A 120,353-nucleotide genomic window follows, 5' to 3' on the forward strand; every position below is an offset into this window, starting at 1 on the left:
CTCACCTCCTCATCCTGAGATCGAATGCATGTGTGTTTGGGGTGGGGAGCGCTAGAATGCTCAGAGGCACCTGGTAAACCATAAGGTAGGAAGGTAATGACGGGAGGGGCAGAAGCATCATGCTTCTTTGGGGCATCCAGGGATGCCAGATTCCTATCATGCTTCCTACAAAACAACACATACAATGCAAACATCCCTCTAGTTTGCTGGCCAGGGGCTCCCTGTCCCACAGAGAAGGCAGGACCTGGGATGCAAAGAAACTAGGCTTGTGGCAGGAGTTGGCAAGAGGCATATGGTGGAGAACCACAGGAAGGCAAGTCAGAGCCAGAAGGAAGCCAAGCAGTCATTGACTTCCCTGTGTGTACCCTGCCAGGATCTGGGGACGCGCTCTCTTACTGAGGGCAGAAGTTGCCCTGGTGGTTGGGCTTGGGGAAGAGGGGGGACCCCGTGCGGGACTTCTTTATCTCTGCCCCAGTGAGCAGGGTCAAAGGCAGCCTCTTCCCCATCCTTCCCAGGGCAGAGCAAGAAGGATGGGAAAGTAGAATGTGGAGCGTCTTCTCCGGTTGGTGGAATCATCTTTGCCCCAGGTGAAACTCCTACAATAGGGGTTTTCTAGGATCGGCTTGTGATGTCACTGGGGAACACTAGTTGGTGTAGACGTGAGGGCCGCAGGAGAGAGCAGTGTTACATTCTGTGAGACGTTAACGGATAGTCCATGAAAACCAACCAAACAAAAACCTGTTGTCAAATATTTTGGGGAAGTGGGTTAAACAAAGTTCAGCAGACATTATCGCTGTGGTAATTCTGGAAGCCGTTACCATACTAATATGCACTGTGACTCTCTGAGAAAGGGACATAATGTGTTGTATCTTCTAAAACTGATTTGAACAGAGTCTTTTTGCATGTCCTATCTTGAGATTAACAGGACACAGAACACATTTTGTGTCCAATCCGTGAGTCGAAGGGCAGATGCCTGGATGTCTTTGGCTGTCCTCTTATTGGTCTTTCCCTGTGAGGTCCCCCTGCCCATTGTACCCTGATCCTTGACCTGCTTGGCTCCCCATCCCAGTCACTGTTTTGTGCTTCCCTCATCCCTCATTTCCCTCAGCCAGACAGATGTCCAGATCTCTGGTCCACAGCTTCAGATGTGAGAGGCCCTGGGGAAGGCCAAGGGGTAGGAACCCAGGCCAACAAGCACATGTTGGTGATGGCCATGGGAGAGAGGAGACCAATGGAGCCCAGGGCCCCAGGACTGGGCCATCCTGCTGTGGATCACACTGTGGAGTTTTGGTTGAATTTATTTTACAAGCAGCCATCATTCGTGGAGTGGGAGGAGAGGGGAGGGAAGACATGGGAAGAAAAGAGTGACAAGGGACATTTATAAGTGTGAGGCAAAGGCAGAGCCAGAGGGCTGGAAGGCCCTGCCCACTGACAGGCCCCCACCAGCTGACATGGCTCCCTCTGCCCTGAGCAGCAGTTCTCCATCCATGGAGGGTGGTGGGTTCCCAAAGTGGGTTCCCTCTGGCTCTACAAAATGGCTGCCCTCCAACCTGGGGCCCCCTGGCTGCTGACAGGAGATGAGGGTCACTGAGGGGAAGCCATAGGTCTCCAGCCCAGGGGGCCGCCCAGCCTCAGAAGCTTCCAGAATGAGATCCACATCAGAGAAGGCCACCAGGGCCTGGGTAGAATCGCAGGAGCTCTTCTCCAGCTCGCTGGCAGCAGCATAGGCCAGGGGACCTGGAGTCCCTGGGCAGGGCCAGAGGCGCCGCAGGTCATCCCGGAAGTGGGGGTTGAAGAGCAGGTAGAGCAGTGGGTTGAGGCAGGCAGGCAGGGGTAGTACCACCAGTAGGACAGACTTGACGGCCTCTGGGGTGACAGGGAAGAGCCCCAGCATGGAGGCGAAGCTGAGGAAGGCCACAGGGCAGTAGAGGAGCCCGTCGGCAAAGATGAGCCAGGCCACGTGCCGCACCATGGCGCAGTCCCACACGGCCTCGAAGCCGCCCCGTGGCAGGTGGCAGTAGAGTCTGATGTAGGCAGCGGCCACGGCCAGGAAGCACAAGGAGTTCATCATCACCAGGGCCACGGCAAAGCCCAGCGCGGCCGGCCGGCCCTCGGGCGCAGCGTAGGGCAGGCAGAGCGGGGACGCCCCGTACTCTCCCACCGAGGCGAGGGGCAGGGCCGCGGCTAGACCGGCCAGCAGCAGGCAGCCCAGGGCCCCCGCTCGGATGCTGCTCAGGGAGGGGGCCTTCCCGTAGGCCCGGACGCAGGAGACGGAGACGCTACACTGCACGGCGGCCAGGGTGAGCAGCAGCACGGAAGCCTCGGACCCCAGGACAGCCAGGAAGCCTGTGGCCTGGCAGCCCAGCCCCATCTCCCAGCGGGCTCCATACTGGGCGAACTGGCCAAAGGTCAGGGCGTCGACGGACGCTAGGAGGCCACAGGATATGCCAGTTAGGGCATTAGCACCCGCGATGGCACCGATGACGAACTTGACCGGAGGCAGGGGGCCAGGCCCGCCTGCGAAGACGCTCAGCAGCACCAGCCCGTTACAGAGCACGGAGAGCAGCACGATGGCCCACACAGCCAGCCGGATGCCCCAGCTCTCGAAGAGGTGCTCGCAGGGCTTGAAGGGGCCTGCGGGAGAGGGGATGAGACATTACCCCTGGGTTGGAGGCTGCTGGGCCTAGGTGCTGGGGGTGAGGCTGGGGAGGCTGACACAGCCTCTGTCCCCAACAACTCCCGGGCTGACAGGGGCTGACTTGGTCTCTGAGGACTGTCAGGAGGGGTGGGGGCTAGGGGGCAGTGGGGACATATACGCAGCTCTTCTTCCAAGGAGCTGCAAATGCAGGGAACACTCACCCAATACATGCAGAAATAGAAACACGTAATAAACAAATTTGTACACAAAGTACACAGCGCAAACCCAGGCACTGAGGAAACGTTCAGCAAAGCAGTCTTTCCAAAGCATTTTGGAGCAAGGAAGGGGTGAGACAGCATACAGGAGTGTGCCACAAAACGGGGGCATCTGAACTGGGATACGGCTGAGCTGGAGACACAGAGGTGTGGGGGGCTGCCCGGAGAGTGACCAGTCCGCATCCCAAGGCTCTGCTTCTCCCAGTCAGTGCCCAGGGATCCGATAAGGACCTCACCGTGGATGAGGTGTTGTACCTGGCTGGCTCTCCCTTGCTCTGTGGCGGGGAGAGAGACCACAGTCGGTACTCACAGAGTCGATCGGTATTCGGAAAGAAAAGCATAATAAGTAAATGAAAACACAGATGACTCTGGGTTTTTCCAACCTGGTTTTGCACAAATCGTTGTGATGGTGGTGTTTTCCGCCACTCCCCTCAGGTTCTGTCCTTAAATCACCCTGTAACTGTGGACATGGTATGTCTTCATTTCTTTTGGCTTCAGACTCCTCTTCTGCAATGTATTTCTAGTAGCTTGGGAATTTGAGAGGCTTTTGTGGGAACTATTTTTTAAACATATTTTTTTCCGACTACCATATAATAGATGGTCATTGAAGAAAGTTTGGAAAATAAAACATGGAAAAATTAAAACTGCTTATCATTCCACCTCTCCAAAAGAACTCATCGTTTTGGTATGTCTCCTCCCATTTTTTAAAAGATACATACAAACATATATGTTTTTAAACTAAATTGGGATTTTCCGCATATAGGCTTTAATTCCCTTTCTTAAGTTAAAATTTTATTATGCACACTTTTCTAAATCTTTATCTTCCTTCAAAACGTGTTTTCCGTGTCCGCGCAGTAAATACTTGCCCATATGGATGTACCATAATTTATCTGTACCATTTGTACGATCTATTTTTAAAGCAAGTTCAAGCTGGACTTTGCCTTTTGGAGCCTCCTCTTTTACCTCATCACTGCTGATTATTGGTTTTCAGAGGTGAAATTTCTGTGGCAGTGTGAAGCCTGTGGGTTTCCAAGTCAGGAAGAAAACACCACCTGTTTCCTCCAGACCGCGTTGGTGTTCTTGCTCTGGGCTGACACTAGAGGGCGTGCTGTAGCTACTGAGTGCTGCGAGCAGGTGCTGGCCGTCCTCGAGCACTGTTTTAGCTCAGAGAGAGCAAGAGAGGGAGCCAAGGGACACGAACCAAAGAGAGATATAAAAGGGGAAAATGGAGGGGAGAGGAAATAGAGAAGCACACTGTTCACTGCTTTCTGTTCTTTCCAACAGGTCCTGTCCTGGCTTAAGCAATGTGCTACTGCCTTCTGGGAGTGGCCTGCTAGGATTTTATACCCAGGGGAAGGGGCTTCTTCCCTCACTGCATCAAAGGGAAATAGAGTTCTCTTTCTTTTCAGCGAGATTCAGGTGAGACTCTATAGGACATTTCCTCAGCTGTAAGGGCTGGACAGTCCTATAAGGAGTTATCCAGGGGTACTGTGGAGTTTTTCCACGCTGGAGAGTTTTAAGAAAGAGAGCAGAGAGGGATGGAGAAGGCAAATTTTCGGAGGCCCATCTGGCTCTAGGATTCTGCGACTTTTAGACTGAGGGGGCGCTCAGAAGCAGTGCCACACACCACTCAGAACAATGGGGTCAAGACATTCTTCGCTGCTTCTCTCTTCAATGAGAGACACTTTCCCTCGGATGTTTAACTTCTGGTTGGCTGATCTTTGTTTTGACTTCCCTCTCCCCGCTGTTGCCCCTCCCCTACTGTTGTTCCAACCACCCGAGGGAAGAACTCCAGGTCCTTCCCCAAGAATCACCAGAAGAGGTTGTCTTCCCCTCAGAATGTTGGCTCTTAGGCAGAGAAGGCGCCTGAAGCATGGTTATAAACATGCCAGGCTGAATGGGCATCTCATCGAAATACCTGGGTACTCCTTCCCCAGTCCTGCCCCCAACCCCATACCAAGGCACCCGTCTCACCTGGAATGGGGCTGCACTGGACACTGGGGTGTGGCTTTGTGTCCTCCATCTCCAGCTGGAGCTCGTCCAGATCCAGGTCATCTGAGAGGTGAGACCAGAAGGTGGCTTGGGGGCCAGGTCTTGGTGACAATCAATTCCCATCTTTCTCCAAATGCCCACCTCTTTAAGCTGCCATCCCCAGCTCATTCTGCTCAGCACAGGTCATCCCAGCAGCCCTGCACATCTGTTCTACTCTTGGGTGAAAGGAGTCTGTTCTTATTATCCACATGTGGATTATTTGCATTGTCTGTTCCTCACGGCAAATTTTCATCTGAGACTTGCTTGTCTTGTCCTGTAACTGAGCATGTGCGTCCCCTCCAGGCAGCCTAGTTACTGTGTTAGGTTAGCACGTGTTAGAGTTACCGTGTTAGAGTTAGGGTGGAGGCTGCCTTAAAAATGGGAGCTGGTGGGGCGCCTGGGTGGCTCAGTGGGTTAAAGCCTCTGCCTTCGCCTCAGGTCATGATCTCAGGGTCCTGGGATCAAGTCCCGCATTGGGCTTTCTGCTCGGCAGGGAGCCTGCTTCCCTCTCTCTTTCTGCCTGACTCCCTGCCTACTTGTGATCTCTCTCTGTCAAATAAATAAATTTTTTAAAAAATGGGAGCTGGTAATCAAACAGTTCTCCACACTGGCCGGTCCCCCACTGTAATTCCCTGTCCAGGTGTGAACACCACGGGCAAGAAAGAAAATCTTTTTACTTTTTTTTTTTAATATATCTTTGGAGAAAGAGAGAGAGAGAAGACCCAAGTTCGGGGTTGAGGGGCAGAGGGCGAGGGAGAGACAGAGAGAATCTTTTTTTTTTTTTTAAGATTTTATTTATTTATTTGACAGAGCAGAAGTAGGCAGAACAGCAGACAGAAGAAGAGGGAGAAGCAGGCTCGCCGCTAAGCAGGGAGCCCCATGCAGGGCTCGATCCCAGGACCTTGAGATCATGACCTGAGCTGAAGGCAGAGGCTTAACCAACTGAGCCACCCAGGTGCCCTGAGAAAGAGAATCTTAAGCAGGATCCAAGCCCAGCGCAGAGCCCGAAGCAGGGCTTGATCCCATGACCCTGAGATCACTACCCAAGCCGAAATCAAGAGTCAGACACCCGGGTGCCCCAGGAAGGACATCTTCTGAAGACAGAGTAGTGAGCTGGGCTGTATTCAGAGGAGGTAAACCAGGCAGAGTGAACAAGTAGAAGCCACACACTTGAGAAATGGTCAAAGCCACTGGGAGATTAACTCAGGCAAGGCAAGACTAAGTGGGAAGACCATGGCTGTCCTCCAGGAGCTGAAGTCCCATCAGGCATAAAGGAACTGTGCTCCTACATGCTGTGTTGGTGCAGAGGGTAGAATCAGGAAGGGTCATAGAAGGAGGCGATTTAACAATTCAGATGGAGAAGTTCTCCTTCTCACTAATGCAAATAAGCTCCCACACTTAGAGCTGACAGAGAGGTGGGCCTGAGGTCCCGGGGGCTGCATGCCATGCCTGCCATCTGCTGGGCTTCGGGCAAGGGCAGAGCAGCTTGGGATGAGGAAGACACGGTCCTGGTCTCAGGGAGCTCATGGAGACAGAAGAGGACCAGGCACTCACGGCGGCGTGATCCGTGTCAACTAACAGATTCGTGTGCCAGCGAGGCTAAGAGTCTCTGAGCTCCTGTGCCAGCTCCACGCAGCGAGTTGTGGTCTTCACGGTCTCATTAACCTTTCCTGCAGCCGCACGAGGAGGGTGTCTTTTGACCTCATTTGACAGATGGGAACACTGAGGCTCATGGAAGCGAAGCCACTTGCCCCAGGTCTCCCAGTTGGTGCGCTGCAGGGCGGAAGTCTGACCCCGGTCTGTCTCACTATAGAGCCTACGTATTTAACTGTTATGCTTTCCTGATTTCGGGGGCAGCCTGGAAGGAATGCGGGGGTAGCTTTACAGATGCACGAGCTGGGCATCATTTGTCCCCAGGGGTGCTGGAGCAGAAGGTCCCAGATAAGAGAAAGGGCACTTCTACACTGGGTGAGAGGCAGGATTAGATCTTTACCCGTCCTTCCCATTCTAAGTCTAGACCCTGCAGTTCCTCAGCCTGAGAAAATAGGATTACAAAGATAAATCCATTGTTAAAAAAAATTGTTAAAAAAAAAAAAACCTCTGTAACTTGTTGGAATCAAGTAGGAGTTTTTTTTTCCTCTTAGTCGCTATGGCAAGGTTTCTTAAACCAGAGCCTATGAACTCCAGGGGTGTTAGGGATACCTTGGGAGTCCAGAAATTCTACAAGAATTTTGAAATGATCAGCTTAAACATCTTATCATTTATAAAGACAAAACGCTTGTTTGCAGCAATAATTCATCACCGAAAGACTATTTTTTAAGAATAAGACTTCAGTTTCTCTAGTGAGACTAGGCAAGGTGTCTGAGGCCCTGAGTGGTAGGAGAGCCCCGCTTCTCTTCTGAAGGATGCCTGTACAGCACCGGGCTTCAACGACAGCGCCCCGTGGGCTCGTCCTCCACCACATACTAACAAGGGATGATTCTGTGTCATGCTTGTCCCCATCTTTGACTCATGTGGTTTGTTTCCTTCCTCCCCACTTAAAGGGTAAACACCTTCAGTTGGACGTTTTCCCAGGAGGCAGGAAGGCTCTGCGGAGCTGCCCTTGGCCCAGACACCATCAGGGCGGGCAGGAGGCCGAGGTGTGCCCACAGAGTGCTGGCATTTCCTCTCCTCTCTACCTTTCATTCCCTGCCCACCCCGGCTCTCCAGAATGGAGCTCAGCAATTCTTTGAAATCAGAATGCATGAATGAAATGCGAGGGCTGAGGCCCGCGGACTCCCTCTGAGGCTGGGAAAGTCACAGCCAAGGTGTTAAGTAACCACTCTTCAAACGAGGAGGAAATCAAATCTGGCTGTAGCCGAAGCTCCTGGCTTTCTTCCTTAAGGCTTATTAGCTCCCACAGGAAGTGGGGGGCCCTGCCCCAGCTCCCGTTACCAGCGGCAGGCAGCCCACGATTCTGACGCCCTGTGGCTCTCCAAGACCTAAGCCTGGTGGAAAGTTTCACCTTGAGGAAGGAAAGTTTCCATTCCTCCTTCCAGGCCCCTGAGGGAGTGTACAGCAGACAGACATCCGGGAATGTCCCCTGGGGACAGCTGTCTGCCGGCTCAGAGCCAGCCTGGCCGCTGGGCTTTTCAAGGGGTCCTGACGCTCTCCCGGGGGAGGGGTCTGGGAGAGAGACCCCAGAGACCCCTTAACTGCTTGTGGAATACTGGCCTCCATAAGCTGTGTTCTGAACGACATAGCACGCCGTCCCTCCTCACACACACAGGGAGGCCCCCGCCCCCGTCCCCAGTAGTAAGAGTGGCAGGTAGTACCACGGGTCATGCTTTGCTCGCCATGGCCTGTGAGATATGTAGCATCGTTCTCACTGTACAGATCAAAAAACCCCAGAAAACAAGGCTCAGTAAGGTTGAAGAGCTTGTCCTGGGCAACAAAACTGGTCAACGATGTCACTGGGTTTAGAACCGCGGTCTGTCTACACCAGCATAAGATGCTTTTCTTACATGTTTTCGTTCTGACTTTTCTGTTTCGCTTCTCCGTGGACATACTGTGGAGAGGGGGTTAGAGACTGAAAACGAAATTCAAATATCAGGGGCTCTTCTTTGCTTCCTCCTGATTTTACCTGTGTTGTGTCACACGGGGTGACGGTGAGGGGGACAGAAGCCCTCCCCGCTGCCCTCTAAGACACCAGTTGGCAGACGGTCCCTCGGAGCCCCCTCAGCTGCCTACTTCCACCCCTCCTTCTTTTACAACTGTTCTAGAAAGAGACCCATGTGGCCCAAGACCCAACTCAGCAAGTTTCCTCTTGCAGCTAGTGGCCTCTGAGGGGCAGGAGGACTTGGAGAGTGATAATCCCCACGCTGTTCCACTTGGCTCTAGGACATATAGTGAGGGGACTTTTTTTTTTTTTTAACGGAGGTTTAATTTAATTGACTTAATTCAATCCTGTGTGGCTCAGGTTGATTTAGAAAGTGGGTGTCCTCTCTGAGAATGAAATCACAGGGCCCATGTAGCCAGGACGCAGCCAGGGAGAAGGAACGTGGAACCACGAGCGCAAGAAGCTTCTTAAGATGCAGCTCGGGAAGCACCTCGGGGACCAAGATGGCAAATATGGAAACATGACTTCTGCCCTTGTCATCGTCTTCTCCCCAAGCACCTTTGGGCTACGTTCTTAGAGAGACAAGGTACAAACAGAGTCACCCAGAGTCACTTCCCAGGTCACCCTTGGGGTTTGCTTCCGCAGCCCCGGCCAGACCCCTCTCAGGGTCCCCCGGGCCTCTCCTCCCTAACTTCTTCTCCACGGCCACCTGCCCGCCCTGCCCAGGAGCCCCATCACTCACAGTGGTTCTCGGCTTGTCCGGCAAGAAGGCCCGGGGGTCTCTTTGGAGCCTCCTCCTCCTCAAGGTGAAAGTCCTCAGCCTCCCACTGTCCAGAGGCCTTGAAGAAGCTGGCACAGACGCCATAGGCACAGCACTGGTAGGCATAGGGCACCTCCAGGATCCTGGGGGCCGAGGGGGCACAGGCGTAAAGTGAGCTGCCTGGGGAATGGTTAGGCGGCCCGCCCAGGGACCCAGCACTCAGCATCGGCTTTTCAACCCCAAAGCGCCCGATGACAGTGCAGGGGGCACCCTGGGCTTTCTTTGTATGGATCCTACAGCCTGGCCTCTGCCTCTGGAGGACTCTGAGCATCTGCCGATCTTGTCCTCACTCATCTTGAGACTGAGATGGGAAGATAAACTTTCTGCCCTTTATGGGGTCCCCTCAGTAGGTTCAGGGCTGGGACCAGCTCACCCACGATCACACAGCACTCCAGTGCTCTGCTAACCTCCCAGCCAGCGACTCTTTTTCTTAGATCTCAGGAGACAGGGATTCTCGTAGTGACTCGTGCTTCACCCTTGCCCTGGCCCCCAGCCCCACCCCCGGGCACAGCAGAGCTGAATCTGGTGCCCTCTGAGGGCAAGGGCTGATGCCCCCAGGCAGCTCGTTAGCTGGCAGTAGAGGCGGCCTGGGCCACACAGGCGGTGCTGCCGCTGCAGGCAGGAGGCCTGGATGTCATTAGCACCAGGGACCGGCCAGGCGGCTTGTTTTCCACTCCTCGGTGCCCTGGGCTCGGCCTCACCGCAGGGGGCCCAGATGCTGCTCAAGTGAGTTCAGGCAGTCTGCGTGCCCTGAAGGGGACAAGGAACAAGGAGGTCCGGGGGCCTGCACCTCATCTTCCTCCTGTCCTCACAGGAGGTCTCAGCAGCCCGGGGCTGCTGCTTGGGACAGAAAGAAATGCTGTGAATGAGATGAGGAAGGGGAGGCAGGAGCCCTTCCCACTGAGCAGTGACCAACCCCTATGCCTCCGGGCCATCAGGTTTTTCTCGAGGTGAAGCCCCATGGCTTTCCTCTCTCTGTCCCTCCTTGGCCTCCCCAGCTACTCCGGGGCAAAACTATCTGGGGGTGGGGGAAAGCCAGGCCCTCACCTCAGTTTCGGGAAACTGTCCTTGGAGAAGGCCTGGGAGAGAGCCAGGTTCCCTTTTAGCTTCAGATGCATCAGGCCCCCAAGTCCAGACAGGGGCAGTGTGGCCAGCTGGTTGTCCGTCAGGTCCCTAGGACAGTGCATGGTCAGGGTTATTGGCAGTCAGTGGGAATGCTGAGGGGGCAGGGCTGTGCTGAGGGTGTGACCGGGGTGCCTGGGATGGAAGCAAGAGGAGAGGAGCAGAGGACAGAAGATCAGCAAAGAGAGACAAAGGCCCGAAATGCTGGGGCAGGAGGATGGTCAAGGGCTGCTAGAGGCACCACCCCTAACTCATTCATTCATTCATTCACTCACTCATTCATTCATTCATTCATCAAATACTGGGGGCCAACTCTATACTAGGGATTGCTCTAAAGTAATGTCAAGCCATCCCGATTCATAGGTCACAGAGTTCCTTCACCACAGCTCCTATGCCCAGTTCCCAGTCCCATCCAAGGGTCCCTGTCCACCCCCCTAGGGCATCTGCCTATACTTGCCTGCCCCTATTCCCCCACTTTTCTGACGACATGAGAGGCCAGAGCGGGGATTGGACAGAGCTGGCCTCTGGCTACAAGCAGGGGTTTGGTCATCTGTTCTGTTTTGGGGGCTGGCTTTGTAGCCAGAGATGAGGACATGCACAGCCTTCTACTGGAGACACGTTACAGGGAACCAGCACTCCAAACCACACACCAGCACCACAGACTGTGCGTCGTGGAAACAGCCTGGACTGGAAGGTAGGAAACCTGGCACTGTCACCGACTCCCTGCATAACCAAGGGGAGTCACAAATTTGCCTGAGTTTCAATGTCCTCATCTTTCAAGGGGATAAAAATATCCACCCTACCTATCTGGCAGGAGCAGAGCAAACAGGAGAGGGAAGACCGAGGTGTGAGTTTTGCAAGGCTCCGGCCCAGAGCCTAGAGAGTGGCAGACAGGAGGGGCACTGTGAACCGCCTGGAAGGCTTGCATTCTGGCCTTGCTCTGAGCAGGCTTCTCCCCTGGGCCTGGAGGCCTCTCCTGCGAAGTAAGGGATTGGGCTAGATGATCTCTGAGGCCAGGACTGGAGCTAGCCCATGGAGTCTGGGTGTTAATCAGAAAAGGGTCCCATCAGGATGGACACATCTTTGGGATGTGCAAGCAGTCAGTCAGTTCCCTCTTGGGTGGAAGCCCTTGTGCAGTACACAACCTGCACCACAGTGTGTGGCAGTCCCACCAGAGGTCCCTTCCAGCTCTGACCTAGTGACCATGCAGCGAGCACTATACGCTCCCTGTTTGCAGCCTGTGTAATTTAGGGAACCTGTGAGCCTCTGCCTCCCTGCAGAATGGCAGCCCTCTAGTGTTACTGCTCATGTGGGGGACTGCTGAGCTGAGACCCTGGCTCCCACACCTGCTGCCACTGTCCCAGGTTGTGAAGGAGTTTTGGGCTCTAACCTCCTCTCTGTTGGCACATGTAGAGGCTGGGGGAGGGCCTGAGCCCAGGAGTGGGGGTGGGGGCACAGGGCACTGGAGCCACTAAGATGTTGCCAAACATTAGCAGATGAGGTTCCAGAGCTTGCGGGAGGCAGGCGCTCTGTTTATCAGGACCCACGGCCTGTCAAACAGACTGTCAGAATGACTGATTAGGCTGGGATGTGCAGTCAGACATTCGTGCATGTCCCCACTCTGGGGTGGGTACTCTCACCCCCACCCACCCCCACCCCCTGCCGGCCTAGGGTCCCCACTGGTCTCCATCCAGCGGGAGGAGGGTGCAGAACGCACTTACAGCTTGACTAGGGAGCGTAGGGTCACGAAGGCCTCAGGGTGGATGGACCGGATAGAGTTCCAGCTCAGGTCCCTGTGCGCAGAGAGGGGATTACAGGTGAGACCCGGGACAAGTGCACAGCTCGCTGTTCCCATCCTGATCTCTCCTTCTCACACTCCCCATCTGAGCTGCCCCCAGGTGAAGAACCCTCAGCCTTTCAGGGAAGGTACCTGCTGCCTGGCTTCCAGCCTGGCTGGGGCTGCAGAAAAGGGGATTCGGCAGATTGGCTTCAGAGTCTCATCAGCCCCTGGGCACCAGCAGGAGAAGCGGCTTCAGAAGCCATCTGGAAGGGGAGGCACCTCTCCTGTGTGTGTGTGTGTGTGTGCGCGCGTGTGCGTGTGTGTATGTGTGTGCGCGCGTGCACACGATGGGGGCAGGGATATAGAGCAGGGAAGATTTGTGCCTGCCACTGTCATGTACACTGTGGGTATGGAGTGTGCCTGAGAGAGGGGCACAGTGGGCCCCCATAGGGTCCAGCCTGGGACGCTGCAGGATACTCACAGGGCTCGCAGGGAGCTCAGCTGACTGAAGGTGTCTGCTCTGATCTCCCAGATGCGGTTGTGCTGGAGGCCTCTAGGGCAGCAAGAGAGACTGGATGAGCCAATAGGCTCAAACCCTGGCTCTGTTCCACGCCCCCCGCACACTATGAGGAAGAAAAGAGAGCCCCCCACTTCTCCTGGCATGGGAAGAAAGGGCCCGCGGAAGTCACCAGAATTAAAGGGAGCACAAGGGGATCCGGTTGCCTTGGGTAAGTGGGTCAGGAGACAAAGCCACAAAACCATCCCTGTGGCCCAGAAGGGAGTCAGTTTCCAGGGTTCCCACCGGGGCTGGCTCCCAGCCCAGCCAACCTCGCTCCTGCGTTCTCCAGACCTTAGTCCAGCAGCAGAGCACTTCCCCGCCCTTGGATGACCCAGTGACTGGCCCAAGCTGGGGGGCGGAGCTCAGTGGACTGCTTGTCTGAATGGGAGATGGAGCGTGTCCCTCTGTAATGCTGAAGACCCTCTTCCTTTGGCATCTAGACAAACAGGACAGACCCTCACACCCCTATCCTGCCTGGGCTCCAAAAGGCGTTGCCCTATCTAGGGTCAGGGGATAGACATGGAGGCTCAGGAGACGCACCAAGCTTGAAAAACATCCCCCCAAACAAAACAAAACAAAACAAAACAAAAAACAGAAGCTCAGTGAAAAGGGTTTAGAGCATTTTTTAGGTGATTTTTTTCCTTGTCAAATTTGAATCCTAGGTTTCTTCTCCTGTGTGAGTGTCCCACCTCCTAGTGCTGATGTGACCCTGGCCCTCCACTGGCCCTAATCACTACTGCCTTTCATTGTTGTGGCTGACCCCCAATGAGCCACCTTGAGACTGTCGAGGTGGGTCCATCGTCGGTGGTCCCTGGAGGCCTTGTCTAGGCCTCTGCGGAGCTCCCAGCCCTAACCCCTGGACTCAACCAGCTCAGAGAAGGGAGAAATGTCCGAGTGTGCTCCCTGCCCCCATCCCCTCAGATGTGTCCCGAGTCTGGCTTGCATGCCTTCGCCTCGCTCCTACGCCCCCAACTCACATTTCCTCTAGCTTCTGGCACCTGTGCAGGCTGGGCAGCTCCTCGATTTGATTATGAGACAATTCCCTGGGGGAAGAGAGAGAGAGAGAGAGAGAGAGAGAGACCAGGTGCGCGTGAGGCTGGGGGCCAGGAGAAGCGGCTCCGTCAGGATGTGCCTTCCCATCAAGCAGCCGAGGGCTGGGAGGACCCTGCAGGGATGTGGCTGTTGAGGGGCCTCCCAGCAAGGGGACTTCCCTTCCTCCTGCTGAGTCCCAAGGCCTAGGGAACCCTGGGAGGGTCCTGGGGGAAGGGAGACAGGAAGTGAGAGGGGCACAGGGATGAGAAAAGGAGGAGAAGGTGCAAGGGCTCTGCAGCAGCCAGCAGGGACCATATCAGGCCTTACTGGGTGAGCCAGTCACCGCCAGCCCAAGTAAACATCCCTGTAGTCCCCACGCACAGAGTCCCGGCGGGGGGTGGGGGGGGGTAGGCTGGGGCCTGTGGAGATCACCTGGCCCAACCCCTTCATTAACAGATGAGGACACGGAGGCACAGAGAAGGGTCAGAACCTGCCCAGGACACACTGTCAGTCAGTGGCAAGGCTGGGAAGCTGAGCCCACGTCTCCAGGCACCCAGGCTAGCACAGCTGCGGGCACAGTGTCTCCTGGGTCAGCCTCCCCAGCCCGAGCTGTGGGTCCATGTGGAGAAGCCTCACATTCCGAACGGATTCAGGAGGGAGAACAAAACTCCCCTTGACTTCATAGGCCACTTAAATGCCCCCATGCTTCCAGAAGACCTTAATGTTCTTACTAAATGAGCAATGCCACTGGCTGAGCAGCTTGTTGGTGCTAGCACTCTGTGCTGTGTGCGGACAGACATTTTTTCAACCCCCACACATTTATCCACATTTTGCTGATGAGGCATTGAAGCCCTGAGACGTCAGAGAGCGAGTCCAAATTCATACAGCTACTAAGTGGCAAAGCTGGGCCTCAAACCCTGGTCAGACTCCAAAGGCCATTGTCCCTGTGCCCTGAGCAAGAGAGGACAGCCCAGTCCCTCCCGAGCAGGTACTCAGCAGACTGTTCCATCCTCCAGCAAGAGAAGTAACCCAGTGGGACAGGAGCAGGAGGGGCCTCTGCCAGCCCATAGGAGCAAGGGCACAATGCCAAGACCGGGGAATACTTGTGAGCCACTCACAGCACTCGGAGCCTGGGCAGCTGTTGGCACATCCCCGGTGGGAGCAGCCGGATGCCTGCACGGGTCAGGGTCCTGCAGAGAGAGCAGAGACAGAGCTGGCACCAGGCCCTGCCATCCCTGGCTGCCGCCTCCAGCTCTGGGCCTGATGCTGACATGGCAGCACAGAGCTGACAAAAGAGAAGTGGCAGAAGGCACAGGGCAGGGGTGGGGCTACAGGGAGAGAAAGGAGCAAGTCTGGCATTTGAGCACAGAGCTCCCCTGGGACTGGAGGCGGGTGGGAGTGGGCAACAGAGAGAGACACAGCCCAGGGGCTCTCTGCTTGGCAGACAGTTCCTGCCTGTCCAGCCCACACCCCACCCACCCATCGGGTCCCCACCCATTGTCTCAGAGAGGTCTCCTGCAACACGGGGTATGTAGGACAGGAACTAGAATCTCGTCTGCCCTCCTTGGGGCGGGGGGGGCATAGCCATGGGCAGGGAGTAGATAGGAAAAATGAAACAAAACAACCCCAGTGGAGCCATGGGAACCTTGCACAGAGTCTGCTCCCTGTGCCCCGGGGAAGGGGGAAGGGATGGGAAAGAAGGGAAGGACCTGGGGCTGGGACAGAGAGGGCTGTGGGGGCAGTTTTGGCTAGGAACAGGGTGTCCCAAGAAATACCCAAGGCCAAGGTCATTCTTGGGGAACTATTACTTCCCTTGTGGAAAATTTTCCAGATGCCAGCAAATCTAGGGAAAGACAACAGAGGCACAGAGGAGAGAGAGTTCCCGTCTGGGCCATGCCATGAATGAGCTGTGTGATGGGGGGCAGGGCTGTTGGCTTCCTAACACTCTGGGTGTTTGCTTGATGTTCCATTCATCCTCTTAAATGTGTTGAGGTCCTATTGTGCTCTGGCAGCCCTCCCCCCTCTACAGGATATCATAATAGAACATATGAGAAGGTCCTTGTTGAAATCGTGATTCAGAAAGGCAAAGGAGATGTGTTTCCACAACCCCTCTTCCCTGTCACAGGTCTTCAGGATGCTCACAGTTTGGGGTTTGGAACTCTGAAGGCATGCCTGAAAAATCCAAGCATGGTTAGGAGAAAACCAGCCTCTTCACCCCAAACCATCTGCTACCCCGGCCTTGCCTACAGCAGTACCATATCAGGAGATGGCCATAGATCCCTGGGGCGGGGCCAGGTGACCTCTGGGCCAGGCTGCAGCCGGCCGCAGAAGCAGGCCAGATAAGGGTCAAGCAAAGGATCCTTCCAGCAGCCTTCCAGGGGACAGCTACTGGGGGTGAAGCAGGGGCATGGATGAGGTGGAGGGTGAGGGTCCCCACTCACAGGATCTCCAGGCTGGTGGTCCCTTTGAGATCTGGGAACTCCTGGATGTCCGTGGCACCATTCAGGGATCTGGAAGCAGACGCGACACACTCTGAAAGGTGGGGTCAGAGCATCTCGATATCTGGGCTCCCCACCATCACCGATCTCTCCTGGAGAGAAGCTACCTTTTGGGAAAATGTCATCCTTCCCCCAGCCTCAAAATACCCCAGCTAAAAACAAACAAACAAACAAACAAACAAAAAACCGAGCTACTCAGGGCCTGTCAGGGCGGAGCTTTGCTCATCAGGGTCCAAACCACCATTTCCTTAAGTTGGTCCAGCCCCCTAGAGCCCTGGCAGAGCCCCCAAACTGGCATCTGGGTCCCAGCATGCAAAACACAACAAATGCACAAACAAAAAAAAAATACAAGCAAGGGACATGGGAATGGACTCTGTCTAAAAGGGTCCAAGGTGGGTGCTTCTGAAAAAGTTCTTGGCTGCAGGGGTTTGCTTATTAGAGTCTGAGAAAGGGTCTCCCCTAAATTGCCATCCGCTAAAGCTTTGTCATCACTTCCCCATGGCTCTCTCCCAGGCAGCTTTAGACAGATGGCTTTTCCCCTCCCCGCCATCCCCTGCTGGTGAGGACAGGGCTGAGGACAGGGACCCAACAGAGCACAGCAAAAAAACGGGTCCTGCCGGACCACAAGGAGGCAGTGTAGGGTCCAGAAAGGAGCCTCTTGGAGCTGGAGCCCGGGGGGCCTAGCTCACGGCAGAGCAGAGCCCGGGAACCTCGAGATCCATCTACAAAATGTGCTAACACCACCTGCCTCATGTGGTTAGAGTGGCAGTGAAACGTGACAATGGACATGAAGGGGAAGGATGCACTTGAAAATGCTAGTTATGGGGCGCCTGGGTGGCTCAGTGGGTTAAGCCGCTGCCTTCGGCTCAGGTCATGATCCCAGGGTCCTCGGATTGAGCCCCGCATCGGGCTCTCTGCTCTGCAGGGAGCCTGCTTCCCTCTCTCTCTCTCTGCCTGCCTCTCTGCCTACTTGTGATCTCTTTCAGTCAAATAAATAAATAAAATCTTAACAAGAAAAAAAAAAAAGAAAATGCTAGTTATGCTCCTGGGATACCCTATGTCACGTGTTAGCCATGGAAGATTTTTGAAGAAGTGGGACTTGGGCTGGGAATGAAAAGAACGGGAGAAAGGAAACAAGGGAATGCCATCAGGCCCAAAGTAATAAAGGTGGTACGGCAAAGGGCCGAGGGGTCTATGCTCCAAGGTCACTGGAGAACCAGACCCTTATCCCAGTTGTTGGTTTCTGCAGCAAAGGTTTCTGGAACAGCTCCCTTGAGCAGGACCCTGAAGAGGCCAGATCAGACTCCTCTGCTCTGGAGGAGGGCCCTCTTTCACTCATCTGGGATCGGGGAAGAAGCCACAGGGAGCTGACTGGAGGCTGTTTAGAGCAGCCGGGTCCGGGAATAGTCCTGAGCCGAGCAGAGGCCACAGCGTCGGAGACCAGGCCTTGCAGTGTGGGCAGCGCCCTGCTGGTGCAACACCTGCAGAAGGGAGGCCGGAGGCGGCAGGAAGGAGGGAGGCCTGGGGGAGGTCCAACTTACAGTGTGTGCAGTTTAGGCAGGTACTGGAACGCTGACCTCCCCACAAACTGGATTGGGTTATCATAAAAGTGTCTGGAAGAAAAAGACCCAAACATCAGATTTAGTTACTTGGCCCTTTGAGCTGGGACCCAGGCCGATCTCTGCTTTGTCCAGGAAAGCAGACCAGGAAAGAGCACACCGGGGAAGGCCCCCCTTGCAGAGTCCTGCCTCCCCAGCCCCTGGCCCTTCTCCCAAAAAAGGCACAGCACCAAAAGACGGAGAAGTGAGGACTCACATTGTCTGCAGCAGAGGGTTCCCCATGAAGGCCTTTTCTGGGATGGCCTTGATGTTGTTGTTATGGAACCCCCTGGAAGACAACACCATGAGTCAGTAAGGACTTGGAGAGAGGTGTGGAGAGGGAGAAACAGAATTCCATGAAGTTTCCAGAAAGCTGACTAGAAAGGCCATAAGACCGAAGAGACGGCAGCCCGAGATTCCAGGTTCACCTCTTCCTGGGATGTGTCTGCTTCATTCCATCACACACCTGTCCTTTTCTCTGACACTTGGGAAAAGAGTGAAAAGTAGAGCCTTAGGGAGCAGGGGGGTGGGGGAGCAACTTGGGGGCAGGAGGCTGAGTTCAGACCCCAGGCATGCGTCCTCTCCTCAGTCCCGTGTGGCAGGAAACCCACAGGGTCCCCAAGAGGTAGCTGAGGGTGTGTGAGAAAAACAGAGCTTCTGGGGGGGTTGCAGGAATGAGAGATAACCCCCAAATGGAGGCTGGCTTGGTCTTCAGGCCTGGAGACGAAGAAATCTAGAAGGACAGTGGCTGCAGAATGGGGGAGAGGCAGCGGGTGTTGAGGGACTGGGTGGCCTTGTGAGGAGGTGAGAAGGGAGGGACCCTCTCCAGGACCCTCTCCAGGTCCCAATGTCCAGGGCTCTGGAAGCCAGGAATTATAAGTTTGGTTAGTTGGGGGGAACATTACAAGATAAAAGTTGGACTGAGAAACACGTGATCCAGGCTGAGCAGACCCCTCCCAGCTACCCTCCTTTTCACTGGAGATTTCCAGTGTCTCCTCATGCCTCCCTGCCTCCACTCCTCTCTCTCCTCCCTCCCCTCCCCTTATTATTTCCACTTTCATGCTCTCCCCACAAGTCCCCGCAGACACCCCCAGCCCGTGCGACCCACCTAGGCTACTCTCCCCACTCTCTCATTTCTTTGTTAACTCACTCGTTATACGTTCTTGGACTCCTCCTTTGTGCCTAATGCTGAGCTAAGCTCTAAGAGATTTAGAAGTTTAGAGGCCTTGTCCTCAAGCAGCCTTCTCTCAATAGAGAGAGTGATACAGAGACAGACAGACAGACAGGCAGACAGACACACACACGCACGCACACTCCTATACTCATTGGCGACTCATCAGTAGTGGAGGACTTCCAGTGGTTTCTCACCCCAACCCTTCCCCCCGAGGTGGTCCAGTTGCTCCTTCTTGGCTACATCTGGCATTTACACCTTCCAGCTTCACACGGGGTGTGAATGGTGGGTGGCATGGGGTTGGTCCTGAAGGTCTCAGGTGGTAGTTTGAGTAAAGAAATGAGGCTACTTAAAAGTGCGGGGCTCTGCTCAGAAATGTCAGGCTCGGGGCGCCTGGGTGGCTCAGTCGTTAAGCGTCTGCCTTCGGCTCAGGTCATGATACCAGGGTCCTGGGATTGAGCCCTACATAGGGCTCCCTGCTCAGCCGGAAGCCTGCTTCTCCCTCTCCCACTCCCCCTGCTTGTGTTCCCTCTCTGTGTCTTTCTCTGTCAAATAAATAAAATCTTAAGAAAGAAAAGAAATGTCAGGCTCCCTTAATCTGGTCCCACTTTACTAACAATAGATCTCCTACTTTTGCCAAGAGCCTCCCCCCAGTAAGGCTGGCCTCTCCTGCAGTCATCTCTCTGCCCATTCAACTTCCAATCTCCACCTACTCCATTCTTCTGTCTGAAATGCCTCCCCCCCTCCCCTGCCACGGCCACCTAAATCCCATCCATCCTGTGCGACTAATCTCAGATGTGTTCGTCCACAGTGTTCTTTCCACGTCACTCTGGATTCCCAGTCATTTTAGCTACTACTGTACCATTAGAGCTGGGATTACATACCCACCCGAAGCTACTCTGTCCTGCTCCCTGACAGACCTAAAGGATCCCTGGGGACAGCCCAGGACTGTCTGACTCCCGGATTGTGTTTAGCAGCGAGCACAGCGCTTGGCACAGTCGGTGCTAAAACCGAGTAGCAAGAAGTGGTGTCTGCGGGGAGCCACAGCGGCTTCTCATCTCCTCCCTGGAATCAGGTGCTGAGCAGCGACCCCGCTACCCAGCCCCCCGCTCCTCTCCTCATTCCAGGTGGGGGCAGCGCTGGGCCCAGCGACCAAGAGGTGTTGTGTGCCATGTGTCCCTCCGGGCTGCAAGAGTCCACAGCCATTTCTGCTGATGACACGCCACTCGGAAACGCTCCGAGCCAAACTAAGGAGGTCTGGTACTACTCAGACCCGCACCGGGGGCCGGGGAGGGCACGTGGCTCCAGTTCTCACAAGGACCACAGGATAGGAGGATGTGACAAGGCCCAGGGCCGGCGGGTTCAGCCCCTGCCCTTGGGAGAAGAGAGAAGAGGACACCCCCAGAAAGCAGCAGAAGAGCTTACAGTTCCTGCAGTCTGCCCAGCGTCCGGATGGCCACGGGGAACTCCTGCAGCTCATTATAGTTCAGGTCTCTGGAATGGAAAGCAGAGCCGTCATTAGACGGGTGGCTTAACAGGGCATGTCAGGGCCCCCGAGAAACACAAACTTGGCTCTGGGACTGGCCGGAGAGATGCGTTTTCCAATTTGTCAGATCCAGCTGTCAGTGCCTGGAAACACATTTTTGGAATGTTCGTATTCCATTCCTACTCCACAAAGCCTCAAGCTTGAAGGCTTCCTGGCAGCGGAATTTTCAGGAGACCCATGAGGGATATGGATACCTGGAATGGACTCCTTCAGGAACAGTCCCCACTGGCTGAGGAAAATACCTCAAGCCTCTGGAGACATCAGCGGCTGGGGAAGGGACAGAGAAGAGAATGAGGCCATCTTTACCACCTTGTCACCAACACTAGGGATTCCAGAAGGTTCCATCAGGTGATTACTTTGACTAGCTGTGGCCTCTGCCGTCTCTCAGAAAGACCAACGCTTCTTATCTTTGGGTGGTGGCAGGACAGTTAGCTTTTATTTTCTCTTAGCTTTTCTTCATTTCCTGATTTTTTTTTCTTTACAATGAACATGTGTCACACATACAATCAGCAAACGATGGAGGCAATGAAAGTAGTGGCAACTAGGGATGCCTGGGTGGCTCAGTTGGTGAAGCCTCTGACTTCAGCTCAGGTCATGATCTCAGGTCCTGGGATCGAGATCGGTGCCGGCAGCTTCTTGCTCAGCGGACAGTCTGCTCTTCCTTCTCCCTCTGCCCCTCCTCCTGCTCGTACTCTCTCTCTTCTCTCAAATAAATAAATAAAATCTTAAAAGAGAAAGCGGGAGCAACCCACGCTGGAAAGGAAGCAGGGAAACATGCATTCTAATACATGATTCGCTGGAGATTAAATGTGCATCATCTTTTAGACATAATTCAACAGTATCTTTCCAGATTAAAAGATTCGTACGTAGTCACCCCAAGTCCAGGAATTCATCCTACAGAAAAGTCTGCCCCTGGGTGTAAAGGTGTATGGTTAAGGACGCTCAGCACCGTGTTGTTCAGGCATCAGGGTTCAGACTGTTGGTCCACACGTGATCACAGGTTTGTTCCTTCTACCCTCTTAAGTGGTCTTCTGGGTTTGTGCCCTTATGGCAATGACAGGGTAATGGGAGAGAGGAGGAATGCATGAGACCAAGGGCCAAGTGGATTTTCATTAGAGAAGATTTGGAGCTGCCTGTGACAAAGGAGCTCCAAAGGCAGGGGGGACCCTGCCAAAAGCGAGGGATGCTTGCACTGTGGGGAAGACAGTGCAAGGTGACTGGGGAGTAGGAAGCAAGAGCTGCCGAAGACTTTCCGCGAGTTTCGCTCTACATTACGTGATGGGATTCTCTCCCCTACCCTTCCTACGACACAGACGCCAGAAGAGATCATCAATCTTCAAGATTTTTAAAAACTGTTTTAACTTTTTACTTTTTTTAAAGATTTTTAATTTTAAGTAGTCTCTATACACAACGTGGGGCTCGAACTCATAACCCTGAGATCAGGAATTGTATGCTCCACTGACTGAGCCAGCCAGATGTCCCTCAACCTTCAAGATTTCACTTTTTTTTTCATTAATATTTTTTTAACCTTCAATATTTTAAAGTTGACTTTTGTTTCCCTCAGTGGCCAGTGAGTTCGACCCATGTGGAAATGTGCCTGATTGTGCGAGGGTTGACTCGGCGTCTCCAGATTCCCGTGGCCGGAGTCTGTGGTACAGTCTCAGGTACAGTGTCCCTCTTGACCCCCCCCAGTACGACCCCAGCACAACTTCTCTCAGTCTTTTCAAGCCCTCCCTGCCCTGACCACGCTCATGAGAGGACTATCCGATGTCAGGGCAGGGGACCATGCCAGGGCCCTTTAATCACAGAGTGACTTGGCAGATTCTATGGGTAAATACTATGTTAACACAGAGATAATGACAGGTTCCCCTACATGACAGGGTCATTACACTTAATAGTCCACAGGTAGAGCCAGGAACACGGCCCAAGGGTCAGAAGAGCAGTGACAACCGTCTGGCAGCCAGTGAGCCGGGTAATTGCACCCCCTCACCTCCCTTACCCCCCCAAAACACACTAATTACCCGATTACACTCAGACTGCCATGGTGATCTTGGCTAATTACAGCATAAACCCTCCCACTTTGCTCTGCTCTGCCCCGTTCCTTTGTGAATCCTACACCTATCCCTCCAATGACTCAAAAATTGATCCGCTCAGAGGGGCTGTTTCTGGTCTTAGATTTTATAAAGGATTCACCCTCACATCTCGGGGTCTCCAAATCAAGCGTCCCCCTTTTAACTCCGCTCAGCCCTTTCAGGAATTCTCTACCGTAGCCCAGGGAGAGCTGAGTAAGTAACAGAAGAGCACTTTCTCTTGAAGCCTTCATATTGTGGGGTTATCATAAAATGCAAAGAATTGCCGCTGTCTGACCTCAGAGCTTTAGCTCGCCCTTCCATCTGCCTGCAACACTGTAGCGGTTTGCATGGCTTATGCCCCTGCTTCATTCAGGTCTCTGCCCAAAGAGTACCCCATGAGAGGACTCGTCTGACCGCTCTAACAGAGGATCACTTGTGTTCCCTTACCCTGTGTGGTAGACTAAAAGTGGTCACACGTCTTCTCCTTTTGCAATACATGTGCATGAGATCAGCAGACTGTATGCCTTAAACTTGCACAGTATGTCAATGACACCTCAATAAAGCTGGACAAGAAAACGTGGCCACAAGTCCTTTGTGACTTCTCCAATCAAGGAGTGGCCTCACCCTCCCCACTCCTGAGACGGGGCTGGCTTGTGACAGGCCCTGACAGTCTCATTCTACAGAATGAGGCAGAGAGGCCACGGTGTGAGCTGGTCCTAAGTCTCAAGAGGCCTCACAGCCTGCGCCGTCCTTTGAACGCTCCTGCCACCATGCAAGGAAGCCCAGGCTAGCCCCCCGTGGAGGAGCCATGTGGGGAGGACTGGCCAACAGCCAGCACCAAGGCTGCCCTCTCGGACTTGTGAATGAGGCTTCTTAGAGCCTTTAGCTGTCGTTGAACCTCTGGCCAACTGCGGTCTCATGAGTGAGCCCAGGGGAAGGTTCCAACGGCAAAGGTCCCAAATGTCCCAATCCACAGAGGTATGAGAATGGCCCTGATGTTTTGACCCGATCTGTTATGTAGCAGTAGAAAAGGAGAGATCCTGCTTTCCTTTTTCTCAGAGGACATACTGAGAGCTGACATATATATGTCTATTTTCTTCCCACCCGACTAGAAATGAAAGTTCCTTGAAAACGGAAACTCTGTTTCATCTTCTAAACACCAAAATATTGGCATAGAACAGTGGCTCAACAAATATTTGTTGAATGAATACATGAGACGGTCTAGATAAATTGATTGATGAAAAGCATTAATGGACTCTTAAAAATATCTAGAATATTTGGCAGAACATCCTTAAGACTTTGAGGCACTTAGAGAATCCTGAGGGGTCCTGTGAGGCTTGCGCAGGGCCCCAGAGCCCAGGGACAGGTCCCATGTGATTTTGCTATCACCAAGCCCTTCTACAGGTCACTGGACTCATGTCCAGGAAGCCAAACTGAGTAGTTCCAGTCTTCCTTGGCAGCTTCTGGACAGGAATTCTGCCAGGAATGGCCTACCAGACAGTGGGAAAAGACACAGAGTAAAAGACATGTGAACTAAATGGCCTTTTGTGTGTGTGGGGGGGGGGGTGAGAAATGTGGAGAATAAAAACTGTGCAAATATTAAAAGAAATACTGCAAACTACACACCAGGGGGTTGGCCTGAATGTTCCCGTTCGGACACCTACACACATTCAATGACCTGGGTAAGTAGCAAAGCCCTGCTACATTTGGGGCTTGGGTAGATGTGACTTTGGGTTCTGACTGTCCAGGAACACGTCTTTGTGACTCTCTCTGCCCTTGATGGATTCAATTCAGTGCAATGGATGTTTGTTGCCTGCTCAAAATATGCAGAGAATTCTGCTGGGGAAAGTGGAAGGTGGAGAGATGGGTGAGAAACAGCCCAGTCAGGACAAATGCACGAGACAATCAGATGAGTGGCCTTGGCACGACATGGCAGGTGCTGAACCTTCAGAGATCACACAGAGTTGGGAAGACCAGGAGGGCTTCGTGGAGACGTGGCATAACTCCAGGACTAACTGGAGTCCCCGCCTCCAAGTCATCCACAAGATAACCTTGGTTGAGCGCTGGTTATGTGCGGGCACTTAGTGCTGTGCCTGAATGATCTCATAACCCTCATGACAGCTTAAGAGGTAGATATGACTATCATACCCATTTTACAGTTGAGGAAAGTGAGACACAGAGATGTTAAATGTGTTGCCCAATCACACAGCTGTTAAACCGCTGTGCCAGAAACCACTATTTGTCCACCAAAATCCACTCTCTCCTTTCTCTACAGCCCCACAGCCCAAAACCATAGCCACCAGCCATGTGTAGCTGTTTCAATGTAAATTAATTACAAGTTAGTATGATTCAAAGTTCAGCTCTCAGTTTCACTAGGGATACTTCAAGTGCTCAAAATATCACGGGGCAAGTGGCTACCGTATTGGAAGCCCAGATTTAGAACATTTCCCTCATCACAGAAAGTTCTGTTGGACAGCGCCATCTTGGAGTAATGGCAGGAACAGCCAGGAATGGGACTAGAGTATTTTCCAGCCTTCCTCGTGGTAGGTGTGCTCTCCCATGGAAGGTGGGCGGAAGTGATCTGTCCCACATTTAGTGCAGGATTTTTACTTTTTAAAAATTTTTTTTAAATTTTATTTTACTCAAATTCAATGAATTAACATAGAGTGTATTATTAGTTTCAGAGGTAGAGTTCAGTGGTTGATCAGTCATGTACAACACCCGGTGCTCATTCGTCATGTGCCCTCCTTAATGCCCATCAACCAGTTACCCCAACCCCTGACTCCTAGTGCAGGATTTTTAAATAGCCAGGCTGTCTCCATGGTCTCTCTACCCTTCCACTAGCTAGATGCCAAACACAGTGAGGCTATGGGGATGGTGAGATCCTAAGAAGGCAGGTCCCTGATTTCTTAGTCACCACATGGAGGAGGGCCACTTGCCAAGAAGAAACACCCGCTTCAGACTGTTATATGATCCAGAAATAAACTTCTACTATGTTGGAGCCATCATACATGTTTTGGCCTATTTGCCACACAATTTAGCCTACCTTAACTAATTCAGTCAGCATCATAGCCGGGATTTGAACCCTGGCAGTGTGAGTCCAGAATCCACACTCTTAGCTGCTACACATCTGCCAAAAAGACCGTTTTAAAATGCCAGGCTGCCTGTGTCACTCTCCTGCTGCGAAATCTGAAAAGGCCTCCTCATTACTTACAGCACAAAGTTCAAGTTCCTCGGTGGGCTGTGATGCCACATGCAACCTTCAGCTCCATCTACCATCTTGGCCCCACGTGTCTTCCCAGCCTCGGGTGCTTCCTGGTGCCCCTCATATGCTCGAAGCCTGGGACACCCTCCCCCCCCCACTTAGCTGTCGAAATCCTAGCCCCCTTTGAAGTCAATACCCCTTCCTTTGCACATCCAAACCCATGCCTGCAGTCAGAATGAATCACTTACTCTCTTGGTGCTTTTTTGATGTTTTCTCCAGAAACATGCTTACCATTAGACTGGTAATAATGGTGGTGGCGGTAATAATGATGATAATAATGATAGTAATTACTATGGAACAGTCACGATTCTGGGTGATTTATATAAAGATATTAATTCATTTCTTTCCCGTGCCAACGCTTTGAGGTAGATACTACTACCATCTTCATTTTGCATGTGAGAAACTGAGGCACAGAGAGAGGGCATCTGGGCACAGGACGGAAGAGCCGGGACTGAAGCCCAGGCAGCTAGAGTCCAGCATGGGCTTATCTGCATACGTAGTGCCTTCCCCATGAGACAGGAAGCTTATTGCCATCAGGAAGCACGTGGGTTCCCTTTGGGTCTCCTGAAGCCCAGGCACAGGGCCATATATGTGAACAGTCATTGTCAAGGATGACCATATTGTCAAGGCCTGGAGATGGAGGCTGCTTTGGCCTTTGTGGCTGGCCGCATTTGGGTACTGTTTCAGCCCCTTGGGATTAGAAGCTATCATGCAGCCTCTTGGCAATAGCATCGCAGGAAGGACCTTTCCTGGCACAAGCTCATTTGGTCTGACTCCTGCATTGCAGGGCGGTGTAGGACGCCCTGAACTTCAGCTGGACAACTCATCCATGGCTTTATAGTCTTTTATCTTTAATAGTCCAGAATCAGCCAGAAGCCCAGGAAGAGTTCATCGTTCTGTATGCCGTTCCCAGGAGCTGGGAGCAGGCAGGGAAGGGCTGAGGTTAAAGAAAAACCATTCTCAGCTCCAGCCAGAATTCAGTCCAGAGGCTGCAGCTGTCCACGGCTAATAGCCCCCTTCATCTGCTCAGCCACTTCCAGGCAAACCTAATCAAAACTGATGGCAGTCCTACACTCTCCGTGAAAGTAGCTGAAGAGATGACCCAAGCCCCACGCTGTTCAAGGATCCACATCCCCAGTTTTCTCCTTTCCATCTGGCTGCGCAGAAATGGCCAACTCCTGAGCTCTCTGGGGAGCCTCACCATGGCCTTCGAGCAGAGATAGCAGGATTTAAGAGTCATTTCGTCTAGAGTCTTCCTTTTATTGATAAGGACATGGAGGCTCAGAGAGAGGAGGTAAATCACGGCAAATCCCATAGCCTGGATTTGAAGTTAGGCCTGTTGGCTCTTGGTTTAACATCTTTTCTATAGACCTCCCAGAGGTGCATCCCAGCTAGGCTCCAAGTAGCAGGGCTGAGAAAAAGATTTTCGGGAGAGTGGGAAGGAGGATAAATGGAGGGGGAGGACCAGGCTTCCTCCCAGGGGAAGAAACCCTGTGGCAGTCTCTTTGGGTGCCACTACGCATGCCAAAGCCAGTTGGTTACAAGGCTAGATGTCCATTTGTGTGTTTCCGGTCTTAGAGGAGAAAGAGCTTTGTCCTCTGTGTACCGACAGGATCACCTTGAAGCAGGCACTTAACTTTGGTCGGTCTGTTCCTCATCTATACATTAGGAATGCCCATTACATAAGGCTGCTCTGTTCACCAGGTCCAGAACCTGCACAAAGTAGTTATTCAGATAATTCCGATTCGTGACGCCTGGGTGGCTCGTCGGTTAAAGGTCGGCCTTCGGCTCAGGTCATGATCCCGGGGCCCTGGGATCAAGTCCCACTTTGGGCTCTCTGCTCAGCAGGGAGCCTGCTTCCCCCTCTGCCTGCCACTCCCCCTGCTTGTGCTCTCTCTCTCTGACAAAGAAAGAAAGAACAAAAAGAAAAGAAAAAACAAATAATGCCAATTCTTTCCCTCTCTTCCTTGTACTAGACACGAGACACCAGAACAGACGCTTCCATTCATCAGACACTGCAACAGCAGACACACAAGTTGGTCTCTCTACTCTTCACAACAATAAAGGAAGATTAATATAATTAATTGGTCTTCCGCTTACACTTTATTCTCAAGGCTAATATTTGTGTTTATTAAATCAGATCACAGATAAGGGCACATGGAGGAATGCAGGTGAGCCTAGCCTCCCCCGTGTGAAACACAAAACACAGACGTTCCTGATTGTAAACTCTGAGCCATTTTTATCTCCCAAAGGCCTGTAACAAAGGCAGGCAACAAATCCGTGGCTTAATTGCTCTTCCGGTCTTGCAGACTGAGCCTTTATCTCCATCTGACTCCGCATGCTTCGGGGCAGATGACCTGGCAAGCCAGGAACCAACAAAGACTTTATGACTAACAGCATTGTTTTACCTTCTAAACAACCTACATAAAAGGCCACCCATTAATAAATGCAGCAATTAGTAAAATTGTCCTCAGTTTCTATTGAGAGACACAGACACACCTTCCTCCTAACCTCCCTCCACCCACACTCACTTCCCTGCCAGAAAGAAAACTGAGAAAATACCTGAAGCCACAGCAGCCCCAGTTGGAATGAAAGTTGCCAGCCCCCGGACCCTGCCATCACTCGCTGCCGCACCTTCACGAAGCACCTGGGATCAGAGAAACCCAGTCCTGGAAGGGAGGCATGGAACAGTCCAATCTGCTCCCTCGAGGGACTCCTCTGTGAGATTCCAAATGGATGGGGGTCCGGTTTCTGCCTGGACCATGCAAATGGCAGGGCCCACTGTCCAGGCTGGGCGTCCAGGGCACCGCAGTGGGGCTGCTCTGAAGATTAAGGAACACTTCCTCACCCTGAGCTCGAGCACCCCCTTTCTTTCCTCCCTTAGCCCGTGTCCTGTCAGCTGGAAGACCATGCATAACCGTCTTCCAAAGACGATTACCATATTCCACCAAAGACTTCTCCCACATGTAAACAAGGCACGTGGATATTTCATATTCTCACCACTCTCCCCAGAAAAGCCCTAGCCACATGGAGGAATGGTACAACAGAACCGCATCCTCTAGATGTGGGCAGACCCTGGGGCAGCACGCCCCTCACCTGGAGGTCATAGGCCCATTAATGCAGGGGAGCTGATAGCTTTTTTTTTTTTTTAAGAGTTTATTTATTTATTTGACAGAGAGAGATCACAAGTAGGCAGAGAGGCAGGTGGGGAGGTAGGGAGCAGGCTCCCCACCGAGCAGAGAGCCCAATGTGGGACTCGATCCCAGGATCCTGGGATCGTGACCTGAGCTGAAGGCAGAGGCTTTAATCCACTGAGCCACCCAGGCGCCCCATGACCTGACAGCTTTGTGAGCGCCCTGGTCCAAGCAGGATGCAGCCTGAGGATTTGTGCTAGTGACTTTAGATCACTGGTCTTATGTCAGGGTCCTGGGCTTCAACCACAGGGCTTATGGGGAGTGAGGGGGGGACCTATCCCTAAGGCAAGGATAAGGGACCATCCCAGTGGGTTCAGCCCATGTTCGGGACTCTCTGGATTTGGGCTGGAGACTCACACCGCAGTAAGTATGGATGACCAGAGCTGGGCTGAACCCTACAGACTGGGGAATCCACTGCCCTCACAGCACAGGTGAAGAAACTGAAGCTCAGAGAGGAACAGGGACTTGCCAAGGGCCATAAACCCATTCATATATTCAACAAGTATTTACTGAGTACCTTACCCGTGTCAGGCACCATGTCAGGGGCTACAAAAACTCATGGAGTGGGTATCTGGGTGGCTCAGTCGGTTAAGGGTCTGCCTTCGGCTCAGGTCGTGATCCCAGGGTCCTGGGATCAAGCCCCACATTGGGCTCTCTACTTGGTGGGAAGCCTGCTTCTCCCTGTCCCTCTGCCTGCTGCTCCCCCTGCTGTGCTCTCTTTCTCTGTCAAACAAATAAATAAAATTAAAAAAAAAAAAAAAAAAACACTCATGGAGAGGAGGGAGACAGACAACCAACAAACAACCTAAATAGATAGATAGATAAAATTGGTATCAGATTGGTGAGCTCCATAGAGAAAATTAAGTAGGAAAAGGAGACGGAGAGTAATAGGAAATGTTGCAAAGTAGTGATCAAAGAGGACCTTGCTAAAGAGGTGACATGTGGGAAAAGACCTGAAAGATGTGGAGAACTGTAGGAAGAACATTCCAGACAAAGAAAGAATCAGTGCAAAGGTCCTGAGGCAGGAGCATGTCCATCTGATATATCCAAGGAAGCTACTGTGACTGGAGTAGATTGAGGAAGGAGTGAGACCAGAGAGGTAGCAGGGTGTCACATCACCTGAGACCTTGTGGAACCTGTAGGCTTTTGTCCAGAACTTTGTAGAACTTTGGCTTCTTTCCAGAGGATGATGGGGAGCCACTGGAGGGTTTTGAATAGGAGAGTAATATGATCTAATTTGTATTTTAAAAGAATCCTTCAGGCTGTTGTGTTGAAAAGAGATTGTAAGGATGAAGGCAGAGGGACCAGGTGAGAGAAGGGTGTTGGCTTGGGCTGGTACGGTAGCAGTCGAAGGGTGAGTAGTCAGATTCTGGGGAGCTAGGGAGATGAGGTCAGAATGCTGGCAACAGTACATGAGTAATAAGTTAAAAAGAAGTCAGGACTCCTGATCTAGAACCCTTAGTCTCTGTGATAGCAGGGGCCGCAATTTTCTTGTTCATAAGTGCTTCCCTAGTGCTCATGTGACCGCCTGGCACATACTATCAGCTCAATAAATGTTTATGGAATGAGAAAACCCAAAGAAACAGAAAAGAGAGTGGTAATTATTGTTTCTTTAAAAAAAGATTTATTTATTTATTTATTTATTTGAAAGAAAGAGAGCAGGGGGAAGGGCAGAGGGAGAGAATCCCAAGCAGATTCCCCACGAAGTTCTGAGCTCAACATGAGGCTCCATCTCACGACCTTGAGATCATGACCTGAGCCGAAATCAAAGGTCAGACGCTTAACTGACTGAGCCTCTCAGGTGCCCCTGGTAATTATTGATTCTTACCAGTTCCTCCTTCCCACAGATATTAAGGGCCAGCCCTGAACTTGTTTCCTCTCTATGGTGTCTACCAGAGAACCTGTTGCTAAGTGGTTCCAACATGGTGCCACCAGCGCCCCACTCCCCACCTGCCCCCTTAAACTCCTATTCCCCACCCCCCAACTGCAGACCAGCTGGACAGGGTGCCTGTGGGAGCAGCAGAAGTTGAGAGTAGAAGCTTTGGCCCCATTGCCAGTGACAAGAATGGTGACCTTGGTCACCCCAAGCACCAGGGTGATGGGCACAGGAACGCAGTACCAGGAAGAGCAATGATAACGTGTCACGGTTTGAGAACACGAGACAAACTCCCTGGGCAGCTTGATTTTCTGCCTCTGAGAAGTCACTAGTGCTTCTGCGGGGAAAGCCAGAAAAAAAGTTTTATATGGAACAATAAATTCCTCTATAAGCCACAAAACCCCACAAATTTGCAGCTAATAAACCCACAAATGTAAGATGATTAAGAACTGGCGAGGAAAGAGGTCCTTGGTTCTTACAGGGTTAGCCTGGAGAAGCATTGTGTGGTCTGATGGGTGAAGCTGCGCCAAGGACAGAAAAACTCAGGTTCAAGTCCCGGCTTTTAAAGAAATGTGTGAGTCAAACCCTCTCTGCCTCAGTTTCCTTACCTCTAACACAAAGGATGCATAATTCCTGCCTTGTTTTCCTCAACAAGCGGTTGCCGGGCAGGGTGGGTGTGGGTGTAAGGGAGCTCTGAGGGGCAACAGCCTTTACAAAACTATTTTTGATTCTCTTAACTGCAGGGAATTATCTGTGGGATAATCAGCACCGTCTTAAGATTAGAAAGAAAATTGACGAGATTCATCTGAACCTCTGCCCCACTCATGCTTTTGCCCAAGAGGGCCCGGCCTCAGAGGTAGCTGCCATGGACTGAACTTTAGTTCCCTCAAAACTATGTCCCAGTCCTAAGCCCTGGAACCTGTGACTATGACTTTATTGGGAAAAAGGGCCTTTGTCGATGTAATTAAGGATCTTCAAGTATGATCATTCTGGATGAACAGGATGGCCCAAAATCCAATGACAAGTGTCCTTATAAAAAGAAACAAGGAGAAGGCCATGTGAGGACAGAGGCAGAGTCTGGAGGGACGGAGGCGTCTGTAAGCCAAGGAATGCCAAGGGTCGCCAGCAGCCACCAAAAGTGAGAGCGAGGCCTGGAACAGATTCTGCCTCAAACTTCCACAAGGAACCAATCGTGCCAGCACCTGGATTTTGGACTTCTGGCCTCTTCCAGAACTGTGGGAGAATACATTTCTGGGTTTTGTTTTTAAGCCACAAAATTTGTGGTGATTTGTTACGGCAGACACAGGAAACTATATAGTAGCCGTGCCCTGACTCCTGGGAACTGCTATCCACCCTCTAGAGGGGATGAGTCACCCATGGACTGCTACGAAGGGACACCTCTGGGCAATACCCTCCCTGCCACCCTAAGACCCAAGGTCAAATGAAGGAGGAGGAGAAAGAGAGGGAGGGAGAAAGACAGGAAGGAAAGAAGGAAGGAAGAAAGGAAAGAAAGAAAAGTTATTTAATTAGTTAATTTGGGAGGTGGCACATTGCTGTCTCTCCAGCATTAAATGGGAGGACAAAAAAGAGAACACGAACATAAATGAAGCACGACAGCATTCCAGGCACTGTAAGTACTGCTTATGAATGGTAAAATATCATCCCCATTTTCTCTGATGGCAACTGAGTCTCCTGAGAGGTCAGGGGACTTGCACAGGTCACGTGCTGGTGGCATGTGGATCTCAAAGCAGGTGTTCTAACTCTAGTCCAGTCCTTGTTCCACTCTAGAATGTCCCTGAGCACTGGAAAAGCCTCCAGTGGAGACCTGTCTGGCTGTTCCGTCCAGGCCAAAGGCTGATCATCAGGCCCAGGACTGAGAGGTGGCTAGATCCTCTCAGGACCAAGTTAGAGCAAAATCTGTTGGTGGGGATGGTTTCAATGACATGGAGACAGAGGAACACTTTGCAGCCACAGCTGCTGCTGAAATAAAAATATTCTGTAGAAGCAGCTCAATGGGGCATCTGGCACCAGAGGAGGTTTACATGGAATGCACGATCTTATATTATATGGCAGAATTCTGTAAGTTCCTGCTTTGCTCTCCTCTCCTCCCAGATCCCAGCTGAATGCTGGTGCTGTTTTGTACAGGAGGTTTCTGTTCTTACTATGACCCCAAGTTCCCCTTCAAAGGCAGAAAGGTCTAGCCAGCACAGGAGCTCCAATAGGGTCTGATGTGTTCAATGAGGTTCCAACAGGGCCCAGATATCATTGCCCAGGAATAAGGGCAGAGAGGCGTGTTGTCCCCAGATCCATCCTAGGCCTTGCCCCTCTGAGTTCTACCTAAGACACAGACATCAGATTCCCAGATCTAGGGAGTGGGGGTGGGCCTGGGGGCTGTAATTGCATTTGCCGGGCTGTATGTATGTATGTATATATGTACGTATTTAGCACAGACTTTATTGGTAGGTGTGGCTGGGGATTCAAGGATCATGACGTGACAGCCCCTGACTAGCATCCTGTGGCCTCTGAGCATGGATCTCCAGGCAACTGACCTAAGGGCAAGAGGGCCTGGTTTCAAGTCCCTGGGATCTCCTGGGAGAACCTTCCCAGAACTGTTCCTGGTCATGCTTTCTCTTATTTCTCAGTCTGGGAAGTCCTGTAACTAATCTGACCTCACAGCAGCTAGGGTTATGTGGAGCAATGTATTAGGAGGTAAGAGGTTTGGATTCTAGTGGTTTACCATCACTTACAAACTACAGAAATCTGGGCAACTTGTCCCAAATCTCTGGATTTGGTCTGATCTGGAAAGTAGAGGAAAAAGGTATTTCAAGGGTTCAGGGCTGGCTCTTCTCTGATTCTGAAATTCCCAACAGGGGTGGGACATCCTCACTGTGGAAGCAGAAAGGAGCTGTGGGGGCAGGACAGAGTTCATCCTGTCTCCCACACGCTAGGATTTCTTGGCAAGGTCGGGAATGATGATGAAGGCATCAGGAAAAATGGGATCAAGGTCCCAGAGCTTCTCCCTGTGCAGTATGGCTTGTGCCTGGGGCCTGTGGAGTCCACCTGCTTTGCTCTGCTCACCCAGACACTGGGCCCTGCCCAAATCACTTGGATTAGCCTGGTTCTCTTGGAATAAACGAGAATACAGTGCCTGCTTATCTCACTCACTCCTCAGACTCGGAGGCAGCCCATTGTGCAGACAGGGGCATCGAGGCTCACAGAGGTGTGGCTTTTTGCCCTGGCTGACTCAGCTTGCAGAAGTGGAACCAGGGGTGGGACCCAGGTGGCCTGACCTCTAGAGCAGAGAGCATAGGCGAGACCGTGTTGCCGTGGGCATGTTTACACCAGGTATCTGTGTGCTGTGCGGGGGTGTGAGGTGGGAGGGCGCACTGTGCGGTGAAGAGCGTGGAGGGCCTGAGCCACACGGGCACGTGGTGGCGCGTGCACTGTACATGTGCATCACCCGCTGCGGGCGGTAGGGGATGGCTGTGGGACCACGCATGCGCCGGGCCCGGGCCCGTACCTGGTCCCTCCTCCCCAGGTGGAAGGACTGGGAGCGGCTCTCCCCCAAAGAAGCCTGCAGACAGAGCCAAACCACAGCTTCGGCTAGGGGGCGTTGATCTTCCCCTGCTGCGGAGATGAGAGAGGTCTAAGTGGCAGAGATGTATGGGGCCCGAGGGACAAATACCCTTCCAATGAAGACGCTCACATGAAAAGCTCCAAAGTAATAACCGAGGCTGCAAAGTGTGCCAATTATGCAACAATTAAAAGGTTTCACTATCTTTCTTTCTCCTTTTATTCTCCCGGCCACTCCTCCCCCTTTCCACATCTGGCTGCCCCTGCAGGCTCCCCCAGCAAATGCTGGGGGGGGGGGTGGATAGAGGATAAAGAACACACTTTTCCCCTTTTTAATTGGAGATCAAAAGTTGGAAGAGGAGCTTATCCCTCAAGGGCAGGGAGGGAAGCTGTGTTGTGGAGATTGAGGCCCTCAGAAGAGGGGGTGGGGATGAGAAAGGAGTGCAGGGCAGGTTCCTAACATGGATTCCCAGGCTCTGTACGGACTGTACACACATCAGCTCATTTAATCCACACATCAACCCATTAGATCAGGGTGATTAGCGGTATTACACTGCAGATTAGAAAACTAAGACTCATGAAGGCAAATGCCTCGACCAAGGTCCCACAGCTGGTAGAACTGGCTTGAGCCTCGGCTATCGGATGCTAAGGGCCACAGACTTTGCGATAAAGCGTTCTCCTGTCTCTTTGCCTTGCATTTTGCATCTGGGCAGTGGGCGCAGGCCCTGGGCTCTGTGTGACGGAGCCAAGCACTCTCATAGATGAAAGGTACAGTGGGCACTTAGCGGCAGGATTGCTCTGTAATTAAGCCAGCACCAGCTGAGCCAAATGCCCCGCGCAGCAATCCAGCGGCTAATTGAGAAAGAATTAGGCAGTGTGCCCCAAAAGTGAAGAAATAGCTGCTAGGTGGCTTTTTAGAGGTGCCAACCCACACCCAGTATGCGTACCCCCTCCCCACTGGATTTCCCGGCAGAACTCACAGCCCTCACACCCCAGGGCAGATAACACTGGGCTCCTTGCCACTCTGCTGATGCCCAGCAGCTCCAAATTCCGCCCCCCCCAACTCCCGTATCTCCTGAGGGAAGGCAGTGTCGGTGGCATGGGCCTTAAGAGGTCCCTGGCCACCCCTGACCCCAAACACCTAGCCATAGTAGACTTGCACAATTCACAGTCGACTCAGATGGCTGAGGGGTGCAGGGCACTAAGTTAGGAGCTTCCATGGGCATTTTCTCAGTACATCCCAGATCTGCTCTGTCCCGAACTGAGGGAGTAACTCTGGGGTGCCATGCCTCTTCCCTGGACCTCGGGTTGCTAGCGTGTTGGTGGAGCGGGCTACAGTGTCCGGCTTTCACTGGCCGGCTGTCTGTGGAGGCTAGAGAAGAGAACACAGAGCCCAAGTCACGCACAGTGGTGGGGAGAGGTTCCAACTTTCCTGACTCCAGGCTGGGGCACATCCCCCCAACCCCCACTCCGAGGCACTTGGTCAGCAGCAGAGTGAGGGCGCAGGGAAAGCCAGGCCCAGCTCTGCCATTTCTCCTGCTCCAGGCCAAGCCCAAGGGAACGACAGGGCTCCTGGGTCTCCCGCCCACCGGAAAGAGGAGCAGAGCATTGGTCTCAGCCTCCCTACTTCCTTCCCCTCCACAACCACAAATGCAGACAGCCCAGACCTCCTGGGCTAGACTTGCCAAATGGCTTTCCCCAAACCACTGCCTCCTTGGGTCACAGCTTGTCTCCCGGCATTTTCTCCTGGGGTGCTTTGGGTTCTTGAAAAATCCCTCACCTTGGGAGCTTGGGTGTGTGTCTGGGTGTTGGGCGGGGAGGGGGGAGGTGGAGGAGGGGAGGCAAAGGCACCGTGACCGTGATCATGCGCCTGACATGTGAGCCCTGCCCCAACCTTAATGGCTCACTCTCAGTGACCAGGGATGGGGGCGGAGGTGGGGGGGGGCTCCCTCTCTCCCTGGCGCTGGTGGCCTGCACCAGGTGGCTGTGGCAGCCAGCTGCCTTGTGGGAACTGCAGGACCTCAGCTGGCATGGCCAGCATACTTAGAGAGCCCAGCCAGTTGTCTGCTCAAATGGGGCCCACTCAGCCCACTCTGTGGGGGCTGGCGGGACTCCAGAGGAAATGATGGGAGGGTTTGGGTGCGTTCTGACCTTAACTGAATTCCAGGATGATGATGTGTGAATAATATGGCTTTTTGAGAGTCAACAACTTGGGTGCTTTTTATAGTCAGGCTGGACTGCTGAATGGGCCATCTCCCCATTAATCATTTGGCTAGTTAGATTGACTGGCCAACCATGCTGGCATGAGTCCATGGTATTACCCTCCCTTCCATCAGCAGCCACCCTGAAACACATGCCAAAACTGCCATCGAGTCCGCCCATCCCCATCCCCAAGCCTTATAGTCCCCAGCCTCAAGATCCTCGTTCTTCTGGCTTTCCTATCTGGAATGTTCATTATTTCGGTGGTCTCTGCTGGCAGAGATCCTAGATTCTCCCTCTCTGGGCCACCCTGAACTCCCAGAAGGCACATTCCACCCACCTGAAGGAGGGAAGAATGCATTCAGAGAGGCATCCTAGAGAGAACGCCAGGGAGGGCCACGTGGGTGAGCAGGCCTGGAGCCAGTGCCCAGCACCCCAGTCTCACTGGTTTCTCCCTCTGCCAGCCTCCCCCCCGCCTCCAGGCGTTCAGGCTCTCCTCACCAGGACAGGGCCCCACCACAACCCCAGAACTTACAGTGTCTCCAGATTGTGCAGCCCCTCGAAGCTGTGGGTCCCCAGATGCTGGATGCGGTTGTTATGAAGATGCCTGTGTGGGAAGGAAAGGCACGTCAGAACGGGTGCCCACAGCATCGGGCCCGGGGCGGGGGCAGAAAGCAGACGGTGGCTTCAGTCAGAAGGTGGAGGCAGAAGCATGAACACACTGACCCCAGTGGTCCAGCCCTTTGTCTCCAGGGACAAAACGATTAGCCAAGACTGACTTCTGAAGTTACAATCCCCAAGGCTGAATCAACCATGGGCTACATGGTTTTCACTTCCTACTGAAGGAAAACACAAGAGGAATGCCCAAGACCAAGGCTAAGGCAGGCTCCCACTAAGCTCTTGGAGAGAGTCCTGATGTCAGGGGGGCTCCATTCTGAGGCTTCTTCTATGGTCCTGCTCCCCAGGACCCAGCCTGCCTGACTCAGTGGCCAGACGCGCTTATGGGAGTCAACAGCAAACCGCGGTAGACAACATATAATTAAAGGCTAAGCTTTTTGTTATAGCTGGAGAGAGCTGTAGACAGGCTCAGAGATGGGAGACTGGTAAGACCAGAGGAGTTAGGGAAGGCTTTACAGAGGTGGTAATCCAGAGCAGAGCCTTGAAGGGTAGGTGATCCGGACAAACAGAGGGAAGGGCATTCCAGGCAGAGGTAACAGGGGGATAGAGGAGGGGAGGTGGGAATGAGCATGTGTGTCTGTGCTGGATGGTGAAGCACCTGGCCAGAGCGTATGTAGGTCGGGGAGAGGTAGGAGATCAGCCCGGAAGAAATTTCCAAAGTAAAGAGCTAACTGAAAACGAATGACAGAATGATCTTCTCCCAATTCCTAACGAAATAAGCAAAAATAGCAAAAACAAGACCCCTGACTCTAGACCCAATATTACAAGTAGCAGCAAAGCAAGGACAGAGACATAACCCAATGTAAACAAACTGCACAGACTGGTGACCGAGGTGAAACTCTGGAACTCCTAACTAGTCCTGCTTTCTCCAGGAACTGAGCTGGCAAAAAAAACAAAATCCTGAGAGTTACCCCTAAAACCCCAGATCTAAAGAGAAGCAGCTCTATGGAGAAGGTTTATCTCCCTTCCCCACGTCTGGCTTCCAGAGGAAACAGGTGACACTGGGAAGTAAAATAAAGGCTCCAAGCTACTCACTGACTCGAGGAAATGACTTGAAGCCCGAGGGAATTCTTGGGTGGAGGGAGTGAACTCACACATTTAACACACTCTGAACCTGCAGATACAGCAGAGCCCCGGCTGCCTGACAAAGGCTGGGCTCCCCCTCAGAGCACATTCCCCCTACCTTCACCCCGCCGCCCGGGCACAGAAAAGCAGATGGAATCTCATTTACCCCACAATACTAGCCCACAAACTACAGCTAGAAGGGGCTCCCCAGATGACACAGCTAGGACAAGGAGACAGTTTTCCATGCATAAGCTAGAACAAGGAGACAGCTTTCCATGCATAAGCCAGAATAAAGAAATCACATGGCAGTTATGGATGCACCAGGGAGACCGAGGATGGGGAGAAGAGTGGGTGCAAAGGCAGGTAAAGTTTCAAGCCAAGAAAAAAAAAATACAATGAATGGATGAGACACAGAAGGAAATTTACCACAATAGCCTCCTGCTACAAAACAAGCTCAAAAAACAGTATTTCCAAAATGAAGTTTTAAAAACGAAAGAGAAGGGGCCCTTGGATGGCTCAGTGGGTTAAAGCCTCTGCCTTCAGCTTAGGTCATGATCTCAGGGTTCTGGGATCGAGCTCTGCGTCGGGCTCTCTGCTTGGTGGGGAGCCTGCTTCCCCCCCCCCGCCCCGCCTGCCTCTCTGCCTACTTGTGATCTGTCAAATAAATAAATAAAATCTTAAAAAAAAAAAAGAAAGAGAAAATGACATCGTAGGCAACAAAAACACTGAGAACCGAAACTACACTATTAAAAACTTGAGCCAAGAAACAGGGTCAACGTTGCCTAAAATGAACTGGTGTCAGAGAAAAAGCTTGAGATAATCATGGTGAACGTGGCTGAATGAGACAAAAAGGTTAGAACAGAAGTGCATAGATGGAGAAGACATAAAGGTGATTCAATACACGGGTAGTTGACATGTCTGAGGGAGAGAACCGAAACACGAGACAGAAGATGTATTCAAACACAGAATATGGAAGAAAATTCTCTAGTGGAGAAAGCATAGAATCTGCAGCTCACAGACATACAATGTTCCAGAAAAATCAGATACAGAATATTTTACACCATGACATATTCTAGTTAAGCTAGTAAAGTTCAAGAATTAAGAAGCTTCTTCAGGCAGAAAAAGGAAATCTCTTACAAGGAGAGGAAATCACACAGGCCTCTAAGATGCTGTTCAAATACCAAGGTGACAGGAAGACCCCACCCAGCACACATGGATAGAAACAGGGGTCTTGAGAGTTGTGGGTCCTGTAGGTCTTCCCCATCCTTGTCCACCTCCCAGGTTCCACTGGGAGATAGGCCCCTGCCATAGGCAGCTTCGGATTTGACAGGGAAAACATAGCCTTCTGGGAATACACTCCCTCCCCTAACAAGGGCTTTTGATTTTCCTTAATGCCTGATGCTTGTATCCCGACTGTCACCAAACTTACCATTTCTTCCTGCGTCCTGTTGGACTCTCATTTACATTTTCCAGCCCCTTCCTCCTCCCCCAGCATCTCTGGTCTACACCATCTCAGCTTCCTAAATATCCAGCTCCAGGGTTCCAACTCCCTCTTCCAAACCACTCACTCAGCATGGGCATCCTGGGTGCCTCTAGCAGCCCAGCCTATGGGGGGGGGGGGGTGTTGGGGCTTCTAGTTCAGATGAAGAGATAAGATTTGCATGTTTGAAAAAAAAAAAAAAAAGATTTGCATGTTTGCAAGATTTGCACTTAACCCAGCCAGTTAAGTGCTGCTTGGGGGTCCCACCAACACCAGAGCAGTGGGCAAAGGAGGTCCACACGCTCACAGCAGTCTGATCAAAGTAGACTGGGTTTGGATTGCACAGAAGCCCCTTCTCATCCACCTCACTTGTCTGTTTACGCTGCCAGCCAGACTCCTACGCAGCAGTTGGGTTTAGTCAAACTTTCCTACTTCCTATAATCCTCAGTCTTCCTTATCTGCCTCCTGGGTCTTTTTATACCTCATCCCATAGTCCCTGGACAGCTTTCTCCGGACTTCTCTTCCCTCCCAGGTCCTGGTGAGTTGGAGGCAGGAGCAGAGGAGTCCTCTGCTCCAGGCAAAGGGACCTGTTCCCCTTGAGCTTTGCTCCGCCCTGGTAGATTTTCTTCCCTTGCCCCTCCTTTGCCCAGTGTGATCCCCCCGCCTCTCCCCACCGCCAGATACGCAGCATGCCAGCATTCCAATTTCCTGGTTCCCAACCAGACTTTGGAGTCATTCTTAATTCCCCTTCCTCCTGGTCTTTCATAGATCACATTTATCCTTCCTTTAAAACATCCTTCACAGTCATGTCTTCCATTCCTTCTCCCACCCCCTTATACCAGACCTCGGTTGATAGACGAGAGCCTTCTACCTGTCCCCTATTTCCACCCATCCTCCAAACTAGCCTTCCTGAAATATCCCCCTGCTCATCTTTACTCAAAAACCCTCAAGCTTCCCTTTCCCCCCGACCGACAAAAGCCAAAGTCCCTGCTCGGACTCTGAGTCCCCTTACCCACCTTCCCAGCCACATTCTGCAGGAGGATCCTCTGCTCACACCAGACTAGCCTATTCACTGCCACCAAACAGCCAGACTTCTAAGACACCGCTTGGAACACTGTTGGTCTTCACCTGTCTAGTTCTTCATCTTCCCAGGCCCAGGACCCACCCCCAACTTCCCCATGAAGACTTCCCCATCGGCCCAGGTTTCCTTCCAACACTGCACGGATCTGTATCTGTCACCAGCTATCTTGACATAAGGTACAGGACATCACCAGCCATCTTTTCCATTATTTAGTCCACTCTCTCAATTAGACTGCCAGCCCCTGGAGGGCAGCAGCTGTTCACATCCTTCTCAGACTCTATAGCATCCTACATACTCTATAGCACCCCACATATGGGTTCTGGAAACACCTGTTGCTCCTCATTTGTCTGGAACCCCTCATGTGGCCCTCATTTTCCCAGTCTTGTCTCTCATGACGATCTGATCCCATTCCCTCAGGGTGTCACTGGGCTGTCACCAAAATGAGAATCAGTCACCTTGCTCTGTTCACCCTCTATTAATACCCCCACTGACCCCCAGAAGCAGAGATGGAATGGCCATCCTGGTAGAAGGACATGATCCATAAGGATGCTCTTCTTGGTTTTCCAGCGTCCCAGGACAGAGGATTAGACAAACAAATTAGTGCCTGAGTGCTCAGCTTTTAGATGGACCTACACCTCATCTATGCTCGGGTTTGGAAAATCACACCAGATTTCCAAGAGCAGGGGAGGCAAGTTGCCGTTTAGCAGAGTCACTAACGCATGTGTTCCCGCAGCAATTAGCGTGTAACTCAAAGCAATTACACATGACCTCCAAGCCCTTAGTAATTACTCTGTGAACTTACCAATCACTCATAGCAATTAGCTGGGAGTTAATTTGCACTCCGAAGTTCCCACCGGGGAGGCAGAGGTAACCCCAGTCCCCAATTCCTGCCAGGGATACCATCTCCCAAGTAATTACCCTGACAGGGCTTTGCTGTCTAATTATGAGTGATGGCTTTTCTCTGCTTCTCTGAGTCTGGGAAACGAGATGAATTTATCCTATCCCTGTGCCAAAGCGTAAGACTGCAACACCCGATTGTTGAATGTGGTAGAAATCACTTAAGAGATTGTTGACTTATATTCTAATCAGCTTGGTATAGTTATCATACTTGCATAGCGAGAAACTAGTAGCTTAATCCCCGTTTTCTGATCATGGTGTTCTGGCTTCTCAAAGCACTTCTACAGCTCTACTGTCATTTGGCCTCATGAAAATCCCCATGGGGTCAACAGGGGATGATCATCCTCACTTTAAAAAGGAGAAACTGAGGCCAGAAGGTTCAGTACCACGCAGAGAAGAGCAGAGCTATCCAGACTTCCAACCCAGCTGTGGAGTAAACACGCAGCCCCAGCAGGACCCAGCTGGGAGTTGGGGGGTGGGGAGCGGGCAGGGCAGCACTCACAGCACCACAAGGCTGGTGAGGTTCTGGAAGGCGTAGTCAGGGATGTGGCTGATGCGGTTGAGGGCCAGGGTCATGGCCTGCAAGGCAGGGAGGTTGTTGAGGGCCCTGACAGGGATCTCGGTGAGCGCATTGTCGTCCAACCACAGGTGGCGGAGGGAAGACAGCCCCTCAAAGCTCCTTTCCGGGACCAGGGAGATGAGGTTGGCATCTAGGCGCCTGGTGGAAGAGAGGATGGATAAGGATCAATCCCGGGCAAGATGCAGACCACGGTCTGGGACTGACCTGAGCTGGGCCAGCCCGGACCCCTGCGGGGCCTTCGAGGTACCCTAGGACTACAGCTGTGACTTGGCTGCCACTTAGCCTATACCCCGCCTCTTTAAGTTCCCCTATTTCGCCTCTATTCCAACCCATAATTCTTGATCCTTTATGCCATATGTTCCTACTCAAGGCACCAGCTCCTCCTGTCAGATCCAATGTTGAACCCATAGCCCCTCTGTGGATAACCAGTATTTCCCTCACACCCCCAGACTTCTCACTCTATGCCATAGCTCCCCTCCTTTGGGTGAGACACTGTTCTTTCCAACCCTGTCCAGTTCAAGGCCATGTAGTAGGGATATTCCCACCATTTATAGAGGGAAATCTCCTCCTTCTGGACCTAGCCAAAGAGAAGGCTTCCTCGAAGATTCAACCCACTCCCTGTCTTCTGACCCCAGCTCCGCTTGCTCCTTGTCTCTTCAAGGACCCGGTAGTTTGATGAAGCTCCTGCCGAGGTCCTAGGGCTTCCTGCTCAATTGATTGTCCCTAATATGCTACAGTTGAAGTCCTTGCTAGGCTACTTTTCAGAACAGGAGAACAGATGGTGGTGATCCTGTCTGCGTGACAACCAGAGGTTCCCAGGTGACACGGGAACTTCTGATGCAAATTCTAGAAGACCTAGAAGTTCAGCCCAGCCAAAGAGGAGACTGCCCATGTCAGCTTTTGACGGCTGTATCCCAGCCATGATGTCCTTTACCAATACACTATTCTGCCTTCAGTGTGGGCTGAAATCGGGTCACTCTAGGTAGCTGGTCCCACAGGGACCAGACAATCTGGCCTGGGACTATGGACCCCCTCCTGAACTTGTCTATGTTGAGGGGAGGCTCTGCCCTGAGGTATGGCTCTCCCACATGTATATGGCACCTCAGTCATTGACATCCAGCCTTTGTCCACAAAGGCCTGAACCTGAAGAACAAGTGATGTGACTGGTGGTGTGGGGTGGGCAGAGGAAGGTCCTGCTGGGCTTCTATCTCTTCCCTGAGCAAATTCACCAGTGCCCTTCTTGCCTAACGTCTTAAGGGCCACTGGGAGACACTCCCTGGCTCACCACCAAGGGAAGAGAACAGGTCAATCCTGGGACCTTAGATGGGATAGTAAACGGACCTGGATTGTTCTCGAAAGCTGAGATTAGAAAGACCACCCACCCACATCAAACCTGGCAGGATGGGACCAAACACCCTTCAGTGAGTGCCCTCTACTGGCAAGGCCTATCACTCCAGATATGGTCCATCCATGGTGGTCACCATACTCTTGATGGTCTGACTGGCTGAAACTCTGTGAAAATCCAGACTCCCAAGCTCCTCCCCAGGAGAGTGTTGTTCAGAAGGTCCAGAGGGGGCCTGGGAATCTGTTTTTGTTTCTTGTTTTTGTTTCTTTTTAAGTAGGCTCCATGCTCTGCTTGGAGCCCAACATGGGGCTTGAACTCACGGCTCTGATATCAAGATCTGAGCCAAGATCAAGAGTCAGATGCTTCACCAACTGAGCCACCCAGGAGCCCCTGGGAATCTGTTTCTAAAGAACACCCTAGAAGTTTCTGTGCACAGACAGGTTTGGGAAATATTGGATACACATCAGCTATGAAGAGGACAATGTCCCTGCCCTTCCTGATGTAGCTTAAATCCAGTGGGCAAGCCAGACATACTCACAGGACAGCGAAGGCAGGGGAAGCACACCTGTGTGAGCATCTGGAAAGGCCTCCAGGAGAAAGTAATGCTTACATAGAGACCTGGTGGCTAAGGGGAATTGGTCAGTGGAGGAGGTGGGGAAAAGAATCCCGAGCAGAGGGTTGGCAAGTGGGAAGGTGAGGGTACAGCAAGGTACGGGGCTGAGAATGGTCAGGTAGGGCTGCAGCAGGAGGGAGGGGAAGCATGCGGGGAGAGTGTAAGGTGAGCTAGCCAGGCAGGTGGAGCCAGAGCTCGCAGGGTCTAGAAAGCAACGCTGTGCTAAAGGAAACAGAGAGCCACCGAAGGGTTTTAAGCAAAGGAAGAACCTAGCCAGACTTCTGTTTTGAAAAGATTCCTCTGCAGACCTTGTTGGTATAAGAGAAAGGCCAGACTGGAGGCAGGAAGATTAGCAAAGAGAGAGTTGCTTTACACAACCTCCTCCTCCAGAAAGGGACAGCCATGGTCCTAGAAGCTTGAGAAGTGAATCTGGCCACCCTGCTGTCCAGTCCCAAAAAGCATCTGCTCCTACGGGTAGTTCTTGTTGCTCCTGACCTGGGATAGTACCGGGCTGGCCAGGCAGGCTCCCTGGCACAATAAAATCACCCAGCAATGAGACTCTAAGTTTTCTTAGTGTCCCACAAAAATGCCACCGCCACTTCCTTCTGCTCAGTGAGGGCAGTGTCTTGGTGGCAAGGTGGAAGGTGAGGTATCATGAATGAAGGGTCCGAGGCAGGAGAATAGAGGACCGGTGTGGATGGGGAAAGTGGGCACAGATTTCAGACATCCTTAGGAAGTCAAATCGATAAGGCCTAACAACCCATTGAATGTAGGGGACGAGGATAGCTGGGGCCTGGCTCGTCAGACAGGCCTGGACCTCGGTTTCTGCAATTGCCTACCTAAAGGGGGGATTAACAGACTCAGGAGGCTGGAATCCCCAAGGTAGGGGGGTGCTCCCTTTCTCTCTAAAGCCTGGGGCTGGGAGCAACCCTACCGTGACAACCATGACACCAACAGCAGTCAATGCGTCCACATACCGAGCCCTTGTCATATGCCAGGTGCAGGGCCAGGGACAAGTGTGTGATCATGCAATGCCATGAGAAATCTCTGGTTAGCCCCATTATACAGAGAGATTAAGCCGCCCAAGGCCACTTAAGTAGTGACCCACAGAGCTGGGGCTCCAACCCAGGTTGTCTGGGGCCCAAATTCACGTGTCTTGCCACTGTGGGATGCTGGTACTGGGGGGAGAGGGGTGAGAACTTGCTGACCTATTTGACGGAGCCTGGGCAACAGGGCAGATGCCGTGACTGAGCCCCTGGTAGGCAGAAGCCCTGCACTGTGGACAGAGGGAAGGCGCTCTGGGGCAGACAGGAAGTGGCGCTGGGGCAGGGCAAGAAGGAAACGATCTTTTCCTCTGTGGCTGTGGGGGCATTTGGAAGCTGCCTCTCATGCACATGTGTATGTGTGAGCACACATATGACCCACGCATGCACACGTGCACACTTTCACATGTAACCTATGGCCCTGATTAGACCACTGCCTGCATTTTGTGCAACCCAGAGGCGGCAGGGCCTGAGAAAGGCCACTTTTCCCAGAGGCCTGGCCAAGCACAGCCCTGGCTCAGGATGACACTTTCCCAGGTGAGGGCTGGCCTGGACTAATGGCCTGGACTAATGGCCGGGCCCCTTTCTGCTCTGTTAGAGGGAATGCCTCTCCTGCGAGGCCTTGCAGATCTCCAGGAGCAGCGTGGTGGGGCATGCCTGGGGCTGTGGAAGGAAGGTGCCTACAGCAGGATTCCTGAGACCCAGGGACAGGGACATGCCAGAGGGGGAAACCAAGCAAGCTTGCAAATGAAGAAGATGGGATAAATGCATGGAGGAAATTAGTCAGGTCTGAATTTGTGTTTGGGGTGAGCAGAAGGTCCCAGGGTTTTACTCATGCCAGTCAGGCTTGGGCTGGGATGTGGACCCGGCAGAGGATTGCTGGGTTTAGCAAATAAAAATACATGTTGCCCATTAAAATTTGAATCTTGGATAAGTAGCAAATAATTGTCAGTATAAATATGTCCCACGTAATATTTGGGGTGACGCCCAGTTAAATTTGAATTTCAGATATACAAGGAACAACTTTTTAAACATAAGTAGGTCCCATGCAATATTCCTGTTTTATGTGGTGACTCTGTCCCCGGGGGCTCCTGTGAGCTTGGAGGATGTGTAGGCTTAGCCTCCAGAAAGATCTAGTCACAAAGGCCCTCTCTTCATATTTTCGGCTGGCTTCCTCAGCTCTGTAGTGTGACTACCTGGCCACCCCAGGGACTGTTTTGAGGTTAAATGCAAATAAGAGGCCCCAGCATTAGCTTCCCTTCTAACAAGAAGGCGGCCACGGGTGCCCTGGGGACCCAAGGGAGGAACTGGCCATCTGGCAATTATGGGTCCTCCTGGTAGGTTTGTCCGTGAAGACAAAACACCCCCTTCAAAGTGGGCTCCCAAGGGGGCCCAGAGAGGAGTGGGGAAGGCAACAGGGGAGGAAATGGAGCAGTACTTGCTTCTGTATTCCCCCTTCCCCTCTTGTGAGGCATCCCCTCCCTCCCTCAGGGACCTCTGGAACTTGGGGAGCCCTGAGAAGTCCCCTGTACTCTTTCTCCACCCCACCACAAGCAGGATCGGGTGCTCTCTGAAGAAGCTGCCTGACCCCCTTGAGTCAGGGTTCAAGCTGTCCTGGGGCCCCTCTGGGGCAGATGTCCCATGGGCTCCCATGTCATCTGGGAGGGGGGGCAAAGGAGCTTCCAAGCAGCCTGAATTCACCACTTGGGATGAATGGACCCATCCACAGGTGGGAGAATCAATCCAGGACTCTGGTTTGGCAGGAAGAAAAGAGCAATTATACCAATTAAGCCCTAGAATAAAATCAACAACCCCCAACAGCCCTTCTCTTTCTCCCTTGTGGGCCTGGGCTCCTTGAATGATTTCTGACTATAATTCTTACCTGCAGTAATAGGACAGATTAACAAGGACCTCACAGGCCAGTTTTGGCTTGCTTGGGCTCTGGGGAAACAGCTTAACCCCTAGAGGGCCAAAGTGCTCCTCATACTCCCCCAGCCCAGGGCTGAAGCTGAGGCGGGGAAGCGGGTGGGGAAAGTGTGAGTGATGGCTGGGGTGTCTTCCCTCCAAGTCCAAGTCCCATGGGAAAGGTGGTCTGAAAATCACCTGACCATAGGCCATTCCAGGGAGCTGGTGACATGAGAACCTGGTCCTACTGAATTAAAATGAGATCAAGACCTAACTGGGTGCAAGTAGCTATAGTAGTCAGGTTAGACAGCAAGAAGTTGTTCACTGACAATGACCTAGAAGAACAACAGTGTAAACTCAGAATCACATTATATCAGCTTGAAGGAGCCTAGCAGCCTCACTCATTTTATATAAGGAAACTGAAGCCCAGAGAGATAAAGAAAATGCCCAAAGGGAGTGGCATGGCTGGGACTCAAACTCAGGGCTCCTTTCCATTTCTTTCTAATGACTGGCTTCCCTAAAAGGACCGGATGACAGAAAGACATAGGGGCACCTGGGTGGCTCAGTGGGTTAAGCCTCTGCCTTCGGCTCAGGTCATGATCTCAGGGGCCTGGAATCGAGCCCCGCATCGGGCTCTCTGCTCAGCAGGGAGCCTGCTCCCCCCTGCCTGCCTCTCTGCCTACTTGTGATCTTTCTGTCAAATAAATAAACAAAATCTTTAAAGAAAAAAAAAAAAGAAAGACATACACTTCTCTGAGCTGTAGGAAACACATTTATATATGAAAACCAAAGTCCCTTACAGCCCACAGGGCATTCGCAGACCTAATGGGCCCTTTCTGGAATTTCCTTCTTTAATCCATCTTATTTCCTAACAGATCTTAGTCAAATATGAGACTAGAGGGACAGATTCAGGGCTCCTAGTGGACCACCAGCTGACCCACGGATGTCACCAGGTATTCATTTAAAAGGGATCATTCACATGAAGCTCTAAGCTAGGTACCTGCCACCTGGTACCTGCTCCCAGGACACATGGTGACTTTGAATCTAAAGGTCAACATGTCCCAGGGCAGGACCAGGAGGACAGCAGGGAGAAAGGGGGAGGGGGTGGTTTCTGTTTTATTGCACTCAGGTCAGGTGTGACTTGAGTCCTCTCTCCAGTTCTGAACCACATGATACGAGAAGACGTAGTGATTACAGGACAGGATACGTAGGAGTAGAGAGAGGCTGAAAACCAGGATCCATGAAGACAGATGGGCTTGAAGTAGGTTCCCAGGGCTGGGGATATCTGGGGAAGACTCTTGCTTTTCATCTATCTGGAGACAGAGGGTGTTTACAGGGCCCCTACCTGATGTGGCCCCCTTCCCAAGAAAGTGTCCCCAGCCAATCTTAGGCTCTAGAGTATCCCCTTCCCTTGTCAGCCCATCAGGTTTTTGCAGAGTGGGAAAGGAGGGCCAGTGTGCCATTTCCAATGCAGAAGTTCAGAGAGGGGGAGCCCCTGGCCACCTCTCGCCCCTGACCTGGTCACTGAGTTTGGTGGCCCTCCTCTGCTCCAGCTCCCACTACAACCTAGCTACCTCCTCTCCTTGAAGCTGCTCTCCGTTCCAGCCCTCCTAGGCAGGATGGGCTCTGTGAGTCGTAGAGCCTAACACAAAATAGAATGGGAAACCCCTATTCAAAAATGATGAATTTCAAGACAGCAAGAGCCAAGCACTAAACCTTTTGCGCGGAGGTCCTGAACAATGGCACAGGGCACAAGCCAGGGAAGCCAGTCCTGCTCCCGAGCTCAGAAATCCTCAAAAGCTGTGGGCCACACCTTCTGCTGTCAAATCCTAATTGTGAGTGTGAAGATAAGAAAGAGGCTGGGGAGGGGCGCCTGGGTGGCTCAGTGGATTAAGCTGCTGCCTTCGGCTCAGGTCATGATCTCAGGGTCTTGGGATCGAGCCCCGCATCGGGCTCTCTGCTCTGCGGAGAGCCTGCTTCCTCCTCTCTCTCTGCCTGCCTCTCTGCCTACTTGTGATCTCTCTCTCTGTCAAATAAATAAATAAAATCTTTAAAAAAAAAAAAAAGAGGCTGGGGGTGAGGTACCTTGAGGACGAGGACTGTGCATTTGGCACCCAGTTGTCAACGGGCTGGCTTTTCATTGGAAGCTCCCAGCCCCTTCCCCAGCATGTACAGGCACAGAGGTGACTTGCAGCAGGGCAAGGAGAAGGAAAAAGAGGAGAGGGACGGGGCGGGGGGCTCAGGCTGTGGTTGGGGTGGAGTACAGGCGGAGCGGAAGGGGGAGGATACTGAAAATGAAGAAAGAACAAAAAAGAGCCACTATGGAAATGGTTATTCTGTGGGGAAAATATTCCATGTGGGAACTGTTCATTGCCTGGAGGGACCAACAGCCCTGCCGGAAAGCCTGCCAGGGAAGGTGAGGGCTCCAGCAGGGAGCAGGCTGGCACCTGCAGAGCGGCAAGGAGGTACCCCCGGGCCTTCCACGGGCAGGAGGCCCCAGCCTCCCGCACCGGCAGCCGCTGCCAGTGCCAGCCGCCGGCCTCCACGGGGAGGGCCGTGGGGCTCTAACAGTGCGGTGGGGGCGGGGAGGGGGGGCTGCTCTCCTCTGTGTAGCACACCCTGGCCCTGCTTAGGGAGGGCTCATGCGTCTGGGGCCCAGTCAGATTCAACCAGCTCGGGCCCCACACTCAGGGGCCTTTACCTTTGCACAAGCTGACACCCTCCTGAGCTCCCTTTGTGGAGACCACAGCCTGATTCCTGTGAAGGCCCTTTGCAGTTTCCTGAGGATTCCAGAAAGTCTCCACTGCCCCCAAATATCTCCCCACTACCCATCAGGTTGCCCGAAATGCCCCCTCGTTACTTTAGCCTCAACTCAATCACCAAGTGTCATTCCTTTGGTCTAGAATTCAATCGGATTGGATTTAGTTCAATCAAAAAGGATTAAAAAATTCAATCCGGTGGATTGGATTAAATCCACTCAACATTCACTGAATACTTACTGCTAGGCCAGCATTGTGCTCAGTGCTGGGATTCAAACATGCCTAACACAGAGTCCCTCTTCAGAGAAGCTCTCAGACTATTTATTTAATAAGACAGGATAAAACCTTCAGCTAACATCTACTGGGAGCTAGCTGACTGCCAGGTGTGCTCAGTACTTCACGCACACTTAGATACCTCCACCCCAGTCCGATGGAGTAGGAGTCTTATTATCCCCATTTTACAGGTAGAAAAGGAAGAACACAGAGGCGAAGCCATTTGTTGGACCCCAATGTCTGTGGCTTTAAACTCACAATTATACATACTTCAGTCAAGTGAATGGAAAATATTCTGGAAGCTGGATCCCACTCTTTCCTCCTTGGGGAGTCCAGAAGACCTCACAGAGGAGGTGACATTTGAGCCGGCTCCCAAGGGGGGAGTGGGAGTTTTCTGAAGAGGCAGTATTAGAGAAAGAGACACAAGGCAAAAAAGAACATCACAAGAGAAACCACAGAGGCGGCGAGGCGGGGGTACCTCACCATCACTGAACATAGTCAGTGACGTCGAAGTAAGCGAGGAAGGTCCAGAGACCAGACAGTCAAAACTGGAAAGGGGCAGATGACAGTGGGTCCCAGGTTAAACTGGCATTTTCGGAAGATCACTGAGGCTCCTGTGTTGAGACTGGATTGGGAAGGGGTGGGTGAAGGCAGAGGGCAGGGCAAGAGTTGGGAGGCTGTCTAAGTACAGAAGTCAAAGATGTCTCCTTATGATAAAGGAAGGCTCTTGGAGGACAGGGCTCAGGAGAGCAGAAAGAGTACAGACAGGGCAAGTGTGAGACACCAAGGAAAAGCAAGCTTAGTTTTCCCAGGCTGTCAGACCAGGAACTCTGATGTACACGCTTCACACCCCTCAGCTGCGTAGAACAGATGACAGGTCCAGGGTCAAGTACATAATTCTACAAAATCTTGGCAATGGCAGTCATGTGCTGGGGGACCTTAGGCAGCCCCGCCACCCTGATCCCCTAGCTCACGGGGGCTATGGAAGGTGAGTGGCAGGAAAGTGCACACTTTGTCTCACCCAACACCCTTTACTCCTGTCCTAGGATGGTAAAGGGTCAGGGGAGGGAAAAAAAGAGAAGCTAGGCAACCTCTGACCCAAAGCTCTTCACCTTCACGAGGCCATCACTCAGTCCAGGTTTACTGATGAGGCTCCTCCTTAGCAAGACGTGAGCAGCAGCACTTGTCCTGAAAGGCCCTTTCTATTCTATGGAAGGAAATTTCCTAGCTAAGGAGAGCAGTCCAGTGGAGGCTCTGAGGGAGCTGACAGTTTGGGGCTGTAGCCAGGAAAGGTGTTGACAGTGTGTCTGCGCTAAAAGTAGCAACCAAGCCTTGAAGCCAAGCGATCGAACTCCAGACCAAGGTCTAGGACGTTCCCTTTACACATCTTCTCTGTGCAAGGCAGTGACGTATATGTAATCTGGGCAGCTAAGGTCTTCCCAGACCCGTGATTCCTTCAGGTCTCTGGTCTCTTCTAAGATAATATTGTTCAATAGGGCTTTCTGTGATGGGAGAAATGTTCAATATCCACAATGTCCAAAATGGCAGCCACTAGGCACTGAATACTCAAATGTAGCTGGTGCGGCTGAGGAACTGCATTTTTAAATTCATTTAACTTTCATCGACACACATGCTTTGTGGCTGCCATGCTGGACGACGTGGCTGTAAGGAATTAGTTAGGCTCCATGCAGGACACTAGGGAGACAGACATGGAATGAGATTTGGTTCCTGCCTGGAGGAGCTTACAGCCTAGCAATGAGGATGAATAAATAAAATACCAATTGTGATGCAGTGTGTGTGTGTGTGTGTGTGTGTGTGTGAGAGAGAGAGAGAGAGAGAGACGAAGAATGAGAGAGAGAGAGAGAATTCGTGTGGGGTGTGCACCAAGAGTTGGGGGAACAAGCAGAAGTGTGTGCCGAACAGTGTGAGTCACTCATCCAAGGAAGGGAAGGTAGGACAGCTTTCCCAGAAGAGGTACATTTTTGCTGGGCCTTGACGAGTTACTGAATTTTCACCAAGGGGACAAGGGGACAAGCATCTCCGGCAGAGAGGGGAGTGCGTGCCAAGGTGCTGACCCATGTACACGTGAACCAGCTACGTGTGCCAGGAGCTAGGGCTTGAGCAAGATGAGCAAGACGGGATAAGCAGTTGGCAAGAAAATGTGCTGGTCCTTGGGGGCTCTATGAAGCTGAACTGTAACTTGTAGGCATTGAGAAGGTGTAGGCATTTCTCAGCTGAGATTGAAAAACAAAACTCTGGTTGGGGAGGGAAGGATGGCAAAGGACTTGTGCCTCTGGGTGCACAGGGCTGTTGCCTTCCGACAGGTCTCTTTCCCTTCTCTGGGTTCAGTTTCTTCACCTGCAAAGGGAGGCTTAGCCTGGAGTATCTTTCTTGCTCTGTCCTTCCGGGTGTCTATACCTTCTTTGGAGAAATCTTCTGTGTTGTATCCCTGGATACCTGAGATAGGGGCTTACTGGGCAGGCCAACTTAGAAGCATTTAGTGTCGGGGCGCCTGGGTGGCTCAGTGGGTTAAGCCGCTGCCTTCGGCTCAGGTCATGATCTCAGGGTCCTGGGATCGAGTCCCGCATCGGGCTCTCTGCTCAGCGGCGAGCTTGCTTCCCTCTCTCTCTCTCTGCCTGCCTCTCTGTCTGCTTGTGATCTCTCTCTGTCAAATAAATAAATAAAATCTTTAAAAAAAAAAAGAAGCATTTAGTGTCATGCAGAAGCTTAGGGCAGCCAATCCCCACCCCCATGACCTACAAACATTTTAAGATGACTAAAATTTTACCTATTGGACAATACTCCTTTTTAGATGTGGAAGTTGTCAATTAATATAATTTTTTTTTAATCCAGCAAGTATTATTAGGTAGACTTTAAATGGAGAACAGCTTTTCTGAGAGAAACTTCTGGAAATGGGACACAGACTTGGAAAGCAAGGAGCTTTGGGCTAGAGAGACTTGGGAGGGATGATCAGTCTAGGTGGGAGGAAGGCTAGGGCCAACTTTGGACCTTTGAGCAAATTTACCAAGCTCCCACTTTGATCGCTTTTCTCTTCATTAGACTGGAAGACCCCTTGAGGGCATGGACTTAGTCTTCCCTTTCTCTGAAACTCGTCCACAGTGGGCATTCAGTCTGTGGGACTGTTTTTTGTTTGTTTGTTTTATGAAATCATGACTGTTTCCAGCACTGCTCAGGGAACTACCTGCTGAGAAGAGATGACCAGTCATAGAAATGAGAGCTGAAAGGGACCCCACTCAGCCAAGAGGAAAGGGGTGAGCATCCAAGTCAGAGAGTGAATAGACAGTAGAGCCAAAGAACGTTTTTGCCTTTGAGTCCAGGGTTTACTTCTCTCCTGCCCTGTTCACCTAGGGGGTGTTCATCAAGCTCTGCCCCCAGAGACAGTGCCATGGGGACAGTTTCCCAGAGATCCCAGAAGGATGGCTGCACCCCTCCCTATGTTGTTGGAGTAGGTCTTATGAAGAGCTTGGTCTCCAAGAGCCATTGCCAGCAGAGTCCAACATTTGGGTCCCATACTTTGGGTCCTAGCCCTGCCTCTACACAGCTAGAACCCATCACCAGGCCCTCACAGGGTGGGCACAAGTTCTGACAGTCCAGAAATGGAAACTCTTGGGAGCTGGAACCAGAACAGTCCAGGAGGGAAGGATGGACGGATCCCATGGTGACAGAGAGAATGGGAGCAAGAGAACCCTGTGTGAGCCACCAGAAGCTTAGAGAACTCAAGCTTCCCTGCAGGGGGCAGGGTGGGGGACGGAGCCTTCAGTTAATCTGTGTGTCCCTGCTCCTGGCTGAAGGGGGAAGGGCAGCTCCGAGCTGCAGCAAGGCTTTCCCTTCCTTCTCCCTACACAGGGGAAGGTCTGAGTTCGTTGTGGGAAAGTGATTTCATCAGTTCTGATTTATGCCACCTAATAAGATCCTTCCCCTCTCACTGTCAGGCTTGCAACAGATCAAAGGTGGGATATTAAAACGAAGGCAATTTCAACTGGTTCTCCAGGCTATGCTAATGCCCAAATCGCCTTTTCTCTCCATCTGTCAAGAGAACTGATGGACACGGAAGAACCCCAGGAGGCAGGGAAGGCGCTTCCTTTGTGTACATCAAAGGTTGATACCTGAGCATTCCTCCAAGTCATTCCTTGTGTTTTAATCAGCAGCAGTATATAGAAATAATTACCCACCCTTCCAGGATGGAGGCAGGGACAAGGCTCTGTGTATAGACTTTATGAGCTTCCCCTGAAGACACAGACCTAGCGATCTGGGCAGAAGGCCAGCTGTGTGGGTGATGATCCCGGAATCCTCCGGTGGGGACTAGAAAAAGCCATCTCATCCATCCCCCAGCCTCTAGCCATTGGATTCCAGACATCAGGCTGGCTTCTGGGGACCTTCCTGGGCTGTCTGGGATGTGTCTGAGAGCTGGGTCCTGCGGCTCCCTGGGGCCTGGATGCCTGCCCTTGGCAAAAGGCAGCTGTGGTTGGTGGAGGAAGAGGCAGATGGGGATTTTCCCAACTTGCCTCTCCAGAGAGGGGGCAGTGATGTCACAGGTTGAGGGAATATAAGCAACATGGCAGCACGTTAAAGATACTTCAAGGCCATCCCAGCTGACTCTGCAGCAAGCGGTACCATGGGAAACCAGGCCACGTATTAATACTTCTGCACGGACCATGGTAAGTGGAGGAGACGGAGGAAAGGAAAAAGTCTATATCAGATCTGGCCTCCTTAACACAGGGTTCCAGTCTTTCCCAGTCTGTTTTCTCCTTCCTTATTTCTAGGGGCTCCCAGTCTCCCTGTGGACCAGTATGAGAACTCGGGAGGTTACAGATGTGTGGTATCGGTCCTCTCCCTCCCAACCTCTCCACCTCCCATCAGTCTATCCATCCATCGACCTATCCATCCGTCCACCTATCCATCCACCCATCCATCTGTCCATCCATCTATCCATTTATTCACACAGACTAGAGAGCCCCTCCCCCTCCCCGACCATGTTGTGATCTTGTCTCTCTCTTAATCACAGTCATCCGTGGCTTCCAGTAAACTCCAAACCCTTAAGCTTGGGTTTCAAGATTCCTTTCCTGAAATAACTCTCTTGCTAGCTTCATTTCTCCGAAGGTCCCCCCATTTCCATTTCATCTGGGAAATATGCCTTTCTGCCTCCCTCCTTGTTTCAGAGTTCATGGTTTACTGACCTCTGTACCTTTGAAAGGTTGGTGCCACTGTTTGAAACATTTTCTCCCTCCTCTCTTCAAAGCTTAAAACTCCCCTCCTTCAGGAATGTCCTGACCGAACTCCTCACGGTGCTGGTCCTTCTAATACTCATCATCTCAGTCCTTCCTGATTGATCCGTAAGTACTCACTGTACCCCCAACTCCATACTAAAGTCACTGACAGAAGGAGACTAGCCATAATCCCTCTCCTCTGGCCTAGGTGGGAAATGAAAGAAACAAGTAAAACACACTCAAGTTGTTTTCAGTTCTAATGGAGGAAAACTCAGCCACCTTCTCACTAAAACACCCGTGAAGACACATAAAAAAGGATGAAAACTTAGACTTTGACCAAAAGCAACACTTAAGATCTGCTGCGTCTGCTAGCTAGGAGGTCCATGGAACCAAGTCCTCCTTCCCCGTCTATCTATTCCGAACCAGAATCCAGAAAACTGGACAGCCATGTTCCTATTCTGCACAAACGATGCTTGCCGAGGCTGCAAACATACTCTCCACCGCCACCACCATAACCCCTATTTCTGGATTTACCTAGAGATTCCAACTCCCCGAAAACAACATGGCAGGAAGGTGGAGAGAAGGATTAGAAGTGACACTTTCATCCTGGGAGGTGAGTGTCCTCAAAGCTGAGGACCATCCTGGGGCAAAGAGAGGGCAGCCTTAGCAGTCACACGTCTTGAGACAGAGCTCCATGGGAGCATCACTTATGGGGCTGCCTAGAACCACAGTGCCTGGGCCTATCTCTCGAATTTCTGAGTCCTTTTGTTCAGGGTGGGGCATAAATATAGTATCACTTAAAATTTCCTCCAGGGATTCTAATGTTCAGCCAGGGTAGCAAACCACTGGTGTAGGCTTTCCTAGAGGCCTTGGTGGAGCAGATCAGAGAACTCTTCCCTGGGTGAGGAGCAAGATCCCACTGCAGGACGCCCGAGCTGTACCCGATGAGCATTTGTGGAGATGCTGAAAACTGGCCTGGGAATTGTACACACCAACCTGCTTTCCATCTGTGTATCTGAGAAGTTGATTGAACTGGCACCAGGAGGCTAGAAAGCAAAACAGTGTAACTCACATGACCTCCCTAATGACGATTACTGCACCCAGATAAAACTTACTGTATTCAAAGATTAGGAGGAAAAAGCATAAACTCCAAGAGATATTTGTTAGCCCATGTTCACAGCATCATTCACAAGAGCCAAAAAGTGAAGCAATCCAAGCATCTATTGATGAATGAATGGATGAATAAATATGGTATATGTATATACACATACAATGAAATACCATTCAGCTGTAAAATGCAAGGAAATTCTGACCCACTCGACACCATAAATGAACATTGGAGACATTCTGCTAAGTAAAATAGAGCAGCCACACTTGCATGAGAGCTACCTAGAGCAATAAATTCAGAGACAGGAAGTAGAGTAGTGGTTGCCAGGGATTGGGGGGGCGGAGGAAACGTGGAGTTAGTGTTTAATGGGCACAGAGTTTCAGTTTTGCAAGATGAAAAGAGGTCTGTGGATGGATGCCGGTGATGTTTATACAGCCATATGAATGTACTTCATGCCACATCTATACACTTAAATACGATTAAGATGATAAATTTTGTATCATATGTATTTTGCCACATTCCTTTAAATACATTTTTCTCAAAAGATAAAGAAAAACTTTAAAACACTTTAAAAAAAATTCTGAAAAATAAAAAAGTGCTAATAGCATCTCAAAACCCAGAAAAAGATCAAATCTCTGAAAATAATTTACTAGCAGAATGAGAAAAGAAAAAGTAGAGGCTTTTTTGGCATCCTCAATAACGTACAAAAAATTATGACCTCTGCGAAATATGAGCAAAAATCCAAAGAAGAAAAAAAAAAAAGATGAGACAGAAGAACAACAGCATAAAATGGGAAAACATAAAGGTAAATCCGGAAGACAAGCTGAAATGCAAAGGCAGCTGGGTGGGATAGAAAAGAATGCTGCCAGGAACGTAAAGTTGAAAGAGTAAAATTCAGATTTGCATTGTAGGTAATAAAAATAGAATTGGCACCAAAGAAAACTAAATCAGCAACAGGGAGAATAAACATGAGACCCGACCTTTGAAGTCAGAGTAAAAGATGAAAGTTATGAAAATAAGGAGAGATAAATAGGAGAGAGAATTGAATTTGAGCTTAAGAACTGTATGTGTTCCCGAGGATTAAAGCCAGAGTGAATGGAGCAGAAGACAAGATAGCGCTACCTGAGGGGAAGAAACAAAATGAAATACTTTGAGGCTGAAAAAAAATACATTGTTAAAAAGTGTTTATCATGTTCCAGGTAAACTGAATGAGAAGAAATTCATGGCTAGTCACATTCTGGCAAAATATTTAATAGTAAAGAAGAAATTATCGAAGAATTTACTTCTCAAACACAGGTCTGGGACCAGACAATATATCAGTGAGTTCTTCCAAACTTGCAAGTAAAAAATAACTTTGATGCTTTATAAACAGTGGCAGGAATAAAAAAAAGTTGGAATTTACTCTTCAAACTTCGTTTAACCTAGTAGCAAAAGCTATCAATGAAAGCACAGAAAATAAGCTATAGATCATGCTCATTTATGAATATTTTATTAGGATATAAATACTCTAATATAACACCGGCAACAGAATAATACAATAAGAATAATTCTACCACCGACCACCATGAGGATAGGGTAATTCCAAGAATACTATAATAATTAAAATAATGAATTCTATTATAGTATAATGGGTTCATATATATAATCTCAATATATACTGAAAAGTCACTCCAAAACATCCCCAAATCCTAAATTTAAAGACTTAAAATATTGAAATAGAGGAATGCTTTCTCAAAATGATAAGTTCTACTTATGTTAAAAAATATCAAGCATCGGGGCGCCTGGGTGGCTCAGTGGGTTAAAGCCTCTGCCTTCGGCTCAGGTCATGGTCTCAGGGTCCTGGGATCGAGCCCTGCATCAGGCTCTCTGCTCACCAGGGAGCCTGCCTGCTTCCTCTCTCTCTGCCTGCCTCTCTGCCTACTTGTGCTCTCTGTCTGTCAAAAAAAAAAAAAAAAAAAAAAATCTTAAAAAAAAAATATCAAGCATCATAGTCTATGGGAAAATCTTAGAGATTTTCCTATTAAAATCCAGAACAAGGGGCACCTGGGTGGCTCAGTGGGTTAAGCCTCTGCCTTCAGCTCAGGTGATGATCTCAGGGTCCTGTGATAGAGTCCCACATGGGGCTCTTTGCTCAGCGGGGAGCCTGCTTCCCTCTTTCTCTCTCTGCCTGCCTCTCTGCCTACTTGTGCTCTCTCTCTCTCTCTGTCAAATAAATAAATAGAATCTTTTTAAAAAATCCAGAACAAGATAAATATGTTCATTGCCATGATTGTTAATAATCACAGTCATTCTTCTGAAAATTCTAATTAATTCATAAGGCAGAAAAGAGAAATAAAGTCTATCTATACTTATTATTTGTAAAGAGCATTAGATAGCTCCAAATCCAAGAGAACCAATGGTAAAACCCTTAAGATTAATGAATTCAATAAAGTGACCAGATACAAATGGATGGGTATTCTGCAATATTTTCCTGAATTCCAAAAACAAACAGGAGATAATGCTGAAAACATCTCCTTTACATTACTAATAACCTCTAAAACAAAGCTCATGAACACAAGCACCAGGGTGGTTCAGTCAATGAAACATCTGACTTCAGCTCAGATCATGATCTTGGGGTCCTGTGATCAAGACCTGCAATCGAGGCCCCCCCCCCCAACATCAGGCTCTCCACTCAGTGGAGAGTCTGTTTCTCCCTCTCCCTTTGACCCTCCCCCAACTTGTGTGCAAGCTCTCTAATAAATACATAAAATCTTTTTTTTTTTTAATCTCATGAACAAACAAAACACAATAAATATTGTGGAATAATTCTAGCAAGAAATACATAGGTCTTTAATGAAAAAAATTGCAAAATATTACTGAGATGTATAAAAGATGTTTTGAAATAAGAGAAATAAGTCCTGTATGAGAATAAATTTTATAAATATATAAACTGTCTACAATTCAACTTATAGATTTAATGTCTTTCCAACTAAGATCCCATTGGGATTTTTTTGGCAGGGGTTGGGGGTGCCTTCGCAAAATAAAACTGAAATTCATGTCATAAAATAAATAGATGAGAAATATATAACCAAAAAATAGACTAGAACTTCCCCTATCAAACATTAAAATATCTAATAACAAGCTGTTAGAACTAATTAGAACTAATAATGAGCATAGCAAGATTGCAGTTTATAAGATCAATATATGAAAATCCATTGTATTTCTACAAACTTACAATGAGCAATCAAAATATGAAATTAATAAAATTCCATTTATAATAGTATCAACAAGAATAAAATACTTAGGAATAAATCGAACAAAAAGTACCAGATCTATATTCTGAAAACTATAAAACATTGTTAAAAGAAATTAGAGAATATAAATAAATGGAAAAATATCTCATATTCATGGGTTGGAAGACTTCATATTGTTTAGATGGCATTACTCTGAAAATTAATCTATAGACCAATGTAATCCCTACTAAATGCACAATGTCTTTTTTTCTTTCTTTTTTTTTTTTTTTTTTTTTTTTTTTTCAGAAATTGCCAAGCTGAGGTGCACCTGGGTGGCTTAGTTGGTTAAATGGCTGATTCTTGATTTCAGCTTTGGTCATGATTTTGGGTTGTGAAATTGAGCCCCCATCAGGCTCTGTGCTGGGTGGAGGAGCCTGCTTGGGATTCTCTCTCTCCCTCTCCCCCTGCCTTTCTCCTCGCCCCACTCTCTAAAAAAAAAAAAGAAGAAGAAGAAAGAAAAGAAATTGATAATCTGATCTTAAAATTCATATGGAAATGCAAGGGAGCCAGAATATCCAAAGTGATCTCTAAAAAGAAGAACAAAATTGGAGAACTCACACTTCCCAATTTCAAAATTTACTACAAAGCTATAGTGATCAGGACTGTATAGTACTGGCATTACAACAGACATACAGATCAACTGAATAAAATTTAAAGTCCAAAAATAAATTCATGTTTTAATGGACAGTTGTTATCAACAAGGGTGCTAAGACAGTTCAACAGCAGAAAGAATAATCTTTTCAAAGAATAGTCTTTGGGTTGATGAAAATGTTGTGTTGGAACAACTGTCTTTCTACATGCAAAAAAATAAAGTTGGACCTCTACCTCACACCATATACACAAATTAACTCAAAACAGATCAAAGACCTAAAATTCTATAAAACTCTTAGAAGAAAACATACACATAAATCTTCCTGACTTTGGACTAGGCAATAGTCTCTTAAATATGACACCAAAAGAATAAGAAACAAGAAAAAAAAAAAAGACAACTTTGACTTCATCAAAATGAAAAGATTTTGTTCTTCAAAGGACACTATCAAGAGAATGAAGTGGGGTCTGGGTGGTTCAGTCAGACAGCATCCAACTCTTGATTTCAGCTCAGGTCATGATCTCATTGTGAGATGAGTTGTGAGATGGAGCCCCAAGTTGGGCTCCTCGCTCAGCAGGGAGTTTGCTTGAGATTTCCTCTCTCCCTCTTCCCCTCCCCCATCCTTGCATGCTCTCTCTCTAAAATAAATAAATAAAGTTTTTTTCAAAAAGAAAATGGAAAGACAAGCCACAGAACAGGGGAAAATATTTGCAAATTGTAGATATGATAAGGGACTTATATCTAGAATATATAAAGAACAGTTACAGCTCAACAATTAAAAAAAGGACAACACAACAAAAAATGGGCCCAGGATCTGAGTAGCCATTTCTCGAAATAAGATAAACAAATTATCAATAAGCACATGAAAAAATACCTAATCTCATTAGTCACTATGGAAATGTAAATCAAAACCACAAGGAAACACTGCCTCACTCATGAGGATGACCATAATAGAAAAGACAGTAACAAGTGTTGACAAGGATGTAGAGAAATCAGAATGCTCATACCATGCTGGGGGGAAGTAAGACGGTGTAGCCACTTCAGAAAATAGCTTGTCAGTTCTTTAAAAAGTTGTACGTAGAGTCACCATATAACCCAGCAATTGCACTCCTGAATACTCAAGATAACTGAAAACATATGTCTACACAATGTTTAGAGCTGCATTATTCACGATTACCAAGCCGTAACAGAAACAATCCAGTGTCCATCAGCTTGATGAATAGGTAAACAAAATGTGGTATATCCATACGATGGAATATTTTTCAGCCACAAAAAGACATGAAGTATTGATTACATGCCTGGATATAAGGATGGATGAGTCCTGGAAACATCATGAGAACTGAAAGAAGCCAGACCCAAAAAGCAACCTACTGTATGATTCCATTTATATGTGTCCAGAACAGACAAATCCAGAGAGATAGAAAGTGGATTAGCACTCATCAGGGGCTGGGGGGAGGGGAGATGGGGAAAAACTGCTAATGAGTCATGAAAATGCCTTGGAATTAGATCATGTGATAGAGGCGCAAGTTCGCCAATATGCCAAAACCCACCGAACTGTCCACTTCATAAGGGTGAATTTAATGCTACATGAACTATATTTCAATTTTTTTTCTCTAAAGAGTTTATTTATTTGACAGAGAGAGACACAGCGAGAGAGGGAACACAAGCAGGGGGAGTGGGAGAGGGAGACGCAGGCTTCCTGCTGAGCAGGGAGTCAGATGTGGGGCTCGATCCCAGGACCCTGGGATCGTGAGCTGAGCCACGATCTGAGCTGAGTCCCTAACGACTGAGCCACCCAGGCGCCCCATATCTCAATTTCAAAACTACTTAAACCTAAAATAATTACACTGGTGCTCTATTAGTACAATCTTGAAGAAAAAAACAACAGATCCTAAATAACTTGTAAAGATTTAATGTATCATAAAAGAAGCATGTCTGTTTATAAGAACATGTGTGTTCATAGAGAAGTACACAGAAATGTTAACAAGCATTGTGTCTGGGTGGTAGACTTGTGGGTGACTTTTATTTTCTTCTTTTTATTTTTTGTGTTTTCTAAATTTTCTACAATGAGTCAGAACCAAAATAAACATGTTTCTTTAAAAACAAAGTGCGTCAGTGTATAATTAAGTCCCAGGCTCTGGAGTGCTGAGATGAAGGAGGCCAGCAAGGGAGCTCTCCGTGGAGCCGGCTTGGGGAAGGGCTCCGGGGAAGGGAAGCTTCGAGAGCCAGCAATGGAAGGAGACATCGTATCACCTCTGTGCCCCACCCTTCCCTGGATCTTCTACCCAAGCCATCACCAGGCCCGGGCAAAGGAACCTCAAGGCTGTGCCCCCTCCTCTTGAGCCCAGGGTCCCTGCTATAGCCGAGGCCCTATCCTGCTGTGGCCTCATAACTGGCCTCACTGTCCCTGCTTCAGCGAGGTCCACTGTGCCCTCTCAAAGGCAAAGGTTTGTCTCCATGAAAAGCCTGCAGTGACCTACATTGCCTCTGAGACAGTCCCTGGCTGGTCGTTGAAATCTCCTGGTCTTCTCACAGGCAAGATGGGGTATGGTGTTGCCAGGTAGGGTGGCTAGGCCCATCCCAAGCAAAGCTGTGGTTCCCTGAATCCAGCATTACACTCCCCCACCCCACCCCCACTGGGGTTGCCTCAGATCTCCTGCCTCCACCTTGCTCAGGCCCCTCCCCTCCCAGCAAAAGCTGTCCTTTGACCTCCACCTGTTCCCCCTTTAGTCTCCCTTCAATACCCAACATAAGCGTGGTCTCTCACACGGGGTCTGCTGACCCTCCCAGCCACAGGGCGTCCCGCACACCAAGAGCCTCCCCTCTCATCTCAGAAGCTGGATTGTCAGGCTCCTGGGACTATCAGCACTGGGACTCTGGGTGACCTGATGGCCACAAATAGAGTCAGATGACGTGGGTTTTCTAAAGTCCTAAAAGCTTGGGGAAAGATGCTACAGCTCTGGGCTTATGTATTTAGAGGCCCTTTACGCCCAGCATTTCCTTCCTGCCCTTGCTCTAGGTTCCGTGCAGATTTGCACATCTGAGCTAACAGCACGGGGATGCCCCCCCCCCTCTGATGGGAGAGGGAGCCAAGGACTGTGTTCTTTGTGTGTTCAACCTCCCTGACAAGACTGACCCAAAAAGCTCTCGGTAGCTTCTCATTTTATGAAAGACCCCAGCTTAGCTGGACCACGTGGAGATGACCATGACCGCAGAGGATGAATCTGGGCTTGAAATTCCTGAGACTGGATATGGAAAACTTCAGGTGTCCACAGGAAATGGCAGATTACCCTGCAGATCAGAAAGCTGCCTGTGCATAAGGTAGCAGACGCCACCCCACCCCCCCCGCCCCCGCCATTCCTTTTACTGCCGGAAAACTCAGATAGACGTTCAGGGGCTGGAAGAGAGAAGGCATTTTGGCATCACTGCTGCCCTGCACTGCCATCGTTCTGCTGGACTTGTATTTAAGTTATCTAAGTATTCTGCCCTTCAGAGGTAAATACATAAAACCAAAAAAAGAAAAAATAAGAAACTAGGTTGTCAGACTTCTCACCTCTGCAGAGTAGTAGGAGTTGGATGTTAGATACAGATCTGAGATCTCAGCTCTGATGCTCGGTGCTGCGAAGTACTCGCCACAGCAGCCGACCCTGCAGGAGCCCAGCAGGTGTTAGCTGCCCCCTGCCCACTGCACTCTGGACGCTACAGCCGTAGCCTGTCACGTATGTTTGTGAATACACCCTCTACGCCCTGACTGTAAACTCACTGAGGAAGGTGCTCACCATGGATCCGCAGGATGAAAGGGATATGGAATGGGTGAGACTCACTCACTGGGGGGTGACTGACCCCCTAAAAGACCACTCCTGGGGGCAGGGGTTGGGGGAGAACCCATCCCTCTCAGGGTCATCTAATTTTGCGGCAGAGCCTGGCGGGGGGTGGAAGACCATAGTTCTAGCCCCTGGAGTCTGTCTTGCTCAGCTCCTCCCAGCCAGGGTTCTCTGAGCCGCCCAAATCATCCTCCTCAGGTCCCCTCACTAGTGCAAAATGGGAACACCGTGGGAGACAATTCTGGAGTTTAGCCTAATGATAGGACCACCATTTATTGTGCCCCTAGGATACCCCTAGTGTAGATTCTAAGCAGTATCTATATATCACCCCTTTCTCATTCCCACTTTACAGATCACAAAACCAAGGCTCAGAATAATTCGCCCACGATCCTTAACCTAGAAGATGGCAGAGCTGGCTTCCAAAGAACAGCGGCAGCTATTTCCAGAGAAAGACCCTCATATCACAAGCCACGCTTTGAGCCGAAAGGAGACAGATTCTCTGGGCCACCACACTCTAGAGCCCCAGACTGAGCCAAGACTTGAAGAATGCTAGACCTGTGCCAGGGTCTTCCCAGAATGGGTTTGTGAGGGTTTTGATTAAGGGGTCAGGTGAGAGAGCCCAGGTATGTGTCTGGCACAGCACCAGGCACTCAGCAAACACTCCCTAAGACTTAATTTCCTTCTGCCTTCTGACTTTCCAGACTCAGAGCAGCTTGCGCCCAGTGAGATTCAGGACACTTGTCAGGTCATACTCAGGAGATGAACCAAGAAGGGTGGCCACCTGCCCTGGGCTAAACATGGAGCCCTTACTCAGAACTTTTCAGACTTGCCAGAAGGTGACCACTGAGTATCCCAGCAATCCCCCACCCCTGCCCCAATTCTGAAACCAGATCTCTAGACAGTACCTAAAGAGTATTTATGTTTGTACCCACACCCTGTCCCTCTCCACTATTCTGAATTCTGATCAGCTCCTTCTCTAGGTCCTGCAAAGACAAGAGTTCTGCTTAAATCTTTCCTTCTCTCCTCTGGCTAGGGCCTCTCCTTCTACCCTCCTGGTTATGAAGACTGAGGGTCCCTGCTTCTGGGCTCAGAGTCAGATGGAATCAGTCTAGGAGGACTTCCTGGAGGAGATGAATGTTGCATTGATATAGGAAGTAGAGAGGGAAGGCTTGGCAGAAAGGAAGAGGAAAAGCACCCTAGGCAGAGAAAGAGCTTAAGCCAAAGCTTAGAAGTAGAAGAGGACAGGTTTGGGGAGCTAGAGGGAAGTGAGGGTCAGTGACTTTGCTGGAGTGTGTGGAAAGCAGGGACACCAACGTGAAAGCAGATAGAACTCAAATGAAGATTTGCCCCTAGCTAGTCTTTGGGGGGTCTGTGGGTGGTTTCCGATCAGAGGAGCAAGATTACTTGTGCCGTGCCATCTGATAACTTGGGGGCGCCTTAGGCCCCGCCCTCCACCACGCCCCCTCTGATCCATTCTGCCTTAACAACAGAACTAAGAACCCAGGGACTACTTAGTTCCTTCCAGCCTCCCCACTACCTCCCCTACCCCACACACCAGACTATGCTCTCCCATTCAGTCCCCTCTCCCTCTCCCCGCTCCCACCTCCTCTCCTCCAGGTGGGCCCCTCCCCTGCACTCCAGATGTTCCGAAGGGGTTTTTACTGTAAGACCCTTCAGGCCGCAGGTTAGCAGATGTGCAGCTGAAAGGCAGGTTAATGGGGGCCAAGGGAGCCCACAGGGGTTGAGGCGGGGGGCCGAGGCAGCTGCGTTGGCCCAGAAGGCCCGAAGGCTCCCTGAGGAGGCCTAGCAGCCTCATTCCTGCCAGCTGCAGCTGACAGAGCAGGAAGGAGAGGGGAATGGGTTGGGGGGCTGTCCCAGCTGGGGAGTAGAGCCTCCCTGCTCCCTGGCTGGGATGCATCTGGGGTTTCCTCTTTATCCCCACCCGCACCCCAAGCTGGAGCTCCAGAAATTATGAATGCCCCCCGCCCCCCCGCCTCAGGGTAGTCAGCCTGAGGCGGTGCTTCCCCAGCCCCTGCTGCTTTATTTCACGAAGAGCTCCGTGCCCCACTAGGGCTAAGCGCTGTCGGGACAGAGATCAACCCTAAGTAGCAGGTAGTTATAAATGATGTTATTCTTGGCTTTGGAAGGTGTGACATGGGTTTTAAAAAAATAAGTTTATTTCCCATTTCTGTTTTATTTAGGTTGATACACACAGTAATGCACAGCCCCTGGCTGCTCCACCTGATGGTGGCGGTGCCTACGGTCCCCCTCACACCTCCTCTCTGTGAACACACAGCTGGGAGACCCCCCAAGCACAGCCCAAGCCACAGCACTTGTCGGAGTCAGGCAGCAATCTGCGTTCCTCTCACTTTGAACCCCTAGGGTCACCTCCACACCCTCACTCCTTTCTTAGCTCTGTCTGCTATCCTACCTCCCCCAAAAGTGGCAGTGGAGGGCAGGAAGGGCCCTGGTCCCCTAGACTTCCTGCCTTGCTCAGAGCTGCTCCCATATTCTCGATATTCTTGGGAAGCACCCATGGGCAGGTGGGAGGCAGTGAGCCGTGGTAGAAAGTGGGGGCATCAGAATCAGACACCCCCGAGCTTCAATCCCAGCCCTCGGTCACAAAAACTGTGTTACTGAGCAAATTACTTCACCTCTCTGACCCTGTCTCCTCATTCATTCATTCGTGCACTCACGAGCAAAGACCTCTAGGTGCCTACTACACACCAGGCACTGTACTAGGTGCGGGCAACCCTGAATTTAAAAAAAAAGGATGCAGTCTCAGCGTCACAGAACTCAGAGTATAGAAGGAGACGTCGACAATGAAACAGGGTGGGAAGAGGATTGCATGCTGCTCTGTGAAAGCATCACAGGGGTATCTGGATGGATGGGGGAGCTCAGAAAAGGCCTCCCCCAGGAGGAGACATTTAAGCTAAGGCCTGTGGGTGAGGGGGACTTGGGTGGGCAAGCAGGAGAAGTAGGATCGAGTGTTTCAGGAACACGGGCTGCAGGTCCAGGAGAGCCCGAGCCGCACCTTCGGACGGCAGGAGGGTGAACTAGGGGGAGGAAGTCAGAAGCCAGGTGGCACTTTGTAGCTGAGCCAAGGGGTTTGGGCTTTGTCTTGGGGGCAATGGGGAGCCCCTGAAGAATATTAAGTCAGGGAGTGACATAATCAGATTTGTGTTTTAAGACCCACGTAACTGCAACGTGGGGGATAGATTAAGAAGACTTTGGAACGGAAGCAGGGGACCATTCGGAGGCTGCTGCAGCAAGCCAGGCAGCAAGCGGGCAGGTGATGGTGTGCAGGGGAGGAAAGGCAGGAGGGTTTATTCCCAAGCAGTCTGGACGTGCAGTCACTGGGACTTGACCGATGAGAGGTGGGAGTGGTGACAGAGTCAAGGAAGACTGCCAAGTCCCTGGATGAGGGACTGAAATGCACGGTGGTGCCATTTCTTCTTGGGACGGTGATGGGAGGACTGTCCACAGGAGGGAAGATGATGCACATCTGGGGAACTGTTCTGTTTGAGGTACTGTTGGCTCATCCACGTGGAGAGTCCAATGGGTAACTCATGTGCCAGTCTGGGCTGGCGAGGCCTTCCCAGGGCCATCAGTGTGGAGGGTAAGGGAGCCCACAGGCAGGTAAGAAACTGCCTAGGGACAAATTGAGGAGCACACAGAACAGAGTGACAAGGAAAGAGCCCCCACAAAATTCTGCCATTTATAGGGTGGGCAGGGGGAGAGGCACCTGTGAAGAAATTGAGGAGTGGCCAGAAGGGTAGGGGAGAAGCAAGAGACCGAGTTCTGTGCACACAAGCCATGGGAGGAGAGGACTTGGAAGACAGTGGCCCACGCTATTGGCACATACTGCTAGAAGATAAGGCCTAGAAAGAGCCTGTTGGGCTGAGTGAAGGTCCAGTGACCTTGGCAAGAACCATTTGATGGTCTGAGAGGCCCAGAGAAGCTGGACTGAAGGTGACAAAATGGCGGCAACTGGCGGGACTGAAAGGAGGGGAGAGGAGAGAGTGGCAACTGGAAGGGGCCTAGGCAGAGTCCTGGTGGTGCCGGCAGGCCAGCTGCTGACGGCACTGGTGTGATGGCTGGCACGTGGGAGATGCTCTGGGAAAGATTCCCTCTTTCCCTCCCCTCCATCTCCTGCCTTCTCTCCTTCTCTTTCCTGAGTCTTGTCCCATACTGTTGCCTTCGCGCTGAGGAGAGGCATGGGGCCAAGGTCACCTCTGCTGGATGGTCCTCTGTGGCCCCCAACCCCACAGACTGGCTATATTCCCCACTTCCAAGGTGATCAAGGCAGGGCATCCTGAAAAAGCCCCCAGAGAAGGAGGCCATTTCTTCCAGGAGACATGGGGAGAGGGGAATGAGCTGGGATGGCCAAGCTTGCCCTTTTTCCTCAGGGAAGAGATTGCTTTGCAGGAGACAGAAGTGACCTTCTCTCCAGGGCGTGCCACAACCCCTGGAAGCTCAACATCCTTTCAGGGGCCACCACCCCAGAGCAGCTCACCCCCACCAAGCCCTGTGGGCCTTTTCTGCTCCCTCCCTGGCACCCAGGCCCCTCCAAGGTTCCCAAGGTCCTCTTGGCCGGCTCACTGTCGGAGTTGTTTTATTTAAGGGTGACAGGGGAAGGAACTGGCTACCAACCCAAAAACAGGTGTTAGGGCTAGCAAGGGAAGAGAAGCCACCTTGGTGACAGAGTCCCCCAGGGGGGCGTATTCCAGAACAACCGCTCTTAGAGCCATCTGGTGGGAGAGGTCACAAAGGCTCATAAATAGATCGTCTCCTTTCAGAACCAAAAAGCATCTGCTGGCCTGACCTGGGCTCCAGCGAGCTGCAGCCCCCGCCACTAACTTGCTGGGTGACACGGGGAGAGACCCTTCCCCTCTCTGCTGCCTGGTCTCCTCACCTGTGGAAGAGGCACTTGGACTGAGTGACCCCCGCAGTGCCTTCCAGCTGGGTATTCTAAGGTCCTGTGGTCTGGGGTGGGCAGCCTCCACCCACGCAGCCTCTGCCGGTGGCCAGAGCAGGAGCCCGGCGCGTTCACAGCCTTTTCCGGTTGGTGTGTGGATTTCCACACTCCAGCAAGCGGCTGGCAGCCACTTTGGCTCCACAGGCTCATAAACGGGTGGAAAATTACTCATAGACTCTCGGAAAAGACCACACTTTCCCAGCCCCTGACAAGTCTTCTCTCACAGGGATGGTGGGTGGTGGCAGGCTCGGGAGCGGGGAGGGGGGTGTGCGGAGCGGGTGGCCTGGGGGCAGGGGTGCAGCCAGGGAAGGCTGGCTGCAGGCACACAGGCGCTCTCTCCACCTCTTCCTGGCTGCGATCTGAGCCTTCTCCTACCTCCTCTCTGGACTACTCTAAGGCTTCTGAGGCACAGAACTGACAAGATGTTGTGAGCTCCCAGAAAATGTCAAGAGTGGATCGGAGTGAGATGGGGTCACTTCCTGTTCCCCGGCCAGATGTGGGGAGTGTGATTCCAGGGGACTTTCAGAAGAAGTGCTCTAGGCTTTCCCATTCCCTATGGTTTTAAGCTGCTGGGAAGTTCTTCCCAGAGTCTAGCCATTATGCCTCCACCTCCATCCTCCAAGAGATCATCTGATACAGCTCATTGCCTCTAGGTGGGTCCACAACCAGACCAATCCAAACCTCGAATTTCCACCCTACAGGTGCAACTGATGATGCAAAAAAAAGGGTTTTAAGGCTTGAGGACTTTGCATAGAAAGTGCTTAGTGCCTGGGAGATGAGGGCAGGGGTGAACGGACGTGGATGGATGGGAATGATTGAAGCCCATCTTCATTGAGGTTGGGAGGGGGCGTGGTACCCCTGGAAGCTCCTGGACAAAAGAACAGTGATTCTCAAATTGTAACTGCACCCCAATAGCCTGGAAGGGAAGAGGGTGGGTCTTGTTAAAATGCAGATTTGGAATCCCCGGAGCTTGAGAGCGGGCACTGCTGACCCGCTCCCACTGCCCCGTGACACTAGGGCTGCTGGCCTGCGAGCCACGCCTGGAGGACTGAGGGTCAGAACACCGGCTCCTAAATCTGGCTCTGCCTCAGAGACCACCTGGCAGGGTTCTTCCTCACATCTGGGGTCCCGAGCCTCAGCCTTCAAGATTCCTAGTCAGGTGGTCTGAGAAATGGCCTGGGCATCCACACTTTGTAAGCTTCCCTAAGTGCCGTGAGGCAGACGACCACAGGGACCAGACCTAGGGGGTCCCTCCCAGCTATGGACCTCATCGGCATAGTCTACATGGTGGTTAAGGGCACGCAGGGGCTTGGAATTCAGATGAACCATTTTTATCAATTCTGCGATCAACTCCCCAAACCTTAATTTTCTCTTCTATGAAATGGAAATCATAGTACCTCCTACAGAGATTTTTGTCACAAGGAACTAAGGTGCTATTTGCGAAGCATCAGCCTAGGGTCGGTGCCATAGTGAGCATTCAGCAAACGTTAACCACTGGGATTCTTACCACACCCCGACTGGGCTTCACCTGGTTTTCAACATTTTGGTCAATCCCATTTTGCTCTTGTACACTAATTTTATATCATGTTCACCTGCACTGACTTTCCTCCCATAATGTATGGGAGGGGCGGAGTGAAGATGGGTGTCTGGGTGTGTGTGACACCCCCACATCAAACCACAAGCTGCTGAAAGACAGGCCCTTGTTTTATGACTCATCTCGGTAACTTTTCTGCCGGGCATTCCAGGCACTGTGCAGAGCTTGAACAAACAGGCCAATGGATTGAAGGAAGGATGGAAGGATGGATGGATGGACAGACACCACTGGCTGGATCTCCTCTTTCTGCCAGACATACCCAGAACCCAGGCCAGAGAGGGCCTGATGTCCGCTGCTCAGAGAGGGCATTGATATAGGGGGAAGGAAACTTGCCTCTGTCGGGGAGGGGAGGGGGTCACCCAGTTCTTGGTTCTACCAGGGGCCCACGTGCACCTACACCACATCTGAATCATCAGCTCCCACATCCCAATCTGGGGCGCTCCGGCCTCTCTCAGATCTCTCAGGCCTAAGCCTGGAAGAGCTCCAGGGAACTCAGGGGGCAGGAGGGTGTGGAGACCCACAAATCTGGACTGAGGTGTTCCTCATGGGGCTGAGACACCACGCTGCTCCTGGGTGGCCCTGCTTGGGCTGACTCTATCTCAGACCAGCATTTACAGCAGAAAAAACCTCCACAGGATCCCAGGGCCCAGCTCACCATGGACACTCTCCTAGAATCTCCAGGAGCCAAATTACCCACGTCCAGAGCTTCATCATATGCAGGGGGCTGCCCGCGTTCCCGCCCACCCACCCTCCCACCTCCGAGCAGCCTCTGCCCCAGACAAATGTAGTAATCAACTCCCGGAACCTTGGGGAGATCCAAATATGGTAGCATATAATCACGGAGCCCAAAATAGCTGTGACAGGGAGGCCATCTGCCACCTCGGGCGTCCCTGGGGACCCCTCAGCTGGGCCCCACAGCATGGCTGGGCCTCAGGGCCCTTTCTGGCAGGCAGGCAAGTTTGGGTGGCACTGACAAGAGCTTAGGAGAGGAGGGCAGGGGTGAATGGACATGGACGGCTGGGAATGCCAAGATTCCCTGGATCACCTGAAGGGCTCGGGGCACCCTGGGGGGGCTCCTCCATGGCAGAGTGGGCATCTTCAGGATGGGACGTGGATCAGAACTGCACGGCCCTCAGGGCCTTCTTCTCCCCTGGCCTGCCTGCCATGGGCCCTACTTTGCCAAGTGCCTACACAGTTGGGTCCTGGGCTACGGCCCTCTGTGAGCCTCCTGTTCTCATTCTAACGCGACCAACTCTCAGCTCTCCACCCCATGCACTCTCCTGGAGGCTGCAGGCTCACTCGCCCTTCTCCACTATCCACCTTACTCTTTGGGGCCTGTTGGAGAGGGGCTCCCTATAGATAAGACCCTAATAGATAATAGATATTGTCTATTATAGATAACAGACCCTTTTATAGATAATAGACCCTTATCCCTAATAGATAAGACAATGGCCCGCTTCCCAGAACCCATGGAGGAGACCTTATTTGGCACAAAGATCTTTGTGGATGGCATTTAGTCAAGGTTCTCGAGGTGAGATCATCTGGATTATCTGGGCTGGCCCTGTGACAGGAGACCACAGAGAGACGCAGAGAGAAGAGAAGGCCACATGAAGATGGAAGGCCGAGTTTGGATGGTGCGGCCACAGGGAACGCTGGCCACCAAGGGAAGCTGCAGGAGGCCCTGTCGACACCTTGATTTCCAACTTCTGGGCTCCAGAACTATGACAGAATGAATCGCTGTTGTTTTAAGCTGCCCAATGTGCTGTGGCAGCCCAACGAAACAAATAGATCTCTTTTCTCCCGGCCCGATTCTTCATCTTCAGCATGCATGGAATCCCCTGGAGGACTTCTTAAAGCACAGACTGCTGGTCTCTTTGGTCCACAGATTCTGATTCAGTAGGTCCAAGGAGGGGCCTGAGAATTTGCATTTCTGACAGATTTCCAGGTAATGCCAATGCACTGGCCCAGGGACCACATTTTGAGAACCACTATTCTGTAAGTCCTATTCATGACTGTCTTGGCCATTCTCCCCCAAAGGAACCTTCCTTGTCCCTTATCCAGCAATGTTCTCCTCCTGGCCACAGTGCTCAGGAGAGCTGAGAATTCCCTCCTTAGGGGAATTCCCCAATCTCATGCATCATTGGCTCTTTCTCTTGAAATCACCCAGGCCTTCCACTGGGGCTTCTCAAAGATTTGCTTCAGGGAGGCTGCAGGTGGTGAGGTAAGTCATGGTTGGGCTCTTCTGCCCTCACAAGAAGATCCTACTTAGTTCCCCTCCTGGCTCCATCTCTAACTCACTGGGGAATCTTGAGCAGAGGACCTCCCCTCTGTACCTTCCCTCTCAGGTGGGTCTATAAAATGGGCTATCAATGTTGGTGCAATTCCTTGCAAGGGTAAAATAGAAAAGCTGTTCCAAGGGTGCTTAGGTGGCTCAGTCGGTTAGGCATCCAACTCTTGATTGCAGCTCAGGTCATGATCTCATGGTCATGGGATCAAGCCCCTCACTGGGCTCCATGCTTAGCAGGGAATCTGCTTGAGATTTTCTCTTCTTCTGCCTCTGTCCCTCCCCATTGCTTGTGCTCTCTCTCTCTCTACAATAAATAAATAAATCTTAAAAAAGAAAAGCTGTTTCTCATGAAAAGTTTCTAGAAAGATCTTAATGCTCTTCACAAGTAGATGGTTATTAGGGACAACCAGCCTCAGGCCCTCTTTCTTTGGGGGTTATGATCAAAGCCAGTAGTCTTTAGGGATCAATGCTCATGCCACAGTGTCAGCAGCCCTAGCTCTCCAGGCAACCAATATACTTTCTCCTTGTTATAGACTGAAGTGTGATGGGTTTAGGACGTGAAGCCTTTGGAAGGGATTAGGATTAGGTGAGGTCCCAAGTGTGCAGTGGATGTGAATGGGATTAGTGCGCTTGTAAGAGTCAGGACAGAGCCTGCTTCCTATCTCTGCTCTTCCAGATAAGAGGGTGCAACCGGAAGCCAGCAGTCTGCCACTCAGGAAAGAACCCTCATCCTTCTACTCAACCGAGTTGGCCAGGGGATCTCAGACTTCCAGCCTCCAAAACTGTTAGAAAGAAATTTCTGCTGGTTATGCACCACACAGTCTATGGTGCTTGGTGAGAGCAGCCCAGACTGGCTCCATTCAAGCTTGGGACAGCCAGAGTAATGACAGAGACAGCCCAGTCCCGGCTCCTCCAGCATCCCCCAGCAGACTGCACCCCCCAAAGCCAGCCCTGGGAGCAGGTGCTCTGGAAAAGCCTTGGTCACCAGAGCCCCAGTGATGACCCAGTCCTCAGGGCTTGTCATCAGCTCACTTAGCAGCCTCAGAATGCCGAGGAGAGGCGCCCAGCACCACGGCTATAAGCATGGACTCTGGGCCAGGCTGCCCGAGTTTTGGACCACGGCCCTGCTATATACTCCCTGTAATAACTTCCATCAAGTCACATCCTGCCTGTGCCTCAGTGGTGTGCTCATCTGTAAAATGGGGGGATGAGACTACGAGTAGTAAGTGTCCCAGAGGAGAACTGCAAGGAGTAAGAGAGGTAAGAAGGACGAACCCCTCACACATGAAAAGGGCCATCTAAGGGCTGGTTATTATTGGTCTGGCAGTGGTCATCCATTCAGGGGTACAACTGTCCCTTGGAGGGTAGGTCAGATGTACAGGATGAGGGAGACCTGCTCAGAAGCCCCTTGCTTTCACTTTTTCTGATCCTCGTCCTCATGGAACTGGCCTCTGGCACTGGCCAGAATGGTTTTGCCATTTTCTCCTGGAAAAGTTTGAGTCTTTCCTCCTCATCTCCCCTCCCAGATTCCCAGGAGACTAAAATGGTTCAAGGAGGATGCTCTCTATTGCACAGAGACAGAAACTGAGACCCAGAGAGAGCAAACACACAGCAATCATAAGTAACTGAGAACAGGGCCAGTAACCCCATTAGGACATTCCTTGTATCTGGAGCATGACATCATTTCTCTTGGGACACCTTCTGCCAACCATCTCATCTGACCCTCCCACTTTAGAGATAGGGAAACTTGGGCTCAGAAAGGGAAGATTGCCCATGGCCTCACTGCTAGTCAGTGACAGAGCCAGGACTTAAATCCAGGTCTCTGGATCCTAAAGCATTTTGTCTTAAAAGAAGTGCTAAGAGATAGAGGCGTGGTACTTTGGGGGTACCTGGGTGACTCAGTCAGTTAAGCATCTGACTCTTGACTCTGACTCAGGTCATGATCTCAGGATGATGAGCTCAAGCCCCCAATGGGCTCCACATTGGCCATGGAGCCTGCTTAAGATTCTCTCTCCCATACTGTCTCTGCCCCTCCCCCTCTGCCCTCTCCCACTGTGTGTACACATATGCCCACATACTTTCTCTTTATCTCCAAAAGAAAAGAAAAAAAAAAAAGGCAAGAAAGAAAGAAAGAACATAGTATTTTGGAATTAGAGCTAAAATAGAAGGCCAGCTCAGTTACATCTTAGCTGTGGGATCTTGGTCAAGTTATTTAACTTCTCTGGCCTTTAGTTGCCCCTTCTATAAAATGGTCTTCTATCCTAAAATGGGATTTCAGGATTAAATGAGATATGAACGTGCTTAGCATTTTGAAGTATGGTAAGTGGGAGCCACTACTCCCTTCCCACATCACCCTGAGCCCAGTTGTCTTCCCATGCACACAGGTATTACCCCCCCCCCCCCACACACACACACCCATCCTGGACTCCTCTAACGCTTCCCCCTCAGCTGCAGGCAGCCAATGTGTTTTAGATTGGCGGGCTTGCGCTGAGAGAGTTGTGGTGGTTCTAACTTGGGTTTCAGTTTGGAGTCTGGCATCACTGTTGATTAATTTCCCCAGCTCGGCACAATGCTGGCCAGTTTCATGTGGCTATCCTTTGCAATTATGCATTTCTCCCCGCAGGGCGTCCAGGATTGGGCTGTTTTCCTGTTTTCTCCCCTTTATTCCTGCCACTGTGCTTTTCTGATTCTTCTCCAGGGACCAGCCAGCCTGCACTTCCCGGGCCCCGCCCCAGCCCCATCCTGAGGTCCTTCTGGGCTGTTTTTCTGCTTTTCCATGCACTCTCCCCCCTGGCCCTGCCTCACCCCCACCCAGTTTCTATTTTCCCCCAGCCTCCACTGGCTTCCCGTGGTTTCTCTTGGCCTTGGCTCAAGCCTGGTGTGACACAGCTGGCATTGCCATCCTCTCCCTCCCACATCCGTCGGGGAAGAAGCGAGTGTATCCAGGGAGAGGGTGCTGTGGAGCTGGGTGCTACCCACCCAGGTGCCAAGCCAAACAGCCTGTGTACCATGCCCAACTGGTCACTTAGGGCCCCATCCCCTAAACGTGACCCTACTCCTGACTAATCCAAACCCACTTTCTACTCCCTAGTGTCTGGTTCTAGCTGGTAGAGGTGAACCATAGGACTGAACTTCACTGAGGTTCCAAGAATGTCCACAAGAGTTTGTGAAGGGACCCTGACTTTTGGAGGCAAGGAACAGCCTTTCCCAGGGACTTGAGCCCCTGGGTGGGTCTGGCTTGCTCCGGGGAGATGGTACCACCCCCAGGAGAGACATGGGCAGAGATGCGTCTCCTATATACAGCCTCCCTGATCCATGGACTTCCTACAGAAAGGAGGAGATTTCTATCAGTTGGTATTTGTCTGGAAGGAGGAAGGGCCACCCAGTGATGGCCACCAAAAGTGACTGCCCTTGCAGCCACGATGGAAAGGGCACAGCAACAACACTGGGGTATAGCCCTGTCTTCCCCACTCACTAGCTCCAACCTTGGCATTGTCCCTGAACTTATCTGAGCCTCTATTTCCTTATCTGCCAACAGAGGAAGCAACTATGAAGGAGTTTTGGCAAGAATGAAGTCAGATCATGCACATTAAATATCTCTGGTAGCACTGGCACACAGAGGGGATCCCCAAATTGTCATTTGATCCCACCCTCTCCTTTCAGCCTAGCAACCTGGGCTGGTTTTATCGTCTCTATCTGAGATGGAGGAACCTGAGTTAGTAGAACAGAGCCTCATACAGAGGTCCCCAGCTGCCCAAAGCTCAGGATATAACACCTGCCAAACAGAAGATTCGAGTTGGGTTATGCACCCCCCCTCTTCTCCCCAGCACACACACACACACACAAGCACACACTGATGTCCTGCAGGTGGGGCGACCCCCTTTCCAGTTTGTCTAAGATGCTTGGTCACCCTATCTGCAGGTACCTCAAACTCAGTAGGTCTCCCTGTGCCCCTCCCAGAGCGCTCATCCCCTGCGGGTCACTACTCACATTCTTACTGTGCTCTCACCATGTGCCAGGCTCTCTGTGACCAGCCTGTCTGTCCGTCCACCCAGATGTGGAAGCCAGAGACATGCCCATCAACTTGACTCCTCCTCCCCTTCAACTCCCACCTCCAGTCCATACCACGGCTACTGGTAATAACTGTAGTAGTAGCAACAAAAGGTACTGTTTTTTCATGTATTTTAACTCATTTCATTTTATCCTATCGAGGTACATAGACACCACCTCCATTTTACCCCTAAACAAATGAAAGCTGAGAGGTTAACTAATCTGCTCAGGGTCCTACAGGTAGTAAGTGAAGGAGCCGACCCAGGACATCTATCCAGAGTCCTGACGACACAGCATCTTGATATTTTTATGCCTGCCTTTCTTTGGTTGCCATTAGGCTCCCTGGGTTCACCAGTCCCTTACTGGCTCCCCGCCTCCAGGCTGTCCTCCGTAACTACTGCCAAAGTAATCTTTCAGAGATGCAAACTCGATCAAATTCTCCTGAGGCTTATGAGTGTTCAAATTCGTAGCAAGGTCCACACCTACTCATTAGGCATTACCTCTTGCTAATTCCAGATCACTCTCCAGCACTGCCCTTCCCACCAGTCCCCCAACACACGCACCGTTCAGCTAAACTCACTTCCTTGTAAAGTCTTCAGAATTTACTGGGTTTCCTCATTTTTGTGCCTTTGCATGTGCTATTTCCTCTGCCTGGAATGTCCTTCCCTGCTTCTTCACCCAGCTGACACTTACTGATCCTTCAAGATGCAAGTCAGGTTTTTTCTCCCCAGCAAAGCCTCAAACATATGTGTAAAATGAATAGATCAATGACTAGTGAAGTGAATAATGTCATAATGGCGTCACCACACATCACAGCTGTGTGGAGTCTTCTTTCTCCAAATCCCTCTCCTGTTTACTATATATTTGGTCTTCCTGATAACCCTGTGAGATAGGCAGGGAAGATAACTATCCCCAACTTGAAGATGGAAAAACTGAGGCACAGAGAGGGTAAAGTGACACAGTAGCCAGGATCAGAGTCAGGACCTGCAGCCAAGTTTTCTGCTTCACAGGCCAGTGCTCTCCTCGCCGGACTGCAAAAGGCAAAACCTATTCGTCTGCCTTTAGACTATGGAAGTCGGGGGCCGGCCTCTGTGCCCTGCCCTGACCCACCCAGACAACAGGGAGTAATAGGGCTGCAGAGGGAAGCCAATTACCTAGGTCCCCCAGCCACAGGGGCTGCCCATCTCTCAAAAAGTGCAGAAGAAATGGCCTGAGAGCCCCAAAGCCTCATGCCTGGTCTGAAAGACAAGACCTTTGGAACCCCTAAACAGGCAAAAGATGTGATTTACAACTAAAACAAACAAAACTTAACCTTAAAATAAGTGTGAAGTCCAGCAAAATTCTATTTTTTCCCCTTATGAATACCTCTTTGATCCTTTGGATGAAATGTCAAATTCTGCACACACGCACCCCTCCATTTTTGGCAGCCCCTGCTTTGCTGGTGCCCTAAGCAAATGTTTAGTCTGTGCTCGGGGGTAGAGATCAAACACAGGATTTGCTGGCCTTTGCTCTTCTGATGTTGGCCTCTAGGGAAATGCTGGGTTGCCTGCCCCATTCAGTGGTGACCTGGATGGAGGGAGAAGAAGTGTCTGGGACCAGAGGCCCAGCACTTGTTGGGATGAAGGGTGAGCAGGTGAGAGAGTGCGTGGAGGCAGGGGCCGGCCAATCAGGCAGCTGGGGGCGCTGGGGTGCTGACACAGAAGGAGGAGGGTAGGAGATGACCAGGGCAGGGGTAGGAGAGGCAAGTCTGGACCATGGGTAGGTGTAGCACAGACAGCTGGCCAGGGCCGCCACGGCTGGACCCCTCTATTTATGGTGCAGTGGGGCCTGAATACAGGTTATAGGAAGGAAAGCCACCTTTCCACCTCCTTCATCCTTCCGCCTGAGGAGAATCAGGACAGTTTAGAATCAGACACATCTGACTGGGAAGAGACCACGGAAGAACCCACAGGCCGAGGATGCCAGAGGCTTTTGTCCTAACACAGTGTATGTTACCTGCGCCTTGGTCTCCCCCATGGTTAAATGTTATGGCCAGGCCTGTCTCTCAACTTTGATTTCTCCCAAAACATCTATTTACTCTCCCATCGGACGCAGATGTACTTGGAAATTCAGTAGGTTCAGTGGGCCTGTACAAGGCACCTGCGAGGACCCAGGCCCCGAGATGGGCTCTGCGTGAATAAAAAGAATAAAACGCAGCTCCTGGCCCAGAGGATCCCTGCTGGCCGGCTTACATCACTAGATCGCACCTGTCTCTGCTTCCTCCTTTGGACTCAGTCTTGCCTCCATGATGCCCCTACTGGGCGAGAGAGGAACTGCAGGGCTCCTGGACGAGATGGCTCTGTCCTGGGTGGCCAGTGAGTCCCTGAATGCTGTCCCACCCACCGGTAGAGGAGATGGGTGTCTGAGCCTGCCCCCCCACCACAAGCCCTGGGGGCTAGAGCAGGCTAGGTGGGGGAGATAGCTCCTTTGTGACACTTCTCTGGGGTGGCAGTCTCCAACCTCTGCCCCAGGCTCCATGGCAGAATGCCAGACACCCCAGGACCGCTGCCCCGGTGGCCTCACCTAGGGAGGTCCCATTCCCACAGTCCTCTGGTCGGGGCTTACGGCCTTCCTTCCCAAATACACACACAAGTGTACACATATACACACTGACAACAACAAAAACCCCCGAAAAAACCAAAGCCTGGAGCGGCATGCTGTCTGGAACACGGAGTGAGAAAGGGGGGCCCGCAGAAAGGAGGGGAAGCCGAGGCAGGGGGCCCAGGGCTGTGAGTCAGGCCCCAGGAAGCTGGCTCCCCAGCCCAGCCCTCCAGTGACTCACAGAGACTGCAGGCTCGGCAGCTCCCACAGCGCCTCTGCAGGGATTCCTCCCAGCTGGTTGTTCTGCAGCATCCTGTAAGGGGAGGGAAGGGCTTGGAGGACCCACACAGCGTGTGCAGCTGGGGGGTCCTCCCTTGACCCCCTGAGCCACACCAGACCCCTCCCTCTCGCCCCAGCTTCCGAGCCCCTGAGTCCCAGTCCAGTGCCCTGCCCTGTTAGGGGGGTTCAGAGGCTGCTGAGGAATTGAGAGCTGTGCGTGGGGCCAGAGCGGGGCTCACAAGGGCTTCTGGGATGAGGCAGGGCTGAAGAGGACCATGGAGAAGCAGAGGGGGAAACACGATGAGCTGGAAGTCAGAGCACTTGCAATTCTGTCACAGTTTGGTCAGGAAGGACGCGGAGAAATGCAGGTTTTTCTCCCCAGGCTTGTGTCCCTGTCTGTGCAACTGAAAGGCTGGAAGTGTCTTTGGTAAAGGGGAGGATGTGGATGAGGGCAAGACCACCCCCCTTGGGCAGGATCCCGGCAAATATGTTGTTGTGGCAGCCATGTCTAAAGAGACGACGTGAGGCACTCCAGATCAGCAGGCGAGCACTATTCCAAGGCCGCATCTCACGGTCCCGCGGAAGAAACATGCCAGTCAGCGGACCTGATCCACTCGGTGGCTGCTCTTCTGGAACCTGCCCGGCCACAGGACCCCAGCACCACCCCACAGATAGGAGTCCTGGAGCTCTTCTGGGCACCTTGGAGACGCGCAGGGCAGAGGGTCAGAGAGCACACAGAGGGGAGACATGGAGGCCTGGGCTGTCCCTCTGGGTGGCTCTGCTGGCGCCAGGCATCACAGCTGGCCTCAGCCATGTTTGAACAAGGTACTCCAAGGCACATAGACTCTAAGACGTAGGGCCCTGAGCAAGGGTTCCTGACCAAGTGAAGAAAGGATAGGAAAGCCGGCGGGTAGCACTACCATCCAAGCATTCTTTACAGGCCGCCTGGAGAGCTGGGCCCCAGCAATGGAGAGGAGGAAGGCACATGGGGTGTGGATGCTCTGGAGTCCAGAGAATAGCTAAGGAGTCAGGAAGGAAACTGCCCAGTGCCCCCCCCCCAGAGTGAGTGGGCCCTCCCCCAACCCAGCCTGCCTGCACGGCACCGCACCAGCGGCCCCCGGGCCACACACGGCCCCAGAGACGAGGGGTGCCATCAGGACAGGCCAGGTGCCTCAGGAACCAGGAGCGGAGGAGCACTCAGGAAGTCCTACTGTGTGCTGGGTACAGCATCCATCCTCTCCTTAAGGCAGCCTGTCAATCTTTCAGAGGGGCAAGCTCAGCAGAGATGGGCATCCCATTCGGGATCACGCAGGGAAGGCTGCCGTGCTTCGGGAAGAATAGCTCCTTTCCTGATCTTTAAGTTGAAAACAGTAGCAGCTGACACGCCTGGTCATAGAGCTTTACATGTATTAACTCAGACTTATCCCAGAGGGTTTGGTCCCAGAGTCCAAACACCTAACCATCAGATACCTGGCCTCCATCAGCATGGCAGGGGACAGTGGTACGATAATGCACCGAGTAGTTACCCACACCTCCTTTGCGACTGTCCTGGTCAGAGCCAACCCCGTTAGCTCTTCTAAAACCCCTTTATAGATAAATAAGAATCCCAAACAGGAACCAAACCACAGCACCACAAGAACAAAAGAACGTTGGCCTCACTGTGGGTCTGGAGACTGAGAGGAGCGCCTAATGCCGGCCAACTGAGGAAGGAGGAAGGGGGAAGGAGGGCCAGACGCTGAGGACTGCAGAGAACTGGGGCTTTGGGCTTGGGGTCCTCCTTGCCCCTGCCCCTGAGGCTGACTGAGCGCAGCATGAAGTGAAGGGTCAGGCTACAGGAAGAGGCAGTGCCCAGGGTCCCCTCCTGCTCATACTTTGTGCTCCTATGGGACCACACTCCCTGGGACCCTCCGAGCCAGGCTCCACGCAGCCCAGGATGGGGCTTTTCCAACTACAGTTTTGCTTCCAAGGTAGAAATTAGGGGCATGTGCGTGGCTCAGCTGGTTAGGAGTCTGACTCTTGATTTCAGCTCAGGTCGTGATCTCAGGGTTGTAAGATCGAATCCCGAGTTGGGCTCTGCACTGGGCTCCTTTTCTCTCTCCCTCTGCCACTCCCCACTTAAAATTAATTAATTAATTAAAAATCAACTTTTTTAAAAAGGTAGAATTTTAAACTGAGCCTCCCAGACTTCCTCAAAGTGTAGCAGTCACTAGGCAGGCTTTGAAGTCAGGCAGCCCTGGATCTGGCTCCTGAGCTCTGTCTCTGTCCAGCTGTGTGAGGGCTGCAAGCTCCTACTTAAACTCTGTGGGCCTCAGTTTCCTCATCTGTAAACTGGGGACGATGCACTGATTAAACAGCAGAGGAGGCACTCAGCACACCAGTGGGCATTACTATTCTGACGTAATTTTATCGCATGCTGGACCACTTGAGTACGTTACTCCCCCTCTCTGGGCCTCAATATTCTCATCTTTCAAAGGAAGAGGCTGCCAGATGACACAAAATCCCTCACTCAGTTACACCATTCAGGGACCCAAGACATTTCCTGCTTTCCGCCCTGCTTAGTACTTCTATCCTTCTAGACGCGTCAACCTCTTGCATCTCAAGAGTGGGAACTTCACTTGGGGCCCTCAGGGGGCTGCCTTGATTCTCGCCCACAGACCTCACAATGCTTGGAGCAAGGAGACAGAGAAATGATGGTTGGGCAAACAGGAAAGGCCACAGGCTGCTCAGGCCACCTCACAGGCCCCCCCACCCCTCCAGGGGCCCCTGAGGCTGCATCCAGTGACTGTGCAGGCAGAAGCCCACCTCCCCTGAGCATCGCAATGCATCTCTACCCCATCACCTGCTCAGATCCCCTTACTCTTTCCGCTGTCAAATCCCCGATCTAGAAAGATCTTTAAGGTCTCCGAATCGTACCACTCTCCCAACAAGGTGCTGCGGCACCTGTGCAGGGCACAAGCATCCTTCCAGTGCCAGGGAAGTCAGCGCCTCCCCAGAAAACTCATCCCATGCCAGGCAGTCCGGTCTGTTTGTCAAGAAAGGCCTTGCTTTCATGGAATCAAAACCCACTAATCTGAAGGACAGCATGGCGGTTGGCTTTGGGCCTGGCGCTGTCCCCCTCTTGCTGTTCCTGACCTCCTTTCCCAACCATCACTCCTTTACTGAAACACAATTGGGTCATCAAAGCTGGAAGTACCTTTAGAAGGGAAGAGCCCCTTTGTTTTCCAAATGAGGAAATGGGGGCTCAGGAAGGGGAAGTGACCTGTCCTCAATGACAAAGCAAACTAATGGCGGAATCAGGACTAAGACCCAATTCCCGTCTCCTAGGCCACTGCTTTGGTGACCACATTTCCCTGCTCCTCTCACTGGCCCTGGTTCTGCCTGGTGAGCCAGAGTCTGTCCAGTGCACTGGGTCTCAACCCCAGCTACACGTTAGAACCACCTGGGAAGATTTTTTTAAAAATCCCAGTGTGCAGGCCACATGACAGCCCAGTTAATCCCCAGGGCCAAATCCCTGGGCAGGGGATTTTAGGCAAACTCCCCAGGTACTCTAATGCGCAGCCCCTAAACTAGGGGAAGCCTCACTGCCTCACCCCTAGGCTAGGGGACGTCTCCCCTGGTTACCCATGAAGTTCCGCTGGGGAGTCTCTCTCTGTTTGGAGAGGCATTTGGGGGCAGGAACCATGAGCACTAATAGCTAGGAGGTTCCAGAGAGGCAATCAACCCGTGGCTGACAAAGGTCCTTCCTTTGGTTCTGTGGCAAGGCCTTGGGGGTCACTGGGGTGGGTGGGTTAGATGGAGCCTGGAGGCTGCCCACCCCCTCATCCACTGTGACCACAGAAATCCTCCCTCATCTGTTTAAGTTTTTGCAGTTAAAAATGTTGAAAATGTATTCCAATGTCCCCATTTTGGAGGTAAGAAAACAGAGGAAGGGGGCGCCTGGGTGGCTTAGTGGTTAAAGCCTCTGCCTTCGGCTCAGGTCATGATCTCAGGGTCCTGGGATCGAGCCCTGCATAGGGCTCTATGCTCAGCGGGGAGCCTGCTTCCCCCTCTCTCTGCCTGCCTCTCTGCCTACTTGTGATCTGTCTGTCAAATAAATAAATAAAATCTTTTTTAAAAAAAAAGAAAGAAAGAAAACGGAGGAAGTCTGAGTGTCCTCCTTGCTCTGGGATCTGCTGCACCTGAGACCCACTTCCTGACATCCAGTCATTTGACAGGACCAGGGCAGTAGGCTCCACCTCCTGGAGAAGAACAGCTCAGAGGATCTCCCTGGGCTCCTACAGCTTCTAGCACCCTTCTCCCAAGAGCCAGGCAGGAAGGCCCCACTCTAAAACAGTTCACAAGTCTCTCCTCCCTAGGTCAGTCCAATTCATTGCATCAACAGCAGTGGAAGCCCAACTCTGGGCCACACATGGCTGCTGTCCAGCCAGGGGGAGAGTAAACACAGTCCATGTCAGTTGAAGACTGTTCAGTCCAGTGTGAAGAGGGCAACACTAGAGGACAGCCCAGGGAGATTTCCTCAGGGATGGGGCCTGAGAGGGACTTACGCTGACCACCCCTTGGTGGCCTCAGGGCAGGGCTTCGGATGGGATCAGCCACAGCTCCCCATGCAGCCGGCTGCCCTTTGTGAGACTCAGGCTTCACCAAGGCAGCATGAGCTAGGAACCCCAAACCACAGTCTCCCAGAGATTTGGGGCTCAAACCAGGCATAGGTAGTCTGGGGGAAATCTCTTGCCCAGCCTCCTGGGGGCATGAACGGGAAGCAAGTCTTTGTCCCGTCAACCTCCATTTCCCAGATCTAGGTCTGGTGAGAAACAACTGAGGCCCATCAGGAGTCTTTCCAGATGAGCCAGACCCGCCTGACACAGGTAAGGTGGCGGCCTGGGCAGGAAAGGCACCAAGGCTCAAACCTCAAGCAACTGAGAAGAGGGGGGCTGCTGTGGGGAGGGAAGAGGTGGCTGGGGCACACACACTCTCTCTATCCCTCTCCCCTCTTTCCCTCCCTCTCTGACCTGCTCCCCACCCCACTCTCTCTCTCTCTGTGTCCCTCTGTCTGCCCCTTCTTCCTCCTCTGTGTGAGGCAGGAGCCATTTAGGGCAGGACAGCTCCCTCACAGGCCAGCTCCATGCCCTCAGGCTGTGGCTCAGGATGCAGGAGCTCCAGCCTCTGCTGTCCCCTCACCCTGACAGGGCACACACGGCAGGCGCCCTCCAAGCGCCAGGCTCTTTCCCACGCAGCAGCAGCCCCAAGAACTGTGCTTCCCTTAGGACAGTTCTGACGGGGGCAATGGGCAGGGACAGGGCAGTACACCCAGGGCCTCAACTTCCCGACTCTAGAGGACAAACATTCCCACCTACAGTCTGGAGAAAAGGCAGGAGACTGGAAATCCCCTGCAGGGCTGGCTCTCCCCACAGGAGCCTGGCCAGAGCCTGTGGGCTCCAAGACTTGGAAAAGCAGCAGAGGAAGGAGAGGATCCAAGAGTAACACCTCCAGGGCAGGCGTGGGGCAGGTGTGGGGCAGGCGTGGGGCAGGCATGGGGCAGGCGTGGGGCTGCCGTGGGAAGGACAGAGGGAGGGGTCTGCCACCGGCACTTAGAAGATCAGAGAGGGAATCCCCCCTTCTTTGTCCTTTGCTTCCGAGAGAAAAGAGGCAAAGTATCTTATAGGGACAGTCCTGCCTCCGAGAAAGGAAGATGCAGTTCATGTAAATCTCAGACCCTGAGAAGACAGGGGAGTAGCTAAAGGGACAGTATCCTCGTACAAAAAGAGGTTATTATGCTGATAGTGGGCTTTATGGCTCTGCTTTTGTTATTGTTGTTATTGTTGTTGTTGTTGTTGTTTTTGTAAGTCACCAAGGCTCTCTCATTTTATTCACTTTGAGAGAGACAGCAAAAGCACAGGCAGGAGGGGAGGGGCAGAGGAAGAGGGAGAGGCAGGTTCCCCACTAAGCAGGGAATCCAACCTGGGGCTCCATCCCAGGACCCTGGGATCATGACCTGAGCCGAAGGCAGGTGCTTCACCAATGGAGCCACCCAGGCATCCCTTACTGCTCTATTTTTCTTGCAGTTCTGAACACTGAGCACGGAAGGACAAGGCGGCAAGAGAACCCACATGAGACATCTGAAAGTCCTTCTTGCCCAGATGCAGGAGGAATCCTCTGCTTTGAAGCACTTGAGTTAGAGCCTAAGCTCCCAAGACCACCCAATTCATCTCTCAAGTAGAGAACTCTGCAGGCAAAGAACTGACACGAAGGCTCTGGGGGACCGGGTGGTCTCGGAGGATGGGGCAACGTGGAGGTCAATGGCAGAGTGGGGAGTGGGAGTCCAGCTGTCCTTGGGTCCACCCAGCTGCCTCTCCTAGCTGCCCAGGTCACAGAGCCAAGGGCGCCATTTGCAGAAAGGGGGCGGGAGGCTTGCGGTTTCTCGGAGGCTTTGATTTATTGCCTAATGCAGGCAAAGAAGAAAGAGGAGGCTCATCTCTAAGCCAGAGTCTTAGGAACGGGACAGGAGTCTCACATCTTCTGAAGGCCCAGCAAGCAGAGCCCGCACTCTAATCCCAGCTGCAGGCCTGAGCCTGCCACTGGGCACAGACACGCCACCGAGCAAGCTGCCTATGCTCTGCATCTGGCTCGGGATATGCCTCCCCACACCCCAGGGCAGCGATGTTGATGGGGATCAAGACAGACCAAGAGGAGAACCAGGAAGGAGGAGAAGTGAGAAGTGGGGCACGGAGGGGCAAAGGGAGGGAAAGCAAGGGCTGGGAGACAGAGAAGGGGAAGATGGGAGAGACCCGGAGACCAAGGCTAGAAAGAACCCACAGGACCTGCGGGCACTGCAGAAGGAAAGGGAAGGACAAGAGACTGGCGACAGCTGGGAGTCAGACTTGGAGGCAAAAGATCCAGAGAGAGGCAAAGGGCCAGAGGGGTTCTAAGACCAGGAACATAAAAAGGAAGAAAGTGCTTAGCCATGGACCATGGACTGCTGACCCCCTAAAAGCCTGAAGCTCATCGGCCAAGGGGCCAAGTCCATTGCTGGCCCATAAACAACTCTGAGCACATTCGAAAAAGATATTCCTGGGCACCTGGGTGGCTCAGTGATTTAAGCCTCTGCCTTCGGCTCAGGTCATGATCTCAGGGTCCTGGGATCGAGTCCCGCATCGGGCTCTCTGCTCGGCGGGGAGCCTGCTTCCTCCTCTCTCCCTCTCTGCCTGCCTCTCTGCCTACTTGTGGTCTCTGTCTGTCAAATAAATAAATAAAATCTTAAAAAAAAAAAAAAAAAAGATATTCCTTTCTAGGTGGCTAGAGACCCAAACCAGGCACAGGACTGGATTTCAGCCTCTCCGTACCCATTCAGCCAGATGTCCTTGAGCAGTAAACTACCTGCTCAATCATACAAAGAAGATCTGCAGGTCAAGTGAGGACTGAGGGAGCAGCAGAGCTGGGGAATGGCTCACCAGTTTAAGGAAGCTCCAAACACTCATTCTATTGCTCCAGGATTAGCTGTCAAGATCCCCATTTTCTTCTCAAGCCCGTCTCTGTGGTGCGGTGCCCTCCCCAGGAACCTCTCCTATCTACTTTCAGACCCCATGCATCCACTTCCCCCTACGGCCTTTTATCCTCACTCCTCATAAGAACATTAGGGAAGCCTCGGGGGAGACAGTCTTGGTTGGAACAAAGTGAGCCAAGGATGGGGATGGAAGGAGATGGTGCCTCAGTTTCCCCTTCTCTAAAATGGACCGTCAGTTCGGTAACAAGTGGGTAAGTTAGTGAACTAACACAAGGTCCTCTCCAATTCTCACTTTCCTTTTGCTTTAAAGGAAAGATAAAGGAAGCTGGATGATGAAGCCTGGAAACAGAGGGCAGCAAAATATTTACCGTGGGAATGGGGACTCAGGGCCGTAGGTTCAGGGACGAAGGTTGGGTCTCAGGAGGAAAAATGGCCAAGGAAATCCAATCTGGATTCCTCCTCTCCTGGCCCAAGAGGTCTCATGAAGGGAGAGCAAAGATCTGCCTCTCTGGTCATTATTCACATTATGAAAAAAAAAAAAAATACTTGACTTCCATGAAGGGTTGCGGTAACTATCAGCTGCAATGAAATGTTTACAAGTCAGAATGTCTGTTATAGAAAACGTGAAGACAAAGAAATGCAAATCATAATTAAAATGAAAAGCAAAGATGAGGGAATAAGCCAGCCAGTGACAAACCAAGACCTGGCTTACATATGCTTGACCTGCCCACAGTTCTCGGGGTTGCACCTCTGGGGAAAACAGGGAAGACTTATACTTACAGGATTTTCAGGCTGTAGAGGCCAGAGAATGCTTGTCCCGGGATGTGTGAGAGATGGTTCCCCGAGAGACGCCTGTGAACCAGGGAAAAGTGTCAGTGACGTCAGCAGGGAACCCAAATGGGAGGAGTGGGGGACCCCCCCCCCACTTAATCAGCATCTTGGGATTTGGGAGGGAGGATGGGGTGATAACCACCATTTACTGATATCGCCAATGTGTTCACGGCTTCATGCCCATTTCACTTAACTCGTGAAATAACCCTGTCAGATGCCTAGAATTCTCTCCAAATTTCAAAGGAGGAATCGGAGGCTCCGAGAGAAGGTTAAGTCACTTCCCCTACAGGTGACAGAGACAGTCAGTGGCCCGGCTCGGTGCTGTCAGCAAGACCGGATCCACTTCTAGGCTCTGACCCGCCCTGCAGCACCACATCCTCTCCCCGGCTAACCTGGATGACTCACGTGCTGCCCTCAGCTGCCGAGCTGCTCTGCATCCCGTCCCTGTGGGGGTGGGGGGGGAGCCTGGGTACACACAGGGTGGGACCATGTCTCCCCATGCCCTCAATTACACAGCTAACCCCCGCTAACCCCGCTAATCCGGGAGGGTTAGGAAATGGGCTTTTAGAATTAGTTCAACATCCGGGTCTAACGAAGCGTCTCCACGCTTGTCATGGGGTGATTGCCAGTTCTAAAGGGGAGCAAATGTGACAGAATATCCTTAATGCCCAAACCAGAATGAGTGGCGTCAAACGGTGGCTGATACAAAAGGCACTTGGGATCTCCCAAGTCCCCCACATTATGATGTCCTTCGGTTCCTACTGGGAGGCTCTGGGTGTACAGGCTGGGCTGACAGACCTCGGAAGCTGTTGTTCCTTCTTTCTCTTTCTCTCTCTTTTTAAGATTTTATGTATTTATTTGACAGAGAGAGACACAGTGAGAGAGGGAACACAAGCAGGGGGAGTGGGAGAGGGAGAAGCAGGCTTCCCGCTGAGCAGGGAGGCTGATGCTGGGCTCAAGCTCGGGACTCTGGGATCATAACCTGAGCCGAAGGCAGTCGCTTAACGCCTGAGCCACGAGGCGACCTAAGTTGTTTTCGTTTAAAAAAATCTATCTTTAGGGGTACCTGGGTGGCTCAGTGGGTTAAAGCCTCTGTCTTCCGCTCAGGTCATGATCCCAGGGTCCTGGGATGGAGCCCCGCATCGGGCTCTCTGCTCAGCAGGGAGCCTGCTTCCTCTCTCTCTCTCTCTCTCTCTCTGCCTGCCTCTCCGCCTACTTGAGATCTCTGCCTGTCAAATAAATAAATAAAATCTTTTTTTAAATCTATCTTTAATAAGAATCTTTACATGTGCCATGGAAAAATCCTTTAGAACCTTTAAAAAATCGGGGCCCAGCCCCTTCTCAGGGACGGAAGATGAAAGGTGAGCCTTCCATTCTCAGACTGCGCCGTGGGTGTCCTGTGCTCGCGTCTCAGCCTTCCCACCTGCTTCTACTCGCACCCACACTGTGGCACCTCCGCCTCAGAGGGCCCCTTGCTGCCTCCAATTCTGTCACTTCCTCTGAGCACTGGCTTAACACTCCTCCTCCAGGAAGGATTCCCCGTCCAGAGGCTAGAACTCCCCCACCCCCGCACCCTGACCACTTCCTAACAGATTCCCCTGCTCACCCGCTGGGGCACAGCACTAATGCCTCACCTAGAAGCTCCCTGAATTTCTATCTTGTTTTCCCCGCAGAGCACCCTGAGCTTGTCTTTCACACAGAGGGGGAGCTCAGTAACTACGGGGTCTAGAAAACCCAGCCATGGCCCTGGGGGTTGACCGAATCCTAACTCCAGCAGGGGCAGGCTGACCATATCTTGGAGGTGCACTGTCTAGGGTGGAGACGGGGGATCAGTTAGGGCAGCAGCAGGGCCAGGGGTGGGGTGGAATTGTGAATGTTCTCAGGGCCAGGAGCCCATGATTTGTGCAGTTTAAGCAAACCTTAGTAGAACCCTGAGTATCAATAGTGGTGCAAAACCAAGAAAAAGCAGGCTGGGGAGAAGGGTTGGAGGACAGAAACAGGGCTGGGACAAATGCAAGGATTGGGAGCAGAGTGACCTGGCTTCCCCAAGCAGACAGGCCAGGCACTCTAACCGAAGAGATCATTGATTCATGAGCACCCGTGGAGTCTGAGGCCAGCCCCAAGGACTGCAGAGGGAGAGCAATGGCCATTATGGGAAGGCACTGACCTGGGAGGACTTGGCGGAGGTAGTAGCGGGCCTGTGTGATAGAGGAATGCTTTGTGCCTGAGAGGTGGGCACTGGTTGGAGGGGAAGTCTCGGGCTCAAATGCGGGAGGGGAAACCAGGATATTGAACATGACTAGCCTCAGTGGGGCAAAGCTGACCAGGTAGGTTTAGGCCAGGCTGGGAGAGGCCTTAGGAGTGAATATTTGGGGGTGGGGGGTTGGCACCTGGGTGGCTCAGTTGCTAAGAATCTGCCTTTGGCTCGGGTCATGGTCCCAGGGTCCTGGGATCGAGCCCCCACACTGGGCTCCCTGCCCAGCACCTGCTTCTCCATCCCCCACCCCCCTGCTTGTGTTGCCTTTCTCACTCTGTCTCTCTCTGTCAAATAAATAAATAAAATATTAAAAAGAAAGAGAGAGAGAGAAGAAGAAGAAGCAGAAGCAGAAGAAGAAGTGGATCCTTTGGGCACTGGGGACCCAGAGAAGGTTCTTGAGCTGGGGAGATGCCCCCCGACAATGGCAGAGTATATTTGAGAGGAGGCTGGTACAGTGGGAATGGAGAACAAGGCGTGGAGGTAAGAGACACTGCAGAGAAAGAACCACCGGGACGGAGGCAGGTGGCTGGTAGCTGGACACAGGGATGGGAGCAGGTCAAAGATGACCCCCAGGAAGAGAAGCCACCATTGACAGAGAGAGGGGAAGCTGCAGGTAAGAGCTGGCCTCAGGGAGGACTAAGAGCCAGATTTCAGAGTCCTATACCACGTGGTCCCACACAGCACCTGGGATTCACAGCTGGCCCAGGTATCAGCTGAATACCCTACTAGCATGAACAGCTTCCCACTCCCTTCCCTTTGAGTTCCAGCCCTCCTCCTGGGGAGCCCTAGCTACTACAGCTAGCAGTGGTCCCTCAGCTTCGCCCCTGAATCCCATGAAGCATCTACTCACAGCTCCTCCAGGAAGCGCAGGTGGTGGAAGAGGCCAGGCTGCAGCTCCGTGAGGTTGTTCATGCTCAGGTCTCTGCATGGAGAGATAATGCAAAGGGAGCTGTGAGCCGCCCATTAGTCCCAACCCGTGCTGTCCAGGTCCAGACACCCACAGAGAGCTCCAGCCGTTCCCGCAGCACACCCAACACACATACACACCACGCCATCGAATTCCAAAGCCAGCCTGGCAGGAGCAGGTGCAGTCTCTAAGAGTGAGCACTGGGCTGGGAGTCAGGCCTTCCAGGTCCGTATGTGTGCATTCCCTCCATGGTTTCCGAATTTGCCCTCTGCCTTTCTCTTCCCTCAGCCAGACTCCCCCAAGAATGGCTGTGGTTGGGACTATGAAGGGGCTGATCTCCCTATAATGGGAGAAGCTAGAGAATCATCCGCAGAGTTTCAGAGCATGAGGGGAGGGGTCACTTAATACAAGTGATACCTCATGCATTCTTTTTACCAAAGGGGAATCTGAAGCCTAGAGATTACTGCCATTATGCTCTGTGGAGCCGGTTCGTGCATATCCATGCACTGGTGTGCCCATCCCCGCAATGGCCATGTGGGATCATCCTATTATTCAATCCCAAAACCAGCGGGATTTCGCTGCCCTCTGCATTCTCTGCCAGTCGCTTTCCTGTTGGCTTTCCTCCAGCATGTCCCCAAGGATGCCCAGTTTCTCCATGCACATACTGATTCCTCCAAGGACTCCTACTTTGGATCATTCCAACCTTCCCTTATCCCGTGAAAGACCCAGGGGGTGGTTTCAGGGTCACTGTCCTCTAAAGATACCTCGACACAAAAGAGCCACAATATTAACAGCTGACACTTACAAGGCCTACTGTGTCAGTCACTGGCTAATCTTTAACCAAATAATTCCACGTAATTCTCACAACACTCCCAAGGTAGATTCCTTTGTTCTCTCCATTTCACATTCAAGAAAACAACGAGGAAAAAACATTGGGCTTTGGAGTCAAAGGCCCTGAGGTCAACTCTGTCCTCTACTCACTTATCAGACCTTGGGCTCTTAACCACTGTGACCGTCAGTACCCTCATCCATAAAAATGGGATGAATAACACCAAACTCCTAAGGGCTTTATAAACGAGCCAGTGCTTACAGACTGCCTAACAAATAGTATACAGGTATTTGCTTTCTTCCTGCCACCTACCCCTCGGTGACCTGTGGGCAAGTGTCCTAGCCCAACAGGCCCGGGAGCTCAGTGGGCAGGAGTTGGGACTTTCCTTGCTTGGTCCCGTACTGTGCTAGCATTTCCTTCTCCGCTTGTGTCTGGGTGAGCAATGGCGTCTCAAGATTTCATGTGTGTGCGTCTCACACATTTGGGTTCCATCCTATTTCAAACTCTTAACAGCTGCTTTCTGCCTCTGCCAGCGCCCTCCCTGAGGGGCATAGAGGTGGGTCCAAACCAGACCACCAGATGGCTGGGTACCACCCCCAGGCCTGCCTGCAGCTTTCTCCCTTCCTTGGGAATGCACTTTTGCTGTCAAACCTAAGTGTCTCCCTTTTCCCCCAAGAAATGAGTGTGCTTTATGTGGACGCTCAGAAAGGCAGGCTAGAGATGGTGGGGAAATGTGTGCTTGGGAGCCCAGTTCCAATCTATAAAAAGACTGTTTAGTCTCAAATGTTTTATCTTTGATAAAGCTTAGACTCTGGACGCCATGTCCTCTAAAGAAGGAAGACATTCCGTTCAGAGAAGAGCCAAGGAACTGGCCTGCTGAACTCAGGGATGCTTCTTGTCCACAGCTCCCTCTCTGCTCCATGTGGGGACAGGAGGGCCATCCCTGGGCCTGTCCCATTCAGAAGAGGGCTAGGCAGAAGTTGGGGGGTGAGGGCGGCTGGTGTGCTGATGGCCATGGTTTAAGGAGCAGAACCAAGAGAGTTCGCTGATGGATTTTATGTCAGAGTTTGGTTCTCGGGACATATCTAGGCCCCACTAGCCTGGGCTTCCGGTGGAGAGGTGAAGACGCGGGGGCGGGCACAGAACCGTGGTAAGGGAAGGAATGTCAAGGCCCACAGAACCTGCCTCTGACTGGACTCCTCCCCTTTGAATCCTGGGCCTGGCTCATTCTCAGCAAGGCAGGGAGGCACAAGGTGCCCCAAAAACGATTACCTCTAAATATTTACTCTGTGCATTTCTGGACGTGTCTCCACAGGAACGGCAGCGGGAGTTCAAGGAGCACACCGGGCATGTGACTCAGACCTCATCACTCAGCTGTCCCTCCAGGGGCCGCACCTCAGAGGCTCTGATGTGGCTCCATGCCCCCACCCCACTCCCTCTGCGCCCCCCCCCCCCACTAGCGGCCTCATTGTTCTCCCCTGGGGAGGAGGGGGCCTGGACCCCCCCGGCCAGCCCCCACATCCTGCCCAAGACAACACACAGCCCAGCTGCAGGGCTCGGTAAGGAGGGGCACCGGAGGGTGGATTTCCAATGCTGGGGGTGGGGAGCCCCATTCAGTCCTGGCCCTCTCAAAAAAGGCGAGGGTAGGCTCCTGCCCAGAAAAGGGAGAGGAAGAGGAATGCGTAGAGCCGAGAGAGGGAGGTGCAGGGCAGGTTTCAGAGTTGAGATCCTCCAAGCTGATGCCACAGGCCCTGAGAACAGCGGAGGGCCCTGGCAAGAGGCACCAGGCCCTGCTTAGGGGCGAGGTGTGCCTGGGCAGTCTCCTGGTGGGGGGCGGGGGGGGAGCCACATGCAGGCACTCGGAACACGGGGATCATCCTGGGAAGTGGTGGTTCTGAGACAGTACTTCCCTTGGGCGGGGGTGGGGCGCGAGGTCAGTTGTCCTTGTGCAAGCCAGCAAGCACATTCAGATTCAGGCCATGCTTGGACCCAGGACAAAGAAGAGCACATCCAATCCTGGGGGGGGAGGGGAGGATGCTGGGGTTTGCTGGTGGTTGCATCTGCCTGGCTGTACGAACTTGTCAGTATCTACAAGGTGGGGGAGGCCTGTATTGGGGTATACAAGCTCATGGATGTGCCTGTCTTGTGGGGTGCTGGGCACGCATGTGCCATGTGTGAAGACATGTGCATGTCTAGAATGTGCACGCTGGACTAGCTCACTGTTAAAAGTCATAAACGTTCTCAGAGCATCACATGTTAAAAGATAGAAATTCTTTGGGAGAAGCAAACAGCCTCACCCAAGTCTCACTCCTGGGGCTGGAAACCTTTCCTGGCTGTGTGACCTCTGGCGAGCCGGGTTTCTTCTCTTGGCTTCAGGGCTCCTCCCCGGCCTATCTCCTGGCGCCAGGAAGGGGCACAGGTCCCTCAGTGACCCTGTCTGGGGTTCCAACTTGTGGCTGAATTAGACACACGATGCCTGAACTGAAACGCTCCGCTACGATTGCTCCGTGGCCACTGCGAATACACAGACACGCACGTATGCGTATTCACATGCACGCGCACGCAGGCACGCGCGCGCGCGCGCGCGCGGGGCGCCTGATCAACTTCCTGGGCATGAGAGCCGACCGGTGTAGTTACACACACACGCACACACACACACTCAGAAGGGACGGTGTACTTACGCACACACGCGCGCGCGTGCTCGCGCACACACACACACACACACACACACACACACACTCAGAAGGGCCCGGCTTCGTTCCATCTCAGCTGTTGTCAGTTTGAAATCCTTAACAAATTCTGAACAGGAGGCACCACATTTTCATGTTGCACTGAGTCCTGCAAATTGCTTCTCTCAGTCACACTGCGGGGGCACTGAGGGGATGGGTTGCAACCCCATTCTGAAGTTTTCTTGCAGGACTCAGAGGGGCTTTATGTTTTAGCTGGACACAACCATGGGTTGGGGGGGGCGGCGGGAAAGGGTCAGTGGGGCGAGGCTGGCAGGAGGGGAGGGAGGGGAGGAAGGCGAGTGAAGAGAGGGGCAGCCCTGGGCACAGGAAGTGGAAGTTTCTGGCTGCACATTAGGAAAATGTTCTCAGAGTTTTACCCCGTGAGGCAACCAGACCACCCAAGGAAGCTGGGTGAGGTAGTAGAGTCACCATGGAGATGAGGAACAGGGTTTGATAAGAAGGAAGATGCTGGGGAACTAAGGGGACAGACAGCAGCAAGACCCAAAACTGGAGAGGGGTGGGGCAATAGGGGACCCTACCCCCTGGCAATCTGGCTGATACCCTAGGGCGCTGGTGAAGTTGTTCTATTTCCATTTTTCCTTTGGGAGAAGAAAAAGGAAAGGCAAAGCCCCTACGCTCTGCTGGGACAGGCCTGGGAGGACTGTCCCCACCTGGCTGGAGAAGCAGTCCGGGAAACAGGGCCCCTTCGACACTGTCTCCACCTGGAGCTAAGATTGCCCATCTCTGCAGCCAGGTAAAGTGCAGTTAGAGTGAATAGGAGATAAGCCCCTGTCCCCAGGCATGACACCCCAAGGTCACCTCCTCCACGAGGCCCTGCCAAGCCCCAGGAGGCAGAGCTGGTGTGGTGTCCTCTGGGTACCTACAATATTCTGTACACGCTCCCTCAGCAATGATGGCCTAGCTCCTGCTATGTATCTAGTGCTGTACCCACCTTCATTATTACACCAGCACAAGGCTAATTAGCTGCATGACTCTGGTCATGCCACTTGACATAAGTCTCCATTTTCCCATCTGTAAAATAGGGATGATAATAACAGTACTTACCTCACACTAGTTGTAGCAATAATTATATGAGTTACTAAATGTAAAACAAACATAGTGCTTAATAAATCTTATTAATATTATGCTCTTCTAACTAAATTATAATGATTAGTATGCAATGACCCATATGACTATGAGTTCAAGGTGAGGACTTAATCTTAGACTTCGCTGTATCCTCCAGTCCTAGTGGGATACCTGGCAAATAGGGGTGTGCAATAGACATGCAAATGAATGTATTACTGGAGATCGATGATCCCGCCTTCCTTGGCTTCTCTTCCTGCGGCCGACAACCCTTGCTCCTAGGAAGTTCTTCTTGTTGTCTAATTTGAGTTTCTCCCAATGATGTGTTAAGGGCTTAACCTCTGTAAAGAACCTAGTCAGTGCTTAGTTCCAGTCTGGTGCACAACCCATGGGGCCTGTTGATAACAGTGTTCACTCATCTCTTCATCCAGCATCGTCTAGAGAAGGTGAAAGTGAGGTCATCCTCTGAAGGATCCCTTGAAGCACCTACCGTGAAGCTTCAGGTTTCTTTTCGGCCTTTTCCTCTGAGGACAACAGTCTCTGGTTAGGACCTAATGTGCTGCCACAACATCCCTTCCCCACAAGGGCCAGGCCAGGCCTGGCGCATTTCCTGCTATGATGGGAGACAGCTTGGGGGTTGACGGGGAACAGGATGAGCCAGGATAGAAATTGTCCAGTGAGGGGGATGGGGGAGTCCTTCCCACTGAAAAGGGCCAGTAGACAGCCTGGCTGCCCCAGGAGTCATCTGGCACTCAGGAAACACTTGCTGAATTCCTTGGTCAACAAGAGAGGCAGGTGACAGGGGAAAGGGGAAAGAATGTGGAATCTGGAATCAGGGAAGCTGGTTCAATGAGGCCAATACCAAGGTTCTCCCACCACCCACAGTCCCTACAGATCATTCTTTTCTGACTGGCTGCAGTGTGCCCAGCATAGGGCTAGGCATCCCAGAAGGGAGACAAAGGGAGACACAGGGAAGGGTCTGGGCCCTCCAAGAGTTTATAGTGTTGCTGGGGAAGGATTGTTTACTCACAGAGTAGCAACGAAAACCCACATATGTATTCTGCTTTGTGGTTTACAAGTGGCTCCTGCAACCACTATCCCAATTAAGTTCTGAGCTGTGTGTCTAGACTCAAGACTAAAACAGAGGCTCAGAAGGGGGAAAGGGTAAACCAGCATGGCTTCCTGGGACAGAAACGAGGGTGGGATGTTTATGAGACATGAGTAGCTTGCAGAACTGAGCTCGGAGTGGAAAGCACCCAGAGAACACCCCATGTTACGCAGTGGGGGAGGGGGTTCGTCGGCACAGTAGACGGGATTGGCCATTCACCGCAGGGCTGTTAGCAACCCTGAGCTCGCTCCTTGGTGCTGGTGGCATCTCCTCTTTGTTGTGACCATCCAAAACACCCCATGCATTTCCAAACACCCCCGAATGAAAGGTGCTTTCCTCTTCCTGCACTCAATCAGTTGACAAGCAAGGAAACAGATCCAAAGACAGACAAAGGGATCTAACGTCACATAGCAAGTTGATGGCAGTGAGAATGAGGTCTCCTAAACCCCAGGGCAATGCTCTTGCCACCCCACCACATTGATCTTGGGGTTTCTAAAGCAACTTCCCCTGCCCAGCTGATTCCCCTATAGGGGGCACAACCTTATCAGAGATGACGTGGTACCAGCTGTCTTCTCTAAGATTCTAAACACACTAGTTGACACAAAGTTCTCTTGGGTTTTTGCAATTTTCCCAGATTTCCAAACAAGGGAGAGTACTGCAATCAGGATACAAGGTATCTGTCTTCACAAGGCAGCGGGGACACATTCTCTTAGGCTTTGCACAGTCTTACGGGAGAACAATGCTGTAGTTTTCAATACAAGTACTGTTGCTTCATTGTTTTATGTCCCAGCTCCCCTGTTTGTAACAAGCACATTTTCCAGCCTGCCTGGAGGCACAGGAGGGTGTGGAATGGAGGGACGTAGCAGACAGCATGCAAGAAGCTGGAGGGGTGGCCGGGGTGGGCATGGCCCCCTAGACTTGGGGTTCATTTGTAAGAGGAAAGAAAATCCCCAGTGGTTGCTCCCCAAAACTGAGGCTTGCGCAAGGACGAGAACCAGGGAGAGCCAGGACACCCAGAGCATTCTCCGGTGATCCAATTCATGAAGGCAGGGCAGGGAGAGATAAGGGTGAGGGAAGACGACTTTCTTAGAAGTCAGGCGAGAGAAAAGTACACGGGGTTTTTTTAAGCCCTGGGTTAAAAGACCACAGAAGTCAGGGAAAGTCACTCCTGGGTATCATGATACTTCATCTGTGTGGCGTGGGTCTCAGGTTCTGATGGCAAAGAAAGAAGGCCAAGGAAGGAGGAGGCCCAGGAGAGGTCCCTCCCATTCAAAGATGCTAGGTCTGGGAGAACGTGTTTTGGGGCCATCAGAACCAACCTCAAACCAACTCTATGGCTCTGCCTTCTTCTTGTTGAACGAAAGAGGGGGAAATCTGACGGCAATAGCATGTCAAAAGTGTGGGTGCCTAAGCAGAGCAAAGAAGGGGACAGGCCCTGGGGATAGAGTTGGAGTTCTGGGCTGGGCTCTGACCCTCAGTTCTACAGGGGAATCCCTTTGTGAGGGAGTCAGGCTCATCCCAGGCTAAGGGACATCTCTGGCTCTGTGGGGCAAAGTGGCTAAGCTGGGGTAGCCCCCAGTGTCCCTGAATTCCTGTCAGAAGTGTTGCAACAGGTCAGGTGCAGTTGCTCCTTCCGCCCCAGGCAATTAGTCATGACCCTCAGAGAATTTGCACTGGACGGTCAAGAGTTGGGCCTGTGGGAGCTGACCCTCTGTCCATGCCCAGAGCCAGGCGAAGGCCCTCGTGAGCGAAGCATGGTCCAGGGATTGCATAATACGTGTATGCATGTGCTTCTCCCCCACGGCCAAGCCATGCCACCCGCAGGTGGAGAAGTTAAAAGGGACCCAGGCGTCCTAGGCCCAGGCAGGGTAGTCTGAGAACTGCCCGTGAATATGAAGGGACAGAGCCTCTGGAAGCTGGGGAGGACGGGCCCTGGACTCCCTTCTCTCCTCTCTTTCTCCTGAGAGGCAGCATAGACCTCCACGGTCCGGTGCAGTAGCCAACACCCATGTATGACTATTTTCAATTTAAGTTCACTAAAATGAAATCCAATTAAAAATTGAGTTCCTCAACTCCACTAGACACAGTTCAAGGATCAACAGCCGCACATGGCTAGTGGCTACCACAATGGACAGCGCAGATCTAGAGCACGTCCTTCATCACAGGGACGTTGGACAGCACCAGTAACAGCCTCTGGAGGTGAACCTGTGTTTGCTTCCCAGTTCTGCCACTTACTGGCTGTGTGATTTTAAGCAACTTACTTCACCTCTCTCTGTTTCAGTTTCCCCACTGGTAAAGTGCTCAGCCAGTACCTGGCACAAAGTAAATAAGCAACCAGTACGACCCACGAGCCCCTCTGCCTGCCTCTACCATTCACTGAGACCCAGCTCAAGTGCCTCCTCCTACAGGAAGCCTCCAGTCTTCATCCACACATTTATTTATCCAGCCATGTGTCATTCAACCAACATTTGCTGAGCACCCACTATACACCAGGCACTGGGCTTGCTAGGTGGTGAAGCTGCAAAGTCCAATAATGTATGATCCCTCCCCTCAAGGAACGCAGTCCAGTGGGGACATTGACAAGAGTGGACAATTACAAGCCTGAGTGACAAGTACTGGGACCGAGAGGCTTGAGTGTCACAGGGCCACTTCATCAAGCTCTGGTCTCCCCTGACCTGCCAGCATCTTTTCCAGTCCTCATTCCCACCTCTAACTCCACCTAGAAGGGCACCGTTTCTGTGCACGGAGGTGTATGGGTGTGAACTGTCTGCCTTCTCAGACTGGAAGCACCTCAGAGAGGGGACGATGCTGTCCCATTGGGAGAAACCTCCCCAAGGGGAAGAACTATGTGTCTCTCCTCAGACTGGGGAAATCCCTGAGGGGCTGGGTGGGGTGGGGAGCCGAGGGGGCACAGGTGGGAAGGACTAGGGCCGCGTGAGAGCTGCAGGTGTGGCCCACTTTGTGCACAGACCACAGCCCGGAGCCCTGTTTGTTTAGCTGAAGCTCCTGGTCCTGCTGCCTTTAGCCCTTATTTCACTGGATAAAGGGACAGGGTGTGTCTGAGTGCAAAACGGAAGAAACGCCCCTCTATTCAGAGTCACATACCTCCTACCCCCACATCCCAGATGGAAGGTTTCCTCTCACATCAGGATCCAGCAACTCCACTTATCTCCACGGACGAACACACGAAGGAGCCCTCGACTGCCACCTACTCCCACCCCAGCCAGAGGCAGCACACAGACCCCCCAGCCGAAAAGTTTTCAAACTAGGACCTGGTCCCAGCTTCGATCTGAATCCAGTGGGAAAGAGCAGAAGCTGGAAGTTCAGAGCATGTAATAAGAGCTTCTTTTGCCGAGGCAAACACTGCTTTACAAAGGCTTTACAGACCCATTTTACAGAGGAGACTCAGCAAAACCAAGGTCCCTCTGATGCCAAAGTCCCAAATCGTGTCCAATCCACCCCTCTGTCTCTCTAGTTCCCTTCCATTTGGACGTTTGTCACAGTTCATCGAGTTCTGGTGCATCCTTGGTCTCATTTAATTTGATCCTTTTATCAAGCCAGGGAGTGAAGCATTATTTATTCCCATTTTAAGTGAAGAAACGGAGGCTGGGAAATACCGAGCTACTTCACGTCTACTCACAGTTAATAAGCGGCAGAGGCAAAGCCCTGCCAGCTCTCTCTGTTGAACCCAGCTGCACACGGGAGCCTGGAGCGGGGAGCTGGAAGCCCGTGAGCAGGCAGCAGCTTGGCAGCTCGGTCCCTGCAGGCACCAGCGTTGTGCAGCTGGCCCTGGGGTTGAAGGGCCTGGAAGCCGGGGAGGCAGTCGGTCATTCACATATCCCGGAACAATGCAGGGGAATTAGGGCCTGCGGGGAGAGCCCCACCCATCTCATCATCATCAGGTTCTGAGTCCTGCTCTCAGCACCCCCCCAACCAGTGGAACTTTCCAGAACTCAGCTCCCCTCCTCCAAGCCCACCTGGGCAGGCTTGTCGGCCACTGGGAGGTCCTGTTACACCCATGTCGGCAGGCTGCTGAGGTCCCCAATGACTGGTGCCCCGGAGACTCCTGTCTTCTCCATGATGGATCTCTCCAGTCCTCCTGCTGGCTGGTGCCCCAATGACCTACCCTCTTCCCTAACTCCCTACCTATCGGGTTCATCAGATTCGTACAAAGACTAGATGCAAGATCCAGATCTAACATCCCTGCCCAGAAAGAAGCTCTTCCTGAGGTCTAGCCTCACTCCCTCATGCTGCAGTTGGGCTGTACAGAGTTCTGGGCCTTCTCTTAGGGTGTCGTAGCTGTGGGTTCGGGTGTCAGACTGCCCAGAGTTTGTATCTTGGCCCCACTACTTACCAGTTGTTTGACATTGGGCAAGTTACCTTTCCTCTTCGGCTTTAGTTTCTGCATCTCTAACAGGTTATGTAATGGTTCCTCTTACGGGAATTGTGAGGGTTACATGAGACAATTCTTGTGTGTCGGGGGTCGTGGCTGGGCCTCCCAAGTAGCATGAATGCCTGTTAACATCCCTCCCCTCCCCTGCATTCAACCCCTAGAGTCCCTCCTGGAGAAGCAGCACAGTAGGGTCACAACAGAAATAGGGTAAGGAGGCAGAGGGGAGGGGAAGAGAAGGGAGAGGAGGGCGTTCTGGGTGAGCCCTGCCCTTAGGAGACACCAGCTGCTACTTCTCTCTGCTGTTTCCAAGTGAGTGCCACCTGCCCCAGCCCTGATCTTCGCATCCTTTGATCTTCTGATCTCTGGCCAGGGTCCCCCAGCCAAGGCATTCCTGTCTCCCAGGCCTCCTCCAAGGAAGAGCAAAGGGCTGGGCTCCTGCCCCTTCTCCCAGGCTCCTCCCTCCTCCCTGTGGGATGTGTGTGTGCGCGCGTGTGTGTGTGTGTGTGTGTGTGTGTGTGTAACTAGGACTGCCAAAGAAGCCCTGGGACAAGGTATCAGTCATGTTCCCTCTGAGGTACTGCTGTCTGGGGGAGAGGGACATAGAGAAAGGTTGGTCACTGGACTGCCACTGGGCATGGTGGCCTGGGCTGGGCCAGGCAGAGGCACCTCCCGGAATGGTGCCTTCAGCCTCAGTTCCTTGTTCCGAGTGCCCTTGCATGCCGAGCCTCGCTGAGCACTGGAGGAAGCAAATGTGTGCCCATGTATACAGGCAGGGAGGGCCTGTCTGATACAGACCTGTATCCCTGGGGCAAATAATACATTATATGTTAATTAAAAAAAAGATAAGTCTACATCTTAATCTCTGGACATTGTGAATGGGACCATACTTAAGACAAGGGTCACTGTGTGTATAATTAAGAGAAGGATCTTGAAATGAGGAGAGCATCTTGGTTTATCTGAATGGGCCCCAAGTCCAATGACAAGTGCCCTTAATGAGACACACCCAGAGAAGAAGGTGATGTGGAGACACAGGCAGAGATTAGAGTGACGTGGCCACAAGTTAGAAGAGGTGTGTGGTGGATTCTTCCCTAGAGCCTCTGTATTGAGTGGAGCCCTGCCGCCATCTTGATTTTGGACTTCCGGCCTCCAGCACAATTCTCCAGAGAATCAATTCCTGTTGTTTTAAGTCACCCTGTTCATGCTACTTTGTAACAGGAGCCACTGGAAAGTATACAGTAAGTAGTCCGATGGGTCTCAGCATACTGAGGGTCCTTGAGGCCCTACAGCAGGCTTCCGCTGCCCCGGCCCTCTCCTTACCCTCTGCCACTGGCCCCCCACCTGAGATGGTCAGACCAAGCTGATGAGCCATCCCATATTCAGCTAGGAAACTCATTCTCCCCCTGGAGACTCCCCCCGGATCTATGACCCAGCACTTCCACTCCTGGATGTATAACCAACAGAAACACACCCAGACGCTCACCAAACGACCGTACAAAACTCCCCACGGTGGTACTACCCACAATGCCCCCAAACTGGGACGTGTCCAAGGCACGTCAGCAGTAGAATGGGTAGACTGTGCTGTGTTCTCCTGAAGTGAGTCTGCACGGCAATGAGCAAGAGTGAGCCATGCCTGCCAGTAAGGGCGTAGTATGGACGTATACTTCAACACAGCGAGGGAAAGAAGCCATACATAAAATAGCACCCCATTCATATAAGGTGTAAAACAAAGGCAAATGTACCTATGTTGTTAGAAATCATGAGAGTGGTTACCCTTGCGTGGGATGGGCAGGTGGGAGGTACTGCCTAGAAGAAGGCAGGGTGCATGGAGGATTTCTAGGAAGCTGCAGACATTCTGTTTCTTACTCTGGTGCTGATAATGTCAGTGTACACAGCTTGTAAAAATGTAGCTGGCGATAGGTAGTCTTTTCTGTGACATATATTATTCTCCAATAAAAAGTTAATTTTAAAAAAAGAGAGATTCATCCAATAATCTTCCATGAACCTCAAGCTGGCTAAGGGTTCTGGCTCTAACCCTGACTAAGGGTTCCTTCTAGATTCCCATGGCATCTTGCCAATACTTCCCAACTTTTGACCTCATTGAATTGAAATCGGAAGTTCAATCCATGACTCAATATCATCTCATTTATCTCTATACCCCCAGGACATTGCACCAGGCTCTGGTATGTAGTAGGTGCTCAAGAAACACTTACAGATATCTGTTGGCCTGCCCAAAGTCTTTGGTGTTCTCAGACTTCCTTCCCAGAGTTCCCTGGCCATTGACCCCAGCACCCCAGACTGCCACAGGATTCCATGGGGGGACCCACTCCTCCCCACTGCTGCCTTCCTCCTCCTGAGTACCCCCACAACCAGCCTGTGCCTGTCCTCATCCGAGCACTTACAAGGTGGTAACCTTCTGACCCACGAGCCTGAGATTTCTCTTAGCACAGACCACAGGACTCACTCATCTTGGACCTTCAGAGCTCAGGCAAGACCCAGACACTCAAAGGAGGCTGAGAAACCAGGGGCCTCAAGTCGCTGGAGCCCTCTCTCCATCCAAGCCTAGAGGCAAGCACATACCTTTGTTCATCTTAGCTTGTTTGAAACTGGATGGAAATTTTCAAAAGAAGTGTCCTTTAAAAGAAAAAGCAGTAAAAGGAATGGATAGGAAAGACAAAAGCTTCTAAGTAGAAGGGTTTCTATAACAGATGTCTCACTCTAATGAAACCCAAGCCTGGCCACAAGCTGGTGAACTGGCAGCTTAAGAGGCTCCCCAGCGCGGCTCCAGGTTCACTGCAGCCGTCTAGGTTGGATGCCACACCTCTGGCCAGGTAAGGGCCACCACCAAGTCTGGAGGGGGTGGTGCTCCCTCCCAGCATCCTGGCACTCGTTCTCAGGTGAGCACATGTGCTTCGGCCGAAGCTGATTTCTGCTCGGTGCCTCCTGCTTCTGGCCATTCCTTACTGTATTCTTCCTTTCGTTCTTTTCTTCACTCATTCCACCAACACTTTGGAGCACCCCTGTGCAAGGGGCTGGGGTCAGCACCAAGGATACCAAGGTGCATCCGTGGCTGGAGCCCTGCATTCCCAGCCTAGTTTGGGAAACAGACAAGTAACTCAGAGGCTAGAACCCCAGGGGATGAGCCCTGGGGTTGAGCAGGCACACAGAGGGGAGCCTTCTCCCAGAGCTGAGGGACTAGGGAAGGCTTTCCTGAAGAAGAGACATCTCCGTCAGCCCCTTGTATCTGAAATCAAGCTGATGCTTCCCCTGCTTCCCCTGAAGACTGCCCCCCAGAGCTGCGTGCTTCTTGTCTGAACCCATTTCTTAACCACATCCTTGCATTAAAATCACAGTGATGTCCACAGGGCTCTTTCTTAGTGCCCTAGATATAAATCAATGGGGCATCACCTAAGTATAAATGAGATTAAAGCAATTCTGGGTGGGAGGATATGGGGGAGGGGAAGTGGCTGGCCAGAGACTTGGCTGATGGTCTGACTTATTGCAAGGGTAAGCTTTGGGGCAGTGCGTGGCACACTCTGAAATGCACATTCTGGGGCACCTGGGTGGCTCAGTGGGTTAGAGCCTCTACCTTTGGCTCAGGTCATGATCCCAGGATCCTGGGATCGAGCCCCGCATCAGGATCTCTGCTCAGCAGGGAGCCTGCTTCCTCCTCTCTCTCTGCCTACCTCTCTGCCTACTTGTAATCTTTGTCTGTCAAATAAATAAATAAAATCTTAAAAAAAAAAAAAAAGAAATGCACATTCTGACTCAGTAGGCCTGGGGTGGGGCCCGAGCTTCTGCACACTTTAACAGTCCCCAGGGCCGACACTGCTGGTCTGCAGCCCATACCTGGAGTGAAAAGGCTTTGGGAGGTCCAAAGGACTACATAGAATAAATCTTCTTCAAGCAACCCCTCATAAATAGTTTTCCAATCACTTTTTTGGTAAGTATTGACCAGACTGACTCACAGAGATAGATGTCCAGTGGTGGCCCGACCTGGACAAGGCCAAGCAGAGGCTGAAATCTGGCCTTTGCTCTACTCACCAACTCTGCGCCCTTCCCTCATGGTGAGCAGGCTGGTGGCAGCCCCGGGGGGCTGTAGGGCAGGGAGCTGCAGGGCTACGCGGTGCCCCTGTGGAGGGGTGGACAGAGACACTCAGGAGCCCCTCCAGGATCCCTGGGCACTGTGCCCCGTCTCTGCTTCCTGCCTCTGAGCTTGCCTCCGTAGGGTTGGCTCACTTCCTCTTGGAGAAAGTGAAGTGAAACCCAGTCCACCCCCCCGTGAGTTTGAGGCTAACGAAGCAGGGGTAGCTGCTGGCTCTCTCCCCTCTGACTAGAACAGGAAGGAAACTTAGGGATATCACAACAGGAAGGACGAGGGACACCAGGAAGAACTTCCTAGGGATCACATTTTGAAGGGCCACGCTAAAGCAAGTGGTGGGGAGTGAAGGACTTGGTCTGCCCGTGCGGGGCTTCTAGCTTGGGTTAGGGCCAAACCTCAGGAGGGCCCCCAGGGCAAGCTTCTGAGTCTCCAAACCTTTCCCCTTTGCTACACTCTTTACCCCTTGCCCCCTACGGGCTCCAGGACTGTCCATCAGCACCGGGCACACCAGGGTTCTAGGGGTTAGCCCAGGTATTTCCTGACCCCGAGCCCCACCCCCAACGGGTCCCCCGGGGCCCCGCAGCATGGTGCCTCTGCACCCCCATACCAATCTGGAGGGTGAGGCTAATACTTTCTGGCAGGTAGAGGCAGGACAGGCAGAGGGGGAGGCGGCACCCTGGGCTTCTGCATTCAGCTCAGGGGAGCCAGCAATGAAGCGAGGGTTGGCGTGGCGTCGGCTGGCGGGGGGGTGGGCATTCCTCTTTCCACTGGCTGCACATAGTTAATGGGGGGCCTTGTTCTGGCTGGGCACGCAGCCCTGGAGGTGCTGGTGATGGCCGTGCCTTGTCCCAGCCCCTGGGATCTCAAGTCTCACTGAGTGAAATCGCAAATCTCTGGGGATCCTGACACCTCCCTCAATCCCGTCTCAACGTGGCCTCGCTCATGCTCCTTCTCTTCCCTCTGCCTCTTCATTTATACACGATCATTTATCTTTATAATATCCTGGGATCAGGAACTGCCAGCCTGACAGGAGACAGGCCCAGAGAGATCAGAAAACTTGCCCAAAGGTCCTCAGCACGTTGGTGGCAAAGACAGAATTCTAGCCCAGGGTCTCCCTGGTTCCTGTTCCACTGAACAGAGAGCAGACCTCCTGCTCGGGTGGGCCCTGTGCCCGTGGAGTCTCTGACAGAATTGGAGGAGGGGACCTATTGACAGTCCCCTCTCCCCTTTCTTCCAGAACGAGCAGCCCCTCGCTGCACGGTAGCCAGAGGGTGTGAGAGCGGAGCCAGCAAGTTTCTGCAGGTGGGTTGGAGGATCTTGTGAGGGGCCTCGCACAGGGCACGAAATCTTTGTCTCCCAGCCTGGACCAGCCACTGTGGCTGCTATGTAGAAAACTGTTGGTATAATACAGAGTGTCGAGCACAGCTGTACCTGCAAGGGAGTACACACTCAGTAAAAGTCGGTCAGTTGAGTAAATGAATGAATAATAATAGTTAACAGCCGTCGAGGTTACTATGCATCAAACACTGTTCTAAGCCTTTTCTATACAGTAACTCATTCAGCCCTCCCGACAGCCCTGGGAGGGGGCTCTCATTATGGTCCCTGTCATTTCCAGGTGAGGAAATTAAGGCACCAAAGAGTAAATCCTCCCCCAAAGACTGATGAAAGGCCCAGCCAGGATCAGAGCCCTGGAGGGGCAGCTCCAGAGCTCATGCACTTAACCGCTCTGCCGTTCTCGGGAAAACTGGAACGCGACACAACTCACACAGAGGCCCTCCCATTCAAGCAAAGACCTGGCCCCCCAGAGTTACCCCAAGATTCAAGTGTGCCCTGTGCCTCACCTTGGCACAGCGCACCCCATAACCCTTGTCCCCTCTGGATGTTATGCTTAGGCCGAGGAGCGCCCCCAGCCCAGTGATACCGGTATCACTGGCCGGTGTCCCTTCCAGCTCCGGGGCCACATCAGGTGCGTCTGGACACAAGCTGCCTCTTCTACCCGCTGCCATCTCTCAGGAGACCCCTCCTCCCATCCATGGCTGCCCTCGTCCCCCTCTAGCAGAACTGTAAGAACAGAAGCCACGTAACTGCCATGTTAGGAATCAGAGGACAGAGAAGGGGTCTCATTTGAATCTATGACCACTCGGAATGGGAGATGGGAGGCCGGTCAAGAGGTTTCCTCATTCTACAAACCAGAAATACGAGGCTCAGAGAGGTGAAGAGCCGGGCAATTTACAAGACCCAGAGCAAAACAAAAACGTGAGGCCGCTCGTTTAAAAGTGATGAGAATTGTCAGATGGCGAGAGCAGACAGCATTCACCCAAGCACGGGGCCGTGTGGAGGCGGAGGTGTCATGTCTGTGAAGGAGGTCTAAGGGGTGAGCCCAAGTCACCCAGCTCAAAAGGGCAGAAGCTGGTCACTGTGCTGGGAGACCTGGGGTCCAGTCCCGGCTGAGAAGCGAGCTGGCTCCCGGCTCGGGGCTCTCCCAGGTCTGCCCCCAGGTAGATGAGGGCGGGAGCCCAGGCCCTGTCCCAATTCTTGTTCTCTCTTGCTTTTGTCCTAGACAATAGTCCCCTTCCTTTCTTCTCTCCTCCCAGCCTCCTAATCGGCTCTGTCCACCACAAAGGCAGTGGATTAGTTTACGGCCCCTTCCTGCCTCAACCTTCACAATCCCTGGACACTCGATCCACTTCCCCTTCCTCAGACACCCCCACCCTTGGGCTGCCCCAGATCTGGAGCTGAGGGGGAGGGAGAAAGACAGAATGCATAGTCCTCTGGTGTTGGTGGCCCTGTTCAGAGTGCCCCCTGCAGGCAGAGGCTGGTACGTGGGTGCGCACGTGCGTGTGTGTGTGTGTGTGTGCACGCGCGTGCGCGCGCACAAACACATGTGCCCATGTGTTTGAAGTGTGGGGGGGGGTGTCTAATGAGGTCCTAAGAGGAAGGGAACCTACCTGGAGCACAGATTCTGCCTTCAGGAAGCTCCCAGTCTGAAGCCTTAGTTCTGGCCTTTCCCCTGAGAGCTCTGACTTCTAATGCAAAGAGGCACCACTCCTGCCCCCAGTCTGAATCTGATGAGGTGGGTGGACAGACAGATGGACACACACACAACCTCCACAGACATGGGTATGCAGTCCTACTTGATATTTCTGCAGCAGCGGGGCGGCGGCAGGTAATGGAAATAACATCCTCTGTGTGCTAAGCATTCATCCAAGGGGGACTTTGCTTAACACAACCATTTCATCGGGGAGAGATGATGATTCTGTTTTGCAAGTGAGTGTCCATCTAGGGCTTCTAGCACCCACTCCCGTGGTTTTTCCCTTGCACAATTGCCTCTCCAGGAATTTCTGCATCGGTGGCATCGGTTAGCATGAGCTCTCCTTCCTCCGAGCACCTGCCCGCCCGCCCGCCCGCCATTCCTCATCTAGAACTGCCTGGTGCAGGTCACACTCTCCGCAAAGTGTCACCGTTCTTTGTGTGCTTGTCTTATCTCCCTCTCCGAGCCCCCGGGGACAGAGGAAAGAGCATGGGCTTCGGAGTGCCCAAGCTTACCTCTAACCTTGGCTGTCCCCCTGCACCGGGTGTCCCCCTCCCTGTCTGAGACGGGGAGGAAGGATGGGACGGTGCTGGTCCATGAGGGTGGACACACGAGAAAGGCTTCAGCACGGTGCCCTCAAACGGATGTTTGCTCCCCACACAGCTTGAAGTTTAAGTGGCATGATCGCTGACCATTAACAAAGGGGAAGGGGAGAGCGCTGCATGAACTAGAGGGAGAGGTGTTATCAGGATGCTAACAACGCCTTATAGCAACTGCCCTTGAACCCAGGGTTAAACACACTCTACCCCCAGAGCTATCCCCACTGAACAGCATGATCCTATATGCCAAGGAACATGAAACAAATTGGAACAGACCCCGGGACCTGGGGGAAAGAATCCTTAGTCTGGGTCAACCTAAGGGAAGGCTTCCTTCCTACAGGAGGTGTTAAAAGCCCCTTAGCGGCTGCTGGGTTGGCCTGTTTCCCAGGAGTCAGTGGTGACTCAGGTCAGGGGACCATTCAAACTAGCCAATCAAACAGGGAGGTGGAATAAAGCTCAGACAGTCTTGATCCTCTGTGGGCCACTAGAGCAAGCACCCCCTCCCTGCCCTGCGGTGACCCTGGCGATGTACGGGGCTGAGGAGGTAGATGGGGATGGTGATGGCACCTTCTTTGCACCACCACTCCTCCCCTCTTCCCCCTTCAGTAGTCCCTCTGCCTTGGCTTTGGGCCTAGGGACCATGTCCAAATCCCTAACACGAGTGCAATGAAAGGCACTCAACACCGTCCTCCCATCCGCCTGTCTGGACACTCTCAGGGACACCCCCACCTCCTTCAGCGCCTCCAAGGGCAAAGAGGAGGGGACAGTGGCAGGGAGCGAGGATGAGAGCTGTGTTCTAGATCCAACCCTCTGGGTTCATTCCCAGCTCAGCCCTAGACTGGCGGACTTGCATCGGTAAGACGCAGGGCGTCTTTGTGCCTGCCTCAGTTTCTCCTTGCAAGTGCTTCTCCTTCCAAGGGAGACTAGAGTGAGTAATGACCATAGCTCCCGCGGATCGGGCACGTGCCGGGTGCCAAGCACGCTGCCAAATTCCAAACGTCCTTCAAAGAGCTTGATATTCTTATGCCCATTTTGAAGCTAAGGCAGTAGAGGCTCAGAGAGGTGAAGAATCCGGGAGGGCCATCCAGCGAGTCAGTGCTGGAGTTGAGATCTGGACTGTGCAGTCAGGCTGCGAACTCAAGCCTCTTCCTCTGAAGGAGTGCTTCCAGGTGTGGCTGGGAGATAGATAGACAGAGATGGAGAGGGAGAGAGAGAGGGTCTCAGGCCCTAGGGGGCCGGATGCTGCCTGGGGTTGGCTAGATGCCTTTGGCTGGGAGCAGCCTAGCTGATTTATCCCAGCTGCTAAACACCTTGAGTCTGTTTTTATTTTTTAAATGTGTGGCCTGAGGTGAAAAAGGCCGAGAGCCTGCTCTGGCACATCCTGCCTCGAGGAGTGAGACGGAAAGTCTGCGGTGAGGAAGGAACAGAGCCCCAGGGTGCTCTGTGTTCAAGACTCCTGCTTTCCCTTCTCCTGGAGGGCCTTCCCTGTCTGCCCCCTGTCTGAATCCCCTGGTCCTTCAGGACTCAGGACAGGGTCTCCCCAGGCCGTCATGGTCCTCCCTGTCCTCAAAGTGCTCCTGACCTCACTGCTGGTCCTCCAGGGACACTCCCCACGACCTTCTGGTATGGGGAGCCAACTCTTCCTGCCTCCTCTGACATCCCCCTCCCCATCCTGACCGCCTCGCAGGGGACCCAGCACCATCCCTTCAAGCCGTCCACACAGAGGAGCTCCCAGAGACCCTGCTGGCTGATGGGATAGATACGAAACCATGGACACTTCTTGAGAAAGACAAGAAACTGGAAACAGACTTTAAGGGACTGCTCTGCCTGAGGGTTTAACGTGCCCAGAGTCTTGCCCATTCGCTCAGAGCTCCAAATCCCCAGCTCTGATCCTCCTGAGTGGCAGTGGTTGGGGTGAAATCTGGCTACTGGCTGGCGGTCTCAGGCCTCAGTTTCCTCATCCGTAGGATGGGGATAACACCAGTCCCCCTCTCCCAGGGTTTCTGCGAGAGGATGCGAGGAGAGTTACCCAAATGCAGTTACTGCCAGCTAGTACCCACTGCAGGTTAAGGCAGGGAGGCCCTCTCAATGGCTTTTTCCTGGGGATGTCTGTTGGGCCCTAAGGATGACCTTCTTGACAACCTGGTTTCTTCCTTGAAGAAAACCTACAGTCTCGGGAATGAAAATGTCAACTAGGAAGGCATCCCCACCATGCACGAGAGCAGACAGGAGATAGGAAACTGGACGTGAGGTGCTTCCCTGGCCCCAGCCTTGGATTTTGTATCTCACACAATTCATCAGAGGGAGCCCCGATGCCCCAGGGCTGAGGAAAGTCAAGATACAGGCCTTCCTTCTTAGCCCCGGAGGACTTAGCTTCCTTCTTAGCTCCCAGACGACACCTCGGCGGCTCTGGATGTGCCCTGTCTCGGAGGAGCCGGGCCCAGCCCCCACCTGCCCGCTGCCAGCCCGCCCGTGGCCTGCTCTGGCATGGCTCCGGGGGGGCGCAGTGCCAACCCCTGAGCCCTACCCGCTACCCTCCCCCCATGTCCTTTCGCTGCTTCCAAAATAACTCTGCTCCCTGCCCAAGTTTGGCCTCTTGGGTGTTTTTCTCCTCCTGAGACCTGTTCTCCCATGTCTGAAGGGCGGGAGGAAAGACCTGAATTGTCATTAGAAATTGGAGACCACCCCCTTTTTTTTTTAGCAAGGAACTAGTTAGCACAAAGGGGCTCCCGCAACCCTGAGAGCCCCTGAGTCCGTGAGCCCGTTTCAGTTTGGCTAAAAGAAGGCATCATTTCCCACATGAAAAAGGAGAATTGGAGATTTCTCCCCCACCCCCGTCTCTTATACCTTCCCAAAGCCCCCAGTGGGACTCCTTGCCTTGGCCTTGCCCCCAACGGAGTGAGTTACTAGCCTAAGGTCACACAGCCCGTTAGGGATGGACTCAGAGGAGAATCCTTATGGGCCCCTAAGGGCATGTCCCCAGGCAGAAATCCCAGTTGCCACCCCACACACCTTCTTTTCCTCAGGCTGTACCAGAGAAGGCTCTAGTTCCACAGAACTCCCGCTTCTGGGGAGAAGCTGGACTCTGCAGACAAGAGTGACTTGAAAGCCTCAACTTTGCCGCTGGGGAAGTCTTGCACCAGGTGTCAGGCCAGGGCTCATCTCCTCACGAGTGGGGAGGATCGCTTCCTCCATCCTCCCCGGGGCTGGGAGCTCAGGAGCTGACTGGGCTCCATGAAGGGCCCAAGTCCCTGAAGGGCAGTGGAGGGTGGGGGGCCTTATTAGTACGGAAGGAGGGAGCGAGGGAGGCAGGTGGGCAGGTGATCTGAGGGGCTCTAGAAGATCACACCTTACAGCCCCACCCTGTCCCAAGTGGCTCTGTTCTTCTCTTTCTGGGCCTCAGCAGATCATTTGCAGGTGAAAAGATGGAGAAAAGCCATAAAAATCGTCACCATTTGAAAGTGGGTCTGGGAGCGCCTGAGTGGCTCAGTGGGTTAAAGCCTCTGCCTTCGGCTCAGGTCATGATCCCGGGGTCCTGGGATCGAGCCCCGCATCGGGCTCTCTGCTCCGTGGGGAGCCTGCTTCCTCCTCTCTCTTTGCCTGCCTCTCTGCCTAGTTGTGATTTCTCTCTGTCAAATAAATAAAATATTTTAAAAAAGAAGAAGAAGAAAGTGGGTCTGAACAGGAAAGACACCATGCAGCGCCCGGTCCCGGGCCCCGTCCGTCCCTTAGCCTGGTGGGCACGGGGCAGTGCGGGAAGCGGGCTGCAGCTCGTGTGGGGCCATCAAGGTTGAGAGCCCACGGCACAGGGGAAGGCAGGGTTGAGCAGGGGGTGGGCTGGGGGCCAACTCTGCTCAGAGCCAGGCCTTCCTCTCCTCCGCCAACAGCCCCACCCGGCCGCGCCCAGCACCCGCTGCTGCCAGAGCCCAGAGGTTTCCTTTTTCTTTTGCCTAGGGTTGTTTCCTGCCTTTCCTTTGAACTGGGGTGTGGGCTCCTCCACGCACTCACCCTCCTCCAGCGACCCCCCAGGACTGCCCTCTGATGGGCCCGTCCCCCCAGGCTGCCCTTTGGAGGAAGGCTGGCACCCCGTTTCCTGGAATCACGCTCCCCGGCTTCGACCTTCTCCTCTCTGTCCTGGTCTGAGCGCCGTCCGGATCCTCCCCCTTCCCTCAGTCCCTTCCTCTACTGCCCACCTCCGCCAAGCAGTTCTCCCTGGAGGCTTTCTCCATCCTGCCTCACGGGAGCGGGCTCAGGGCTGATTTCTCCCTGCCTCTCCCACTCTAGTGTTTCCAGGAAATGTGTAGACACTGAGGTCCACAGAAGTATGGGAGCTTGCCTCACAGCAACGGAGGGACCGAGGATTAGAACACACAGACCCCGAGTTCCAGGAAGGCAGAGATGCTCAGGCTCTTCAAATCTACCAGAAAGGGAAACTGAGGCCTGAGCCAGGAAGGATAGCCTTGGAGGTGAGACAGGAGACCAGGCACACTGAGCTCCTGGGTTCATCCTGCCCAAGGCCAGCTCTCATCCGCTGAAGTGGCTTGTTCATGCTTCTCCACTTCTTCCTGTGCTAGGCAAGGCCCATCGGGACATGTTGGGAGCAGCCTGACTAGGACTGCCCGGAAGGGCGGCCCCTCTCTTAGCCCCCGAAGCAGTGGGTGATGGAGACAGATGCTCGGGGCCAAGTACAAGTGTAGGGGCCTCGGGCCTTTTACAACTTGCCTCCCAAGAAGGCTTTTCTCCCACCACCCGCTCCTGATATGGCTGGACATTGGGAGCAAAATGAGGAAGACAGAGTAACCACCCAGATTCTCCCACTCGGGGACACGTCTGAGGCTTAGCCAACCAGTGTTTGCTGTCTGGGCATTCCTGTCCCTTCACTGTGTGTACGTGAGGTAGAATACAGCAAGAGGCATCATGTCTTCGTGTCACCATCAGACCGGGATGCCCCAGAGCTCTGCCTCCTCCAGATGGGTTCCCAGGACAGTCCCTCCTCAGGAAGAAGGTCCAAACCCCACGGAGCCTCATGGCAACTCAGTTTGGGAGAAGACTTCAAAAAATGAGAGACACTTGAAAGATTGTGGGTATTTCAAATCTGACCTCCCAAACTTGATCAAACAGAGCTGGCGTTGGGCCCCAAAAGAATCATAATTTTTGGACTCAGGTGTCCAAGCAGAGGGTGGCAGTTGAGTATATAGTAGACTTTCTGGTCTTTGCTAGAACCAAGATGGAGGAAGGTAGAGGTGTGTGCATCGTGAGAGGTCACTGGCTAGAAGGAGGGAGCCTCACCTTCCCAGGGTGAGGAGGCAGATGTGAAGTAATTTTGACTGGTGTGGGTCCAGGATCCCCAGGTATCTTCTGGAGTCCATCGTTCCTTGGTGCCTTCTATGGTTCAATCTATGGCCCCTTCTAAGAATCTTCAGGTACCCTCAGGCCTGCCACTTCCTGTACACCCAAGTGCTTTAATCTTATCTTTCACCTTTTCCACCCAGTGTCAGGAAGATGTAAGTGTCCCCTCCCCTCCCACCGCCACCCCCACTGTCAACCAACTCCTTGGACCCCAGGGCCCCCGAACAACCAAGCATTGACCAAGACAAGACAAGCATCTGCACATGACTCCCTAACACACGCCTCTCTTCTTCCTGCCACAGACCATTCCCTTTGGGTTCATTTTATCTGAAGATTTTATTTATTTATTTGAGAGAAGAGTTGGTGGAGGCGGGGAGAAACAGAGGAAGAGGGACATGCCGACTCCATGCTGAGCGCAGAGCCCCATGTGGGGCCCAAGATCATGACCTGAGCCAAAATTAGGACTTCAACGCTCAACTGACTGAGCCAGCCAGGTGCCCCGCCCCTGAGTTCCATACCCACCCGTGGACTCAATTTCCCTCCTGTGTGAAGTGTCCTGGGGGCTTGTTCCCACCTCCACTGCACACCCAACAGCAGGCACGATAATAATAGCCCCTATTTTACATCATCCATTGGGTGTCAGGCACTGTGCTGGGGACTTCTTACAGACATATTATCTCATTTAATCCTCCCTGCTACCCGCTTCTCTCTGTACGCAAATGATGAGCCCAGTGCTCAGAGGAGTTCAGTGACTCAGTCAGTAGGTGGCAAAGCTGGGAAGGAACCAGGGTTTGGGGGCCCAGACAGAGAGGCCCTGCTGGTTCCATCATCAATCTGCACCGTCCTCCACTAGGGCTGGACTCCTCGAGGCGGGGCCAGACTGGGCATTGCCTGACATTGCTGAGAAGGAAGGGAGCCCCATGACCTCCCTGCCCTCACTCTTCTCAGTGACAAACCCTCATTCCTGAGAGGCAAAGGAAGAAGGCTCAGGCCAGCTGCCCCCAGCAGAGACCCCTTCATCTACTACCCACATGGGACCCATCCGCAGCCCAGGGCAGTGGCCGTGGTTCTCTACCACCTTCCTCCAGCATTCCAGAGCCCACCACTAAATCTCCCACATTGCCTCAGGACCCTACTCCGTCTCCTCCCCTCTCCCACAGGTCTGAGTCTTGGGAGAGAGAGCCTTCCTTCATTTCCATGGACCCACAAGACAAATTCAGAAGGTGCCAACTCCACTGAACCCAAATGCAGACCTCACAGCTCCATGGAACTGTGACAAGGCGGTGGAAAACCTCCCATCAGCGTGGATGCTGGGACGCTTGGATTCCAAAGGTGGCATCATACCTCTCTTTCCCCAAGTTCTTCCAGAAAAAAGGTCCGTCTGGAAAAACAGGTCCTGAGAAAGGAGGTTGGAGCACCCAATCTCTGGAAGGCCCCATCCCCGCCCCCATGCAACCCAGAAAAAGGCCCTTCCTTCTGCTCCCCTGGAGAAAGACAGATGCCATTGCCAAACACTTTCTAGTCCCAGAACCCTGCCTTCAAATGAAGCCATGTCAAATACTCCCAAGATATAAAATGGCTAAAAGTGGGGCTGCCCTAGCTGTTGCAGACGTGGGGGCCAGGGCCAGTCCTCCCCTGGCAGCTGTGGGAGACACCCTCCTAGCCCCTCAAGGGACTCACAGGGTTTACCCCTGCCTTCACCTCTTGGGCTCTGAAGGATTCAGTTTGCCCTTTTGGAATATGAACACTATTTTCTCCTCTCACTCTCTGCCCTGGTCCCCAGCCTGTGCCTCTTGAAGTCGAGAGGGACATCCAGCTAGGGACAGAAGGACTGGGAGGGGAGCTCCATGAAGTGTTGCAGTTCAGGGCCCTCCACAGGCCGCCAGGACAGCCCCACAGCTGATTGTGCTGATCCCATCTAGCTCAACAGACACCTGCCAGACTCCTGTGAAAACTCGCCCAGCCCCTCTTCCTCAGGGCTCCCAGGTCCTGGAGCCCCAGAGCCTGTCCCTGGGACAGATGGTCCCAGACTTTCCCACCTGAGCTTCTCTGAGAAAAGGTGAAGGAGCCTGGGCAGGGCTGGGGGCCAGGGGTGGGGGTGGGGGTGCAGATTTCCTCCACAGAGCTGAGGCGGGGGTGGGGTTAGATGGTCTGGAATGCGCTCTCACAGCCTCCTCTTGCCCAGGTGGGAGCAGGGAGTGCCCCCAGCCTCAGGCTCTGAAGGGGAAGCTCCTCTGAGCCTTCCTTGGGCCAGCTGTCCCCAATAGGGTCCCCTTCACAAGTCCATCTCACCCCAACTCAGCTCTAAAAATGGTTCTCTGGTTTTCAGCCTCGGCGCCTGCCCACAAATTAGTGTCTCCAACACGGCCTCTTGGGACATGACTTCAGGGAGGCCCCTGGGGGAGCTGGGAGGCCTCAGCAGAGGGAGATGGTGCTGGCAGGGGCGCTTTTGGAGAAGCCAAGAGTGATCAAGGCCCCTCTCTCAGCTTCTGGGATAACCCTCACACACACACACCCCCACCAACCAGGCCACCCAGCCTCTGTGTGACAGCTCTGCTCTCCTTGCCATGCAGAGGAGCAATCTCTGCACCCCACTGGAGGCCTTCCTCTCTCTGTCTCCGAATCAGTCAGCTCATGCTCAGCCTCGGTCCTGGGCACTGCTGCACCAGGGAGAAAACAGCAAGAGGAGGGCAGGCCAGCCCCCGGGCCCTCCAGCTTCACGGTCCAGACACCCACCTCTTACCAAGTCCGACCTTCCACAGTGAACCCACAGACAGGGGCCACTGAGAATCCAAGGGAAGCCCAGCCTCACCACTTGTCTGATCCCCAGTCTCAGATTCCCCCTCCCCGTACCCCTCCCACCCGGCCCGCCTGACCCCTGTCCCGCTGCAGTCCACTTGGAAGGGGAAGAGCCCTCCCCGGATGCCCATGCCTCCCGGCAGCAGCCTAGCAGGTGTCCTACCCGGAGGAGGCCGGGGCTGGGCGCTAGCGGGCGGCCAGGCGGGAGCAGGGAGGGGCGTGCGGGCCGGTACTCACAGGTAAGCCGTCAGGGGGTCCAGGTCCCTGGGCACGGCGGAGAGCCCAAGCTCCGAGCAGTCGGCCGACAGCATGATGCCGTCCTCCTGGCAGTGGCAGGGGGCCGGGCAGGCGGCGGACGCGGGGCCGGGCTGGGGGGCGCCGCCAGCGCACGGGGAGGCGCACAGCGCGGCGCACAGCCACAGCGCCCGCAGTCCGGGCGGGCTGGGCATCTTGGCGGCCAGAGCACCTGGCGGACCGACCGGCGGACGGGCGAGCGCTCCGGCGCGGTGGCGGCCGCTGCTCGCCTCTGGGTCCCGCGGCCGGGCCGGCGGGCTGCGCCGTCGGTGGGGACCGCCCCGCGGGCTCTGCTGGGTGTCTGCGGCGGCGGCGGCGGCGGCAGCGCGGGGACCGTGCAGTCAGAGAGGGGCAGGCATTGTTGAGTGATCTTCGTTATTCAGTTTCACAGGCTGGGCTTGGCAAGGGAGGGAGACACAGGCGGAGGAGGAGTCAAGGAAACTTTCTGCGCTGTGGCTCGCTCCCCTTCCCTCCTTCCTTCCGAGCTGGCAGGAATTTCATCCAGGAAAGAAAAAAAAAAAGCAAAGAAACTCTAAGAGAGTGAGCAGAGATGGCATATCAGGGACCTGCTCTTGCACTTGTTTGGAAACCATGGGATGTCCCAGGACCTAGGCTTGCGGGCTGGGAACCCTCTTGCCTGCGGGGTCAGCTACGGGTCCCAGGGACTTTGAGGAGGCTTTCTGGAAGCAACCTTAAGAGTTCCCAGGGGCCCCCAACCCCTCTACCACATTTTCCACAGAGACCCAAGAGGGAAGTGATTTGTTCCATGTCACATGGCTTGGGCGGGGGGGATCCCCAGAACTGGAATTCAGGGTCTGTCCTTGTCGTCGTGTCTCCTGGGGGAGGGAAGTGAGGAGTTGTCCTGAAAGGGGTCAGGTAGTGAAAGGTTCCACCTTATGCAAGGAGGGGGGCAGTGGGCAGAAAGGAAGGGCCTTCTCACTGAGCCCCCAGGGCCCTGCCACCAAAGAAAGCGCGCATTTCCACGCACTGAATGTACTTTGCACGCATGCAGCCCCACTCAGGTCCAAGGCCCTGGGATCAACTGGATCCTGTCCTGGGGACCAAACGAGGTAGACACTAAGCTGGGCTGAGTTATCAGAGGCTTCCTGAAAGTCCGCGGGTGGGCGCCACCTGGAGTCCAATGCTGCAACTGCAGCCCAGCCGCCCTAAGGCTGAGCTGGGGCCCGGTAGGTGGGCGGGTGGATCCTGGTGGGTCCCAGGGCCTTGACAAGCAGGGCAGACGGTGGCTGAGGGGGGCATCAAGTCTCTACTCTCTTCTTAGACCAGACTGGGCTGGCCGTGCTTCCTTCATGTAGCCTTTTGCTTTCTCTGTTCTCTCCCACGCTGAACCAGAGCCCAGGCTCAGTATGGCGCTAGAGCCTGCCCTGTCTCTCATTTGGGCTTTACCTTCCCATGGCCCAACCAGAGAGTATCCCCAAAGCCTGGATACTCAGAGGCAGCCATTATTCCTTCCACCCCATACCTCCAGACCCCTTCATACCTCACATCAACCGCCCCGCAATCCCGTTCTTTGCCACTGCTGCTAACACCCAAGGTCCCCAGGTCAGCCAGCAGACCCTGACCCCAGGCTCCAGTTGGGGCCATGGCCCTGAATGGGGCTGAGCCCCCTAGGAAGGCCAGAGAAGGTCCTGCACGGATGATCCTGGCTCTCATTACCAGAAAAGACCCAGAAATGCAAGCCGCCCCTGCCTTCCCAGATCAGCCTCTGCTTCCGGTCTCACTCATCCATAGCTTGGCTCCATTCCCCTGCCTGTTTGCAGCTCCCGCTGCTCCAGTGTGAGGGGCCCAGACTGGAAAAACCATGCTTGAGCCCTGTTTCAACCTCAGCAGCAGTCCTTCATGGCGGGTTTGGGGGCTCAGAGCTAGTCTCCAGCCCGCAAATTTGAGGGTCATGATGGGGCCAACCTCTGGGACTCCTAACGAAGTTTAGAAGAGGCCATGACCTCCATTCCCCCTGGGGAGCACCAGAGCCTAACCTCATCCTGGGAAGGATCCTGATGGAGCAGAGAGCCCTTCCTCTCTGTTCCCCTTCTCCAACCAGGCCTGAGAAAGGCCCTCTCTCACTGCTGACCCCTCATACTTTACTAGGAGCTCAGGTTGGCCAGTGAGAGCTCTGCCTCCTCTTCCATTTGGGGATCTAACTGCGTTTCAGGGCCTCCCACTCTGAT

General features: G+C 52.5%; 1 protein-coding gene across 1 annotated transcript; it reads right to left on the minus strand.

The window, feature by feature from the left end:
- Window positions 1–1,097: 1,097 nt before the first annotated feature.
- On the minus strand, window positions 1,098–118,319 carry LGR6 (leucine rich repeat containing G protein-coupled receptor 6). Its single transcript, XM_045983082.1, has 18 exons — window positions 118,108–118,319; window positions 91,795–91,866; window positions 88,637–88,708; window positions 80,318–80,389; window positions 42,551–42,766; window positions 37,383–37,454; window positions 20,548–20,616; window positions 18,169–18,240; window positions 17,895–17,966; window positions 16,297–16,365; window positions 14,974–15,045; window positions 13,801–13,866; window positions 12,746–12,817; window positions 12,206–12,277; window positions 10,410–10,535; window positions 9,285–9,445; window positions 4,888–4,968; window positions 1,098–2,634 (listed from the first exon to the last, which is right to left on the minus strand). Exons 1-18 carry the CDS (start codon window positions 118,317–118,319, stop codon window positions 1,379–1,381), a joined length of 2,904 nt encoding a protein of 967 aa, XP_045839038.1. The 3' UTR covers window positions 1,098–1,378.
- Between the last annotated feature and the right edge of the window lie 2,034 nt (window positions 118,320–120,353).

Source organism: Meles meles, chromosome 17 (assembly GCF_922984935.1).
Source record: "Meles meles chromosome 17, mMelMel3.1 paternal haplotype, whole genome shotgun sequence".
Classification (NCBI taxonomy): Eukaryota; Metazoa; Chordata; class Mammalia; order Carnivora; family Mustelidae; genus Meles; species Meles meles.

Coding starts and splice junctions, on each gene's coding strand:
- LGR6 (XM_045983082.1), bottom strand. CDS start 118,319: ATGCCCAGCCCGCCCGGACTGCGGGCGCTGTGGCTGTGCGCCGCGCTG. Junction 16,366..17,894: donor CTGCCTAAACTGCACACACT/GTAAGTTGGACC, acceptor GTCTGCTTCCAG/ATCCCTGAATGGTGCCACGG. Junction 2,635..4,887: donor CCAGTGCAGCCCCATTCCAG/GTGAGACGGGTG, acceptor CCTCTCCCGCAG/GCCCCTTCAAGCCCTGCGAG.